Below are 144,179 nucleotides of genomic sequence, written 5' to 3'. Positions count from 1 at the left end.
GTCCAGGTTTCTATAGGTCAGTGGGCTGCCAAGAGGGCTCTGGGCTCCCTCCCCAACTCTCTCACCAAGTTGTGTGTGTCCTCCCTAATCCTGAGCGCCCCTGCAGGACCACACAATAGGGTTCATCTAGGCGACTTAAAATCCTTTCCCCTTCCACGCTTTGGCTGCAAGCTCTGAGCCTGGCCGGGTTTGCTCTCTACTGGCTTTGGTGGAGCACCCTTCCCTGCCTTGCCCGAGCCTCCTACCCCATCTGTCCCAGGGGAGGAACCCAGGTGAGGAGACGGTGGTACCTGTGGCCTCATCGCTGGGCGTGGTCATGCAGGCGCCCTGGCCTCGGGTGAGGGCGTGCAGGGGCCTCGGCTCCCCCGGGAGGGCGCGGCAGCTGAGCCCGCGAGCGCAGCGAGCAGTAGCCACACCGCATGCAGCTCCGAGAGGCAGGGCGCACATCGGGCAGCAGCCGCAGCCCGCGGACCGGGTGAGTTCCGGGCAAGAGGCGGGCACCGGCGGGCAGAGCGCCAGCCTCTCGGCGGAGCAAGGCGCACAGCGCCAGGGTTGGGGAGCGCCGACCGTCGCGCCGAGCTGAACGGCCAGCGATAGCAGAAGCGGCCAGGCTCGGACAGCAAGGACTTCGGGCATCTCCAGCGGTGGGTGGCAGACAGGAACCTGCGCTCGCTGGGCGGCAGGGGCGGCTCGGTTGGCGGATGCTGCCTGAGTGGTGGCGGCGGCTCAGGAGCGGTGGCCGATGCTCGCTGAGCACCGCGTGCGCCTTTTGAAGGGCGCCGGCTGGGCCACCTCAACCAGGGGTTAATGATTGGCAGCGCCGCGTGCTCGAGGGCAGTGTTCAAAATAAGTTTGTTTTGTTTGTACGTGCACAGCCCTGCGCAAACCGTGGGTGGAAGGAGGGCAAACGGTCCACGTTTCAGACTGTGTTTGTCCTGTTGTTAAGGTTCAGACTGGAGCCAAAGTGCAATTCCGGCCAGGAGCGCACGGCCACGTGAAGGATGGCGCTTGCTTGTTTTGTTCAAGGGACGTCTTCAGGTTGAGCCTGTCAGTGCTCCCTGGACGACCTAGGGAAAGCAGGAGAGATGAGCTGGACGAGGCCAGCCCACTGGTCAATTTTCAAGTAGGGAAATCAAGGCCGGGGAAGAGGAAGGAGCGCTTTGAACCTAAGTCTCTAAAAGCCTTCTCAGTAGCAAAGCTGGAACTGTTCCTGCTTCTTCAGGAAAAAGACGAACAGGCCCCTCAGTTGCTGTCTTGAGAGCCTGTCTCAGGAGGAAAGAAGGAAGGAAAGGGACAATACCTCCCAGGGCTGATGCCAAGCTCTGCAATCTCACCATAGCCCCCAAAGCCCAGTTAACAGAGCTTCCAGAGAGTAGAGGGACTCGGAGCCATTAAGAGAAGGGCTTAATGGTGGTCCAGTGGTTAAGACTCTGCACTTCCATTGCAGAGGGCACCTGTTCTGTCCCTGTTTGGGGAACTAAATTCCTACATACCACATGGTGTGGCCAAAAAATAAAAATAATAATAATAAGTTTAAAAAAGAGAGAGAGAGAGAGAGACAGGGCCGAGGCTAACGAACTGAGGGCAGACCCCAGTTTCCTCTGTCTTTCAGCCTCAGATCAGATTTTTATCAGGAATCGATGATCATGGCTTTCTCTTTTGTTAAACTTCCTGTCTCTAGATATCCTCTTAGATGGAAAGAAAAATGTCACTGTAGCTTCCGAGACAGTGAGAAATGGGCCTGCTCCCATCCAGACACCAGGCACTCTCTCTGGCGCCCAGTCCTCGGAAACCAGGTAGCTATTGACAAGAAAAAGGCAGTTCTATATTTACTGAGAGAGAAAAATCTCCAAGGTCTGTAAGATTGGGCAAGTAAAATTTCCAAGTCAAGTAAAAATAGGAAGGCACAGAATATGCTATTGTTCGTGCACAAACAAGTAAAGTGAAGGTATGTGCCATTGTGATTTTAAATGTATGGACTATTTGAAGAAGAATGTGTAAGAAATTGGCCCGCCTTGCAGGGGAAGGTGTGAAATTAGGCGACTAAGGAAGAGACTGGTCTTCCCTTCACATTCTTTTTTTAGCCCTCTGGATTCACATTATCTAGTAAATACTACATTCTTTGGTATAATCAGGTCCTTACATTATCAGTTATATTATCTATCTCAGGGATCTTTCGTGCCAAATCACTTCAGTCCTGTCCAAATCTGTGCAACCCCATGAACTATAGCCCACCAGGTTCCTCTTTCCATTAGGTTCTCCAGGCAAGAATACTTGAGTGATTTGCTGTTTCCTTCTCTAAGGGCATCATCCCAACCCAGGGATCAAATCCATACCTCTTATATCTACCTGCATTGGCAAGCAGGTTCTTTACCACCAGCACCACCTGGGAAGCCCCATCTCAAGAAGAACCGAGTTAAAATTAATTTACTAGATCTTTTTCCAGCCACTCACTGGCTCTGTGGCCCTCACCAAGTTACTTGCCTTGTGTTCTGCCTCTATGTATCAATAAATTGTCACACACACACACTTCTTCTTGCCCCCAGCATCTCCTCAGCAACAATAAAATTAAGGTTGGTGGGGGAAAAAATTGCAATTGGAAGTTCACGGTCATTTTGGTCATATTTTTAGTTTCTGGTTCAGGAGCTGACAACAGTTCTGAGTTTTATAACATTATTTTTGAGGTGAGTTCCTAAAGGATTTTATTTCCCCCAAAGAATCTGTGCTCTGAATTTTCTCTCTGATCTCCTCAATGTAGAATCAGGGTACCTACTTGAAACCTATTTCCAAAACAGGATTAGAAGCACAGACACTGAGAGCGGACATGTGGGCGCAGTGGGGAAGGTGGGATGAATTGGGAGGCTGGGGTAACAGGACCCTGTATAAAGGACAGGAAGCTCAGCTTGGTGCTCTGTGATGACTAGAGGGGTAGGATGCTGGTAGGGTGGGAGGGAGGTCCAAAAGGGAGGGGATATATGTACGCATATGGCTGATTCACTTCATGGTACAACAGAAACTAACACGACATTGTAAAGCTATTATATTCCTTCTTTTTTTAAAGAAATGTTTTCTTAATGACACACATGAAAGAGAATCATACAGTAATATCTGGGGCCTGCCTACTGTGTGCCTGGCAGCTTGCCAGCCCTGGACAGTTCACCCAGTTGTGCATTTGCCCAGTGAGATCCCTCCCTTCCTCTCTGAGGTCTTAGTCACCCTGCACGTAGTGGAAATTCCTCTCCTGGCTGATCAATTTCCCAAACATTTCCCCGGCTTGCCTCATAGCCACAGTAAACCAAATGGCCATTGATCCAGAGAGAGAGGTCTCCCTGCTCTCAACTCCATCAACACGAATGGACAGGGCCCTTCCTCGAGGCCTGTGCAGGCCATGTGTCCCTCTGTCCTGTGAGGATGAGCTGCCCTCCCCTGGCAGGTCGAGAGGTGGCTGCTCCTGTGCTCATTTCTGGGTGCATCCTGGATGCCAGGTCCCGCTGCCCACTAGCCGGCATCCACAGCCAGGACAGGCCTTCCATGCCCCCTGTGGTCAGACTCCCAGAGTCTGGCCTCTGTTAGCATGAGGAGGCACTCCTGCCAGAGGCCCTGAGGTATAGAGTGAGCCAGAGAGGGAACCCCTCCTTAAGTGTTGTAGCCTTGGAACCTCAACCCTGGCCAGCAGGCCAGGCATTTGCATCTTCTCAGCCCTGCAAACCCCCACTCATTTTCCAGGCTTAAGGTCTCACCTCCCCACACCCATGGAAAAAAAAGAAAATTACTGTCATATCTTCATGACTTTCTTCTTGCTGTTCTCCATGCTCAAATTTTCCTCACTCTACCACCCACATGTCCCTATCACCCTCATCTTCATGGCATTAGTCCTGCTCTTCCTGACACCCAGAACTCCTTCCTGCCCCTTTACCATCCTCCAGGGCCCACCTGAAGCTCCTCTCCCCTGAGAAGCTTTCTGGGCAGCTCCCAGGTGAAATGAACTGCCCCCCTCTGCACTTCCAAAGAGTGTGACAGTGGGTTACAGGGATACCAAAAAGCTACATAAATCTGCATTTAGCTGTGTGCCTCCTGCCAGACTGGGTGGGCAGGGGACAGGCTCCCAGAGGCTCCTGCCCCATCCATACCTGGGACACTAATAGATGGCCCAGCCCCTCGTCCCAAGGACTGTAGAATCCAACAGCTGGGCTCAACTGGAGGCAGGGCATGGAGAGCAGGGCGTGGTGGGGAAATGGGGAGCCGTGACTTCCTGTACGTGCACTGTGTGTCTCTGGCACCAAGCTGTGCTTGCCAGAGTTGGCAGGGGTCCTCCCCAGGAGCCCTAGAGGTAGGGCTTATCGCACCAGCAGGAAGGAAGCCTCCTTTGCCCATATCAAAGCTGGTACCCTTCATGCCAAACCACATAGAGACATTTGATGTAAGGACGGGTCAATACTGTCTGTGCCTGCAAGGGCAACTGGGAGTGTATCTGGGGGGGGACAAGGGTGAAAAGCAGCTTTAGGGGTACATATGAGAAGTTTTCAGAGCTGGCTGTGAAATTTGTATTTTATCAATTAGGCAAAATGCCAAGATGCCTTGCAGTCCCCTTCCCTACCCGCCATTGTAAATTTTCTGCCTGCAGAGGAAAGGAAACCACTGCTCCCACTGCAGAAAAGCAAAGGAGCTCACATAATCTGGGCAGTCTTTCCAAGTGGGCCCAGGAGATAGGACCTGAATGGGGCTGCACACAGCGTCTTTGCTGATCATTTCATAATGATTTACAGCACACCATCTCTGGTTCCAGCTCCATGAACCCATCTCTGAGAGTTTCATCAGCAAGCACGGGAGCCCCCAGCAAGCCCACCTGTGCTGACACCTTGAATTTCATGTCCACCATATTGTGTAACCTCGCTGGGCCTCAGTTTCCTTGTCTGCAAAATGGGGATAATGCAGAGGCTGGCAGAGTCAGCCCTGAACAAATGTAAGCTGTCACCACCACCACCACCAAATGTAAGCTGGCCGCAGCATGTATTCATAGAGCAGAAGCTGGGTACTCCCTGGATGATGAAAATGTGTGGGGCCTTCCGTCACCCACTGTTTCCAATTCTGCCTTCATACCGCGTGCTGCTTACTCACCAGCAGCCGGAAAATTGGGCAATCCCTGCTTTGAAAAACAATGCAAAGATCAAGGGCAAAGCCAGGCTTTCAAAGGGAGAGAGCACTGAAATCCAGGGGATCCTTGAAGGGAAGTTGTTTTTAACCTGGGGGAAAAAAAACAAAAAAATGTTCTGTTGTGTTCCCAATCGATCGACACACCGAATGATGTAAATCTTGCAAATGCCTGGCCTGCTGGCCAGCTCCTACGCGATGAAGGGCACCGCTCCACAGACTGAGGACAAGTCTACTCCCTCAGCTAGTCAAAGTGGAAAAGTAAACCTTGCTCTTGTCACGTCGACACAGCCCAGATCCCAAACAGAGGAGCACAAACAGAGTGCCCGGGCAGGGCCAGTGCCCAAGGGGCCCACAAAAAGACCAGGCTTTACTCTGCTATGGCAGGCCACTCATCCTGCATTCCCATTTGGGGTGCCACTGGAGCTGCAATACAAGTGCCAGGCACACGGGCAGTGTTCAAGGGTGATCACTCCCCACCCTCCTCCTGCACCAGGAGCCTCAGTCGTGGTCTAGACCGGCCTCACATCACCTGAGTCTGGATAAAAATACTTATTCTCAGGCCTCACCCAGACACAAACTCAGAACCTCTGTGGTGGGGGCTGATCCTGTTTTCACAAGCTCTCCAGAGGACCCTGAGGCTCACTAAAGTTTGATGGCAAGGATTTAGAAGACTCCCCGCATCCCACTCCCATTCAAAATCATCCCATGAGAAGCTAGGAATGGAAAGTTCTGGGGAAGAGGCAAAGGATAGAACGTTGCTGGAAGCGGGTGAGGTGGGCTGCATGGGGCTATGGAGAGATCTTGGAAGGACCCAAGAGACCTGAGCCCTCTTGGTCTCAGTTCTACTGCTCAGCGCAGACAAGCTGTGTGAGTCATTTCCAGCAAGACTTCACTGCCCTCTGTACAAAGGAAGAGTCTGCCCCAGACCCCTCCATGAGCTGTGGGAAATCGGTAGCCTCTCTGCTACATTGGGCATCATATTGTGTGGTTAAGCGTTGATGGTCATTTCTTGGTGATGAGGCCTGTGGTTACATAGATGGATAAAGTGTCCATGACTTCTATGAGTAGGACAGACTGCTGCACCAGACTGGCTCCATGACATCCCTCAGTAGGTCTACCTCCCCAGTTGTCCATACAAAGACCTTAATATGTCTATGGGCCCATCAGTCAACCTCAGACATTCAGGATCCCCCTCACCAAACCCGGTCCAACCAGCCCAAGGGCAGCAGGACCTCTCCCACACACACAATGTGGCAACAATGTAGTGTTTTGCTCACGCCTGCCAGGCATGAGGTTGCTCAACTCTGCTAATTCTCTGACCTGGGCAAAGGGCAGGGACCCTGGGCAGAAAAGTAGGCGATGGCCTCCTACATTACAACCTCTAGCAGTTACCGCACCAAGTGTGTACATCCCCGGGGGAGGGGTCTCAGCCACATTAGAGAGTGAACATCTGTGGATACCCTTACTAGGCGTAAATAAGTGTTCTTTTGCTCCACACCATCTTCGTCAGTTGGTATTATCAATATCTGGATTTGGGTCATTCTGATAGTTGTGTGGTTGTATCTCTTTGTCATAATTTTCATTTTCTGGATGAAATGTGAAGCATTTTTTTCATGTGCTCAGTTACCATCTGTTTTTCTTCTTTGTGGATGTGTCTTGTAAGGCCTTTGACCATTATTAATGAAGATGTTTTCTTATTTTTAGGTTTTAAGGGTTCTTTTAGCATTTTATCTAACAGTCCTTTATTAGATTTGTCCTTTGCAAATATATTCTCCCAGTCTGTGGGTTTTCTCCTCATTCTCTTGACATTTACTTTCTCAGATCCAAAGTTTTTAATTTTATTGAAGTATAGCTTACGAATTTTTGTTTTCATGTATCATGTTTTTAGTGTTGTATCTGAAAAAGCCACCACCATATCCAAGGTCATCCAGGTTTTCTCCAGGTCATCTTCTAAGAATTTATAGTTTTGCATTTTACATTTAGTTCTGTAATCCATTTTGAGTTAATTTTTGCAAAGAATGTAAACCTGTGTCTAGATTTTTTTATTTTTATTTTTTTGCTTGTAAATGTGTAGTTGTTCCAGCACCATGCGTTGAAAAAATTATCTTACTATATTGTATTACCCTTGTTCTTTTGTACAAGACCAGTTGATGGTATTAATGGGGCTCTATTTTGGACTCCCTAAACTTCTCCATTGCCTTGTTTGTCTATTAATTCAATACCACACTCCATGCTATAGATCTATACATTTATATATTATAATCTATTTACTGTTGATTTATAATAAATCTTGAAGTCATGTAATGTCAGTCTTCCAAATTTGTTCTTCATCAATATTGTGTTAGCTATTCTGAGTCTTTTTCCTGTCCATATAAAATTTAGAATCAGTTTGTCGACATCTACAAAGTAACTTAGTGATTTGATTGGAATTGTCTTGAGTCCATAGTTGAAGTTGGGAAGAACTGACATCTTGACAATATTGAGTCTTTCTATCCATGATTAAATTCCATTATTAAGTTTATTAAATTATTTATTAAGTTCTTCTTTTATCTCTTTCATCAGAGTTTTATAGTTTTCCTCATATAGATCTCGTACATATCTTGTTACATTTATACACAAGTATTTCATTTTGGGGGATGCTAATGTAAATGGGTGTTTTTTTGGGGGGGGGTGTTGTTTTTAATTTCAAATTCCATTAATTTAATGCCGTTATTTTCAAAAGGGACTGACTTTTGTATATTAACCTGTATCCTGCAACCTTGCTAAAATGACTAATTAGTTGCAGGATCTTTTTCTGATTGTTCCAGATTTCTTTTTCCTAGACGGCCATGTCAGTCTGCAAATAAACCCAATTAGAATTCTTCCTTCCCAATCTGTATACTTTTATTTCCTTTTCCTGTCTTACTGCATTACCTAGGACTTTGAGTACAATGTTGTAATGTAATGGTGAAAGAGGTCATTCTTTCCTGTGCCTGCTCCTATTGAGAAAGCTTTGAGCTTTTCACTATTAAGCATGACTTAGCTGTAGTTTTCTTGTAGATAATCATCAACAAGTTGAGAAAGTTCCCTTCTATTTTTAGTCTACTGAGTTTTTGTCATGAATTGGTGTTGGATTTTGTCAAATGCTTTTTCTGTGTCTATTGGTATTATTGTGTGGTACTTCCTTAGCCTGTTATGTGATTGAGTACATTAATTTTAGTGTTGATCCAGCCTGTATACGTGGGATAAATCCTATTTGGTCAAGTAATGTGATTCTTTTTAATACACTGTTGGATTCAACTTTCTAATACTTTGTGGAGGATTTTTGTTTCTATGTTAATGAGAGACACTGGTCTGTAGTCTTCTTTTATTGTAAAATCTTCTTCCATTTTTGGTGTGATGGTAATGCTGGTCTCATAGAATGGACTAGGAATTACTCCCTCTGCTTCAATATTCTGCAAGATTATTACAGAGAATTGGTATAACTTCTTCCTTAAATGTTCAGTAGGATTCTTTGTGGGCCTGGTGCTTTCTGTTTTGAAGAAAATTCTGGCATTTTGTCTTTGCAAATTTGAATTATATTAAAGCAATATTTGTACTTATTTATTAATTAACTTTATGGATTTTATTCTCCTCCTATTATTGTAAAGTGGTACCAACTGTTAGCCTTTCATTTGTAACCTGGAGTCAAAGGCAACCTTGAGCATATTGGTTGTGTAGAAACTGTACTAAGAATTTATGTTTTGGGTATGGAACTTTAAAGCTGATGGACCACAGGAATAGATCTGAATAAATAAAATATGTATTTTGCTCCCAGGTCCTGGACCCAGGAGGTTCAGCATGCCAAGCAGGGCCACAGGAGAAGCACAAGAGTGGCCAAGAGATAGAGAACAAGAGCAAGGGGGAGATCAAAGCCATGGCCTTTCCTGAGGTCTCCTTGGGAAAGGCAGGGCAGAGTAGGGTGAACAGCTTAGGATTGGCTAGTTTGAATAATGCTAGTGGCTTTGAGGCATAGGGGTGGCCTCTGGTTGCCTGGTACCTATCCCTGGGGTGACTAAGACAGAAGAATTGTGCTTCCAGGGAAGCACAGCCTAGATAGAATAGGCCTGGCTCTGGACTGATTGGTTCTTATATCAAAAACATGCTCTTGGATGAGCCCTTTTCTACCCAAGGAGAGCCAATATCTCCCCAGCCAGAAAGTTTCTAAGATGCCAAAACATCATCCAGTGCAGACAATACAGAAACAAGAGGTAATTCATCATGCTAGAGTTCAGAAGAGGCAGCAAAGTGAGGTGCAAATGGAAACCACCAAAGGAAGATGACAACCGTAACAGCATGGGCAATAGTTACGCTGACTCATGCCCGTTGCTGAGGATTTACCACATGCCAAGCGCTGTACTGAGGGTTTCCTACCCATGACCAGAACACACCATGGGGTGACTCTCATCCTGGGCCCAAACCTTCAAAATGACCAGACCCAGCCCTTCTACACCAAGAGCATTATTTGTACCTATAATGCAGGGTTTGGTGTGGCAGACTAGCAGGCGTGTGCGTGCCTGAAACTTGTACTTGAATCACACTTGAGTTCGGCCTCTCCAGGTCCTTGCCTACACAGTGAGGGGAATCCGGGTTCTGGGCTACTGAACCTCCGAGGGTCAACACAAGGAATGTACTGGGCTGTGGGCAAAGATGAGGAGCTTGGAGACTGTGGGTCAGCTGCTGCCATGGGCCAGGCTTGGAGCCCCTGTGGGGCCTTTGCACATACCCACACCCCCATGTTTCTCCCCAGAGGGCTGCCCAATGTCATAGTGGAAGGCACAGCTCACAGGTGACCCTGTGTGCTAGACTAATGCGACTCTGGACACACACTGCAGATTTCACAATGTTTTTATTCACAAACACAAACAAAAGAGGCTTACATTATGCTCAAAGCAGTGTGCCTAAGTGCCATGAGGTCAGGAGGACCCTAGGGGTGTGCCGATGCAGCAACAAAACATTGACCCGGACCTCAGGACACCAGGATGGTGTCCAGGCAGCCCCCATCTTATTCAGTCCGGGACTTTGGGCAAACCCTTCCCCTCTGCAGCCCTCAGTTTCCCCATCTGCAAAATGGTCCACTGTATCAGGGGAGCTTTATTTTTTTAATTATTGTTTACTAATTTACATGTTCTTTTTAGAAAAATATAAAATGGATTTAAATGATATTAAAATTTACCTATGATGCTGACACCTAGATATTACCAATGCTCCCATTTCCACGAATCTCTTTTTGGATGTGTGTGTGTGTGTGTCTGTGTGTGTGTGTATGGCACGTATTATGTAATTTTAAAATGGGATCATATTGCACTATCTGTTCTACAGCATTTTTTCATTTAATATATCACGAACATTTTGTCTACAGTGTCTATTTACATCCACAAGCATATGTGTGCGTACATACATGCACATGGACGCACATATGTTGAAACACAGATTGCTGGCTGCAGAGCATTCCTTGTCCTTGGATGTGTGTGCACTTCTGTCGGGGTTCTTAAAGACAACACTCCACAGATATAACAGAAAATGCGTGACTACTTGGTCTGATTGCTTCCTGGTGCTCCTATAAGGGCCTTCCCCTGTGGCTCAAAGAATCTGCCTGCAATGCAGATGATGCAGGTTCGATCCCTGGGTCAGGAAGATCTCCTGGAGAACTGAGCCTGGCGGGCTACAGTCCATAGGGTTGCAAAGAGTCGGACACAACTGAGCAACTGAGGACACAGACATGCGTGCTCCTGTAAATGGAACTGCTCCGTCAAAGGCTGAGCATGCTCTCAAGCCTTGCACCTAGCTGACCTGCCCTCCAGAAGGGCTGTGTCCACTAAGAGCCCCAGCAGCACGGTGAAGAGGGCTCCCTTCCACTGCCCAGCAGCACTTGAATCTGAAGTGCTTCTTCAGTTGTGATGGTCTGTGCTAACAGGTGGGGAAGGGCTCCCTGGAGAATCCTTGTCTCTGACAATCGCCTTGGTACTCTAGGGTGCCTCCAGGGTTCCGAGATCTCAGAACATTAGGCAAATTATGACCTCAGACATTGCCTAAATTTATAGACAAAGGAAAAAACAGTGACAACATCCACCCACCCAAAATCCCACAGTGACTTACTGGCAAAGCTCAGATGGATAACACTTTTTAAAAATAGAAGATTAGTAGCAAGGGCAAGGGACAGAGGAGCCGAGAGGGCTGCTGTCTATGGGGTCGCACAGAGTCGGACACGACTGAAGAGACTTAGCAGCAGCAAGGGCAAGAGGGTTGCCATGTCCTTGGTCTCAGTGCCTTAGGGGACTAAGTTGGAATGATGATCTCCGTTCCTTTGAGGATGTTGATAAACTATTTGGCACGTAGTGAGAGCGCCAGGTTTGGCCCATTGTTGGAGGCCGTCCCCAGGCACCCATGGGCCCTGACTTCCTGAGTTAGGACTCACAACCCAGTGGACACAGAGACAATGGGCCAGGTGGAGACCCTCAAGGCTCGGCGCCCCACCCCCCCAGCTGCCCTGCGCCTGCGCAGTCATCAACGGAAGACTGCGCACAGGTGGGCTCCTGCACACATGCGGGGGTGCCCGACACCGCGGGTACTTCAGGGCGCAGGGGCTCTCCGAGAGCGCTGCAGGCGTCTGGTCCCCGCTGGGAAGCAGAATGGAGCCTGGGGCGACGGTAGGCCAGAGCATGGTGGGGATCAGTTTAGGAGTGAGGACTGGAAAGGAGGTGGGGTGGGGAGCGGGTGCGAGGAGGCAGGGTCGAGGTGGGACAGTGGGGAAGGAGGCTTCCGAATGTGTCCAGGGGCAGGTAGGCCAGGGCAGGATGGGGCTGGGGGTGGGGGAGTGGAGGGATGCTTCAGGGGGCCGAGATAGGAATCCCCGGCTCCTGCCGCCACTGGAAACAGCCGCAGAGTCCTGCCTGAGTTCCAGGTTGGTCAGACAGGCCCTGAGCTAATATCAGGGGGCCTCCTGGTCCTTGTCCGAGGCGCTACACGACTTCCCTGGTCCAGAGACACCTGCCCAATTTTCTCGCCCCGCCAGCGACCTGTGCTCAGAGCCCCGACTTGCTTGGGTACCACACCCAGGGCACCATCCCAGAGACATCAGAGGGGATTCCCCTGTTCTGCCACATAGCCCCTTCTGCTGCCCCCTCCCCACTCCTGCGGGGGAGTCCAGGTGGCTCGCTAGTGAAGAATCCGCCTGCCAGTGCAGGAGAGGTAAAAGACGTGGCTTCCATCCCTGGGTTGGGAAGTTCCCCTGGAGCAGGAAATGACAACCCACTCCAGGATTCTTGCCTGGAAATTTTCATGGACAGAGGAGCCTGGCGGGCTACAGTCCACTGGGCTGCAAAGATTCGGACATGACTGAGTGGCTCCCCCTCTCTGGGGAAAGCCTGGAGGCCAAGGGAATCAATGGGAGACGGAGGAACCCAGGCCTTGCCTTGTCCCAGAGGCAAAATGGAAAGCAGGGCTGCAGCATTAGGTAACAGGCCCCAGGTGAAGTTCAAAACCTGACCTTCATAACCCTGTATTTTGGCTCCAGTGGGCACCAGCTGACTAAGGAGCCCTCAATCACCACCCCCAAAAACCAGGGATTTTCTTGGGATTTCTTGAGTTTCTGTGTCTCTTCACCAGACAAGTAGGGGTTTCTTTTTCCTTTTTCATTTGTAAATAGGTAACACATGCCCCTGGTTTCAAAATTAAAAAAACATAAACAAGTACACAGTGACTCCCATCACCCTCTGTCCACCCTTATGTTTATACCATAAGTAAACATCATGTTTTTAGCCTCTTCTAGAACTTTCTTTAGATTCTTTTCTCCTCAGTTTGTACAAAAGAATTCTACCTAAAACAAAGAGATCTTTCCTTGTCAGTATATTTAACACCTTGTATATAAAACACTGTTAAAGGTCCTAGCATATTTATCCTTTAGTTTGTCAGTTTTTTCCTAGGTATTAGAAAGATTAAGCCCTTATTTATCTCTTCTGAAATTTGTGGTTTAACTATTCTACTTAGTATATCATCTTTAAAAAAATTATATTTAGTTTAACTTTTTTTATGGCTTCTGTATTATGAGATAGTTAGAAAGCCTTACTTCTGACAAATTTACAGAGAAATTCACCACCATTTCCTTCCAATACTTTTATAGCTTTGTTTTTCTATATTTAAATCTTATATCCATTTGGAATTTATCATGATGAATGATGTGAATAAGAATCCAACTTTGTTTTAGATTTTTTAAAATTATTGTTCTTTTCTAATAATCTATGAATTTTTAAAGAATATAATATTTAATTCCTTGTAATCTATTTTATGTAAGGCATGAGGTAGGGGCATGATTTTACCTTTTTTTTTTTTTTTTCTCCCCAAATGGCCAACCAGGCAGAACAACATGTAATGAGAAAAAGATCTCTCTTCCCTACTCCTTTGAAATCCCAGTTGTTTCCCATTTCTCATATGTATGACTAGGAGATCATTTTTGTAAAACAATACTTTTTTTATCTGTAAGCTCTGTGTATAAATATTTGTAAAACAATATTAAATCATTTTATCTGTAAACTTTCAATATGTTACAATATAACTGTATTCAAATTTCCAAAACTGAATCATTGGTTCTTTTTTCACTTTCATAAATGGATTAAAGGTAGCTCTTGCTAATAAAAAATATCTCTCCTTGAAGTTTCTCTTTTGTGAAAGTCCCAGTCTTCCCCCTCACCCCACGTCTTTATTCTGAGATCTTGGTCCCTGTTTGAAGTAGGAAGACTTCGTCTCCTTTCACAGGTGCTGATTGTCTTCCAAGGGCTTTAGATCATTTCTTTTTCTCCTTGATCTAGCAGGGGCTAAAAAAAGAAAAGTGAATTATCATCTCTACTTCATTTCTGTTTCTCCTTATTTCTCGAATTTTGCTCTATGAATGTTGATGCTATACTCTCTGGTGCAAAGATAATTATAATAGAAAATTTTTCACTTTTATTTTTTATTAAACTGTACTTTTGTGGTCTTGATGTATTAATGTATTCTGCTATGAATTCAGCCTTTTCTGATATAAATAGTGAAGTCCCTCCATTGTTTCATCCTACTTCAAAATTTTCTTGAGCTTCTGATCTTTAGAGCATCCTACTGTATACAGTGTGAAGTTGGATTTGTGTTCTAACCCAATCTAAGTCATTGAATAGGTGAGTTTATTCTAGATGTGGCAGCTGTTTGAACTTAAATCCACCAAACAAGATAGATAGTGATCATCTTTTCATTTATTTACCATCATTAGACATTACAGAAATTCAAATGAAGACTGCTATGCAAATTAGATACCACTAAGGCTGTATATTGTCACCCTGCTTATTTAACTTATATGCAGAGAACATCATGAGAAACGCTGGGCTGGAAGAAGCACAAGCTGAAATCAAGATTGCTGGGAGAAATATCAATAACCTCAGATATGTAGATGACACCACCCTTATGGCAGAAAGCAAAGAGGAACTAAAAAGCCTCTTGATGAAAGTGAAAGAGGAGAGTGAAAAGGTTGGCTTAAAGCTCAACATTCAGAAAACGAAGATCATGGCATCCAGTCCCATCACTTCATGGCAAATAGATGGGGAAACAGTGGAAACAGTGGCTGACTTTATTTTGGGGGGCTCCAAAATCACTGCAGATGGTGATTGCAGCCATGAAATTAAAAGACGCTTACTCCTTGGAAGAAAATTTATGACCAACCTAGATAGCATATTGAAAAGAAGAGACATTACTTTGCCGACTAAGGTCTGTCTAGTCAAGGCTATGGTTTTTCCTGTGGTCATGTATGGATGCGAGAGTTGGATTGTGAAGAAAGCTGAGCGCCGAAGAATTGATACTTTTGAACTGTGGTGTTGAAGACTCTTGAGAGTCCCTTGGACTGCAAGGAGATCCAACCAGTCCATTCTGAAGGAGATCAACCCTGGAATTTCTTTGGAAGGAATGATGCTAAAGCTGAAACTCCAGTACTTTGGCCACCTCATGCGAAGAGTTGACTCATTGGAAAAGATTCTGATGCTGGGAGGGATTGAGGGCAGGAGGAAAAGGGGATGACAGAGGATAAGATGGCTGGATGGCATCACCAACTTGATGGACGTGAGTCTGAGTGAACTCCAGGAGTTGGTGATGGACAGGGAGGCCTGGCGTGCTGTGATTCATGGGGTCGCAAAGAGTAGGACATGACTGAGCGACTGAATGGAACTGACTCATATATTAGAAATACTGAAATTTAAAAAAAAAAAAAAAAGACAATACCAAATGTTGGTGATGATATGGAGGAACCAGGACCCTCCTGTGCTGCCAGTGGGATGGAAGACTGGCACAGCTGCTTTGGAAGACAGTTTGGCAATTTCTGATGCCAACTTGATTCTCTGGAGTGAATCCTATCTTTCAGGTTAATAAGAGTTGCCGCTGCTGCTTAGTGACTTAAGTCATGACCAACTCTGTTACCCCATGGACTGAGCCCGCAAGGCTCCTCTGTCCATGGGATTCTCCAGGCAAGAATACTGGAGTTTATTACCATTTCCTTCTCCATGGGATCTTCTGACCCAGTGATGGAACCCAGGTCTCCTGCTTGGCAGGCAGATTCTTTGCCACAGAACCACCTGGGAAGCCCTAGTTAGAGTTACAGCAATCTGTTTCTAAGGGTTTTTGCTAAATGAAACAGTGTTCAAAAGGACCCCAAGGGCTGCACAGTAGACCGTGTGTAAGTGATTGTGATCAGCTCATCCTCCCAAGCGGAGGGAGCACTTCCTCCCTGCTTTCTGGCCCAGCTTGAGGCATCGTGGTGGGTGAAATCAGGCATCCCCAAATGTGGGCTTCACCAGCTCTGGTCCACAACTCAGCCCTGCTGCTTACCTGGTTCCAGTCACTCACCCCACCTGAACATGACTTCCCCTCAGCTCCTGGGTGATCATTACACCCACCTTACAAGAACACTGTGAGAAATCCAGGAGAACAGATTTTGAAAGTTCTGACACATTCCATGGATTAAATATTTCCATAGGAAACCCTCTCTAGACTGTATTTTCAGCACCTCTGATGGTTTAATCAGGGTTTATTTTGGAAGAAGGAAAGTGGCCATGTTGAAATCTCTGCCACCGATCAGTGGGTTTGGGATTGGGATATTATCAAGATTTTGAGGAAACATCCTACCCTACTCTCAGCACCCATGCCCACCCAATATGACTGCATTTACATAAAAAAACTGCAATTTTGCTTTTTCATACTGAGTTTCAAGGTTACGATGATTTCATTGACATCTCAAACTTTTTTTTCTTAAAGAAACATTATCTGAAAGTCATCTGTTTTTCAGTCTTATCCTTAAAAAAAACTTTTTGATGGATGCTTAACATTTTAACAAAAAGAGAAAACTAGTAAAAAGGCAGAGTACAAGGGTGGTCTTGTCCTAGGCCAGGTTTCAGCTTAATGCTGGAGGCTCCCCTCACTGGGGAAGAACTGGAGGGCCTGCCTTATGGTGGTCACATCTCAGGAAAGTTCCCCGGGAGCTTGGTGCCCAGCCCAAGGCTCCCTCTGGCTGTGACTGACCTTCTGGGATGCTGACCTCTGTGTTTTGTTTTTACAGGCTTCTGGGTTGAGCTCCCCTGAGGATGAGAACCTTTTTTCCATGACCAGACGGTCATCCCTGAGGTGGGCCCAGAAGCACAGCACCCCGGCGGGAGCTGCCCTCAGCTGGCACTCAGGATTACAGGGTGATGTCCCCAGCCACCAGGAAAGGGGCCCAGCAGGCAGGTCCCCACGACCTGCACGCCCTTCCTGGGACCTCCTGTCATCCCCAGGGGGGGTCAGCCTCATGGCCTCCTTCAGAAAGAGGCGGCTTTCCACCATCGAGGCCTCTGAAGTGTCCAGTGAGCAGCTCGGATCCAACTCAGACCCCTTTGCTTTTGATGAAGACCCGCCCGTGCCAGCCTCAGTCACCCAGCAGCAGCAGCAGGGCAAGTCCCCACCAGCAAGGAGATCGCCACCAGACTTGGGACTGCCCGGGATTCCGGACACCGCCAGGAGGAGGCCTCGGGACCTAAAGAGGCTGGCTGCCGTGGTAGGACCCGACCCGACCCCGGCCCATCCCCCAGAGCTTGGAGTCCCTGCCCAAGGCCCCCCCTGAAAGGCAGCCTGGTGACAGTTGAGAGAGGAAATGTTGCTCTTTCCTCACTGATGGGTCATGTCCTGGGCATCATGAGGTCACCAGGACTGAAGGAGACCATCCAGCCCAGGGCCCTGCCTTTACCCACCCTTCCCTGACTCTGAGGGGTCCCCGTGACCCCACAAGAAGGACTTTTGCTTGTGGTGCCTCCCACAGTTCCCATGCACTCCTCGAACTCCATAGCACACCTATCAGCCTGCCCTGGGGCTGAGGGGCTGGGGGGGATGGAGTGGAGTCCTGGAAAGCCGCTCTCTCTGCCCTCCTCTTGGCTGTGCGTTGTCCTCTGAGATCCAGCCCTCACACCACACACCACTAGATCAGGCTAAGCCATCTGAACTTTGCCCACTGTGTTTCTACGTGCCTCTACTTGTTCAGCAGCCTGAGTCATCCCACCCCCATCCCACTGTCCTAGGGGCCCTTCCCCCTTTACCTGCCCTCAGCCGCCCTGGAAGAGCCCCTAGAAGACGCAGCAGGAAAATGGCCTGTCCAGACAGCCTCACACAGTCATCTGCAAGTGCCCACCCCACCCCTCACACTCTGCCCATGCCTGGCGGATCCCTCCTTGTTCCTGTCTCCTCCCCCGCAACCCCTCTCTGCCCTTGTCAGACCCAGGTCCTAGCTCCCTCCATTCACTCACGTACCTGCTTGACTGACTCCGTCATGGGGTCATAGTGCCTGGCATGCAAAGGCTGACCAGGCTGGCTTTCAGTTGAGTCCTGCATGGTGCCCAAGAGCAGACCCATGTGAGGGCCTTGCATGGGCACCTGCTTTTCCTACCCAGCTTGTCTCTGGCAAAGATCAGTGTTCTTACAAGGTGGACCTCAGAGATGCCTTTCTGTTAACAGACAGAGCGAGTGAGGCAGTGGGAAATCCACCTGCTTCAGAACATCGAGGAGGCCACCCAGCACGAACTCACCATCGAGGATGACTGAGAGCTCAGCCCTGGGCCCAGGACGCAGCTGTGCTCAGGAGCTCCTGCCATGGCCTGACTTACTCATCTGTCCGTCCAACCATCTGTATGTCTGTAGGCCTTCCTCAGGACTTGCCCTGGGTCCAGTCTTGCCCTCCATTGTGCCTCTGGGTGGGGTGGGAGGAACTGGCTGACGATCTTGTTACTCAGATTCCAAACATGGTTCTCAGAGTCCCCAGCAGAGATGAAGGGGTAGAGGGGGCAGGTGTGGACAGGAGCGATGCCCCAGGGCTACTCTGGAGTACCCAGAGACGAGATATGTCTTCCCACCCACCCTGCCTCCTTCCCCGGCACAGCCAGGTGAGTCTGAGATACTAGGATGACACAGCGTAGGGAACAGAACCAAGTTTAAGGTAAAGACCAGGTTGCTAGGCAGCCCACTCCGCTTAGAGGGACAAGCCTTCACACCTAGCAGGCTTTGAACACCATTCCAGGAAAGACCAGAGCAGTGGCTCTCGTTTGGAAGATATTCTGACAGTTTGCGGGCACAGGTTTGTTTAGTGTTGTTGGGAGAGGAATTTAACCCCCTCTAGTAGCAGAGGCCTTCTCTTGTCCTTTTCTAGAGCTGAGCTCTCTGCCTTATTGCTTAGGATAAGGATCCCACCAAAGGGCTGGAGGTATCTATGACCCTCAGACTGTAAGGACAATGAAGCAGGGTGCCCAGGGCACTTCGATCAACACAGACCTAGCATTAGCCTCCCAGGTCCAGATGTCTCTGAGACTTGTCTGTTAGTGGACACATTGCGGTTACCAGTATAGAGCTAGTTTTATTCATGCAAATACTTTCACCCTCCCCCCACTTTACCTTAAAAAAAAGTTTATTTTCTGCCTTCTAAAAACCGAAGATTGCTTATGTTTTCAGTACCATCCTGCACACCTCCACAGCCCCTCCTCCAGGCCAGTCCTAGGTGACCTGGCTCTTCTCAGGCACATAGATAAAGACTATTGCTAGAGCAGACTCCAGCAGGGCACCCTAAACAGAGTCTCAGGCTGGCCAGAAATCACAAGAGACAGGACATGGCAGGCTCCAAGGGCAGGCACGGTCAAGGATGGCCCAAGAGAAAGAGGAAAGGCTTACTCTGGAGCTGCTGGGTGGGTGGAGGGCATTCCAGCTCGGGACGGTGATTCCTGGAGAAGCCTCCGTTTATGCAGAGGTTTTGAATAAAGAAGGAATGATGGAATTCCTCATGAAGTATTAGATGCAGGTTGGGGGCTGCAAGGATGAAATAGTTACTTCAAATGTCCTTTGTGGGTGTTCATATATATGTGGTAAGAACTTATTTACTGTGTAGCGCATTTAAACATCTAAGTTGTATGAGCTAGCGCTTCCTTTATATGGCTACTCGCTATGTTCACTTTTTCCTTTTTTATAGCAATTATCAGATTATAGAAATAAGTTTATACTTTTGTAAAAACGTAAGCAGCAAAAAAAACTGACTTTAATCAAATAACTTGGAGATAAAACACTGCAATGTAATTCTGCCCACCTTTATTATTAAAAATAAACTGTTTTCATGAGAACTGTTTCCAAAGCCTGTGTCTGATGCAAAGTGATTCTGATGTGTAACCAAATGACTTTTAGCTCTCTTCATCCTTTGAAAAATTCCTATTGAGAATGAGTCCAGGAAGGAAGGAAAAATAATGCAGGGACTGTGGGAAAACTTGTTTTTGAAAGATCGGGCATTACAGGTACTCGGGAGAAAGTTTTACCAATGAGATTAAGTTCCTAAATATTTTACATTGAGTTTTCTCTTGTTGACTGAAAAAAAGCAAAACCTAAAAGTTGACAATTGTTTTATTCTGCAGATTTACTGAGGACTTAAGCCCACTATACACCTTCTCCAATCACTTGGAGAGACTGTTTCGAAGAGGTAAAGGAGGAGCCAGAATATATTTGAGTCTAGGGGTGGCGAGGGGGAAGGGTGGTGGAACATAAGATTACTGCTAATTAAAGAAACAGACATCTCAAGTTAAAGCTTTCAGTGCTTTTCTGTGGATGAGAGATGCAAGAGTCTGGACTCGTTGAAGTCATTCCTTTGATCTGCACCTTAGCTAACAAAATCATTTGTTTACTGAAATGGCAGGCGACATTCTTAGTCCACACTCTCAAGTATTAACAAAACAGATTCTTCACTTCCCTGGTGGTCCAGAGGTTAAGACTCTGTGCTCCAAATGCAAGGGGAGTGAGTTTGATTCCCGGTCAAGGAACTAAGATCTCACATACTACACAGTGTGGCCAAAAAATTTAAAAAAAAAAAAATTTTAAGCCAGGGACTTCCCTTGTGGTCCAGTGGTTAAGACTCTGAGCTCTCAGTGCAGGGGGCACTGGTTTGATTCCTGATTGGGGAACTAAGATCCCACATGCCATGTGGTTTGACAAAAAAAAATTTCTTATATTTATACAATTGGAATATATGTAAGTTATCTGTAGACTCCCTCCTTAAAGTGTTTAAAGTGCATTTCTTGTGAATATTTCACAAGTGAAACACAGATTGTGAGCATGTTCCGTCCACAGGAGGGCGCTGGTGGGAAGCGGACTGTAGAAGTTCCTTCTTCACAGCAGCCAGGGCTGGCCAGTCTGCCGCCGGAGGGCAGTAAGGTGCGGTCAGAGCGAAGTCCCTCTGACCTCCAGCAGTCAGCTGTGTCCTCAAGAAGGGCTGGCCCTGGAGACGCTGGGAATGAACTGGAGGGGATATTCTCAGACCAAGGCACTCAGGACAATGGGTGCTGCCGCTCAGGTGGCACAGACAATGAGAATGAATTGTTGTCTGTGGGCAAAATGACAAACCTCTAATAATAGTCCCTGGGAATTATGCTAATCATAGTCTCTTAGAGGCCAGCATGGGTGTGGCTTGGACCAGCACTGGAAAAAAAAGGATTTCCTTAATTCTTTTTTTTTTTTTAAATATATCAATATATTTACTTTAAATTACAATAGCACATAGATAAAATGTGTAAAAAATGTAATAAAAAACATTAAAGCTAATCCAATGTGTAAGAAAAAATAGCAGTAATAAGTAAATACATTAGTCTCATTAAAGGAAACAACCTCCTTGGTCACTTGTAGATGGTTTGTACTTTTTTCCTCTAAATTCTGGGCTATCTTTAATCAAGGTGTAAGTTTTCCATTTTTCAGAGCATTTCCGGGAAGGAAATGTGGTTTAGTTGTACTATTTTCTCTTTATTTTTTATTTTTTTATTTTTTTTATTTTTTTTTTTAATTTTTTATTTTTTTTAGTTTTTTTTTTTTTTTTTTTTTTTTTTTTAATTTTAAAATCTTTAATTCTTACATGCGTTCCCAAACATGAACCCCCCTCCCACCTCCCTCCCCACAACATCTCTCTGGGTCATCCCCATGCACCAGCCCCAAGCAAGCTGCACCCTACGTCAGACATGGACTGGTGATTCAATTCTTACATGACAGTATACATGTTAGAATTCCCATTCTCCCAAATCATCCCACCCTCTCCCTCTCCCTCTGAGTCCTTAATTCTTGTTTTGTTTGCAAACCCATGTGTTTTGCAGAAAAATATAATTTTTAAATATATGAGGAAAGGAAATATATGCTGTTTCCTGGTACAGTTTCTATTTAAAATGAGAAGTTATCTCAAATATTTATTTAAATAATACACTTTTCCCTAAAATCCTATTTATACACAATGTGTGTATTTGATGTCCACACCGCCCAAGCATTCCCCCTTTGTCGTCAAGCATGGTTCAGAAAATTGCTCTTTGGAGATTGCATTTGTTGTATGAACACGCCCACCTCATGTGTTCCAATTTCCCTATTGCTGAATGTCTGGTTCGTATATTAGTGTATCTTACTGTCTGTTGTGTTTTAGCTTTCTATGACTTCACAACAAAGGACCACAAACTTAGCAGCTCCATCCACCTATTAGCTCAGTTCTGGTGGCTCAGTAGGGCCTCTGCCTGGGATCACTCCAGGTGAGATCAAGGCAGGCTCTCACCTGGAATACCTGGGCAAGAATGGAACCCAGTTCCCTGTGGTCATGGGACTCAAGGTCCTCTTTCCTCGCTCGCTGTGGGCCAGGTGCTGCTTAGATCCCCAAGGCCACCTGCATTTACGTGGCCTCCTCACTCTTCAGCAATCAACGGTGCAACAGAACCTGTTCATGCTTCAACTCCATCTTTCTTTTCTGCCACCAACCAAAGAAAGTTCCCTGCTTTTAAGGGCTTTCGTGAGGTCTGGTGTGCCTGGTGATATAAGCAATCGCACAACTGGAGGTGGGGGTTATATCTCATCCCAGTCACAGGTCTGGAGGTTAGAAGTCATGGACTCTTTGGTGAGGGGCAGCTTTAGAATTCTGTCCACCAACGTGTTCCCAAGTTTTCATCATTAAAAATAACACTGTGATGACAACTTTGGTACCAAATGCTTTGTGCCCATGTCTACCGATTTTGTTAGGTAGAATCCTAGAAGTTATTTTACTGGATTTAAGAATGTTAGCACTTTGTGGTCTATTTTGTGTTACCAAGTGAATTACAAATTCCCAAGAGCAGTGCCCAAGCAGGAGTTCACTGTGGTTTTGCTAGTGTTAAAAAATCTTCTGGGGAACTTCCCTGATGGTTCAGTGCTTAAGAATCCACCTTGCAATGAGAGGACATGGGTTCAATCCCTGACCAGGGACCTAAGAACCACATGCCACGGAGCAAGTAAGCCTGCATACACTGCAATGAAAGATCCCTCATGTTACAACAGAGACCCAACACAGCCAAATAAATAAATATGTTTTAAGCTTTCAAGACATTTACCAAATTGAAAAGGGATAGGAAAATTGTGTTCTGTTGAACATATTTCCTTATGTCTTCTAGTCAGTTGTATTTTTTTCTCTGAGAAGTCTGTAAATGTATTTTTTTCCCTGAGAAGTCTGTAAATGTCCTTTTTTCTACTCTGGGGATATTGTGCTTCTCAGAATGATTTTAAAATCTCTTTCCTATGTGTTGATTTTATTTGAAATTAAAGACACTATCAGAGAAAAACTATACATCATAAGTGATGGTTAATTTTATGTGTCAACTTTGCTGGGCTATGGTGCCCAGTTGTTTGGTCAAACATCAATCTAGATGTCACTGTGAAGGTTTTTTTTTTTTTTTTAGATGAAATTAACATTTATGTCAGTCAATTTTTGAGTAAAGCAGATGGCCTTCCATATGTGGGTAGTCCTCATCCAATCAGTTGAAAGTCTTAAGAGAAAAGACTGGGGTCCCATGAAGAGGGAATTCTACCTCCAGATGGCCTTCAGACTCAAGCTGCAGCCTCAACGCTTCCCTGGATTTCCAGCCTGCTGAACTGCCCTGCAGAATCTGGGCTTGCCAGTCTCTACATCCTTGTGAAACAATTCCTTAAATTTCTTTCTTCCCCTCTCTCCTTCTCACCCTCCCTCTCTTCTTCTCCCCATCCCCCCACCAACCCCAACCCCTGGACCTCAAACACACACACACACACACACACACACACTATTGGTTTAATTTCTCTGGGAACCCTAAGACAGCGCAAAGGAAAACCAATTTGATTGATAGATTTCTCAGCAGCAGTCACAGAAGTCATCCCTCACTATAAAACTAAATTTGAATGGGATAATATTTCAGAGAAAATAACTGTCAGCCGATAGCTGTGTCTTCAGGGTTTTTTTTTTTAACCTTTTGAGAAAGGAGATGAAGAGATTTACAGATGAACATAAGGTTAATTTAGCACTGAGGCCTGAGGTAAATGATCTCCTAAAAGATGAAACACTATTCCATCAGGATAGTCTGAGATGCAAGAAGGACTGGTGAAAAATGGGGAGTACAAATGAAATTCTCTAAGTTATCAAAGTGGAATACAAGCATGTGTCATTTTATTATGCTCCATATTATTGCGTTTTGTAGATCACACCTTTCCTACAAATTGAAAATTTGTGGCAACCCTGCAATGAGTAAGTCTATCAGAGGCATTTTCTAACATTTACTGACTTCATTTTGGTAATCCTCATATTGTATCAAACTTTTCATTATATTTGTTATGGTGAATCAGTGATCTTTATTACTACTATGACTTGCTGAATTCTCAAATAACAGCATTTTTTAGCAATAAAGTATTTTTTAATTTTTATTTCTTTTAATATATATTTATTTACTTGACTGTGCTCTTAGTTGCGGCACACCAGAATCTTTAGTTTTGGCACACAAACTTAGTTGCAGAATGCAAACTCTCAATTCTCTGACTAGGGTCAGGCCCCATGCATTGGGAGCATGAAGTCTCAGCCACTACATCACCAGGAAAGTTCCAATAAAGTATCTTTTAATTAATGTATGTGCATTTTTTAGACAGAATGCTTTTGTACACTTACTAGACTATAGAATAGGGTAAATATAATTTTTTTGTGTGCCAAAAAACATAACTAGGAGGCCAAAAATACTGTGCGACTCTGTTGTAATATTCACTTTACTGTGGTAATCTGAAACAGAACTCCAAAAGATATCTCCAAAAGATATTTTTTGTGAAATTTTAAAAAGCACAAGACTAAAAATAATAGCTAAGAATAACATGTAATTGGGTGGGGCAATGATGACGGTTTAAGTATCTACTTTTCAGTGAGAATATCATCTTGTTTTTACCTTTTAACCCTGAATCATTCAGAAGTGAATGCATTACTGCTTCAATGAAAACACTTTTTCTTTTCCCATTTGCCATTTTTCTTACTTTGTTTTCATGTTTATCAGAGCACCCAAAACATTCATTCTCTCTCTTATCAATAATTCAACTTTTTACAAATCATCCTCAAAGGCAGGGCAGAATAAGGCAGACTGGTACCTATCACCTGGAAAAGCATGCCACAGGAAACAAGATTCCAGCCAAGCAAAAGTCTCTCGGCTGCTTTATCGTCCACTTGACTGTTGGGTTAACTTTACCAATTATACTCTCCAGTGTTTAGAGGAGTTGGGAATGGAGGCAAAACATCATTGCCATCTTGGTGCTCAGCATTGTTTATTGAGTGGGGGATAATGTAGCAATTAATACTGTGAGTAATGAAATTTTCTCTTCCCTCTGGCAGTCTTAATACTCTGGGCTTCCCAGGTGGTGCAGTGGTCAAGAATTCACCTGCCAATGCAGGAGACTCAAGAGATGTGGGTTTGATCCCTGGGTCGGGAAGATCCCCTGGAGAAGGAAATGGAAACCCACTCCTGTATTCTTGCCTGCAGAATTTCATGGACAGAAGAGCCTGGCAGGCTACAGTCCATGGGGTTACAAAGAGTCAGACATGACTGAGCAACTGAGAACACACGCACATCTTAATACTTACAATAAAGTAAATCAATAAAAAGGGGAATGAAACAAGACTAGGGAAATTGAGAAGCAAGATGGTTCAAGTTCAAATATAGCATAAACAAAATAAATGGGTTGAATTCCCTGGTTAGAAGACAGAGTCTCACACTGAATTTTTTTAATCAAGTTATGTGATACTTTGAAGATAGTGACAACCTTTGAGAAAGGTGGGAATGCTCACAGGGAGGCAAGGAAGGAGCTTTGAGGGCTAAGATGTTCTAACTGTTGATGTGCGTGCTGGGTATGGGGTGGTTTACATACTGGACACTGAAGGTCTAGGTGCCTCCCTAGAGTTCTTGGATGCAGCCAGGCCCAGAGCCCAGGAGAAGATGGAGCATCACTTCAAAGAAAAACATTGAGGCACATCATTAACACCCAGCCTGTCCCACAGGAGATGAACCCCACTCATAGACGCAGAGCTTTTAAGATGATGGCAAATACTCATTTCAAATGACAAAGAGAGACTGAAGTACATAAAGACCACAAGAAACAGGTTATGAAGTAGAAGAAAACATCAGAGAACCTAAAGTTTGCCTTCAGGGAATAATGATGAAATAATACGATGCCACACAAAGACACACCCAGCAGATAAAAGATGCCTCAGAAATTTAAAATTTAACAGAATTAATTGCATAACAGCATTAGAAGATGAAACTGAGGAATTCTCCCATAAAGAGTCCAAAAGGCAAACTGAGAAAAAATAAGAATCGAGGAACAACATCGCCTATGCAATATCCAAATACTAGGAGATTAGGAAAGTGAAGACAGAGAAACAGAGAGGAGTTACTTACCAATAGAATCATTCAAGGGTATTTCCCAAAAAGGGAGGATGTGATTTCCATATTAAAAGACTCAGAAGGAGAGGGAGAGGGTGGGATGATTTGGGAGAATGGGAATTCTAACATGTATACTGTCATGTAAGAATTGAATCGCCAGTCCATGTCTGACGTAGGGTGCAGCTTGCTTGGGGCTGGTGCATGGGGATGACCCAGAGAGATGTTGTGGGGAGGGAGGTGGGAGGGGGGTTCATGTTTGGGAACGCATGTAAGAATTAAAGATTTTTAAATTAAAAAAAAAAAAAAAAGAAATGATGTAAGATTGGATCCACATCGGACCAAAATAATAATCTGTTGTACTCATCAGTGTCCAGCATGAACTAAAAATAAACTATAGACTCTAAAAAAAAATAAAATAAAATAAAATCCCTAAACTTGGCTGCAGACATCAAAAAAAATAAAAATAAAAAAAATAAAAGGCATGGCCATGCAGTGTACAGCGTACAGTGGGTTAGCCTGATCCATTCACACAGCACAGAAATTTTCAGCACACCGGACAGAGACCTGACTCAAGAAACCTCCTGAGAGGAAAACCCTCCTACAAAGTTACCCACTGAGGATCCTATGGGTCCCACTTCTCCAGGGCTCACTCGGAACCAGGAGGTGGCAGTTAATGTCCTCAGAATTCTCAGAGAACTGACTTCCAGTCTAGAATTCCAGCCCCCGGACCCAGAAGAAGGGCTGCCTTCTGCACAGACACCACCCAAATCTGTGATCTGGACCCACCGAATAAGTGAAAGGGGAACATGTGGTTTGCTTTTCTTGAGCACTGAGTCATATTGGTTTGCCTGTTTTCCTCTTGGACTGTTTCTTTTCTCACCCATTTGTCTTTGTTTTTCCTATGCTAGTGTTAGGACGTGACCCTGTGTCTGTTAAGGGAATAAACACTTTGGTTTTGTTAGTGGTGGTTTTTCAGTCCCCTTGGATCCTTTGCCCAGTCATCAGGTCCCCTCATTCCTGCCCCTTGGAAACCCTCAGTCATATCTCTTCGTCTGCCCTCCCACTTGCCCCTATCTATATTCCTTCCCATTTCTGCTAGACCCTCCCCCACTCAGCACTGCTTATCTGACAGCTACACCAGCAGGGACTCCCAGCTGGGAGAGGTTCATTGCTGGAATCTGTGAACACTTGTCTGGGGCATTCCTCCACTCTGGGCCCCTGGGATGCTGGGTAGGCAATGTCAGCCCAGGGAAACAGCAGCTACTCAGGAAAAAGCAACTCACCTGTGTTTCCCTAAAAAGCACTGTCTCTTCAGAGGCATAAATGCAGATTCCAGTGCGACCACACCACAGCATGGATGCGAGGAGGGTAAATGGGTTAATGCACATGGGTGCTCAGAGCTCTTCTGATGTTGCTGCTGGTGCTCCTCCTCCTTTTCCACCTCCTCCTCCTTCTCCACCTCCTCCTCCTTCCCTACCATCATCATCACCACTGTCACCGTCACCACCATCACCACCATCATTATCCATGGGCTACTCAAGTTTTCTCTGCTGTGATCCTCATTCAACCTTGACGACGTCCATAAAGACCTCGTTTTCAAGCACAGCCACAGTGAAAGATAGACCTCAAAATATGAATTTGGGGTGCACATAATTCAGTCCATAGAAGATCTTATTTGGAACAAGGGTCTTTGCAGATATAGTAAAGGTAAGGCTCTGGAGATGAGCTTGTCTGCACTAAGGGGGGCCCTTACTCCAGTGGCAGACAGCAAAGAAGACACGGGCACCGAGGGGGAAGGCCACGTGAGCACAGTGGCAGAGACCGGAGTTATGGGACCACAGGCCCAGGACCCCCGGGGCCACCAGAACACGGCAGAGGCTTGGGACAGGGTCTCCCTCAAGCCCCAGGAGGAATCAACCCTGTGACACCTTGCTCCCAGACTTCTAGCCTCCAGACTGCAAGAGAATAAATGTCTGTGGTTGTAAGTGCCCCCCAGCTTTTGGTAATTTGTTACAGGAGACTAATATGGCCACCTAAATAGTCACCCTGTTTATTCATTGATTCATGAGATAAATTTCTATTGAGTAGGTAAGTACAAAGGACAGAAACCCTACTCTCAGGGGCTTACCTTCCAGTGAGGAGTCAGGAAGTGGTACAGAAAAAACCTATACATTGTACGTATATTCACAGGTGATGATGGGCAGGAGAGAGTAGAGTGAGGCAAGGGGTGGGGAGGCTAGCTTTAACCACAGAAGTGAAGGGGCCCTTTGGGAAGGGTGACATTTTAGCCAAGACTTAGAGGAGCAAGGAGTCCAGTGGGAACCAGGGAGAAGCATCCATCATATCCACATGACACAGAACCCATCAGATATCTGGGTGCTTCCAGAGCCCACAAACCCCACCTCTCCTTCTGTCCCTTCTCCCGAGCCCACCCCTGCCTCGGCTTTCTGGCGGTCCAGGCTCCCCGGAGGTGGATCTCAGCTGTCCGTGGTGACTGTCGCCCGGCCACTCTTCACACCACCCCACAGCCTCTTCCGGCAGGAAGCTTTGCTCATCCAGGGCAGGGACACAATTTAACCTGCTCTCAAGGAGGGCCATGATGTGGGCAGGGGTGTCCACTGACATTCTCTGAGGATGCCTGAGTTTCAGAATCAGCCACAACTAGGGACCACTCCACTCAGGGCTGGAATAGAATTTTTTTCCTAAATCACAAGACAATCATCATTCAGTCCACTAAATGCTGTCCCCAGAATCCCAGGGACAGGGGAGCCTGGTGGGCTGCCGTCTATGGGGTTGCACAGAGTCGCACATGACTGAAGCGACTTAGCAGCAGCAGCAGCAGCAGCAGCAGCAGCAGCAGCAGCCCTGAGATATGCTGCATCACTGTGGCCTCTGCCTGGAGGTGGTCATCCCCACCTGCTCAAATGGCCCAGGACCCCAGAGCCCCTCCACTCACTAGATCTGTAGGAGTGCACAGCAAGTCAATAGCAAGACCAAACCCCAACTTTCATATTTCATTCAAGACAGGCAAGATTTTTCCCTGTTCCTTTATAAAAGATTAAGCAAAAGGACACTCATTAGACAGAGAGAGACTATTCAAGGGGAATTCCAAATAATATAAATCATCTTCCCTGGATTCTCATGTTTAGGTAAAGAAGTTAAAAAGAGCTTAAGTGTATCCATCCGTTGCTCCCACTTGGGAGCGGTTGCTCGTCACTTGAGGGGGCTGTTCATCAGAGGAGCAGAGCCCACACTGGGGCCCAAGGAAGGAAGGAGTGACAGCATTTTAGAAAATTACACTCTCTCCCCGCAGGATAAGTGAAACAGATAGGAGTGTCTTTAAAATATCCACACAACCAACTGCTTTTCTATTAAAATGGCCAAGGAGTTTAGTCAAGCAATTTTTTTCCTTTATTTTTGTTAAATAAGATTCCAGAAAGTATAGTGCAAACACTCAGTAGAAAAGTTGCAATTAAGAAATGTACATTCACATTTAACATTTCAGTCCATTCACTGTTTTTTTTTAAATAAAAATAGGACAAATTATTCAATTACTTGTCTCAATTTAATAATCTTGGAAAAGACTGGAAGGTACTCTACAGTGTTCAGTGGACTTAAAAATAGACCCGTATTGATTATACAAATCTATCATGAGAAGTTACCCAGTGATATTGAGTTGTTGTCATTCGGGTACAGACGTTTCGTTTCCGCGTCTAAAGAAGCATTTTCCGTGAGCTCTACCAGCGGGACAATGTGTCACCCCAGCCCACTCTGTGCTCCCTGGAGGGACACAGGAGGGCGAGGGGTTCACACAACCCTTCTCAATGAGTAAAGAAAATCCAAGAGTGAGCTTTGGGTTTACCTTAAATGGGAGTGGAATCTGCTGCTAAGAGATGGTCAGAATTGGTACATTAGCTCTGCTTGTGCAAGGTGGGGTGCAGTTGGTGTGAACGGTGTGCACGAGAGACAAGGGGAGTGCACTGAGGCTGAGAGGAGACACTCAGGAGGGGTGCAGGAGCTGCACAGGCTCAGGGTCCAGGATCCGCCGAGGTGGGACGCGCTGCGGCCAGCCAGCAGACGACCCGTGGTGGCCTGGGCCTGTCCCTTTGCACATGCTGCGAGTTTTGGAATCCAAACTAAGTTTTACACGGTTAGGAATTTCACAGCATGCGATGTTGAGTGCAAACGGCTCACGCGGCCACAGTTTCAAAAGAGATGAAGGCAAAACCACGTGCCTCTCTGGGGCTGATGCCCAGGAAGCATCGGCGACCCTGGCCCGTGGAAGAGGCCGCAGCAGCGGCTTCGTCAGGATTCCCGGAACGTAGGAATGGTGCCCTGAGACATGTGCTGCGTGCCTGGGCCAGGAGTTGCGTGGGGGTTGCTGGTGGGAGGCAAAAATCAAGTTCTGGCTACTGGTGGGCCTGCTGCCCATGGAGTGCCATCTGGAGCGTGAGCCCCAGACATGGCTCTCTGGCTGGCTGGTCCCGCATGCTTCCCTGCATGCACTCATGAAGCCCAAGGGTGGGCAGCTCTGGGGGTTGTCTAGAAATTCCTCTCTGCTTAAACATCAGTTCTCAATAAGGGACTGCCAGCTGTTTTTAGAATCCAATCCTGCTGAAGATGAGCAGCCTGCTCTGGCAGCCAGCCAGCCCTGGGGGAGTCAGGGACACCTGCACTCTGCAGGCACCCAATTCTTCACCATCCACCAAGTCTCTGCCTCACCTTCCACACATTCTCAGTGAAACCTGCTCTTGGACGTTCTCTAATCCCCAGAAAGGAACACTGACCGCCTCTTCCACGTCATAGCGTGACAAGGACACCAGAGGATTCTGACTTGGTAGAGCCACCTGCTGGGGGCTCGGTTGGCTTCATGTAAGTGGAGAAGTGTGTGCAGCTTGGGAGCGTCTGAGGGCCTGGTTCTCTCCCAGGCCAATGGTAGAGAGGCCTTATAGAAAGTGACAGGATAATGGTCCTCCTCACTGAGGGACAGTTTCTAAGACACGATGGCAGACGGTACTGCAGGATTCAGGTTTAGGACAGAAAGGATGACAAGACAGGGCAGGGATTCCAGCCCAATGTTGTAAGTCTTTGCTGGGGACCAGCTACTGGAGCAGGGCCCGCACTGAGAGGAGAGCACACACTGTCTTCATCTCACAGTGTCAGGCCCAGCTGAGGATGACTCTGTGCCCAGGGACACCCAAGGGGTGGGCTGTGGGGCACACTCACTGCCTGGGGACCCACCTGGCCGCTCAGAACGAGCCTGGCATGCACCCCCACCACTCACGTGCACACAAGCTAAGGGCGCCATCAAAACCAACACAACTTCCCCAATTTCACCGTGAGTCAAGAGGCGCTGAATAAAATGGAAAACCAGGAGCTCGGAATGAATCCTGGTCCTGCACTCAGGACTGGGCAACTTTGTCCACGTCTGTAGCCTCTCTGAGCCTCAGATTCTTCATCAACTATGTGGGGAGCACGGCCACACCTCCCCCTGCCGGCTGTTTGGAGGTGGGTGGGGTGAAGCACAGGGAAGATGCTCCGTCAGCTACCGAGCTAGACGTGGGTCTTAGTCATGATGGCTTCCTCAGTTTGTGGTCACAGGAAAAGTCCACCGGAGATGCAGTCTAACTGCACAGAGGAGTGACCTGCCATTTCCCTGTGGTTATTAGTGTAGAACAAACTGAATCCAAGGAAGTTCAGGAATTTCACAAAGGAATGAAGGATTATATTAATAACTACAGGGACAGTCATTATTTGTGGCTGAAGAATAGGAGCCATCTGTAATCGCAAGAGATCCGGGGCTTCCCCAGCCAATTGAGACCCATTCCCTAGAAGACCATCTGTCTATTGTCTTCTCCTTCAGCCCAGAGATTGAAGCCAGACCTCCAAGTGGCTGCCCACGTGCAGGGAGGTGGGGGATGCCCTGCCAGCTCCTTCCTCCAGAACTCCTGCACCAACAGCCACCCACCTGCAGCTCTCCCCACAGGCTTCCACATATACCAGAACCCAAACACAACAAAAATAAAACCACCACACAGACGACAGGAAGTGGAACCAGGCTGGGGTCTTGATGCCCTGAACTTTGTACTAATACTGGAGAGAGATTCTTTAATAAAAAAAAAAAGAGGGAAAGAGGAAAGGAGGGAGGGAGGGAGGGAGGGAGAAAGCCTTCTTACTCTCTAGTAGTTGCTGGAGGTGGAGGCTTGGGTTCCACCCGGATGCCAGCGGGGGTCAAGGCTGCCTTTCTGTCCACCCCTCCCTGCCTCCTGCTTCCAGGCTCGCGATCTCTAGGGGCACACAGGGACGGCTTCACCTGATGCCCTGGGGGGCAGTCATCTGTCTGTATTCCCAGGTATTCCTGTATTCCTGTAGTCTGTATTTCTGTATTCTTAGTTTGTTTCTTATATGAATCCATCCTGATTCCAGGAACAAATAACTGATTCTAATTTTGCTTATACCATGCCATGCAAACACACATGCGCGCACGCGCGCACACACACACACACACACACACAGATTCAGATTAAGTTAGGCCTCTGGCAGAAAACTTAGTAACACATGTGTTATACTTTCAGGAAAATTAAGGAATATGAATGTCTGGGTTGTTACCATAAGGTCAAGCTGTTTAGGGAGGTCCAGCCCAAATGGGGCACCTGAAATTGGGCTTGTTAATTTCATGAGATGGACAAAGAAGACAGATTTCCTCTCACCATCACAGGACCTGCCTCCCACACATGTGAGCACAGAGGGAAGGACAGAGCACAGAGCAAAGGAAAATCCCCTGAACCCTTTCCAAAGCTTCCTGGGGCCTCCTGGAAGTGAGAAGTCCCCAGGAGCTCCCCTGTATGCCCATAGTCTGGGGTGTGCCCCTGACCTGAGAGGGAAATCTAGATTGGGTCCCAGCCTCTGGGGCTGAGCCCACGGTCCACAGCTGGTGTGACTGACCACCCTGCTGGCCATGCCTGCCTGGCCCCAGCCACTCAGCTGTCCCTCGCATCCCACTCACCCTCCCACACTGTCTGCTTGGCGCCAGGCTCCCGGCCATCAGTTCACAGAGAATCAAGGATGCCCTCCCTGCTTTTGACAGTGGGAAACAGCTGCCTGGGGCACTCCCCCGGTGCCACCCATGCAGGTGCACTAGCCCCAAGCTCCTGAGACCACAGGGGAAAAGTCACAATTCCACTCCCCCCATGGCACACAAGGCCAACCCTCGGGCACCTGGCCTGGTCTCTGCTCACAACAGACCAAGAGACGTCATCGGACATGGCACTGTGTCAGCGAACTTCCTAGGGTAAAACCCATCTGTCTCCCAACTCAAGGTGGAGGCCTGAGCCATTACAGCTAGCCTCCAAACACCCAGGCCTAGGGTCCCCCTGTCCAGCCTGCTGACCTCCAGACCTGGCAGCACAGCCCCCGGTGGACCTGGAACCTGACGTAGACCCACCCCCAGCCTACGGTCCTGTGAAGGCAGATGCAAACCCAGGAGGCTGCACGAAGAGATGCCACATCTTTCATCGTCCACAACGGAACCGGGAATGTTACATGACAATCTGGGAAGGCTACTGCACACTTGCAACTTTCAAAGCAAACTGCAGCTGGCGAGGGCGACGTCCGGGCCCTGGGACACGGTCGTGTCCTCCAACTGCCAGCCAGCCACAGCCCACCTCTCATTTAAATATTTCACCAAAGCAAATATTTTGAAACCAATTGCCTCTACGAAGTTTGGATTTTGGGTTTTTGTTTTGTTTTGTTAATTGAAGCCATTACAAAACCAGGGCAAGTTAGTTTTCGGGGACGGTGGGGCTAGTTATACACAATCGACGGGCCTGCACACTTCAGAACGACAAGTGTGACAGCAGGTCTGTGGTCCCCCTGTAAGGGAACTGCTTGATGCAGGGCATATCATGAGAACCCACATTTCCTATGTGTGTGATGGACGTACACTTAGGCAGCATTTGCCTTACAAGTCATGCGTTTTGTCCCCAGAGGACCTGCCACATAGGGAGAAATCTCCAGGATCCCCAGACTCAGGGAATCACAGAACACGCCATGCGGAAGGGCAGACGCACCCTGGAAATGAGATGGGTCCACCTGCCAGGGAGAAAACCTAGACACAGCTGCCAGGCCAACCCAGCTCTTCCTTCCTGAGCGGCAGGTGAAAGCAAGGATTCAAATATTATATCCAGGTCGCTGCTGGGACAATGGTATCAGGTGGAGACAAAGCAAGGAAGGCTGGCTGGACCCTGTCCAAGCCTGCACACCAGCCAGGGATTGGGGGTATCAGCGCCCCACAGTGCCCTTCAGTTTGGGGAAACATACACATGGCTTGTCTCTGACTTACCAGTCTGCTTTGGACCAGACCTGTCTCTACAGTTTGGAGTTAGAGTTATTGCTTCTAGTGACAGAAAGGATTGGAAGCCCTGGTGGCTCTGGAGTCTGATAAACACGGCAGGCTCACGGCGGCCGGGTCTGGGGCGAGGCGTCCACCCTGTAGGACACAGACCTCCGAGTGGACTGGCCCAGGGTTGGGGGCTGTGGAAGCATTTGGAAGTTCAGGGCTGCGTTCTAATCTACTGAGGTCAGGCACAAGAGGCATGCAAGGGTCTTGAAAGGACACAAGGTCGGGGTCATTCCAAAGGGTAGCAGCCTAGCCAAGCAGGGGGATGCACTAGGGACCTCACGCGTAGGCTAAAGTGTGCTGTTTACACCGGGTGTTGGGCTTGCCTTCATTTTGGTCAGAAGGGAGTAGGCAGCACCTTACCCAGCACTATTTACAGAGCATCTTAAAATAAATAATTTAGAGAGAATCCTACTCGGGAGGCTCTAATATTTGTACATGATTATTGTACAAGGTTAAAAATAAATAAGGCAATATCATACAGTCTTATCACAAATAAAAAGGAAATTGTTGACCAAACCCCAAGGAACGTTATGGCTGAACACGGCCCCTGTGCCCACAGGAAGCAAGTAGGGTTTGGAGCTGCTGATGATGAAGGTGGTTCTGCTCATCGAAGGGGAGACCTCGCCGTTTCAGAACAGCCGAGGCCCCGATGGCTTCCCGAGGCGGCGGTGACAGGGGGGCCACGCGTTCCGTGGCTTTGCCAACCCACATGGGGATCCCGTAGCTCTGTGGACCCAAGGTCCCAACACGGCAAGGCTGGGATCTCACCCCAGGCTCAGGGTCCATCTCGCTCAAGTCGATGTGAATTCAGAGCCAGTGGCTGTGGGAGCAATGACTGCTTTCTCACTGGCTGATGGCTGGGGCATCCTCACCTTCGACCGACTGTGGCTCCTCATCTTTAAACAGAAACCGCGTGCTCAGAATATTCCTGACTTCCTACCTGCCTCATCCACTTCTAAGGGGCCATGTGATCACACTGGTCACATTGAGTTAACTCACATGGCCCGGGATCCTCTCTGCAGCTTACAGCTTGCACCCTGAATGGAGTGCCCCCTTTGCCAGGTGACAGAGCGTTTTTGCATTGTCATAATCCGCTATGCCGTCCACCTCCTCCCACCGTACCCTGGGGTGGAAGCTCGGCCACGGGGAGCAGATGGGCAGCAGGACCTGGGACAGCATCTCAGCCCCACAGCTTGGCACAGATGTGCGCACCGGCAGAAGCCATGTGCTCTGGAGACGACTTGGTTCTGCCCTGTCTGTAGGAGGCGGGTGACCACTCATCCAGGGTGCATCTGAGGAAAGACTGTCCACCTGCCCACCTCTGTCACTGGCCCATCCATACTGGCTAAGCGGCCAACTCTGTTGGCTACCCGCCCCCACAGTCACAAGACACATGCCCAAAATGGGGGGAGCCCAGAGGACACGGGGTTCAGTCCAAAGTGAGCCCCTGTTCCAATACAGAAAAGTTGGGACCCCCAGGGAGGGGGTGGAGCCCTTGGAGACCAGCGAAGAGAGGGATACCCAGGCTGCTAACTCTGCCAAGCAGGGCTCCCCTGCAACCCACAGGACGCCCTCCAGATGCTGTCAAAGCTCTGGGTCTCGGATGGACATCCCTCCCACATTGACTTGCCTGCCCAGAACCTTCCCTCCAGTTTCAAGCTGCCCTCCTCGCTGCGGTCGCAAGTCAAGGTCTCCACGTCCAGCTATTTCTAGACAGTTCCTTCCCACTGGCCCTCCTGCACTCCTGCCCCCTGCAACAGCATATTCCAGCATGGTCACGCTCCTCGTCTCCATGGCAATCACAGAGATACACTGGTAGGAGATTCCCAGCCTTGCACAGAACTATTTGCAGTCGTTTTCCCCGCAAATTAGAGCAGGGACATCTAAGCTGACAGCCATGAACGCCAAAACTCCACATCCAGGGGACTGGTTCTGCTGGAGAAATGCCTTCCATCCAGGAAGAAGCTTTCTCATGCTTGTGAGGTTCACTTATCTTCAAAGTCAATGAAGCTGTGCACTGCTGTTCAGCATACAGGAACCCAAGATGCCACGGTAGCGAGGTAACAAACGACACCAACTACCTTCTCTCCTTTGAACAAACAGTGGCGTGGGCAGAAAAGGGAATGTCCAGGTTTCACAGGAGCTGATGCACTCAGGCAGGGCAGGTGGAGAACGCAGAGGCAGAACATGAACTATGCTGGTCACAGAAATGTGGCTGCAGGGCCCCCAAGAATTCCAGAGGACCCACCTCTGACTCTCAGCGAAAACTAAATCTGAAGAGAGCCAGTGGCCACCACCACGCATGCAGTGGGACAGAGGCTTCTCAGTTCTTCCCAAACCACCCCCTAAGGCCTGTCCAGCTCTGCCCTGCTGTTAGAGTCCTGACTCCCACTCAGGGCTCTGCAAGCCACTGCCTGGGGCTGGCGCTGTCCCCATGGGACCCACACTGCTGGGCTGACGCTGATCCATCTCAGGGCACAAGGTGGGCGCCCCAGTCACTCTGCCAACCAGACCTCTGAGGCTCCCACTCTAGCCCATGGCCCTGGAGAATGTCCTGAAGGTCCTGACACCTGGAGCTGACCCAGCCAACCTCCCTCTGCCACTGAGGTGAGGACAAAGCAAACACAGTCGCCGCTAAAACCTCGGTGTCCGTGCGGTCAGGGTTCACCCCTCACCCGACTCACTGCTGGACTCACTGCCCAGCTGCTTCAAGTCATGCCTGGACTGTGCCCCTTCCCCAGCCCAGTCACTGGCTCCCGGCCCTGCTCTGCTGGCTGGGCTGGTCCCTGCGGGAGCCCCAAAGACCCCCAACACCTCAAGCATTTGTGCCCTGTGCCCCGAGCGGCTGGCATGGGCTCCACTAAGCCTCCTTCCCAGAGGCTCCAGGGGGCAGGTGTTGGCCTGGGGGGCCTGGGGCAAGCCCCGAGCCCTGCAGAGCCCCTGGCCCAGCTCCAACCGGGAGGCCAGCTGCGGGGGGCACCGGAGGATGACCCGCGGCCAGTCTGGTCTGGAGGCCAGCTCTTCCGTAAGGACACATTTTCCGCTCTGAGTTCAGGGACCTGGTTTGGGAGCCATTTCCATCGGTCCTGCCTTCCAGGAAGTACGTCAGCATCTCGCCCTTGCCCTTGACACTGACTTTGCCTCGGCACACGAAGCGGTAGGAACCCCGCCGCAGCAGCCGGTGAACTTCCTCTGTGACCTGCAGCGGGGAAAGGCGGTCAACAGGGAGCCCACGGGAGGGTCCCTCCTCCCCCAGCACTGCCCACTCCGATGGCCCAGCCTCGGGCCTCCCCAGCTCTGCCTGGAGGCTGAGTCATGCTCATCCCATGGTCGCTCTGGTCTCTCTGTGGGAAGGACATGATCATGCAAAGAGCACGGGACTCAGAGGGGCCTTAACGGGGCCCTGGACAAACAGGAGAGGACAGCACTCACCATGAGGAGTACCGAGAGTAGACAAGCAGACTGGACGGGGCCCACAAGGACCCAGCCTCAAGGACTGTGAGCTCTGTGGTCACACCCAAGCCAGATGCCTGGACACCAAGCTCCAACTGAGGGCCGGAGCTACATGGCCTTACGCGGTTCCCCAGCAGGTTCAGTGCACCCCAAAGTCCTTCGTGGAACTGAGCCACTGACTAGCTGGTTACACAGGGAAGATGCTATCGTCAGAAAGGTCACTTCTCAGATGTGGCCTCCGATATGCAAGGTGGCAAAACATATGGTGATAAAAGTCTCTTTCCTTTCACACTGAACCCACCATTCATCCATTCAAAAAGATCTGCACTCCCTAGAACCCTGACGTCCAGCTTGAGCCCAAATATACACACTGACAAAACCCTCTGAATTTTATCCTTATGGTGAGCGCCCTCCTTTCTTGCCTTATGAAGAATGGGAGGCAATAAAATTCCCAGACCATTGCACAAAGAATTGCTGGAGGTAAAGGTAATCCGCCACTACACACAGTAAAGCTGAAGAAGGTTTTAGGTTGGGATGGGCCTGGGTGTCCTTCCAGGTTGCCTGGGAGCTCCAGCTGCCCCTGTCCTCCGCATCCCTCCACCTTGAGATTCGAGCCAGGAAGTTCCAGGCTGTGAGTCGGGGCTGTGCATGATGTTGACGTAGTGGGTCCCAGAGAGGGTCCAGGTCAAGGGCTCAGAGACACAAGGTCCCCCAAGAGGCTGAGAGGGCATCCCCCAGGAAGTCTGACTTTTAACCATCTTCAGGAGAATCCCTATATTTCCCAATAGTCTGACTAGGAACTCTCCCTAGAGCTCTCTGTGAGGCCTGGCCAGCATCAGGGATGGGGGGACACCTGCTCTGCAGTCCCGTCAACCTCACTGTCTAAGAGACAGTGCTGGACCCCCATAGAGGAATTTCCAGGGAAGTACCTGCTTGATCTCCAAGCAGATGGCTGAGGTGGAACCTGGGAATCATCATAGGTACCTGCCTGAGAGTTAGTGCCCAATGAATGGGGGCAGGACCCCAGGAAGTGAAAGGGCATGATGCTGGAGAGCCCCAGGCCAGCAACCTTCTCACTGAACTGCAGCCTGCAGGATCACACCCCAGTGTCTCTCTCGAGCCCTAAAGTGAATGCACAGGTCTGTGGAGGACCAAGTGAGAAGTTGTGATAAAGTTAAAGGACCAGTGTTAACTGGCTGCAAGGTGGTGACTGCTGGGTGTGCAGTGCTCAGAGGCCGACTCGAGGCCCGACCACAGCAGGAGGGCTTGGCCCTGCTCACCCAGCACTACATTCTCTGCCACTGTCTTTCAAATCTTCAGTGTCAGCTGACGTCATGGCACCAAGGTCTTGTCCCCCATGAGCCACCCACAGGTTCCCAGGTCAGGTGGCCCCACTGCACCCACCTTTCAAAAGGCAAGGAAGCCCCTTCTCTTCTAGGGAGCTGTCACTACTCCCAACTAACTGTCCCCTGCCATCACCCCAACTCTTCTCCTGACCACAGAGGGTTCACCCCGCCCCCCGCCGCCGAAGCCGCAGATACACTGAGCTGCATGGCTCAGTGTCCCCACCCAGAAGAGGCAGACAGGGACAGGAGGACGCAGGCTGCTGAACTGGGTGGCCACCCCAACATGACCCTTGCCCCTCCCACCTCAGTCTCCCACCGCCAGGATGGACACCTGGGCCCTGGGGACTTCTGAGTGAACTGACCTGGATCCTGCCCTGGACGCCGGTACTATCCATCCGACTGGCCACATTGACCGTGTTTCCCCAAATGTCATACTGTGGCCTGCGAGCCCCGATCACTCCAGCCACCACAGGGCCAACGTTGATGCCTAGAAAATAGCCACGGTGTGGGGTCAGTGCAGAGGCTTCCGAGGGGAGGAGCTGCCCCTCGTGAAGTCATGGCTTCCTGGGGTGACCAAGCAACACTCCTCCCCAAAGCAAGGACCCTACAGCATTGCCAAGGGGCAGCTCCTGACCTCTACTTGCACACCACACCATTAGCCAGCAGTCCCCACTCCAAGAAGTCCCATTTCCTGGAAGCGCGACCCCATGCTGAGTCCTGCTGCTAAGAAAGCTAAGCTTTCAGTCTGCAGGTGTGTGGAGCCCAGAACCAAGTATTTGAGGATGCTCTAAAGAGAGTGAGGCTCCCTTCTCTTTATGTGGTCAGGGTCTAAATGGCCTGGACAGTGACACAGGCCCAGGTGCCCCAAATCTCCCCTGCAGCCAGGTCTGGGCTGACACCACATCACTCCTTTTGACTCTGCATCAATTTTTCTGAGCTTACCCAAGCATATTAATAACATTTCAGACACTGACCCAGTCAGCTCCCTAAAGCCTGGGCAGTAGGTGCTTGGTGTCTTCGGGAGGTGGCGGGGGCAGAACAGGCTAAAGTGAGCCGGGAGGCTCAGGCTCGGTGGATGCAGGAACCCAGGGAGAAACCCCAAAAGGGCCGCCTCCATATGGCTGGGGGAACCTGGGGAGGCCCCCTCTACCGCCCTGGAGGCCCTAATTCATGTGGGTGAGACTGAGCCAGGATCCAGCCACCTGTCTGATCAGCCGCCCAGGCATGGAGGTTCAATTGGCCTGTGGGTCCTCAGTAGGAGAGTAAGAAACAGAATTTCCCTGATGGACCCTTGGATCTGTTTGCTGTCACATCCGTTCATCGATGAGTCTGAGCCCGCAGCCCCAGAGGAGAACTGAACCCTGTAGGTGAGGCACAAAGAGTGCCCTGCTCCTACCTCCAGCACTTCCCGCGGGCCGGGCACCAGGGTTAGGTAAGCCCTCGTGTTTAAGCTCATCAGGACTGCCTCCGCTCTGGTGAACACTGGCTACCACCTCTCAAACCCACTCAAACCCAGCTCTAAGTTCTGTTTTTAAGGTCACTAAACATTTGAATTGTAAAACAAAAATAAATGTCCAGTTTAACTGAATCATAGACTAACAGGTAAGGGTGGGGAAAAAGAGGGGAGGGAGGGACAGACAGGAAGGAAGGAAGGGAGGGAAGGAGGGAAAAAGAAATCTCTAGTTTAACTATATCCTCAACTAATACAATTTTTTCTGCTAAATTCATCTACCCAGGGGGGGGGAAAAAAAGTGAATTTAAGACAAAAAAAAAAAAAAAAAAGAAAGAAATCCTATAGTTTGGTAAGAGCTAGAGAGGAGCTCAGATCCCAGCTGGTCTTCTTCCTCACTCACAGGTGAGGGACAGGAACCCTGGAGGACCGAGGGCCCGGCCTGAGCCTACACCCCTGGGCTCCTGCACAGCGTATCAGATACCCAGGCCTGCTGACAGGAAGCAGGGCATCTTCCTTCAGGTAAGTGTGGGCTCAGAGGTGTATCTGAGAGTCTCTAGGACAATCAAGATTTCTCCTGTGTTGTGTGAGCTGGACAATGATTCTTCCAAGCTCTAAGTCATGGATACCCAGTGGTCCCTGCATCCCTTGCACTCCTCTGGGTGGCGCCATCCTCCTTCCTGTGAGATAAGGGAGTCTGGACCAGTGACCCCTGCTCATGAGGAAAGGCTCAAGCCACAGGCTTCCAGGGCAGTAGAGAAAGGGTGAGCTGGCCCAAGCGATGGAATAGCTTGCTGCCACATACCAACACGGAGCACGAAGTCGTTATAAGACTGGTAGTTGATCTCATCCAGGACATCAAACATCTCAATGGCAAAATCTGCCAGCGTGCTGAGGTGGGAGGAGATGCACTTCTTAGCCTGGACGTGAGCACACACAGGTTATTACATTTGAGGGGTGTAAGGGCAAGGAGGACAGGGACACTCAGCCAGTGACCTGCAGGGGTGAGGGGACTACCCTGTACCCCTCATGGGATCAGGAACTTGATCCCCATGTCAATAGCTGGCTGGGGCTGGAGGCTGGCTGGGTGGTTCTCATCAGGGATTGAGTGGCACCCTACAGCTGCCCTAGGGTGTGTTTATCATCCCATTCTACAGGTAGGAGACTGAAACAGAGGTAGAATATTATTGCTCAAGGCTTACAGCTCCTGAGAGCAGAGGCTGAGGCCACTGGAACCTAAGCAGAGCCCTTCTGCAGGAATGGGCTGGTGGGATGGAAGGGGACCCTGTTGTGGGAAACCAAATGTCCCACTGCTCAGACAATGCTGCCACTGGCCCACGGTAAACAAAGCAAGGTGAGCACACTGGATGGTCAGCATTCACACAGCAGAGAGCAATTCCAACCCTCCTTCCTCACACTGAGACTCTCTTTCATTGTGTTTTATCTCCTTGGATACAAATCAGGTGGTTTGCAAAGATTTTCTCCAAGTCTATGGATTGTCTTTTCATTATAATATTTTCCACAAGTAGAATTTTAAAATTTTAATCAAGTCCAACCTAACAGTGTTTTCTTTCACAGATCATGCTTTTTGTACCACATCTAAAAATTCATCACCAAACCCAAGGTTACCTAGATTTTCTCCTATGTTATCTTCTAGATGTCTTATAGTGTTGCATTTTACATATAGGCCTATGATACATTTTGAGTTCGTTTTTGTGAAGAATGTAAGGTCTGTGCCTGGATTCATTTTACAAATATAGATAGCTAGATACCCAATTTTTTCTAGCACCATTTGTTGAAGACTATCTTTGATCCATTTGTCAAAGATCAGTTGATTATATTTATGCGGATTTATTTCTGGGCTCTCTATTCTGTTCCACTGGTTTATTTCACTACTCTTTTGCCAAAACCATACTGTATTGATTACTGCAGCTCTATAGAAAGTTTTTTAATATTACTTATTTATCTGGCTGTGCTGAGTCTTAGTTGCAGGATGTGAAATCTTTGATCTTTGTTGAATCATGCAAGATCTTTATTTTAGTTGGAGCATGCGAAATCTTAGTTGCAGCATGCAAAATCTTAGTTGCAGCATGTGAGATGTAGTTCCCTGATCAGGGATCAAACCTGGGTCCCCTGCATTGGGAGCCAGGAGTGTTAGCCACTGGACCACCAGGTAAATTCCATAAATCTTAGTGTCTGATAGTGTCGGTCCTCTAATTTAGTCCTGCTTCTGCTATGTTGTGTTGACTACCCTCAGTCTTTTGTCTTTCCATGCAAACTTAGGATCAGTTGGTCAATATTACAAAATAACCTGCTATACTTCGATCAGGATTGCATTGTCTACAGATCAAGTGAGAATAACTGACATCTTAATGATATTGAGTCTTTCTATGCAGAAACACTGAGTTGTTTTTGGCTTATTTAGATCTTCAATCTCTTTAATCAGACCTTTATAGTTTTCCTCATAGAGATATTATATATATATACATATATAATTTCTACCTAATATATAATTTGGGGGTGCTAATATAAATGGCATTGTATTTGTTATTTTAAATTCCCCTTGTTCATTGTTGATATAAGAGTAAGCACTGACTTTTGTACACTAACCTTGCATCCTTCAACTTTGCTATAATTGCTTACTATCATTGTTTTGTTGATTCTTTTTTATTTTCTACATAAACAATCATGTTATCTATGAACAAAGATACTTTTACTCTTCCTTTTCTGTCTACACACTTTTTATTTCCTTTTCTTGTCTTACTGCGTTAGCTAGGACTTCCAGTATAAATGTCAACTATGAGTGGTGAGAGGGGGCATGTTCCTCATCTTAGTGGAAGATATTTGCTTCTTACCATTAAGTATGATACAGCTACAGGTATGAAACGCTACAGGGCTTTTGCAGATATTCTTTAAGTTGAGGAAGCTCTGTCTCTTCCTAGTTTGCTGGGAGGTTGTGTGTGTGTGTGTGTGTGTGTGTTTTAATCAGGAATGAGTGTTACATGCTGTCAAATAATTTTTCTGCATTGATTGATATGTTCATATGATTTCTCTTCTTTATCCTGTTGATATGGTACATTTTACTAATTCATTTTGAAATGTTGAACCATTCATCTAGAATAAACCCTTTATCTAGAATAAATCCAACAACCTGTTTGTGGTATATAGTTCTTTTCATATATTGTTGGGTTCAACTAGTAAATATTTGTTAAGGATTTATGCATCTAAATTCATGAGAAATGCAGTTCTATAATTTTCCTTTCTTGTAATTCTTTATCTGGCTTTGATATTATGGTAAAATAAAATGATTTAGAAGTATATCCTCTATTTCTATATTATGAAAGAGATTTTAGGAAACTGGTATGATTTTAGGGAACTGATATGAGCCAACTTTCCTCAACTGCCTGCTAGAATTCAACAGCAAATCCATCTGGGCCCAGTGCTTTCTGCTTTGGAGAGTTATTAATTACTGATTAATTTTCTAAAAATAGATACAGACCTGTCTAGATTATCTGTTTTCCTTATACAAGTTTCAGCAGATTATGTCTTTCAAATAATTGGTCCATTTCACATAGATTATCAAATTTTGTGGTCAGTTATGTTTTTATACTAGTTAGAAATAGGAACTTTTAAAATATTTGATTTTCTAATTGTCTGTAGTTAAGATAGAGAGATAAAATAGAAATTTCTATGTTGTTTTACATCCAGCAAGTTTGGCAAAGTTATTTAAAAATTCTATCAGTTTATATACAAACATTTATGCCCTGTATAGTTTAAATAAGCAAGCAATTTGAGAATGAAGGTTTGTTCTTACTTTACAATTCATAAATCATCTATTCACTTTTATTTCCTTATTGGACTGGCCAGGACCTCCACTGTAGTATCAGAGAGTTGTCCATAATACACTTTATATCTTTTAAATGTCCATTGGTTCAATGGAATTGGCCACGCTTTCATTTCTAATATTAGTAATTTGTGTCTTCTCCCTTTTTCTTGGTTAGCATGGCTAGAGATTATCAAATTTATTGATCTTTTCAAAAAGGCAACTTTTGGTTTCATCGATTTTCTTCACTTTCTTTGATTTTGTTCATATGTGCTCAGATTTTTATTATTTCTTTCCTTCTGTTGCTTTAGGTTTATATTGCCCTTCTTTATGACTGAGTGACTTCACTTTCACTTTTACTTTTCTAAGATGGAAGCTTTCTGATTTTGAATTAGTCTTCTTTTCTAACGTATAGATTCAATGACATAATTTCTCTCTAAGCACTGCTTTTTCTGCATCCCACAAATTTTGATGTCACATTTTCTTTTTTTTTTTCGGGGGTGGGGGCGGTGTTAGTTCTAAAAGGTCTTGTAGGTCTTCACAGAACAGTTCAACTTCAGCTTCTTCACCATTACTGGTTGGGGCATAGACTTGGATTACCGTGATATTGAATGATTTGCCTTGGAAACAAACAGAGATCATTCTGTCATTCTTGAGATTGCATCCAAGTACGGCATTTTGAACTCTTTTGTGACTATGATGGCTACTCCATTCTAAGGGATTCCTGCCCATAGTAGTAGATATAATGGTTCATCTGAGTTAAATTCACCCATTCCAGTCCATTTAAGTTCGCTGATTTCTAGAATGTTAATATTCACTCTTGCCATCTCCTGTTTGACCACTTCCAATTTGCCTTGATTCATGGACCTAACATTCCAGGTTCCTATGCAATATTGCTCTTTACAGCATCGGACCTTGCTTCTATCACCAGTCACATCCACAACTGGGTGTTGTTTTTGCTTTGGCTCCATCCCTTCATTCTAACACCCAAAAAAGATGTCTTTCTCATTATAGAGGACTGGAATGCGGAAGTAGGAAGTCAAGAAACACCTGGAGTAACAGGCAAATTTGGCCTTAGAATACAGAATGAAGCAGGGCAAAGGCAAATACAGTTTTGCCAAGAGAATGCACTGGTCATAGCAAACCCCCTCTTCCAACAACACAAGAGAAGACTCTACACATGGACGTTACCAGATGGCCAACACCAAAATCAGATTGATTATATTCTTTGCAGCCAAAGATGGAGAAGCTCTATACAGTCAGCAAAAACAAGACCAGGAGCTGACTGTGGCTCAGATCATGAACTCCTTATTGCCAAATTCAGACTTAAATTGAAGAAAGTGGAGGAAACCACTAGACCATTCAGGTATGACCTAAATCAAATACCTTATGTTTATACAGTGGAAGTGACAAATAGATTTAAGGGACTAGATCTGACAGACAGAGTCCCTGATGAACTATGGACAGAGGTTCATGACACTGTACAGGGGACAGGGATCAAGCCCATCCCCAAGAAAAAGGAATGCAAAAAAGCAAAATGGCTGTCTAAGGAGGCCTTACAAATACCTGTGAAGAGAAGCGAAGCCAAAAGCAAAGGAGAAAAGGAAAGATATGCCCATTTGAATGCAGAGTTCCAAAGAATAGCAAGGAGAGATAAGAAAGCCTTCCTCAGGGATCAGTCCAAAGAAATAGTGGAAAATAATAGAATGGGGAGGACTAGAGATCTCTTCAAAAAAATTAGAGCTACCAAGGGAACATTTCATGCAAAGATAGGCTTAATAAAGGATAGAAATGGTATGGATCTAACAGAAGCAGAAGATATTAAGAAGAGGTGGCAAGAACACAAAGAAGAACCGTACAAAAAAGATCTTCATGATCCAAATAATCACAACAGTGTGATCACTCACCTAGAGCCAGACATCCTGGAATGTGAAGTCAAGTGGGCCTTAGAAAGCATCACTATGAACAAAGCTAGTGGAGGTGATGGGATTCCTGTTGAGCTATTTCAAATCCTGAAAGATGATGCTGTGAAAGTGCTGCACTCAATAAGCCAGCAAATTTGGAAAACTCAGCAGTGGCCACAGGACTGGAAAAGGTCAGTTTTCATTCCAATCCCAAAGAAAGGCAATGCCAAAGAATGCTCAAACTACTGCACAACTGAACTCATCTCACACACTAGTAAAGCAATGCTCAAAATTCTCCAAGCCAGGCTTCAGCAATACATGAACCATGAGCTTCCAGATGTTCAAGCTGGTTTTAGAAAAAGCAGAGGAACCAGAGATCAAACTGCCAACATCAACTGGATCATTGAAAAAGCAAGAGAGTTCCAGAAATACATCTATGTCTGCTGTATTGAGTATGCCAAAGCCTTTGACTGTGTGGATCACAAGAAACTGTGGAAAATTCTGATGGAGATGGGAATATCAGACCACCTGACCTGCCTCTTGAGAAATCTGTATGCAGGTCAGGAAGTAACAGTTAGAATAGGACATGGAACAACAGACTGGTTCCAAATAGGAAAAGGAGTACGTCAAGGCTGCATATTGTCACCCTGCTTATTTAACTTCTATGCAGAGTACATCATGAGAAATGCTGGGCTGGAAGAAGCACAAGCTGGAATCAAGATTGCCAGGAGAAATATCAATAACCTCAGATATGCAGATGACACCACCCTTATGGCAGAAAGTGAAGACGAACTAAAGAGCCTCTTGATGAAAGTAAAAAAGGAGAGTGAAAAAGTTGGGTTAAAGCTCAACATTCAGAAAAATAAGATCATGGCATCCAGTCCCATCACTTCATGGCAAACAGATGCAGAAACAGTGGAAACAGTGGCTGACTTTATTTTGGGGGGCTCCAAAATCACTGCCGATGGTGACTGTGGCCATGAAATTAAGAGACACTCCTTGGAAGGAAAGTCATGACCAACCTAGACAGCATATTAAAAAGCAGAGACATTACTTTGTCAACAAAGGTCTGTCTAGTCAAGGCTATGGTTTTTCCAGTAGTCATGTATGGATGTGAGAGTTGGACTTAAGAAAGCTGAGCACCAAAGAATTGATGCTTTTGAACTGTGGTGTTGGAGAAAACTCTTGAGAGTCCCTTGGACTGCAAGGAGATCCAACCAGTCCATCCTAAAGGAGATCAGTCCTGAGTGTTCATTGGAATGACTGATATTGAAGCTGAAACTCCAATACTTTGGCCACTTGATGTGAAGAGCTGACTCATTTGAAAGACCCTGATGCTGGGAAAGATTGAGGGCAGAAGGAGAAGGGGACGACAGAAGATGAGATGGTTGGATGGCATCACCAACTCAATGGACATGGGTCTGGGTGGACTCTGGGAGTTGGTGATGGACAGGGAGGCCTGGTGTGCTGTGGTTCATGGTGTTGCAAAGAGTCAGACATGACTGAGAGACTGAACTGAACTGAACTGAGTGCAGCACTTTCACAGAAGGAGAAGGGGATGACAGAAGATGAGATGATTGGATGGCATCACCGACTCAATGGACATGAGTTTCGGTAAACCCCGGGAGTTGGTGATGGACAGGGAGGCCTGGCATGCTGCAGTCCATGGGGTCATAAAGAGTAGGACACGACTGAGTGACTGAATTGAACTGATTTTCATTTTTATTTAGTTCAAAATATTTTCAACTTCTCTTGAGATTTCTCATGTGTCCTTCGTATCATTTACAAGCATACTGTTTCATCTCCAAATATTTTGGAATTTTCCAATTATTTCCTGGTAATTGATTCTCCTAGCAAAGGTTTCCTTGGTATCTCAGTGGTAAAGAATCCGCCTGCCAATCTAGGAGACACAAGAGATGAGGGTTCAACACATGCATTGGGAAAATCCCCTGAAGAAGGAAATGGCAACACACTCTAGTATTCTTGCCTGGGAAATCCCAAGGAGAGACGAGCCTGGCAGGCTACAGTCCATGGGGTAGCAAAAGAGTCAGACAAGACTTAGCAACTTAACAACAACAGTAGATTTCTATTTTAATCACATTCTAGTCTGAGAATATAGTTTATATTATTTCAATTCTTTTAAATTTTTTAAGCTTGTTTTATGGCCTAGAATGTGATCTATCTTGGTAAATGTCCCATGTGAGCTTTAAAATAAGTATATTCTGCTGTTTTTCAATAAAGTAGTCTATAGATGTCAATTATATCCAGGTGATTGATGATGTTGTTCAGTTCAGTTCTCTTTACAGATTTCCAGCCAACTGGATCTACCAATTACCAACAGCATGGTACTGAAGTCTCCAACTATAATAATGAATTCATCTACTTCTCCTTGCAGTTCTATCAGTTTTTGCCTCCTGTTGTTAAGTACATAAATATCAAAGATTTCTATGTATGCTTGGAGAATTACCTTCTTTATCATTCTGTAATGTACCTCTTCATCCTTGATAATTTTCCCTGATCTAAAATTTGCTTTGTCTAAAATTAAGATAGTTACTTGAAATTTTAACAGGGCTAGCATCTCTTTCATTTTCAGTGTATCTGTGGCTTTATATTTAAAGTGTACTTCTTGCAGAAAACCTAGTTGGGTCTTGAATTTTAGCGACTCTGTCAATTTCTGCCTTTTAATTGATGTATTAAACCTCTCACATTAAAGGTGACTGCTGATTCAGTTAGCATCTACCATATGTATAACTGCTTTCTATTCATGGCTTTTTCTTCTTTTTACATCTTCCTCTCTTTTTTCTGTCTTTTTATAGGGGCAGTCTTGGGAGACGAACACTCAGTAGTGCCAGTTGCCGGGATAGTAGTGGGGGTGTGGGGAGGGGTGAGGAGGCAGGGCTGGAGGAAGTTCCTGTGTTCAGCATTCTGCATTGGTTTTTCACAGAAGGCTGTGACTACAGAGAGCTGGCCACTGACAAGACAGCCTTCAGGCTGCTCCCTAATCCAATGCAGAGGCCCACAGCATGGAGCCTGCCCATGGAAACCTGGGCAGCTGGGGACAGAGCCAGGACCTAGTCCCTGAACAGGGCACACCTGTCAGTCCATACTCACCTTGGTCCCGGCAGTGGGCGCCAGCCCCACAGCAGCCATGTACGTGCTCCCGATGGTCTTGATCTTCTCTAGGTCTTTGTAAAAGTCTTTGTCCATGAGCTTTGTTTGAAACACAAAACTGTTAAATGTTACATAACATTTTAGACAAGTCACAGCAGTGTACAGCCGCCGGAAGCAAGCACAGAGCAGATAGGTGCATTCTGGAAAGCAATGTGTCTTCTTCATATGGGCACAAGACAAGTTCTGGGATTGAACTGAGAAATGCAGGCCTCATGGGCTCTAACAAAGGCATTTAAAAGAGGCACCAAGGAAGAACTGTGCAGGACACACCCCCATCCTCCAGCAGCTGACCTCACGACCACCCAGGAGGAGGACAGGCCAAAGGGAGGGAAGCAGGCACAGACCGGAGGCCCACTGCGGACAGTGAAGAGATACCTGCCCCCCCATCCTGCAGGTGAGGCTGCCCACCTGAGCGTGGCATTCACAAGGAAGAGCACAGGTACCACCACTCACCCTCCCCATCTTAAGGCAAAGTTTCTTCCTCAAATGTCACGATCGGCTGCGATTCCCAAGGAGACAAAATACATGTGATGCCCCTGGCCCCATGCCATCCGCAGAGCACACACTACATCAGTGGACACAATTCAGGACTCTGTAGGAGGGGGCACCCCAGGACACCCAGGCCCCAGGGTGTCAGGACTGCAGGGCGGCCCTTACCTCATCAAAGTCGGCGATGATCTCGTTCAGAAGGCGCAGACACTCCACCCCCATGTTGTTGCCATCCAGCTCAATGTAGAAGTCATTGAAGTTGGGGATGGATGCAAACATGACCCCCACCTGCGAGTACGACTGGTAATACAGGTCCTGGGGGATGTCAAAGGTTGGGTCAGGCAGCGAATGGGCAGCCAGAGCAGCATTCAGGGCTAGTACTGGGGGCAGGCCCTGCAGACCAGGTCCTGAGATGTGGCTGCCAGGATGTGCTGGGACTCCCATGCCACATCAGGAAGGGGCTCAGAGGATCTAGGATGATGGGGGGTCATTCAGCTCATAGGTGGGTGCAGAGCCCCCTCAAACAGAGGCAGAGGCACCTAGGAAGGACACACTGTTTTGGGAAAACTACTGGCCCTGGACCCAGCAAGATGAAAAGATGAGCCCCAGATCTATTCCAGGTCAAAGCTGGTCAAGCTGAGCCTGGGGGCTTGTGCCTTTAGGACCTAAAAACCTAGCCTGAGCCTCTTTATTCTTGAGTCAGCTTTTGTAAGCCCTGCTCCGTGCTGTCCAGGTGCTTTCAGAGTTTTACTGCAGCAGGTTGTGGCCATTAGAATGTTCAGACCAACCCAGACAGCACTGAGCACAGAGAAGGGAGTGAATAGCCAAGCAGGTGGGGTGTGGTTTCGAAGGCACCTGCTGCCCAAACTCAGCCAGGAGGGGGCCACCCAGGCCTTGAGGCAGCATTTTGCAACCTCATGTGTGACTTACTGCAGTATCCTGCCTTTCTTGTGGGGACAGTGGATGCTATGCTCTCTCCCAGGATCAAAGGGGAGGACATGCCAATTCTGATTACCTGTCAACCCCACGTCCCAGGAGTTTTGGATTTGGCCCTGCCCTTGAGGGTGGGCAGAGGGGCCACTGCACCTCAGTGCATGCAGGCCCTAGGCTCACCATGTTGCGAGGGTTTGACATTAGGAAGTGCTGGGCAACGTGGGCTGGCAGGAGGTTGAAGAGAATCCTCTTGTTATCCAGCTTCACTTTCTCCATGTCATCCCGCTCCTCCTCTGCCTGGGAAGGGGGTGCTCCATTAAGTCACCCAGCCACCCATTCGTGCTTTCTTCCCTCACGTGACAGCCCACCATATGACACTCCCTTACTTGACACCCCGCCGTGTGACAAGTTCTCACCTGGATCAGACTCTGAACCCTCTTCCAACAGGGTTTTGACTCTGGGGTGTTCATGTGTCTAGTTTTAGCAAGAACCCTGCTAAGTCAGTTTAACCAGATACCCCATCCTTGACATCTGATCACCCCAGATATTTGATCATGGTCCTCATCTCCAACCCTCCCCAGGTGATGTTAGATCTCCGTGACCTACCCTCAGCCTGAATCCTGTTAGGTCAGTTCAGCCAGAACGTCCCTCACCCCAGATGTCTCCTCTTAATAATTTTCCATCCACCACCCCCCACCCTGTCCTTGACTATAAACCCCCACTTGTCCATGCTATATTTAGGGCGGAGCTTCATCTCTCTCCCCCACTGCAGTGGTTCCTACACCTAACACAGTGATCCTGAATCATGTCTGCCTTACCATCTTTAACAAGAGTTCTCAATCTACACCTTTAACACATTCTTCTCTGTAATCATCCAAACTATACACCAAGTGCACCGATGGTCTATACCAGGTTCATCTCCACGGCCCCACCAAGCAGAGGAACTAAATCAACATTAGGGGCCCAAAGGATCCATGAAATTCTGCACTAGTCATCACCCAGATCAGCTGGAACTTTCAAAGGCCAGTGAGGGGCTCAGTCCCCATTTCCAGGCTGAGAAGCCCCACCATCTGCCATCTGCAAACTGGAGGCCCAGGAGATCTGGTGCTGTAACTCCTGGAGGTCTGAGACCCAGGAGGGCTGAGGGTGGAGATGTCCCAGGTGGTGCAGCCAGGAAAGAGGGGCCCCATTTCTCTCTTCCTCCACCTTTCTGTTCTATTCAGGCCTCCTTCAATGGATGGATGAAGCTCACCCACATTAGGAAGGAGAATCTGTTCTACTGAGTCCAGATTCAAATGCTAATCTCATCTAGAAACACCCTCCCAGACCAACCCAGAATAATGTATGGGCAAATAACTGGACACCTCATGATCCAGCCAAGCTGGCACATAAACTAACCAGCTTGATGTCCTCTTCCAAAACCCTCCTGTGCTGTCTCACTTGCCTTCCGGGGTGTACAGGCCCCTCTTTGGGGCACCCAGGCTCTGAGAACCACCTACTCTTGGAGAAGCACAGAGAGGGAAAGGACCTTTCCAAAGCACACAAAGTGAGAACTTAATCTCTAACTCTGGGACTAGGCTCACTTGAGGAAAAGGCCCTTTGTGAGACGTCTGCACGGACAATCATCAGCTAAGCAGAGGATCAGTGCTGGTGCTTGTCTCCACAGAGAGCAGCTACACTGCAGAGGGGAGATTCAGAGTGGACCAGGCTCGTCAGACCACATGGTGGACAGAGAAGCCCCCACCCTACTGTCAAGAGGCTGAAACACGAGAGGAGATGGGGTCAGAGGAACATCGATAAAGATGATAGTAATATCGTAAAAAGCAATGCCAGACAAAAGACAGTGGAACTGTATCTTTAACATATGGAAAATTTAAAAAATCAAAACCCATAATCCTAAACCCAGCAAAAGTATCTTTCAATCATGAAGGCAAAATGAAGAGTTTTTCAAACATACAAAAGCTGAAAGTATTCATCACCAACAGACTTGAGAGAACCATATGCCCTTCAGGCAGAAGGAAGATAACACTGGATAGAAACCTGGAAGTGCACAAAGAATGAAAAGTACCGGAAATCATAACTAAGTGGGTAAACAAAAAACATTCTTTTTCATTATAATCTATCTTTAAAGTAAACTTTAATATTTATGATGGAAATAATAATATATTTGGGGGGTTATAATATATGTACAAATAAAGTCTATGATGATGTCAATGCAAAATCCCTAGGATGGAAAAAATTGATGTATATATTGTTATTAAGTTCTTATATGTAAGATAGTATAATACCACTTGAAGACAGACAATGCTAAGTATCTATTAAAATAACACAACAAACAGTTAGAGCTAATAAAAATACAGATCAAGTAGAACAATAAAAATATTTAATTAACCCAAATAGGTAGAAAAAGAGGGAAAAGAAAACAAATAGATGGGCAGGTGGGACAAATAGGAAACAGCAACATGGAAGATTAAAATACAATCACATCAATAATCACACTAATTGTAAATTATCTGAAGACCTCAATTAAAAGGCAGAGATTTAGGAATTAGATTAAAAGGCAAGATCCAATTGTATGTTGCTTACAAGAAATCCACTTTAAATAAAAAGATACAATAAGGGGGCACTCTCCGTCCCCCTTCTGATGTCTATGTCAGAAGCCTTTTCTTCTCACTTTAATACAATTCTGCTATACAAAAGTTCTTGAGTGATCAAGCCTGGTCCCTGGTCCCAAAGCTAAATCTTCTTCTTCGGAGATCACGAATCTGACGTTGTTCACCATAAGCTATCTCGGGCGCTTGTCTGGGATCTTCAGGACAAAGTAAAAGCACTCAGAGCTCTAGCCTCTCTGCTCTCTCGGTATGCACGCTTTCTGCTTTACTTCACTAAATCTACGGTGTGCTTGTGTGAATGAACGACACGCCCTGCACGAAGCAAGTGATGAGCCCTCCTCTGCAGTTTCCCTGTGACTCATAATGACTAAAGGCAGCCCCAAAAAAGGGAGCCCTGTCCAGGATTTATACCAACCTGCCCATGCCAAGAGTCGCCCAAGGTCCCTGCTAGCAGAGCGGCCAGAGATGGGCAAAGCATGTGGACCGAACTTTCCTTCCTCCGTCACCTTTTTCTGGTCTCTTTGACCATTTCATAATTTCGTGGGGAATCAGAACTACTAACATAATCTGTTGGATCATAGATTATGTGGACTTGTGATTCATGCCGTTACTATGTAGTTTTACTCAGACCCCAAACTTGGTAGTCACGGAAGTGCCTAGCCTTGCTAGGAGCCAAAAGTTACAAGAGCATGTTCGGGAGCGAGGCGGAGCTCTAGCTCCAGCAATGTCTCTCAGGCTAGAGGTCACGCTCTTCACTGCCGGCCTCAGGGGCAAGCGATCTGACAGTCTTTGTCATGGCTGTGTCTCCTCTCTATGTGGACAGAAGCACTGCTGGTGACCACGAGGTTTTTGAGGACACAGATCAGGAGTTGCAGGATCTGGTCAAATGGGAAGTGCAATGGGCTTCTTCCTTGGGTAGCACTAGCTCTTAGTGGACCAGAGGAGGCTTCCTGGTGGCTTTTGTCTCAACTCCTTAGATATTCCTTTTGTGGAATCTGTGGAAATGAACTGGAAGGACTGGCCCTAATAGCTCGGGAACAAAAATCACTTTTTCCTTGCTAGCCAACCGTCCACCACCTCTTTTGCTCTCACATATACTGGCATGGTGACACTCGGAAAGGACATTGTGGTTGTTGCTCATCCCTTTATGACTCACTGCTTCTCCTGCAGTCAGGCCTGTACACAGCAACGTGCATAGACACATCCTTCCCCTAGGAGTCCTAGCTTGGGAAACATTCTGGGGAAACTACTCTGCTCCAGCTCAGGTGGCATCAGAGAAAAGGGCAAATCAAACAAAGGCCCTGGTGGTATGAAACTAAATCAGCTTGGGATGCTATCTGGAATGCCCCCCTGGTGCATCTCTACCCGGCCTCAGTGGTAGAACCAGAAGGAGCGAGTAAAATGCCTGCGTTGGTAAGGGACAGACTAAGTCCGACCAGGGAAGCAAAGCTTTGGTGGAGAGTCTGTCTACACCCCCATGTAGAGCAGGGAAGGGCACTTCCAGTTGAAAAAAGCCACAGCTGTGGATGCCACTTTTTTCTCGCTTACAGATGGGAGCTAGCAGTTCCAGAACCACTCCTTTAACATGTATTCTTTAAAAGCTGGGACAAGTTTGATCTCCAGAATTTAAAAAGACATGCCTGATCTTCTTCTGTGATATTGAATGGCCACAGTATCCTTTAGAAGACAGGGAACACTGGCCTGTTGGAAGGTCTCTTAATTATGATACTATTTTACAACTAGACCGGTTCCATAGAAAACAAGAGAAATGGGTAGAAGTGCCATATGTGTTGCTCTTTATCTCTCTGCAAGACATGCCAGACCTATGTCCTAAGGGTGCAGATTTGGGTGTGAAACCTTCAGCTCCCTCCTGTCCTCTTACTTTGCCCCTGTATCTGGGGCTCCCAACTGAATAGGCTGAGAGTCAAAGGCACCCTTTCAGGAGGGGATTCCTCAGTCTCAGTAGAAATTCAAACCATACCAACTGTGGTCCAGACTTTCTAGAGGATCCAGAAAAGTTCACAGAAGCCTTTATAGGGCTAACTTTGTGACATTACTTGGAGAGATGCAATGTATGTCTTGGGCCAGACAGGCTAACTCCAAACTTGAGAACTCGAGCTTTGGGGGAAACTACTACTTTTGGAGATGAATGGCTTGAACGTGAGACAAGGGAAAATAAGGATCATGAAATAGCCCTCCTTCCTACTGGGAGCCAAGCGGTTCCCATAACAGAACTGCTTTGCCTGATGTATTCTTGAAGGACTCAAGCAAGCACAAGCTAAGACTATGCTAAGTTGACTGACATAGAACAGGGAGAGAAGGAAATTCCTGATAAACTCCTATTAAATCCCTAAACAGACTATGGGAGGCTCTCCGCAAGTTTACTGATGTTGATCCTAAAAGCACAGAGGGAGAAATGGTCTTAGAAGATAAATTTCTCTCTCACTAAGCTCCAGATATCTGCTGTAAGTTACAAAAACAGGCATTCGAACCAGATCAATCTTTAGAAAAACTGTTGTAGCTGGCTCAGGCAGTATATTATGGTCAAGAATATAAGGAGGAAAATAGCAGGCAAAAAAGAACCAGGCAATAGACTGAAGCCCCGACAGTGGCTATTAGACCTGCTCTGAAACAGCCTGAGGAAAAGTACCCAGAGGGACCCAGGTGAAAAGGGAGGGGTATCTCAAGTGGGATTGCCATCAGGCATCTAAGCCACCCCCAGCTCCATGTCCAGTCTGCAAAGGACCACACTGGAGAAGAGACTGCCCTCCGAGGTGTAGGCCCAAGAGGTCAGGCTCTCAGGACTATCAGGACCAAAGGTGCCCAGGGATCCCCACACAAGCTCCCATCCTAATTATACCCGAGGAACCCCGGGGTTTTAACAATTGTGGAGGGTCAATCAGTCCAATTTTCTTTTGGACACTGGGGCAACCTTCTCTGTGCTCACTGAAGCCCCTGGCCCACTTTCCTCCTGATCCACTACCATAACGGGACTGTCTGGACAAGTCAAATGTTATTATTTCAGTCATCCTTCAAGCTGCAACTGGGACTCTGTACTATTTTCTCGAGTTTCTTATCATGCCAGAGTCTCCCTCACTCCTTCTGGGGAGGGATATATTGAACAAGGTCCAAGCCTCTGTTTTCATAAATATGGAGCCTGCTCTTTCTCTCCCATTAATAAATGCAAATCCTAGAGTGTGGGCTGATGGAAAAACTATGGGTTGAGCACAAAATGCTGTTCCTATCATTGTCAAGCTCAATGACCCTCACCTATTTTCACATCAAAAGCAGTATTCACTAAAGCCCGAGGTTAATGAATGGGCAAAATCTTCTCACTGACTTCTCACGATGTAAGTGGGATCTTAAACTCTATAAAGTTCAGAGTGACAATGGCTCTGTCTTTAAAGCTGCTGTAACTCAAGGGGTGTCAAAAGTTCTAGGAACAGAATACCACTTACACTGTTTCTGGAGACCCCAATCTTCAGAAAAAGTTGAAAAGGCTAACGACATTATTAAAAGACACCCATGTAAGCTAACTCAAGAAACACAAGACAGTTGGTTTAAAGTCCTACCTGTAGCTTTAATGAGGGCTCAAACTGCCCCTAAGAAGAAGGGACTGTCTCTATGACAGACTGTTTTTGCATACAGATATTGTCATAGATCCTAAAGCCTTAGAACTATTTGACTCAGCTTTCAGCTTTTCAACCTCATCATCAATCGAAGGCTTCCCATGGTGGGTTACTCCACTTCAAAGAAAGGTCTTTCTTCAAGTCTGCAAATACCTTCACCAACAACAACCATATGTGATGCCTCTTCTTGATCTGATGACATCTAACAATCCTAAGATGGACGTGAGTCTGAGTGACCTCCGGGAGATGGTGATGGACAGGGAGGCCTGGCGTGCTGCAATTCATGGGGCCACAAAGAGTTGGACACGACTGAGCGACTGAACTGAACTGAACTGAACATATTGTACCTTAACTATAGACACAATCTGACTTTTAATTTTGATTTGGTTTTAACTTGGTTTAATGACTATTTTGCCTTACATCTGTAACTGTAAAATGGGGTTTGTTTCTAACCATCTAAAAGGTTTTAAGTTATAATAGGTTGTCCAGGCTCCTATGAGTGCCACAGCCTCCTCCAACTATTACCTGGGGCCCCTGGATGAGAGACTACATATGAGGGTTAGGAGAATATGTTGCCTCAACAATTTAGGGACCACGACCCTCAACAGCAGGAAGTAGTTATGAAATGAACATGATGCCCCTTTCCCTAGGCAACATAATTCTCCTAAAAGAAAAGGGGGGAATGAGAGGGTAACAGGCAGGAAAGCCAGGGGTCTCCAAACGGAGGAAACAGGCTGCAAGTGTCAGATATTTTTTAATCTCTCCCTTAAGCAGCAGGAGGAAATAAACTTCAAGTGTCAGACGTTTTTCTCTTAAAATTCTGTGTTGCCATGATGACACCGAGTTCCACCTGAACTTAACTTTTCTTGAACCTCAAGCTAATCAATGCATTTTTCTTATGGAAATGTTTTTCTTAACTACATTAATAGATTTGTGTACTTGCTTTGTATTTGCAAAATCTATGTATTTCCTTTGGAATTTGCCTTTCTTTGAAATGGTTCCACCTAAGACTAACTTTTGGCTCAACACACAAGTATTCATATCAATTGTTTTATGGCTGGGGGATGATACACCTCGTGCCATCCTATCTCAAAAATGCATATTGTGGGAGAGGAGACTGGTGAAACTCCGTCAGCCTTGAGGTGTCTCTCTTATCTGATTAATAGCTTTCTAACAGACATAAAACATCTGGTAAAGACTAGCAGGAGGGCACTCTCTGACCCCCTTCTGATGTCTAGGTCAGAAGCTTTCTCTGTCCCTTTTTATCCTTTAATAAAACTCTGCTATACCAAAAAAAAATACAATAAGGTTACATAAGTAACCTTTATTATATAAATTATATATTATATATTATTATATTATATATTATATATTATATTATTTTATTATATAATTTTTATATATTATATATTAATTATATATAATTAATATATAATTATATAATATATAAATATATAATATAATATATAATATAAATAATTATAAATATAATGTTTATATAATATATAAATATAATATAATATAAATTAATTATATATTAATCATTAATATATAATAATTGTATGTTATATGTAATATAATATAATATAATTATATATATCATATTATATATAATGTGATATATAATTTTATATATATATTTATATATTATATATATTATTATATATTATATAAATTACTATATAAGTTTACATAAGTAACCTTTACAATACAATAAGTAAAATTGTATATTATATATTATATAATATGTAATATAATATAATTATATATATCATATTATATATATAATGTGATATATAATTTTATATATATAAGTAACCTTTACAATACAATAAGTAAAATTGTTTATTATATATTATATAATATGTAATATAATTCTATATATCATATTGTATATATAACGTGATATATTTTTATATATATTTACATATTATATATATTATTATATACTATATAAATTACTATATAAGGTTACATAAGTAACCTTTACAATACAATAAGTAAAATGAGGAGAAAGACTTAACAAGAGCACTGGATTACCTATATTAGTATCAGACAAAACAGACTGCTGAGTGAAGCACATTACTTAGGAAAAGGTCTCTTTTTTTAAGATTCAATATTTATTTAGAGTTTTTGTTTTAGCCTGAAAATATTTTGAACTGTGGAGATCAAACCAGTCAATCCTAAAGGAAATCATACATGAATATTCATTGGAAGGACTGATGCTGAAGCTGAAGCACCAATACTTTGGCCACCTGATGCAAAGAACTGACTCTTTATAAAGAAAAGACCCTGAAGCTGGGAAAGATTGAAGGCAGGAGAAGGGGACAACAGAGGATGAGATGGTTGGATGGCATCACCAACTCAATGGACATGAATTTCAGCAAGCTCCAGGAGCTGGTGATGGACAGGGAAGACTGGTGCGCTGCAGTCCATGAGGTCACAGAGAGTCGGACATGACTGAGCGACTGAACTGAACTGAAGATATATGAAAGGGTCTTTTTTGATAAGAGGGACAAAGGTTTCAATTTATCAAGAGGACATAATCCTAAACATTTATGCATGTAAAAACAGATCATCAAACTACATAAAGCAAAAACTGATAGAACTTTAAGAAGTTAGAGAGAATGGTGTTGGAATCTCTATCTACAGGTATAGCTGGATATTTCCAACACTATTGTCTCTAAACTTGACAGAACGACTAGAGAGAAAATCAGTAAGGGTATAGGAGACCTGAAGGACGCTGTCAGCAACCTGATTTAACTGAAATTTATAAAACACCATCCAACAGCCATGGAACCTCTCCCTGGCTAATTCCTTGATGTCACTGACTTGAGGGCTGGGTCAGGCTATGGGCTGTTTTATCAATACAATGGCACTTCTGTCACTGTTCTGGAATCATCTATGACTGACACATTTAATCCTTTATCAGCCTCTGGGCATTCAGGGCAGGGTTATGCTCCACTACATGAATGTCCCCATACAAGGCCTGGTGTAGATCAGGTCCTCAATAAGCAGCTACCGATGGAGCCAGGCAGGACACCAGGCGCAGAGAGAGGGCCACCCCAGGCTGTCTGCACTTCCCAACATGGTGACAGGTCTGACTTCCCTTGGGTGGGGGACATTCCTGGACTCAGAGCCCAAGGTTCAGCACCAGTGTTTGATTCTGTGGGCATTTCCTTGGCACTGTGTTTCGGAACACAGCCATGATAAACCCAGAAGCAGTGTCCTCAGTGAAGAGTGTTCTCAACCCAAGTCCCAGTGGTGACACCAGGGGCCAAGAACAGAGAACAGGATGAACAACAGACATGGCATTTCAGATGTGAAATAAGGGTCATGAACTGGGTGGCATGAACTTCCTATAATCCCTAGGACCAGGTTACTGTCCCACATGTGGAGAAAGGAGGCCTGGGAAGGGAAGTGACTGAAGGAGGAGGTGCAGCTGGCCTCAGCTCGGCCCAATGATCAAAAGCTCCACGTCTGAGACAGCCCCTGCTCTGAGTGCCGAGAACAGCAGCTGCACAAATGGAAATTACCCTCAGAATAGGTATTCCTTGTAGAGAAATTGTTTTATTATAATTGTCATCATGATTATCCATTGAGTTCAAAGGAAAAAGAAAATCACTGGAGCAAAAGCATTCTGATAGTTACAGATTAAGAGGTTGAGAAGTCATCAGGAAGGAAAAGCCCATCTTCTGTTTGTTAGGCTTATAGAACCAATTGGGTCTCAATAAATAATTAACCAATGAGCCTTTGGTCTGGCAGTTTTGCAATAGTTTGAGGCACTCTGATATGCGCATAACAGACTTAAATATCCACAGGGCAAACGGGCAAAGTCTAGAAATGTTTTTGTTTTGTTGTGTTTACAGGAAAGTGAGGCATTTCATGTTACATGTCCTTAGAAAAATACGTCAATGTGTTCCATACAGGCAAGCCTTCCCTCCATGACACAGAGGTTCTCTTTTGCACTAAACTGCCTGGAAAGATCATTTCACGGTGGGGCTGGGTGTACAAGGGGTATTGCTGAAGGAGAATCCCAACACAGGGTCAACCACTGGACTTAATAACATTTAAAGGGACACCAGAGATTTCCTTGAAGGTTCAGTGGTAGACCTCCCCTTCTAACACAGGGGGTGCATGTTCAATCCCTGGTCCAGGAACTAAGATCCCACATGCTATGCAGTCAAAATACTAAAACATAAAACAGAAACAATACTGTAACAAATTCAGTAAAGACTTTAAAAATGGTCCACATCAAAAAAAAAAAAAAAAAAAAAGTCTTAAAAAGATAAAGGGACGCCAGTACTCTTGCCTGGAAAATCCCATGGACGGAGGAGCCTGGTAGGCTGCAGTCCATGGGGTCGCTAAGAGTCAGGCACGACTGAGCGACTTCACTTTCACTTTTCACTTTCATGCATTGGAGAAGGAAATGGCAACCCACTCCAGTGTTCTTGCCTGGAGAATCCCAGGGACGGGGGAGCCTGGTGGGCTGCCGTCTATGGGGTCGCACAGAGTTGGACATGACTGAAGCAACTTAGCAGCAGCAATGCCTAGAATGGCCCTTGCCAACCCATTTGAAAGAAACTGCTTGCCCTGGGGGAGGGAGTCCCCAGTCGGGAGAGCCAACAGCAAGGGCCTCAATCCCACTGAGAGTGAGATCCAGAGCAAGCATCTAGTCAAGGAGTAGAAACCATCTCACACACACCCAGACCAATCCAGCTCATCCCAGCTCATCCTAAGCCTGTTCTTCTCTAGCTCTGAGTGTCTATTCCTAACTGAAAGACCTTAAACCAGAGGGGCCAGCTGATGGCGGGGTAGACACATCTCAGAGACCAGCCAGTCTGGTCAGCCTGGGAGAGCCAGCCAGAGCCAGACAAGACCAAGTTCAGCAGCGCAGTCTACCACAAAGAGACTGTCCTCCATTACCTGGCAAGGTTTTGGCAAGCTGCAGTGGCCAGATGGCCTTTCCAGGAATGGTGTGCACTGCTCTCTTCCCCTGACATCTGTGCTGACCCAGGGCCAGCCCAGAGGACTCTACCTACCGGCCCCCTCACAGTTTCTGGTTGGACTCTGACGCTGGAAGCACCAGGCAGGAGCTGGGAGGCAGGGAGCAGAGGGTGACGAGGTCCCTCCCAGCGTGGTCACTGCAGGCTGGCCACACATCCCTTGGACGAAGGTGGTGAATCCTGTCTGGGGGCCCGCCTCGTCCTGTTTCTGGGAACCACTCCTTCGCCCCCAAGGTCTGGGATGGGGACTCTACTGTGCAGCCCTGGTCACTGCACCAGTCTAGGGTTGCCCTACCCTGACCCACCTTTCAGATGGTCCAGTGCCATCAGCTCTCTTGACGCTGTCAGTCAGAAATGTGCCCTCTGCCCTCTGCCCAGACAGTGATATGTGTCTGAGACCATGCCCACCTCCATCTTAGCCCCTTTTCCAATGGCCAACCCTGCCCAGGCTCCACCCAGCCACTTCAAAAGTGCCCTTTTGGCGGCCCCTGTGATGGTGGTGTCTCCCCCAGGGTCCCTCCCCAGGCCTCCTGCTCCAACACACTCCACCATCAGGCCGCCTTCCAGAGTCAGGGATGGGACCCTGCCACCCTGGCTGCCCACAGAGAAGGCGGAGTTCTGGATGGCCTCCCCACCACCCCGCCCCCATGAGGTCTCTGTGAAGGTCCCCCTCCTGTCACACACCTTGTCTTCCTTCCTCAACACCAGCCCCTCCCGCCCTCCCACGACCAACTCTCCAGCATCCAAGAGGCCCAGGGAAGCCCAGGCACTTCCGGAAGGCTGGCTGGGTATCACATGGGCATGCCTGGGAGCGGCGGCCTGGCTTTGGCACTCACGAAGGCAGTAGCCAGAGCCCCTCGAGGAGGAGTACGAGCCAGAATCGGGTGCACCACCCGATTCTATTGCATGCCCTCACCACCACCACCCCTGCCACGCTGCCTAAGAACTGCGGCCAATTCTGTATAGACAGCCCACCTGGAATTTCTGCCCGTGGAAAGGGAATGCGGGGTTCAGATCTCAGCAGCTCCCTGCCCACCTGGAATCCAGAAGCCAGGTATGGAGTGAAGACAGGGCTGGGCCACAGCCCCTTAGAATCAGAGAATTAGGGGGTCTCTCCCTCCAAAGCCTGGTTCAGGGCTCCCACTGGCCACACACAGGGAGTTAGTCTGTCCAGAACAGGCACTGACTTAAAAGTACACACAGGCTGAAGAGTGGAAGAAGCAGGCTAATCCACGGAGACAGAAAGCAGACGGCGGCTCAGGGCTGGGGGTGGGTAGAAACGGGGAGTGACTGCTGATGCTTACAGGGGTCCCTTGGGGGACACAAAACTGTCCTAAAATTGACTGTGATGACAGCTGCACAATTGTGTGACTATATTGAAAACTACTGAACTGTATACTTTGTATAGTGAGTGAATCTTGTGGGAAGTGAATTACAACTCAGTAAAGCTGCTACATAAAAAGGAATAAATAAGCCAAGTTTTTCACCTAGTGTATCTATGTGCGCACAGATATACATACATACAGAATATACGTGCACACACACACACACATTTTCTTTCTTTTGTTTGCCCCAAGTAATGGACTAATTCCTCATGATCTTGAAGACATAACCTGCCCCAGTGTGCACACAGAAACCTGCTTAACTAGCATCTTTTCCAGGTTAACTTAAGGGTAGACAATAGTTTTCATCAGCGTGGTCACTACCTTCTGCCCCCATCACAGGCAGCCTACCCCTCTATCCCCTACCCCTCCTTCCCATAGTGAGAACACTCAGCAGTGGCTGTCCTGAGGGAGTCCACTGAAACTTATAGCCTGTCAGATGTCGGGAGCAGGGTGTCTGCACCTACTATGTGCCAGGGCCCCAGCCAAGCCCATTGGCAAGGAAACTGTAATTATTCCTCAGTGCAATGGCTAATTGTATGTGTCAACTTGATGGGCCACAGAGTACCCAGATGGCTGGTGAGCATCATTTCTGGGTGTGTCTGTGTAAGGACACATAGGAGAGATTAGCTCTCAGAGGCTGGACCATGGGAAGAGGTCCTCCACTCCAGCCAAGGGGGTGGGCATCATCCAATCCTTCTGAATAAAAGGAAAAGGCAGAGAAGGGGCAACTCCACTCTTGGCCTGAGCTGGGTGTCCATCTTCACCACCCTCAAGCTCCAGCGCTCCTATTCTCTCACAGCAAGTGCTGATGGACAGGAAGGCCTGGTGTGCTGCGGTTCATGGGGTCGCAAAGAGTCGGACACGACCGAGTGACTGAACTGAACTGAACTGAACTAAAGTGGCACTTGGTGTCTAGGACTTCTCAGCCTCCGTAACTCGCAGGCCAGTCCCTGGAATAAGCCTCCTTTCTGCAGAACCCAACCAACACACTTCCACACAGGATTTGAATCATCACCCCACTGGACTGAGGACCAGGTAAGAGAGTCACAAAGACCCCAGGGGGATTTGTGGGGGTTGGGATGAAGACCACCTAACTCCAGGCCCACCCGACACAGCTGACCAGGGCCTCAGTCACTGACCACCCACCTCCTGCCTATTCTACCACAGGATGTGGACAGGAGTCACACATCTTCCTGAAGAAAGGATGTGGGCAGGCAGCACAGGAGGAGCCTGGGCTCCCAGTAGGCCTGTCTGAGCCTGCCCCTCTGCACAGAACATGGGGCGACAGCAGGGTGCACCCAGCCACCTGTGCACCCACAGCCACAGCCTTCTCTCTGTGGGCCTGGGCCGCACCTGTTTGGGGTCCAGTGATGGATGCCCCTGTGCTGCAGCTCTGGGATGGACCGCTGGCTACACTCCGGTTCCTGGTATGCAGATGCTCCCACCCACCTCAGACCCGCCGGGACCCCTGGACATTCCAGTTCTGGCCCTGGGCATGTTAATCCATATCTGATCCCCATCTGTGATCCCACCTCCTGGGCAGGGCTGCTGTGGGGATTGAACAGAGCAAACTCCCCCAGACAGCCAAGGGCTGCTTCTTCATGTGTCAAAATGACAAGACCCTCCTGCAGCCTCTGTTCTACTGCACACCTGCCTCCCCACTTTTAGTCGAGGAAACAAGGGGAGGCAATCTGTTCAGAGCCAAGAAGTGAGCAAGTTGCATCAATGGAGCCTGAACTCTGGACCAGAAAGAAGGCCTAGGTTCCCAGGGCCAGGGACCCAGAGTGGGTGACAAGGAGTGGGTATAGAGGAGCAGGGGACAAGGACGCATGGAGAGGGTGACAAGAGGACACAGAGTGGGCAAGGAGTGGGATGCAGAGACACACCACACCACACGTGACCTGGGCTGAGCTGTGCACCTATGCACTGGCTCCGGGCAGGCGAGCAGCGTGAACTCTGGGGGTCACCACCTGTCACTGGCCTCAGGGCCTAGGACAGCCCCCAGGTCTGCCACTCCTCCTTCTCCCCCAGGCCTCTCATGTCAGAATTCCCCCATGTGCACTGTAAAAATATGGGTTTCTGGCCCCCAGAGCAGACCTACTCAATCTGGAATAGGCCATGTGAGATGAGACAACCTCAGGGGTTTCCCAGGACCCTGATGAGACCTGCTGTCCTGTCTAGCCTACTGAGGCTGAGTTCCTCTGCCAGAACACCTGTGGGGAGTGGAAGCTCACGGCCAGCAAAGCAGCCAACCTCTGACCATCAGACAGGGTTCATCAGGCTGTCCCCCTCCTGCCTTCCTGCCATCTTGCTCCTTGGCCCCACCATAGCCTCCTCCACCCAACAGTGATGCCCACGTGGCCACTGGCGTCCAGCCAGGAGCCCCCACCTGAAGCTCCTCCCAAGGGATCCCCTGATTACCACCACCCCCCACAGGAAGCAGAGGGTCTCCTCTTGCCTGGGCCGCCCAGAGGTAGTCCAGCCGCAGCTTGACATCCACCTGCCGGGCGTGCAGGGCCAGCGTGCACGAGAATAGCAGGATGGCCACGATTGGCTCGAAGCTGCGCCCTGAGACGGCACCGGCCCTGGGGGAAGAGAAGGAAGGAAGCCAATCTCAGTGCCAAGAACACGAGGCCCATCCCCACGGGGCTCTCAGATGCGACAGCCCCAGGGGTGCCCAGGAACAACCCAGGCTGAGAGCCTCATCCACAGAGAAACCCAGGAACTCACTAGCATATGGGCCCAGGTGAAGACAGGGAGCAACCCCAGCTCAACGAGTTTCTAGTCAGCAGACTGGAACACAGGGCCCCAGGCAGACACTGGCAACGCCTGGCCAGCGGCTCTGGCGGGAGCAGCGTACCTACCCCATGGCCTTCGTGTACCCGCTGAGCTCCAGGACGAGGATGTAGGAGGTGGTAAGCACGGCGAGCAGGATCATTTTTGGCAAGGAGGAGACCCGCAGGAATATGGCCAGCGGGAGGGTGCCCACGAGGCCGCACAGCAGGGCGTGGGGCGCAGACTCGCAGGGCGGGGCAGGCAGCACTGGGTCCCGGCCCCCGGAAGACAGGACCACCAGGGACCCATTGGGACTGGAGCTCCAGGACCAAGGCAGGCAGCCCACCTGGAGGAGGATGGAGGGACCAGGAGCGTGGGAGGGGCCCCACTCAGGACACAGGGTGCACCCTCCTCCCAGCCCGTTATGGCCTCCACTCCAACCAACTCCCTTGGTGCCAACAGCCAAGTTTCGGACACTCCTGCCTGCTCACGGCCCTTCTGGGCTCCTCACTACTAGAAGGAGAGCCCCAGGATCTGGGCCAGGGGAGCACAAGGCCCCTACCATCCTCCCAAACCACTCAACTCCATTCCTCTCCATACCACCTCCTCCTGTTTCTCTGCCTCAGCTTTGTCCTCTGCACACAATGAAAGGCAGAGTCCCCAGTTACCAGGAGGACATCACATTTCCTCCACTGGAAGATGTTCCCTTTCCCCCGCTTCCTTGGGCACCCCCAGGCCGATCTCTGACCCCCCTTGTTTCCCTCTCCAGCCAAGGGACAGGACCTCCAGGGTGGTCCCTGCAGGGAAGCCCACATCCCTGCACCCAGCAGAGACGCTCACCACACAGCCTTGGGCCACAGAGTAGATTAAGACCACGATGAAGATGCACAAGACGGTGCGGATCTGGATGGTCAGGCACCCTGGAAAACACTGAACGACAAAGTACTACTTTATAAACTGCTTCGTATCGCAAAGCCTATCATGTCCACAGTAAATAAACCATGATACAGAATGTCCGCAGCCATCTGTATGTGGCTAGATTCTCACCCACTCTTCATCCTCCACACACATTTCTTGGCTGTTTTCATATAATTAATCTCCCAGGTGAAAACGCTGCCCAAACTAAAAGATGAAAACTGACATCTTTACATTTAAAAGGGCCACACCTCCCACCACTCTATGACACTGACTGGCACTGAAATTTATCGAAGAGATTGTTGACGTTTTCATAATGTTGCATCCCTCTATCTCAGAAATGGTTAAGACTTCCCATTTATTTGTGGCTTCCTTTATAGACTTTAACTTTTATCATTTTCTTCACACAGGCTTTATATAATTTTTGTCCAGTTATTATGTTTTAAGTCTGTTTAAACATTGTGCAAAATTTAACAAATGATTTCGTGGACAGAAGTTCTTTGTAGACTCACACTTCTGAAGTTAGAAATGAAAACAAGCCACAGCGACCTTACAGAAAACACTGACCAGTCAGGGAGCCTGGGGCCATCTAGAGAGTTATCCCCCTAACTCTCCCTGCTCTGAGGTCGGGGTCATCACCATCCCTGCCCTACAGGGGGGAAAAAATGCAGCCCAGACACCACCAGCCAACTTCACTCATCCTACAACCCAAAACGGACAGTGGGTGCTCCAGCTCACACAGCGGTGGGTATGGATCTGGGTCCCAGTTCTAGGCTCCTACATGGTTGTATTTTCCTTGAAACATGGATCTCCTCTGAGCTTCTCGGAAAGATGAGCTGTTCTGCGGTGGTGCCAGCCCTGCTTGTTTACTGACCTGCATCACACCCTCCCTGTCTTCTCTCCCACAGAGCCCTGGGCAAGACCACAGATGTGCCAGGGGATTCAAGCCCTCAGCCCCGTGAAACACAGGCTGCACACACTTTCACTCAGCGAACCCTGAGATGCTCCTTCTAGTCCAGTGGACTTCAGAGGCCCCCAGGGCGCCACCGGGAGTGAGGCCTGGCTCCAGGGCTGCAGGAGGCGGGAACAGGACAAGAGTCTCTCGGGAGGTGAGGAGAAGAGGGCCACTGGCCAAGGCTGGGCAAGCCGTGCCCAGGGTGTGTTGCCCTCCCGCTCTGAGCACGGTGGGTGGACGTGGACACACAGCAGAACTACTGAGGCCTCTAGGCCACCCTAAGGAAGGGAAGCTTTGGGGCAGTGAGAGGACCCAGAGAAAATTGGTCTCCAGTAGCAGAATGGAGTTACTGGATAAAACCAGCCTTGGGCCCACCCTCCTCCCCTCCCTCCCCCCTGGTTTTTCCTGAATATGTGGGCCAATAAATTCCTTTTATCATTGAAGGCCATTTGAGCCCCTGGATCACACAACGGTGAACAGCTGTGACTCCCAGCCTCGGGGTACTAAGACTCTTCATTCGATACTAAATGCCTGATCTTACAACTGTGTTTGATTAAACACATGAGAGTTAAAATACCTCTCTAATAATGACAATCACAGGGACCCAAGGAGAGCTTGGACTTGTTTGCTGGGAGCAATGAGAGGTGTAGGAGCATGTACACACAGAATAAGGAGGGCTGTCTGTTCATCTTAAGACTAATAGCCTCCTTTTTCACAGTTAATTTGGTCAACTTATCAGTTATTTTACATGAGCAAATATATATATACACAAACACAAGCCAATACAATTCATATATATATATACATATAGATATGCATATATAGATAGATAGATAGATACACGTATAAATATATACACACAGACCTAACAACAGCATGAAAAATAGTCTATCATGATACAGAAAAAAGGTAGCTGAACTGACATGAACAATGAAAAGTTCCCCCAGAACATGATCCACAGTTAGTCCCTAGTGATGGGGGCCCCAACTGTGTGGGTGAAGGTCCCAGGTGGCCTCGGCTGCCCTCGGCCAGAAGCCCTGGCTGTCGCCACTTCTATGTCACAGCTGACTCGAGGCTTTTTTGGTGATATTTGGCTACAATGGACCATCCCACCTGCATCTGCCCATCTCCGCACGTGCTAGTCTCCGCAGGAAGGCTTGTTTCCACCCTGACTGCCCACCAGTCACAGCCTGCGGTCTGACCCCTCCCTGTCACCCAGAGCCCCACAGTCCTCTGCACAAGCCTGGCAGTGAACTTAGAGCCCAGCACAGGGCCTGCAGAGCAGATGTGGGATCGGTGGCACTCGCTGGCTGGGTGACCTTCAGCCACCAGCTGTTAGAGTCAAAAATCACACACTTAGAAAAAATGCTCAGGCCCACAGGTGAGGGCGGGGGCGGGGGGGTGCGTGGATGGAAAGAGAGGGGCTGGTGGAGTCAGGGCCACCTCTGCCAGGAGAACTGTTGGTCCACCAGGAACAGATTCTAAATACTGGGGACGAATGCAACAGGCCACAGAAATTAACATGCACTTGCTTTCACTTGAAATTAGGTGAATAAAGCAATCTTATGTGAAGTGGGAAATTTCAGTTTACCAAACCAGACGCCACTCCATCTATGAAATCAAGGATCTGGGAATGTGGTTTGAGTGAGCAGAATTTTTTTCTTAACTCAAGAAGTTACTTATGAATAATAAAGAATTTAAATAAAACTGATTCAATCTTCTCCCAAAGTAGCTGTTTTCAACAATTGTGGGAAAATAACCCTGGGTCTGGCAGAGGTGACAAGTGGGAGTCTGGTGGGGACATGGGATGTTTGATAATGAAGGCTCAGGACGTGAGAAAAGCATGTGAGACAAGACAGAGTCCTCTCCCAGCAGCCTCACACGACACAGGACCACAGGCTCAATCCGTAAATGAAGCATCCTCGGGAAAACGGATGCCCCAGTCAAGGACATGAACACACAAGAAGCCGCAGGACTCTCCACCTGCACAGAACAGTGTCACGCCATGTGTTCATTTATTCCATCACTGTCAACCACCACCCTTGTGTCCACGGGGCACACTGCTGAAACTCCACAAACAGCACCTGGCACATGACAGGCTTAATATGTTCCTGCCACACAGACCCTTTTCACCTGCCAGGGAGGTGAGGGGACAAACTGCCTCCACTGCCGCTACCTGTCCTGCCAAGAGGGCAGCCAGAGGCCATCACTTACCTGTCCAGGTGATGTGTAGATACAAGACACACACAGACTTGTACCTGGACCAGATAACACGCAGGTACGGAACACACGCACACATGTACCTGGACCCGGGTGATGTGTAGGTACAGGACACAGGCCACCAGGAAGCAGATGCAGAACACCAGCAGGAGCAGGACAGCCACACTCCTACAGCAGAAGACATGCGGTCACTGTAGGTTGGGGCAGGCGACATGCACCTGAGAGATGCCATCTTTCCTCCCCTCCCCGCAGGTCCCAGCCCCCAGGAAGACACAGTGGTCTCTGGGGACTTGCCCATGCCAGTCCTCTTCTAGGAGACAGGATCTTCTTGTGTCCATTTCAACTTCTAAGTGCCCCCCTCCAGGGTCTCTCTAGTCCTACGAATGATCGAGAGATGCCCTCCGCGTGCAGGAAGGGCTAGGGTTGCACAGACTTGGCTGCTGAGCACTACCCTCTTCCTGGGCTTCATCTGGGAAGAGTTTTATTAAAAAGCTGAATCTCCTAATAGGCCATCCAGGTGGCCACTGTGTGTCCACAGGGTCTTGGGATGGGGGCTGGCTTCCAGTGTCTTCTGGAAACTCACGGTTGAATTGCTCCACTCGGGAGGTTTATTAAGAAAGTGGTACATCTAGAAGAAAAGCGGGGTCTTTCTTGCCAAGAAACCAGAACTGTCACTCACTTTGATTTAGGATGATTCAATGTTATTAAAATCTTATGTTTTTGCTCCTTTCCAGAGGCTACTTGTCCTCATTTAAATGTTTCTGAAAACGACAAGCACCCAGAAGCCAGAGTGCCCCACTGGTGGTCCTGTGTGTTATCTCCCTCATCAGTGCCATGAAGTCAACGGTGTGTGTGCTGTGGACAGAGTACACTGAAAATATGTGGTGTCTGAGGACTGAGCACATTTAAAATTAACAACTGAGAGTGAGCAGTCCCATGCATTCGCCATCAGGCATGTTTAGCTAGGTCCTCCAGGTAATGGAGAACTGGCGTGTGGCTCAGGCGGGCACCCTGGGAGAGTGACCACAGGAATTGAACCTGAACTTGAAAAGAAAGGGACTCCTGGCAACCTCTTATGACTGATGGACCCACAATGGGACTTACTGTGGGATTATTAGAAGGTAGACAAGGCCGAATAAGGCGGCCAGAATGAGAGCCAGAACCACGGCGCTGGTGAAATACTCGTCCTGAAGCTGGTGGTACTAGAAGACACAGAAATAGACCATCAGCCGCCAGCTTCCAGGAGAAAGGGCGCCAAGGACGCCTAGGACCAGCACAGTGAGAAAGAGCTGCACCCACATCCCCAGGATGCCCTGGGGCCTCTGACTCCCAGCCACCCTGAGCCCCCAGCACTCACCTTTCGCTCTCGCTCAGCTTGCTTGTACTTCAGGGTGAAGAAGTTCAGGTCTGCCATCTCCAGCTCCATCTGGCGGGCTTCCAGGAGGCGGCCGATGTACCTGTTGACACGTGTGCCGGGGGTGGCTTGGACAACGTTTGTAGAGAAAGACGAGCGGTTTCTGAGTTTTTCCGAGGCTGTTCTCAATGCCCTCCGCTGACCATTACAGAAAAAAAGGCAGGGATATGGTCAGAGTCTCCACTTAACAAAGAAAGGAGCTCTCACGCTCCATCCTCCTGGGTCCTTGCTGAGGATCTGGCAGAGTCTGGGGCGGGGGCCGGTTTGTAGATCTGAGACGCATTCTTGGCTCCTCCACCTGCTAGTGAGGCGATCCCAGGTGAGTTATCACATCCTTGGTGTGGGGTTTCTGTGTTTGTAAGTGGGGTCACGTGGCGGTTGTGTAGTGGCTCCATGTGGAGGGCTACGGGACCCCACACGTGTGCAGTGGACCCAGAGCACAGAGCAATGAAACTTGTTCTTTGAAAATATCAATAAAATCAACAGATCTCTAGCAAGCATGACAAAGAAAAAGAGAGAACTATATAAACAAATTCAGGAAGGAAGCAAATTTACTACAGACACTGCAGACATCAAGAGGATAATAAGGAAAAATGATGAACAATAGTTCACATATAAATTTGACAACTCAGTGACTTCTCTGATAGTCCAGTGTTTAAGACTCTGTGCTTCCACTTCAGGGGGCACAAGCTCAACCCCAGGTTGGGGAACTAAGATCCAATATGCCACATACAGCAAAAAAATTAAGAAAAAAAAATTCTTAATTATAAATAAATTTGACAACTTAGATCAATCACCTACTCCTTGAAACATACAAACTACCACAACTCACCCAACAGGAAAGATAATAATAGAAAAGCTCTATAATGGCTACATAAATTTAATTCACAATTTAAAAATTCATGAAAAAGTAATCTTCAGGCTGAGATGGTTTCATTGTGAATTCAATCAAATATTTGAATAAGAATTAACATCAATTTTACAGAGTCTCTTTCAGAAAATAAAAGTCAACACTTCCCAACTCACTTTATAAAGTATTATCCTGATACCAAAACCAGACTAAGAGAGTATTAAAGAAAACTACTTTTTAGGGCACGTCCCTCATGAATATTGATGCAAAAATCCTTAGCAAAACATTAACAAATAGGATTCAGCAATATATAAATAGAAGTCTATACCATGAACTTTTCTAGATACGTAAGGTTTAAATATTTGAACACTCCACACAAGCTATCATATCAACACCATATTAACCACCACATGGAAAAACACACAGTCACATCAACTAAAAAATCTTTTGACAAAATTCAATACCCAGGCATGATAAAAATCATCAGAAAACAAGGAATGGTGGGGAACTTCCCCAACTTAATGAAGAACATCTACAGGATGCCGACAACTAGGTGGATAACCCTAGAGCCTGTTACGTAGAGTGAAGTAAGTCAGAAAGAGAAAAGCAAGCGTCACGTATTAGCACATATGGACGGGGGAGCCTGGCGGGCTGCCGTCTGTGGGGCTGCACAGAGTCGGACACGACTGAAGCGACTTAGCGGCAGCAGCATAGAATCTAGAAAGATGGCACAGACGAGCCCGTTTCAAGGCAGGAAGAGAGATGCAGACATGAGAATGGGCACGCGGACAGGGGAGGGAGGAGAGGGTGAGACAAATAAAAAGCACAGCACTGACATAAAGACCCTACCACGCGTGACGCAGACAGCTAGCAGGAAGCCGCTGTAAAACACGGGACGCTCAGGCCAGCGCTGGGATGGCCTCGAGAGGTGGCAGGGCGGCTCAGGCGCAGGGGATGTATGCACACGTGTATCTGACTCACCTCGTCCTACAGCAGCAACTAACACACTGTGTAGCGACTATACTCTAATAAAATAAATAAATTAAAACAAAAAGGGAGCGAGAAATTGGGAGGCTCCTGGTGTACATTCCAGAAGGGACAAATCTACCGGCAGTTTTAGGGAGAGCATCTCACCACACTGGCCGGGGCTGGGGAGACGCGCCTCCCACCTGCTGCTATGGGGGACACTGGCACCATCACCTCTAATCAGCCACACTCACTCTCAAACAGACACTTGAGGCAGAGAAATTCATCTTACAAAGATCAGAGATGTAAATACACGTTCATGAGCAAAAAGGCTGTGAGTTACTTACTTTGATTAAAAGAAAACACACACAAAAAGCAGAAATGACCTAAACATCAATAGAAGTGGAGTAAGTAAATGGTCTCTCCTTAGGCTGGAGATTTACTCAATGACTGAAGAACCCTATTTTTGAGGAACAGTCAACAATATAAGGAAATGCTTATGATACACTGGCAAGTGAAAGAAAGCAGCAAATGCTGTATATCATCCCATCAATTTTATTTTTTTTAATGTGTAAATATACACACATCTAAGAAGCTAGAAGGACCAGAATATTAATAATAGGTTGGCTGTGGGTGGCCAGATTATAGATGAATGGTTTTCATTTTCTTCTTTGTGAATGTTTGTATTTTTCTATATTTTCCACAATAAAGTTCTTTTATAACCGGGAATACTGAAGGAAGAAATAGAGCAAGTGTAAGCGCATGGGGGCCGGGTTTTACTGCAGGCGCTTGTCTCTGCGTATTAAGGAGAGCAGCCCCTTGGGCGCGGTCCGAAACTGGGGTGCAACCGGGCTGTGCGGGAGCCCTAAAACCAAACCTAGAGGCTCAGGCCGCCCTGCAGGCACCTGCATGGTATCGCCACCTAGCGGCCGACCCACCCTGGGCTCCCACACTTCTGATCCAGGAGAGGCCAGGAACAGGGAAACCCAAGACGGGCTGTGTTCTGAGGCTGACCACATACACCTGAGTCACACTCCCCAGAACCTGGGACACAGTTTCCCACAAATGCAGCACAAAGGCACAGATAGTGGTGGACCCCACTGTCCTAATCCCGCCAGCCTTCCCGGCTCCATCTGCAAGAACACCTCCATCAGGTTGTCAGGCCTGGAGGTGCGGATAAAGTGAACAGAAGACAGCAACAGAAAAGATGAGGCAACCTCGTCCTAAAGCAGATGCCGGACTTGGGACCCACTGGGGAGAATGGCTCCAGAGGAGGGGCTGCTCTGCTCGAGGTCACTAGACGGGTCACTCACGTCATCCTTCCCAAATACCCTCACTGGTGGCCAGCCCCGCCCATGCACGGCCTCTCCACTCCATCCTTTCAAGACCACCATGGACTCCCCAGCCCAGGCCACCTGCCTGTCACTGCCCTGTCTTCACCCACTGACGCCCTCGCACAGCACCGACACTGCTCCCTCCGCATCCTGGACTCGTTTCCACTATCACAGGGCACAGAGCAGAGCAGCAGAGGTCCGGGCTCCCAGCTGGGCCCCCAGCCCCTGGCACCTGCCCATGGGGCCTGCGCTGTCTCTCTGCCTCCCCAGCAGGGGAGCTGCCTGGACCCACAGAGGCTGTCCAGGGGGCAAAGAGGTCAGAATTGGATGCGCTGGGGGTGAGGGATCAGAGTCTGGAGGAGACAGTGAGATGGAGGGAGAAGAAGGCTGGTGCAGGAAGGCGTCTGAGAGCAGAGCACAGGACTGGGCTGTGGAATCCTCCATCTGGGGCCAGCCAGGCAGCGGCGGAGGTGTCCCAAGCACCAGAGATGGCGGGGATGTTGGAGCGGGGGTCTAAGGACCCTGAACTCCCAGGGGAGACCCGCGGGAGACTGTGGGGACAGAGAGGCTGAGGATGAAACCTGGGATACCACCCCTCATGTTCCCAGGGCAGAGAGAAGGACCACAAAGCCAGGGAGGTAACAGGCTTGGGGAAGAATGCAGGAATCAGAACTCAGGTGTGAAAGGAAGGAGAGAAGGGGCCCTGAGCACAGCAGGTCTCCCCAACAGGGATGGGAAGGGTGGAGCTGCAGGGCTCCCTGGGTTCCTGGGCCATGGGGCCAGGAGGATGGGCTGCAGACACCAGCCAGAGAAGGTGGCCAGTGAGCCCAGTGTGTGATTCCTCCTCAACTAACGAGCCGTGGCTGGGTAGGGTCTGCTGCTGGCGGCTCTCAGGTCCGAGCGGGGACACCGAGGGGGCTGCTCGGTCCCTGAGAAGGAGAGACTGACGCTAAACCGTGTGGGCTCATCAGACACAGTCTGAATCCAAAGGTCACAGGCTCCTTCCACAGGTCAGCAGGCTCTGCCCAGGACAAGCTTGGGCTCCTCAATCTTATGAACCCCACCCTCCCAGGCAATCCAACAGGAATGATTCGTTCTCTCCCCTCTCCCCATCCCAACTTCTCTGAAGAGTCCTGGGGACACCACCCCTTGCCTCGGGCTCCAGGTCAATGACTGCACTGCTCTGGCTTCATCTAAAATTTGATTTTTTTGGTTCATTGTGGTTTCTTTTGGATTACACTTGACTTTTTTAAAATACTGCACTATTATCTATCTTGATGCTTCCCAGATGGCTCAGCAGTAAAGAGTCCACCTGCAGTGCAGGAGATACAGGAGACCCAAGTTCAGTCCCTGGGTCGGGAAGATCCCCTGGAGGAGGAAATGAGAACCCGCTCCTGGAGATGTCAGGACACCCACTTCCTTGGTTAAGTCCCTCTAGCTGATGATACACGGCCTCCAGACTTGAAAGAGATTCGTTTTGGAGGTGTCCCTGCAGGGCAATCTGGGTGCAGGATTTTCCATTTTTCTTCTTGGGTTGGTCAGATTCACCTTCCGATCGTCTTTAGTCTTCTGCTGGAGTTGGGTGGGGCCTGGGGTGAAAGCATGGAGCTGAGCGGGAAATCAACTTCTATTCTTGCCTGGAGAATCCCATGGACAGAGGAGCCCGGCGGGCTACAGTCCATGGGATTGCAAAGAGTTGGACACAACTGAGCATGCATGTAGGAAACTTATCCTGACACTGAGTTTTGGACATGTATTTAAACTGTACACCTCACTCCCCTCCCCCAGTCCCATCTCTGGAGGCTTAAGTTGAGTCAAGGGCGTTGGGGTGGGTGGGGTCGCTGCAGGAAGAAGACAGCGATTAAGTCAGTATTTCTACTCTGGCAAGCTGGCAATCAGGAGAGCCTGAGAGTGCTCCTGTTACACGTTCTGGGTAAATATATCAACCCTACTCCTTGGAAGAAAAGTTATGACCAACCTAGATAGTATATTCAAAAGCAGAGACATTACTTTGCCGACTAAGGTCCGTCTAGTCAAGGCTATGGTTTTTCCTGTGGTCGTGCATAGATGTGAGAGTTGGACTGTGAAGAAGGCTGAGCACCGAAGAACTGATGCTTCTGAACTGTGGTGTTGGAGAAGACTCTTGAGAGTCCCTTGGACTGCAAGGAGATCCAACCAGTCCATTCTGAAGGAGATCAACCCTGGGATTTCTTTGGAAGGAATGATGCTAAAGCTGAAGCTCCAGTACTTTGGCCACCTCATGCGAAGAGTTGACTCATTGGAAAAGACTCTGATGCTGGGAGAGATTGGGGGCAGGAGGAGAAGGGGACGACCGAGGATGGGATGGCTGGATGGCATCACTGACTCGATGGACGTGAGTCTGAGTGAACTCCCGGAGATGGTGATGGACAGGGAGGCCTGGCGTGCTGCGATTCATGGGGTTGCAAAGAGTCAGACACGACTGAGCGACTGAACTGAACTGAACTCATATTGTGAAATGAACAACTGAACTGACAAAAAAGTAAGGGAAATGACCAGAGGCCAGAAACAATAGGACAATAGGAATTCAGGCCAGGGAATGGTGCCATCATGCTCTCATGGGGCTCACAGAAAACCCAGGGCCCAAGCAAGATGAGCAGTGAAGTCACAGACATCTGGCTGAACCCCAGACCCTGAGAGGCTGCACGACCAGGAGAGACGAAGCAGTGGGGTCAGTGAAGAAGCTGGCCTGTCTTAGACCTGAATCTACTCCAAAGGTGTGTGCATGCGTGTGCCTGCCTCCTGGGACATCTAGAAACCACAGGTCGGGCATTTAAAGGCTCCCTCGTGGCCAGCAGGGGAAAGACCAATCTCCTTGGGAGAATTCTCCATCAACAGAGCTCTTACTGCATTCCCAAACAGAAGCCCGTAATCAAACCACAAAAACTCCCTCTAGAATAAGGCACCACAAGTGAGAGTCAGCAGGATTTTGCTTCTTCCTGAAAAGCCACTGAAACTGTGGTGAGAGAATTCCTTTTAAAGGCATAAAACCCACAAGGCAGAGAAAACCAGAGTGCAGAAGGCAGCAATGCAATCTCAGGAAACAGGCAATCAGTCACTGACAGATTCAAGAACACAGATGACTATGAAAGTGAGAATATTTTGAAGGTGCAGCCGTCGGTGCAAGGACAGGGGCTGGAGGGCCAATGACAAGAGGACTCAGAGCTACTGATGAAGTGATGGAGCATAGGCTTCCCCCAAGCTCCCAGAGGACCGGGGTCTTCCCTGGAGGGGAAGGGATCAGGGGGGTTACAGACACAAGGGCCACGTGGTTGAGGCAGACACTGAGGACCACCTGTAGCCACAGTGCTGCCTCCCCACTCAGCTCCATGCTTTCACCCCAGGCCCCACCCAACTCCAGCAGAACACTAAAGATCAGAAGGTGACTCTGACCAACCCAGGAAGAAAAATGGAAAGTCCTGCACCCAGGTTGCCCTGCAGGAACACCTCCAAAAGGAACCTCTATCAACTATGGAGGCCATGTACCATCAACTAGAGGGACTTAACCAAGGAAGGGGGGTCTCTGATATGAGAGCCACAGAGGGAGGGAGCAGAGATGCTCCCCACAGAGGTGAAGGACAGTGCTGTGGTGACACCACACTGAGGCTCTCGGGGTGCAGACAGAAGGGGAAGGAGTCTCCAGAAGCAGCCATGCAACATCTGACGTGTGAATATCCTGAGGACAGATTTAAACATCTGGGGGATCTGAGCTCAAATTCACCGATAAATCCACGGAATGTCAACTTGTGGGGGGGGGAAAAAATACAAGATAATAAAAAGGTTTCTGCAGGAAAGCAAAGCAGCCCAGCTCCAAAGAGCATTTACGAGACTATGAAACATGAGGGGCGGGGCTGATGGAGCTGACCACAGCAGGACCGCACTAGGAGGACAGACGGGTGGGGACTCGGCAGGGCCGGCACGCGGGAGCAGGGCCAGCCTACCTTGTCGTCGTCCTCACAGGTCATGACGTTGGAGAAAGGGATCTCGGCCTTGAACATCTTCCGGCAATGCATGAGCTGCACCAGCAGGTAGCACACAGTCTTGAACTTCATCCTCTTGGCCGGTTTTATGTCTGAGAGAATCAGCCCTGGAAATATCTGTGCAGACGTGCAGCAAAGAGATACGCTGTGAGTAACAGGCATGTCCTGCCTCTTGGGCAGGGAGCACAAATGTGATGGGGCAGAGGGGCCACAGGCAGTTAGCTCAAGGCCTGCTGCTTGCCAGGGAACAGAACCACAACCCAGTTCCCAAACATGCAGCTCTCAACCCAACCCAATGCTTCTGAAACCAGAGCAATGCCTGAATCCCGGGGCGGATGTGTGGACATCACCCAGCTAGGTCTGCACCACACTGGTGAATGTCACCCACCAGCCCCCCAGGGTCACTCCTGTAGACTTCCCCTTCTGCCTTTTGCCATTTTCTCTCCCTTTTTCACCCCAAATTTCTCCAAAGGGGCTGCTCATTGTACAAACCACATCATCCTGCTCATCCTCAAAGCACAGCCCTGATTGACGCTGTCGTTTAATTCTGCATGACGGGAGGGCAGCATCCACACGGGGCCCCAAGGCTCCCTCCTCCAGCTCAGAACCTCCTGCCTCCGGGCAGCCGCTCCCAGGCCTCCCTCCTCAGGCCTCGCCCCCCGATCCCTTGTCCCCAGGCTCACCTGAGCTGGTCATCCAAACCTCTCACCCGGCCCTCCTCCATCCCACCTCACACCTGCCCTTCTCCTACACACTCACTCCCCTTCTCCAGGAGTCAGCTCACCTCACCCTATCTGTCCTTCCCTGAGCCCCACTCTTCTCGCCTTGCCAGTGCTATACCATCCAAGGTCCCCATGCCACATGGGTGCATTGCATCCCAGCCTGGAGAGGGCTAGACCAGGGATGCGCCAGGACAGCGAAACCCGAAGCTCTCTCCCTCATATCTGACCTGCTTGTGTCCAGAAGGAGTACCACAGCCTCTTGTGTCCAGCGCCCCTCGCCTGAGCCCTGCGCCCCTCGCCTGAGCCCCGCGCCCCTCGCCTGAGCCCCGTGCCCCTCGCCTGAGCCCCGTGCCCCTCACCTGAGCCCTGTGCCCCTCACCTGAGCCCCGTGCCCCTCGCCTGAGCCCTGCGCCCCTCACCTGAGCCCTGGAAGTGGCTCAGTCACCCTTGATCATGTCCAGATCACTTCCCCAGGGTAGAGTGACCTTCAGTGCCCACACAAGATAGTCACAAGCCTTCCTTTGTGCACAGCACCCCTCAATCCACAGTGCAATCCATCACTGACTTCCTGCAGAAAGTTCTCAAACCTAATTTGCAGGAGAGGCAGCAAAGGCCCAGGGAGGTGCGGGATGACTCAGATGGCCCAACCCTTAAGGACCCCAGGGCCCCGACTCCAAGTTCCCTCCCCGCCCCTCCCCCTCAGCCCTCCCCACACGTGCAGCAGGCCAGACCCAGCACGCAAGGTCAGTGGGAACTCTCCCGAGTCCGCAGAGCTCAGGGCCTGAGAAGCAGCGATCTGAGGAGAATGAAGGCTCCGCACAGGAGGCGCTCTCAAGCTTACCTTTCGCCGATGTGAGGGCACAATAAAAAAGGTCTCGATGTTATGCGTTTTCAGAAAACTGTTCCTCTCATGTCCGTGTCCCGGCTCCACCTCATAGTCACCGTTCAGGCACGCCAGGGTGGTCTTTGTGATGTGAACCTTCCTGTGGAAAAGGGCGTGGAGATCCCTGCTCAGAGTCAAAGCGGTGCCTCCCCCACAGGGGTGACACTCTGCAGGGTCCTGGCAGGGATGTCCCCTCCCCACAGTGGCTCTGGAAGGACCACTCAGGTTCCCTGGGGCACAAGCACAGAGGGCTGGCAGGTGGAGAGGGGCATTAGGGGGACCCAGAGGGAGGGGAACACGTGCAAAGAAGGGTTGAGAGCAGAGAGAGCTGCAGGCAGAGGGAAGAAGGGGCCAGAGGAGAACTGAAGGTGAGGAGGGAAGCAAGTGTCGGGATGCAGAAGGGATGACAAGGGACGCAGAGGGCGGCGAAGTGAGGGAGAAGGAGGCCCCAGGCTGTGGTCTGTCCCCAAAATCCCCAGGGCAGGACTCGGCCCAGTGTCAGGCCCTGCAGGGGGAATAGCAATGCTCTGCCTCCTCTGTCCCCCCAGCCCCACAGTGCCTGGAACCCTCTGCTGAGGCCACTTCTGGCCACACACAGCCGATCGGTGTCAGGTCCTCATTGTGCAGCACTGAACACAGCTGACAGCTCTCCTCCTCCCCAGGTCCTCCTCCTGATGCCTGCATTCCCTCTAAGAGCGTTCCTTCTCACCACCCTGCACCTCCCCTGCTCCTCTTTCTGCCTCTTGGCTCCCCTTCTCTCAGGGACTCTCCGGTCTGGGTCTTCATCACTCTCCCTCCTCCTTGTGCTCAGTGTGGAGTTCCAGAGTTTCAGTGCCCCCGAGCGCCTGTGAGCCCCTAACTGACCTTGGTGCCTGGGAAGACCCAGTCTGACTGATGAAAAGGGGGCCCCCCAGCCCTGTGTCGTGCTCCCCACTTGTGCACTCCCCAGAGTGCTCCCTGTGGCCCCCAAATATGTGAACCCCACCAGGGCCAGGGGCTCTGTCTTTGCTGCCGACACCCCCCTCCAGGAATAGCACTGCACCCGTCAGGCACTCTGTAATCACTATGCTCCTGGCTGGTGGTCTTTCTTTGGTGGAGGGCAGGGAGAGGAGTGTCTCTGAAAGGTGGGGTGGAGGAGAAGAGAGAAGAAGGAAGCCAAGTAGAGAGCGGGCACAGGGGATGAAGCCCCTCCTGGGGCTCTGGTAGATGGAGTCAGGGGAGCAGAGCTACAAGTCAGCCCCAACTTGAAAGAGGCCCTGGCCAGGTGAGGGGGCCTGTGGAGAGCTCCCTGATGGTGGGAAGTCCCTGTGCTTGTCCTAAACATGGAGCTGCAGAGCAAGTAGGACCCGTGGGATCTCAGCAGGCAGGGGAGGATGGAGGTGGCAGCTCCTGTCACCTCCTTGCTGGCTGACAGTCTGGACTTTGTGCCAGACAAGGGGCTGTGAGCACAACTGCCAGAGGGGGAGGCGGCAGACACAGTGAGAAGGTGTTTACAGTGACCCCCTGAGACCCTGAAGGGCAGAGAACAGGACGGGAGGAGCACTGAAGGACAGGGTGTGGGAGGGAGGGGTCAGTGCCTTCCAGGGTCCCCCTGGGGGATGCTCAAAGGCAGCCTGGTTGAAGACAACAATGTCAAGGTTTTTGAGCTCACTTAGAAATGCTCTAGGCTTCCCAGGTGGCACTAGTGGTACAGAACCCGCCTGCCAATGCAGGAGACATAAGAGACATGGGTTTGATCCCTGGGTTGGAAATATCCCCTGGAAAAGGGCATGGCAACCCACTCCAGTATTCTTGCCAGGAGAAGCTCATGAAGAGAGGAGCCTGGAGGGCTACAGTCCATGCAGTCAAAAAGAGTCAGACACAACTGAAGCAACCGAGCATACAGAAATGCTGTGGCCATTCCTGGGACAGGTGCAGTGAGGCTTTGAGGAAGATTTTCCCTTTTTCTGCTGTTGGATTCTAATCTCCAGGCTCACTACTTCCTCAAGTCCCATAACCCTCCCTTTCCTGATTTCAAAGCCACTCTCCAGAGTGCGCCGAGCAGCCTCGGATGCCACCTGGCCCTCAGCCAAGCTCAGGGCCTCAACACACAGAAAGGGGACCCCTGTTTCCACACTCCCCACTGAGGCCAGGCCAGGAGGGAGGAGGAAAGACGTGGCCCAGAGGACGGCAGGCCTCCACGGTGAGAACAGGATGCCTGGGGGCAGGCAGAGGACAGGCAGCCAGGGTCAGAGGGGCCACAGAAGAGGACACAGAGCTTTGCCCTGAAGTTCAGAGGAAGTGTGCAAAAGCAGACACACACGTGCAAGCATCTAATGCTCAGCTCTAGCCCCTGGGAACCACAGCTGGGCCCGGCAGCAGCTGCGAGCACAGCCCGTGAACCCCTTAAGGGGAGGAAAGTAGAAGGGTGTGACTGAGAGATGAGTGTGCCTCAGAGCCCCCTTCCTGCAATCACGTCATCCCCCTGCTGCCCACCGCTCATGGAAGGAGGGGAGCACCCGCTCAGCTCTCAGATTAATGTTTTTACAGCAATACAATGCCTTGGCTCTGTGGAATGGTTTGAATAAAATGAGACCAAGGCAGGCAACTGTAATTAGAAGGCATTAGAAGTGCACAGACCATTGAGAAACACATCCTCATTCTAGAAGAAAATCTGTTAATTTCCCTAGTGGGGCGCTAAACCACAACACTTTCCGCTGTGTAAGTCTGAGAAAGAAAGTGAAATGAGAAGCAGCAGTCAGCACTCTGGACAGCTCCCAGCCAGGCAGACACGGGGCTTTCAGTCGCCACCTCCTCCGGTCAGCTTGCCTGCTCTCCGTGAAGGCCAGGAGTCTGAGTAAGCCCAGCACAAGCCCCTCCAATTGTTGATGGGGGCTAGGATGGCCAGGCTTCCCGGCCCTCCAAGCAGAAGGGCCGAGTACTATCCCCTTCCCCTGCCCTCAGGGTCCCGGACTTACCCAGGCAGGCCGGCGGCCTCCATGACGTTGGCCAGGGTCACGTCGTTGGACCACACATCATACTGCCACTTACGCAGGCCCAGGACCCCACAGAGGACCCTGCCGGTGTGCAGCCCCACACGCATGTTCAAGTCCACCTCAGTGGCCTCAGCCACGGACCTGCAGCAAACACAAGACACAGGGCGGAAGCTGGGACCCTGCAGGCTGCTCCCATAGTGCCATGAGCACAGGAGAGCAGGAGCGTGGATGGGACGGTGGTCTCCTGACCTAATTAGCCTGACCCCTGAGCTGTGGCCTCTGGTGGGCAGGGGTCCCTCCAGGCTGGTTCCTCAAAACTCCAGGGCCACTGCTCAGCTCACAAGGCACTGCACCTCCCCTCCCCGCTCCTTACCCAGGAGCCACAGAAGGGAAACAAGCCCAAGGTCCCAGTCCCAGGACCCTGATCCTGCTCTCTGTACCACCAACCTGATCAGGGGTGCTCATGCCTGCTGCCTACCCTGGGGCCAGCGTAAGAGCCATGGGGAACATCTGATGGGGTTCTAGGAGCCCCAGGAATGGTCAAGGTTTGAACCCAAGTTCCTGACTGAGAAGGCAGGCTAATCCTGTGGGGAGGCTCAGGACTCTGCAAACCCGCCCGAACAACAGGAAGACTTTGTGGGACGTAAATTGTGCCACAGTCAACTCACAGGAGAAAACAAGACGAAACGGGTGGATGCTGAAATCAGACTGCAGGGCCAGTATGCACTCCACCTGCCCAGCCGCTCATGTTCCTGGGCTCTAGCTTCCAGCAGAGGGTGGCTTGAAGCCCTGAGGCCCCCAGGAGAGACCACCCTTGGAAGTGAGGGCAGTGTCAGTGGAGGCGTTTGGGTGACGAAATGGGAGGTGGTTTTTAAAGCTCCTGGAAAGACTCAAGGCAACCTGTAGGCGGGCAGAGCTCAGAAATCCCCTCTGGGGCCATGAAGATGCCTGCAGGGTCTCTCCAGGCCCACAACGCCCACAGTGGAGTGAGATGCGGGAGGCACATGAGGGGCTGTGATCACAAGTCAGAGCACAGCAGACGTAGCGCCACCACAGGGAGACCCTATGATGCCATGTTTCTTTTTTTTTTTTTCCACTTTTCCCCAAAAGGCAGAACAGTCTTAGAGCATATTGTTGAGGAAGCAGTATCAGGCCTGCTTGGTGCGCTCCAAGTGACAGAATTACAAGGAAGCGTGAGGGTGGGCAGGGGGTCAGTCACGGCGCCCTGGCCCCTCCACCCTGGGTGGGTGCAAAGGTGGCCCTGCACAGCAGGTGTGTTAGAAGTTCCAGAGCAAGAAGGGAGGGAGGCTGAGCCAAACGGGGGGACACAGCAGTCCCGTGATGAGGACAGTTCCGTTCCCCTCACCCACCCACAGCTCCTGAGAACCGCCCGCTCACTGTTCTCCAAAGAAAAACCCTAAAGGACTAAAAAAAATTAAAGAATGAGGAGCTTTGAGTGATGTTGGAATAAAGAGACTGGGAATATTCATCTGGAAAAAATGAATGTGATCAGGACACAGCTTAAGTCCACAACATCACAAGGAGAGTGAAAAAGAAAGAAGGTCCCAAAGCTTTGGCTCACCAGGCCTCTGACAGCAAAAAGAGCCAGTTCTGTGCAGAAAGGAAGACAGAGCTGGCCACCCACAGGAATGCCAGATGGAAATGGCTAAAAATCCCCAAAGACTCTGAAACCCATCATCTCTTCATAGCAGGTTATTGGTAAATGATGCCCCTACTAATGATTCACAATTTATTGATCGTCAGAACAGGAGTAGCAGTGTTAAAGAAGGGAACACTTATCCACCCAGGGGGTCCCACTGGCCGAGCCCTCAGAGCTCCGCCTCCTAAGCCCAGCTCTTGCACACTCAGTTGCTTCAATGGCAGTGTCCTGTCTTCAGACCAAGGACTAGAGGCTGCAACCAGGAAGGGACAGGATGAGGGGCCGTGGTCAAGGCGCAGGAGAGGAAGAACAGAGCGTGGGGAGGAGCACGGGCCAGGGGAGGTGGTTTAAGAGAAATGCAGGCCTCTGGGGAAACCCCATCTGACCTGGCGACTAACCACACTGACCTCTGCCCTCTCCTGGCCTCGGTCTCACTGTGTGCAATCCAGCGTGGGGCTGAATGAGCCCTCACAGGCTCTGATAGCATTCAAACTCAACCCTAGTGCCCCTCAGCACCCACATCCTGCTGCTATTACATGGGCTGTGGAGATACTAACAGAGGCTCCATAGGGCACTCCAACAAGAGGGGACGCTGATGGCAAACCTGCTCGGCCCTGAGCTGCCGCCATTCTGCTCCACAGAGGCCAGGATTTGTCAACATTACTAACAAAGTCCCATTTGTCAGTAATAACACAGGAAGAACGAGGCTCGCTGGACCCAGCCCACCTGCCAGGTCAGCGTCTTCCTCACCTGCCCTCGCCCTAACTTCCACTTACACACTGCTCATTTACCCACTGCCTGGCCACAGGGGCCCCCACTGGCCACAGCCCCCTGCCCAAGCAGCCTCCACTCAAACCTTCCCCCCAATCTGGCCTCTAACCAGGAGCAGCTCTGCCCATAACTGGTCACTTCATCCACCAAGGGCCTGTCCCCCAAAACCATGGCAGCCAGGGGCTCCAAAGGTGAGCTAAGACACCACCTTCCTGGCTGGCCCTCCAGCCTAGCTCACCATCCTCTGCATTCAGGAGGCCAGACCACAGAATCAGATACATCTATGCAGGGTCCAGGGCAGACTGGTGTTCAGCTCTGAGAATCTCAGAAGTATGCATGTCACCAACTTATAATAAAGGTTTTTTGAAAATCTGGCTATCCATATATCTTTAATACCTAATTAGCTGAATATATTTTGAATGTGTATTTTTTTTTCAGTTTTAACGTTTTTTCATTCATTTGCCAATCTCCAGTTACAGGTATTGAAATAAGAAAACCAAAATTAAAAAAAAAATTTTTAATTCACAAAAAGAAATCAATTTGGGAAATGTAAATAAGTAAACTTGCAAAAGGTGTTTTTGTGCATTTTAGGCATTTCTACTGTTGCAGCAATCGAAGAAGGGTAGGGGGACTTCTAGGACCCACGTCCACCTCCCTCAAGCAGGTCTTCAGGGGTCCCTGGTATGTAGGACCCTCGCCAGCTTCCAACCAACCAGGCAGCCCAGGACACTCTACCAATTCACTCCATCTGTCATCCCATGCAGTTAACTGAACAATCACTTAAGATAAACCTTTTCTCAAGAACTGTCTCACTCTAGATCACCAACAAGGACCTACTGTGTAACACAGGGAACCGTACTCAATACCTTGTAATAACCTATAAGGGAAAAGAACCTGAAAAAATATATACACATATGTATAACTGAATCACTTCACTGTACATCTGAACTAACACAATATTGTGAATAACTATACTGTAATTTTTTAATTGTATAAAAACTATATTGTAATTTTTTAATTGTAAAAAAAAATTTTTTTTAAGAAAAACCATTAAAAAAAAATGTCTCACTGAGGAACATTTACCAAGAACTGAGAAAATTGAGGAGGGGGAGAATGGGGCCTCCAGAACCATCAGAAATGATTTTTGCCACTGGAGCATCTCTTCTCTTTCGACCTCCACCCCAGCTCGGTACATCGGGTCTACCCATGATGTAAGCACAGGCAAGCTGGCCCTTACCAGTTCAAAGATGGGTCAGGGAAAGAAGAGTACATGCCATTTACTTCTACTTATTATAGTGAACTAAAACTACCCAGACTGCAAGCAAAGCCATGTCTAGATTAAGAATTTAGCAAAATGGTACTTGTATGTTTGGAGGTCTGACTTGTGACTGGCTAACTCCTACGATGGTTGAAGCACTCCCTGTGGAGTGGACAAACCCCTTTCCTGTAAATGCACAGAATCAGGATGCTCCAGAGCCCCAGGAACAGAAGCCACCCAGCTGGCTCACCCTTGAGCCACTCCCTTTTGGGAAGGGGAGACTTGATGAATTGACGTCTGCAGTGCCTAGGGATCCAGCATCTTCCCTGCCTGCCCATTTAACCTGGGATCCCATTTAATTCTCACAACAGCTCATTTCACAGCAGAGAAAATCAGGGATGTGAGGAAACTGAAGCACCACCTTAAGGATGGGACAGGGGGCCCATCTGCTTCCTTGGGCAGGAAGCCCCAACCCACTCAGAACACCTGAATCTGGGGACTGATGGCTTGAACCCTAGGAAGTGTTCATGTACCAGACCTGGCTGCAGAGGAGCAGTTCCTCAGGACTGACCTAATAATATTCAAGGCCTGATGAAGGAAAGCTGGTGCTGGGGTGTAGGAAAGAGTGGCGGCACAGATCTCACATGGGCAGCACACCCTCTGGTGGGGGGTGGGGCGGGGGGGGGCAGGCTCAGGCCTGGGTACCCTGGGGAGGGGTTACAGGACTTAGGGTCAAGGACATAGGTCCAAGCAGCATGATGACACCACCAGGAGTCCGAGAGAGAGAGAGAGAGAGAAAAGGAGTCCTGGAGAAATCTCCCTGGAACTTTCAAGGTCTAGCCCCTGACCATCAGGCTGCAGAACCCAGATGTAGAGGCCAAGAGTGGGTTCCACTGCCCTGCATTTCTGCCAGTCCAGCCTCACTCAGAGCCCTAGATGTCATGAAGCTGACACTCCCATTTTACAGATGGGGAAACTGATGGCCAGGGTCACAGCTCTGCAGGGGCAAGCCCAAGCCAGTCATCACACTCACTGGGCACGTAAGGCACTTCCCACTCTATCTCCATTGCTCCCATGGGCAGGTGCCATCTGGCCAAAACCAGCAATATATATATAAATATAAATAACTTTAAATTATTATTAAAAATCACACCAACAAACTTAATCTGTGGTGTTTCTTTTAAGAGTGTATTGCATACCTTAATTAGGTCCACAAGTCTAAGAGAAGGATCTGATTTGGGTATTGAGGGCAGACAGGGTCCAGGTGCCCCAGAGCAGGAGCCCAGGGGCCCTCGGGGCAACAGCCTTAGGCACTGCCACTCTCCTGGGAGGGTAAGAGTCCTCTGTGCTCATGTGCTCAGTCATGTCCAATTCTTTGTGAACCCATGGACTGCAGCCCATTAGGCTGCTCTGTCCCTGGAAGCCCTGGGACTCCACATTCAAGTCGGTACTTTTTGCTTTGTCTTTTACACGGAACATGAAAAATCTTTTCATCTGTTTTCCCCATAGAAATGAACTTTCTACCAAGTGGAAAACTTTATTGTTCCCCACTTGCTGTCCAAGGAGACCCGCGACCCCTCCGTTCTCACCCAAGTCAGAGCTGGTCAGGCTGCTCACCTGCCCTGGCAGAGAGTTCTTCCTCGGTTTTTATGAATTACTTACTACACTCCTCTCTATCCTGTGATATCAAATGCTTGACCCACACAAGTTTGTTCTGTGCTCACAAGGGTCAGAATGGACCGCCCTGTTTCGAGATGATTCTGGTGGGTCCACCGCCAGCAGAGCATCAGCCTGAAAAGGGAGCTGACAGCAGTGGTCCAACATACCACAGTACAAGAACATTCCTGATCCTGAGCATTCATATCACCATGCACAGCGTCTGTAGGAGATGCTTTAGGAATCTCATAACCGTGCAAACCATCCCTCCTGCTCTTGGACTTCCTCTGTCCACTCAGAGGTCCCCAGGCCTGCAGCAGACCGCTCTGTGGCCTCGGCCAGGGACATCAGCACTGCAGGCTCTGATGCTTCCTGGTCACTCACGGCGCCGTGCCCACCACCCAGGGGCACCTCCCCAAAGAACACAATGGTCAACAACCAGCCTCTCCCCCAGTTCAGCTTCTTTTTCCAGAGCAGCGGCTACATACTGAAATCACCTGGGGGTGGGGGGCACTTATCCACTCTAGGCCACAGCCCAGATCAGCTGCCCTTGGGGGTTCAATTCACCCAGGCAATGCTGACACGCAGGTCCTGTCTCCTGAGAAGTGGGCCACCAGACCAAGCGTGCAGTCTGAGTGTGCTGAGCACCCTGTTTCTACACCCAGTGTGTGGACCCTGAAATCTGCCTCACAGGGATGGTGCAGTAAGCCTGCTATTCACCCGTGTCTCATTCCACTCTTGTGCTATTAAGCCTCTTCTCCCGAGTGTGAGACCACACCAGGCCCTGGTAACCCCACACACTGAGCCGAAGCCATCTTTCCACGCTGCTGAGAAGCTGAAATGTGGATCTATGCGCCATCCACCATCTCACCCTCCCAGCTCCACACCGTCCTTAACCCGACAGAAGGCCCCCTACTGCCTCATCCCAGGCCCTGATGAGAAACCAGCAGGCAAGCCTCTCAGTGTTCCAGAAAGACCTGCTCCATCTAAGCCTCTCTCCACAGGGGACACCTGAAGCCTGGATATCTGGCCTCATGGGAGAGCACATGTGATTCCTTTTCAACTGGGACTCAGCCAGATTTGAGCCAAACCTTTCCCACAGCCAGGGCTTCCCTGGTCGCTCGGACAGTAAAGAATTTGCCTGCAATGCAGGAGACTGGGGTTCAATCCCTGGGTGGGGAAGATGCCCTGGAGAAGGGCATGGGTACCCACTCTAGCATTCTCGCCTAGAGAATTCCATGGACAGAGAAGCCTGGTGGGCTACAGTCCATAGGGTCACAAAGAGTCAGACACAACTGAGGAACTAACACTTTCCCACTATCAACTCCCTGAGCATCTCATCTAGCTAAGCTAGAAAGGTTCTTTCTTTTGACTGGACTAACGCACAGTTCCTTGGAAGAAAAACTATGACAAACCAAGACATTTTACCAAAAAGCAGAGACATCATTTTGCCAACAAAGGGCCATACTGTCAAAGCTATAGTTTTTCCAGTAGTCATATAGAGATGTGAGAGTTGAACCATAAAGAAGGCTGAATGCCAAAGAAGAGGATTTTGAACTATGGTTTTTGAGAAGACTCTTGAGAGTCCCTTGGACTGCAAGGAGATCAAACCAGTCAATCCTAAAGGAAATCAACCCTGAATATTCACTGGATGGACTGATACTGAAGCTGAAGCTCCAATACTTTGGCCACCTGATGGGAAGAGCCAACTCATTGGAAAAGATCCTGATGCTGGGAAAGATTGAGAGCAGGAGGAGAAGGGGACGACAGAGGATGAGATGGTTGGACAGCACTGACTCAATGGACATGAGTTTGAGTAAACTCAGGGAAATAGTGAAGGACAGGGAAGCCTGGCATGCTGCAGTCCATGGGGTCATAACGAGTTGGACATGACTGAGCAAAAACAACAGCAACAACACACAGCTGACAATACCCAGGATCACCACAAACAACAAAAAAAAAACACAGCCCCAACAAAATGCACAGTAGGGACTCCCAGAGGCAGGGCTCCGCAGTGCAGGCAGGGCGCCTTCACCCAGCACCTCGCCAAGAGGCACTGGTTCTCTGCAGCCACGACACAGGTGACCCACCTTGGACACCTGGCCAGGACAAAGTAGGCTGCACGGTGGGGCGGGGTACCCACAGGGCACTCACGTGATGGTGTCGATCATGTCCAGGCCCATCTCCACACAGCAGTGGGCGTGGTCAGTCTTGGGCTGAGTGAGGCCAGACACGCAGTAGTAGCAGTCTCCCAGGATCTTGATGCGGCGGCAGTGGTTCTCCTTCAGACGAGAGGGCAAAGGGCAAGTTAGCCATATACCTGGGGCCACCAGAGCCCCTGCTCCTCCGCCACCAGAGGCTGAGCTGGAGGCACAACCTAGACCAAGGTGCTCCTCCGCCACCAGAGGCTGAGCTGGAGGCACAACGTAGACCGAGGTCCAGGCAACCCCCCTGCAGTCAGGGTACCTCCAGAGCGCAGGCATTCCCCATGGCTGGGATTAGGGTTGCTTTGGGGCACCCCACACTGCCCCACACCCCTCCACCGTTCCTGCCCTTCAGTTCACCAGGGCCAAACCCACAGACCCTTCAAGGTCGGGAGGCCACCCCACGCCCAGGAGCCAGCTCCTCTCCCCAGGAAAGGGTCCTCTCTTCCAAGAGGGGCTGGGACAGTCCGACCACCAACTCAAATCATCATGTGATGGCTCTTCTGGAACATGCCAGACCCCTCCCCACCCCAGGAAGGGCCAGGCCACACGCCTCTGAGCACCCCATAGCTTAACCCAGAGTCGAGGTCCACAGACCATGTAAGCAGCTCTCCGCAAAGGATCACCAGCCGGGGTCTGCACCCCGACCTCACCACTCACAGGGAACGCCTCAGAAAGGCATCCTATACCACACAAGGTCTCCTCAGACATTTACACAACAGGAAGAATACTGGCTCCATCTCGCCCTCAAGTTGAGAACAGAGAGACACAGGAGACGTTTGCTACCATCCGTCCTGCACTAACCCATCGGGGCCGGCTATGATGACGATGGTGACTGTCAGCTTTATACAAGGAGAGCCTTAAAACAGCATTTCTGGGACATTTTGTTTTCAACACCCCTTCATATCCCGTAAATAACGGAGAACCTCAACAAGTTTTCATATAAGTAGGTTAGCGCTATGGATATTACCACATAAGAAGCTACGACTGAGAAGCTTTTTTAAAAATGTATTACTGCATCTAAAGTAATACACGACCCTCTTCCCTTCCTCCTCCCTCCATGGAACATGTTCACCAGGATCCCAAAGTGGAAAGAGTTGGAAGAAAAAAGGAAGTGAAACTCAGATTTGTGCTGCTTCAGATGATACAAAGGATTCTGAAGACAGCATCGTCCGTGGGGAGGGTAAAACTGTTGATTCAAGTTAGAGTTTTGGATTATTTATGGGTTTTATTTATGTCTTTTTCCACTAACCTTGAAGAACTTTAATAAAGGAAACAAAAACCATTAAAAATAAATAAAGTAACAGTAGCCAATCCATTACGTATTAACAAGAGTATGTAACACATTTTATGAAAAATCACAACACTTTCCAAAACAATCACTGTGAGAAGCAAGGCTTTGTTCTCCCTTTCGCCAGTCTCGGTATCCGTCTTCACAGAAGACAGCTGTTTTCTGTGCTCCATGTTCTGATTCTATTCTATTCTATCTGTTCCAGCTGATTCTATGTCCCACCATTCACTCCATGGTCTCTCCTGGAGGACGTCTGTGAAGGAGACGGGCCTCACACCACCTGTCCTTGGATGAGACGCATCTCACAGCCCCCAGGCAGCCTGGAAGCCCAGAGCTACACTGACCCCACTCTAAGAACACATTCTATAAGTTATATTTAGTTCTGCTCTTCATTTTCTTGCAAACGAGTTGCCTCCTGCAGGTTTTCTTGAATGCTATGAATTCTCAGGGCCCTGGGGTGAGAATTCTCAGCCTTCCCCACCCATGCACTGCCGCAGGACACTCTCCACCAGGCACAGGGGTGGGGTACAGGCCAAGGCCAGCATCCCGATGCTCTCCGGAGCGGTGATCCAGGCATCAGAAGAGGGGGCGTCTCTGTGCAGATGACTCAGTGCCCCACTCCTCCCATGGGGACACTGGCTCAAAGAGGAGAAGGAGAGCGGATGCTCCCCCTGTTGGGAGGGCTCTGGGAAAGCCCAGTGACTGGGTCTGCCTCAGCCCGAGCCCTGAAGGCACCTGCTGTGATCAGGGAGCTGGCCTCAGGGAGGTCCAGATCTGGCCACTCAGCCTTCAAGTGACCAGGGGCAGTCATTCATCCGTCAGACACCTGCCTCCTCGTCTTCAGAAGGGATTTCCCAGTTCCCATGGGCAGACTATGCTGTGGCTGACAGAGTCGGGGAGCCCAGGGCCAGCCAGGTGCAGATGTCCACATCATGGAGCCAAGGGCCAGGCTTCTGGCAGGCAGCCTTCTCCAAGCCAGCAGGCAGCACTGGGCTCTCTTCCGGAATCTCTAGCATGTCCGCCCCCACCTGTCCCTTCACTGCCAGGACACGTGGTGTAGATCACTGAGGGACAGCTCCCTCCCCCACCCCTCCCCACCTTCACACTCAGGCTACCTTCCCTGGACCCAAGGGCCCAGGATAAGATGAGGGTCCACTGCCAGTTTCCACCATTCCCTGGGCCCAGAGACCCTCGGCGGAAAGCTCATGAACCCCCAACTCGTCCAGCTTTCCTCCCAGCTATCCATCTGGGGAGCTAGACCCCTCCCTGAGGAGCCCACAGAAGTGACAGAACCTACTCCACTGAGGCACTGCTCCTGCCGAAGATTCCTCAAGGTCACCAAGCCCCGATTCTGACAGGTGTCCCTCTCCATCAGCATCCCCCTGGGGCATGAGTGTGGGTGACTGTGGACGTCCTGCATCCCCCAGCTCGTGTTCCTGGCCACCTCCAGGCCCCTTGATCTCAGCCTCCGGTTTATCTCTGTGTGTCCCCGACAGGACTGGCCCTAGACTGGAAGGTGTGGGCAGGTGTGTGTGTGTGTGTAAGTGAATGGACCATAAATTCAATAGCCTGGTCAGAAGTGGCAGCTGTACCATCAGATTCGAAGGAAAATCAGAGGCCGTGTGTGGGGCTGCCCCAAACGGCCACCACATGAGCCTTACTGTCCCCTATGACACAGATGCTCAGAGTGGCCGCCACGGAAAGCGGAGTCTCTGTGGGGCTGGGGAGGCTCTCTGATGGCCGGACCCTCAGGACAGGAGGCGTTGGAATAACGAGGTGTAAACGAAGATGAAGGCAAGCGGTGCCCCAGCAAGCCTCAGAAGTGACCCTCCCTGCCCAGCGTGGGGGCTCTCCAAGGAAGGACAAGAGCATCTAGACATCCAGGCCACAGGCTCACAGGTCCACCGCGTTCTGGGGAGAGCTTCCTAGAGAAGAGCCATCCTCAGCTGGACCCGTCGACACAGTCAGGACTGGGCGGATAATTACAGCCAGTCAGTGACACACGTGTTCTTGGCGACCATCCTGAGGTGGTCCCTTCCACGCCGGCTCCACCGCAGGGCAGCCAACATAGCCCAGAAGAGACTAGGGAAGTGAAATGCTAACACATCGCCTTGTTTTTTTTTTTTTTTTAATCTCAACTCTACCGGCTTTGGTTAACAAGCTTAAGAGACCAAAATGGTTTTTTCCGTTGCTTTGGGTGTTTTAGATTACAACACCTTCCCTGTAACTAATGAAACCGGCTCCTGGAGTTCCCCAGCAGAAGCGTGACAGCTGAACAGCTGTTTCCCAGCCAAAGCAAGAAAGAAAATGGAGGGGGAGGGCTGGAGGAGCTGGCTCAGAAGGGACAGGAATGATGGGGACATGACAGACAGAACCCCCTCAGAGCAGCAGAGGAGCTGCAGGAGTATCCAGGGAGGAGGCTCTCACGCTTTGGTTTCCAGATGTGTTGTGCAGGCTTGCAGGTCAACTCTGGACCCGACTGGCTCTGCCAGAGAGGATGGCAGAGATCCTCAAGCTCAAAGGCTCTGTGAGCCTGCCCCACTGGCCCCAGGCCTGGAAAGAAGCAGAAAATTCAGTGGGATCAGGAAGACCCACTGCAATTTCAGAACCCAAAGATGTCCAAACCTCTCTGGGGCTGAGGCTGACTCTGAAACGGGAGTTCAAAGAGGCCAGAGGCCATCAGGTGGACCCCATGCTGCACCTGGATTCTGGGAAGGCAAGGAAGCTCCAGGAACCTGGTGGCACCCGCCCTGGGGAAATGGAGGTGCAGACGGAGAGCTGGAAACGACCCAGTGACTGCACCTGATCCCCAGGTGACTGCATCCAAAACCCAGCTGGCCGAGTCATACTAACTTTGCACGGTATCTGGCCATCAGCGGGAAACAACGGGTCCCAGAGAGGCTGGCTCAGTCCGTCAGTCGATAAGTTGTGCCCAGTTCTTTGTGTTCCCGTGGACTGTAGCCTCCCAGACACCTCTGTCCATGGGATTTCCGAGGCAAGAGTACTGGGAAATGACAACCTGACCCAAGGACTGAACCTGCTGTCTCCTGCCTGGAGACAGTGGCAGGCATATCCTTTATCACTTGAGCCACATGGGAAGCCCCACTGAGGCATACTCTTCAATAATAAACAGTCACATGTACATATCTGCTCCTGGTCTCCAAAAGAACAATGGAGGGGCAACCCCAAACACAGCACAGATGCCTAAATGCATGGGGTGGGAGAGATGGTGGGGCAGGGCAGTATGCTGGCCCTGAAGATACTTGGCAGTAAGTATCCAAGTATCTTGTCTCAGAGTCTCCATTGTGGGATGGAGCCATGCAAATATTTTATGTACTTAAAAAGAAAAATTAATTTAAAACAGTGATGCCTAAAAATCAAAACCAAAATAAATTAAACCTAACTGTAACCTCACTGGTAATGTGATCACACAGCAGAGAACTATTTCAGGTGAAAAAATACATATTTGACTATATATCAGTGCTGTGTGCTATGCTTAGTCACTCGGTCATGCCCAACTCTTTGCGACCCAATGGACTGTACCCACGAGGCTCCTCTGCCCATACTGGAGTGAGTTGCCATGCCCTCCACTAAGGGATCTTCCCAACCCAGGGATGGAACTCAGGTTTCCCACATGGCAGGTGGATTCTGTATCCTCTGAGCCACCAGGATATACAGCTTCTCTGGTAGTTCAGTGGTAAAGTATCCGCCTGCAATGCAGGAGACACAAGTTCAATCCCTGGGTCAGGAGTAGGGTATTGCAACCCACTCCAGTATTCTTGTCTGGAGATTCCCATGGACAGAGGATCCTGGCAGGCTACAGTCCATAGCGTCGGAAAGAGTTAAACACAATTGAAGTGACTGAGTATGCATGCCCACACACACTAGCGGGATATAATCCAAGGACAAGATAACCTCAGAAACCACTAAAGAAATCTTAGACTGTATTCAATGGTCTTATTGTGGGTCATAATATTGTTGATGCTATTTTGAATCAACTGTACATAAAAGAATGAAACAAAAAATTATAATACTGTCATTAGAGTTTCCAACATCAAAGGAAAAGAGACACAAATGTAAAAATCAAAGGACTGAGTGAATTGGAAATATCCATATGAACTCAGAATTTGTTTCTGTTTTTCTAAAAAACATCTTCCACCTCTGTCCTTTGGAAAGTCACAGGCCCAGAGATAACCCGGATTACAGGCTGGAAAACCCATTTCCTGCTGAGAGAAACTAGAGCTTCTGAAAAATGCCACATCTGTGTGTGAGGCAGGAACATGCTGGGAGGGTGTGGGCCAAGTCACCAGGAAGCAGGAGGTAACCTCAGGCTCACCCCCTTGGAGGATCCAGTCGTGAAACTTGATAAAGAAATGAAAAGAAGCAAGCGTTCACTGAGGATAACCAAACAGCTCATGAGTAAATGTGCTTCATTCTTAAAGAATCAGGAGCTAATAAATGCAGAAGAAACAAAAGGATCAGAAAACTGACCCTGAGTGTGTAAACCCAAGTGAATACAGATCAGCCAAGCTTTCGAGGCACCTGCTGTGACCCTCGGGCACATCGTCTTGGGAAGCCCATAACAACACAGGAACCTCGGATCCACACGTCCTGGTGAGAAGGGGCCAGCACAGGGGCCAGCACAGGGGAGAGGCACAGTGATCAGGGCAGTGTCGTGAACACAGGTGAGTGCTCAGGACCTAGGGCCAGCACAGAAGGTCAGGTCGTTCAGGTGCCTGGACAGGTTGGGAGAAGTACAGAGCACACCCACCCCTGGGGCTGAGCGGCCAGCAAGGGCAGGAGCATCAGCAAGGAAAAACCAAAACCAAGACACACTTGGCACACCCACTGAATACGATGTGTGTATCCATCTGGTCTTTTGGTTTTTGTATGCTATGAAGGTCTGATATCTCAGGGGCCTTGCTGGTAGGAAAGGATGCCTCCCGCTTACCAGGGCTGGCTAATTCCTGGAGACAGTAGACAGCTTGTTCCTGTCCCACTGGCGGATCAGAGCCCACACCTTTGCTGCGAACTCTCATACTCCAGCCACTGTCCCCGCCCTAATCACCAGGGCGGGGACCAGGGGGCAGGAGACACCGACATCCCAGAGCCCTCACCATCCGCACTGTCCAGCCCTATGTCTGCTCATCGCCATGGAAACACCTATAAAGCCCCGTCCCCCTCTCCCAGCCTCTCTGCCTCCTGGGTACCAGTGGTCCCTCCTCTGGGGGACTGTGATTGATAGAGCATCCTTCTCTGGCCTTAGCCCCCCTGCCATCACTGTCACCTCTGAAAAATGGAGTATTTTCTGCCATATCAGTAAACAAGGATGTCACAGCCATCAGAGATTGCAGCCCTCAGAGTGAGCCCGTGAGCCCTGAGGGAACTCAGGAAGGAAAAGAATACCTGCCATCTAGCAGCCCATCAGACTGAAGCCACTCACTACCACTGAGCCCAGAGGAAACTCAGGAAATGAAAAACGCAGGATACAGCCCCAGATAGCTGAGGGCATATCAAAGGAATGATTTCACTGAGCCCAGACCTGCGTCTTCCCATACACAGAAAAGCACCAAATTCCTTAACTTGGGTTATCTGTTTTTCTTTAATTGAAAATAATTTTTGATGATCAGACTATCTGCCCTTTGTTGCAAAACTTCTATATAACCTGGCTCTCTCCTTGCCTCCTTGGAGCAGTTCTCTCAGGGTCACTTGAGATACTGTCTCCTAGGCTTGAAGTCCCCAAAATTCCCACCAAATTAAAAGTAACTCTCAGCTTCTAGGTTGTGAATATTTTTTAAGTTGACACCTCCATAAATTAAAATCCACAGGCACAACTCAGACATACATCCATCTCATGTGAATCCTGACTGAAACAAATGAGCTCTGAAGAAGAGACGCATTTGAGACAAGCAGGGTGACCAAGCCCAGATCAGGACTCAATTATCTGTAACTGTGGGCAGCTGTCATAGGGGTGTCAAACTGGCACTGGCCACAATGTGCTGAACAGAAGGGCCACTCTCCAAGGCTGTAAGGATGTAGCATGCTGATGGGTAGGATCTGGGGGGAGGCTGCAGACCCACAAGACTAGCCGGACGTTAGTTTCTGTCGAAGAGGATTGTGAGTGCTTGGGGGCGGTTGTTATGTTACTATCTCTAACTTTGTGCACGTGTGAATTTCCTAAAAGCTTCAAGGACAGGGTTTACATCTGACTTGTTCCTGCTGCAGCCCCATTACCCAGGACAATTCAGGCACACAGTAGAGACCTGGCAGCTGCTTTCTGAACCCAGCTAAGGACACGTGCTTTCTCGGTGACACGCAGAGGCACCACATCCCCTTCTGCACCGCACTCCAGGCCCTGTCCAGGCTGCCCTGCCTCTCCCTTCACCGCTTCTCCGCACCAAAGCCTCAGGTCAGCCTTGCTCCCCACATCTCGCTCCTCCCTCTGCCTGGAGCACACCTCCCCACAGAGGGACCTGAGCCACTGCAGCTGCTGAACACAAAGTTTCCTCCAGCAAACAGGGTAGGTGAGCTTCTACAGGTGGCCTGATACAAACGAAAGACTCATCAGAGTTCCAAACATCTACTGGTTTTTCAACAAACAATATTTATTCCCTGATAATCAAGGGATAATTAAGGAAATCCAGGTTCATTATCCAGGATGCAGAAAGTTCAGAAAATTAAATATTATATCTCACAGCTTAGCAACAACCATGGTTACTCTGGGATATTTCATTCCAGACTTTCTTTTTCTCTCTGGCACTCATGTAAATGTGTGTATAGTATGTGCACACACTGTGAAAACTGGGATTCTACTCTACATGCAACTTTACATTCTACTTTGATCACTTAAAATCGTACCCTTGAGTCAATTTTCCAAGCTGAGCTCAGGTGATGGTCCCATGGCCGCCCCCTCTAGGCTGTGCTCACGATATCTCTTTACATCCTGACCATATCCCGTTCAGCAAAATCCGGGTTTCACAAAACTGGCTCAAGGTCTCCCTGCCTGGGTTGAAATTTCCCTGGCCAAGGTTCTCTGACTCCGTTCTGGGGCTCCAGTCCGCCCCTCACCCCCACCAACAGCAGGTGCACAGGCAGCTTTGCTGAAGGCACACTGTCGAGCAGAGTCACCACTGGACTCTGAGCACGTGTCAGGCCTGGACGTGGCCAGCTCCATGCGGCCATGGGACCAGCTGTCAGAACAGGAAGGTATGACCCAAGGACAGTTTCCTGAGGAGGAGGAAGAAAGAGATAGGAAGGATGGACACGAACATACAGCCAAGCAGCTTAGAACTGGGTGGGGAGCTCCACCCTCCGACAGGCTTCTATGGGTCCCTTTCAGAATCATTCAGGGTAACACAAGCAACTGGGAAATAATGCCCTCACTAACACAAGTCATCACAGTCATCCATCAGGCACTGGGCCCCTTACACTCCTGTCCAAGTGCTCCTCCGTGTCGGGTCCTCATGGTCTAGAAAGGCTCTCACAGCATCTGAGTTCAGGGACAACAAGGACTGGCCAAGCCCAAGGGCTGATGTCCCCAGGGAGAGCCCCCTGGCAGACCCCGCATACCCCAGCAATGCTTGGACCTAAAGAGGGGAAGCCTCTGTACTCGTCCAAGCTCTCTAACCACCCATGATGTGTGTGGGTCAGCTGCCTGGCCCTGGGCACTGGCCTGAATCCAATGCATCCCCTTCTTGTGCCTGGCAATGGCCACGCCGGGGTCGAGAACAAGCTCTTGCTGGAAACAGTCCCTGAAGGATTCCTGGTGTTATGACCAGAGCTGAAGACCATGCTCTCACCTGCCTGGCCCAGCTGACAAGAGGCCAACAAGGACCCAGGCTCATCTCCGTGGCTGGCACACCAGGAACCTTCCCCACTACCCCACGCCTCCTGGAAGCTGCCAGACGGGCATCTGCTTTGTCCGGGCAGACCACTCTCCCATGGGAAAAACTGACATCCAGAGATGGGCCCACCCCCAACAGGTGGTGGAGGAGCAAGGCTAAACCGAGGACAGGTGTTTCTCCGTAAATTCAAAGGGTGTGACCAGTTTCCGAGATACACACAGACATCAGAACAAACACAAATCTAAAATAGATCCAATAAATGGAGGAAAGGTCAAAACCATAGTGCACATCTGCGGTCGTCAGCCGTGGATCAGGGTAAGCAAACCGTCAGCTCCCACAGAGATGCAGACAAATACACTGTGAGTCCGTCTAACCACCCACCAGGGACCTTCATGAAGGAGGATGCATTTGCACCCCCGGAGTCGCCACACCTTCCACACAGGGCACTCGGACACAAAGCAAGCACATACACAAGGAAAACACGTCCAGGTGCTCCTCAGACCAGGACACAAGCAGCTCAGAGCGAGAATATACTGAGATACAACGTCAACGCACGAATGAACAGAGAAAGAAAGCAATAAATAGGGAGCAAACGAGGCCACTTTAATTTTGAGCTTCCTCACGGTCAGTCACCTCAACAAGGACAAAAGATACAAACTGCTTCAAGAAACAATTTCTAGAGAAGACGGAAGCTGCACTGGATGGTACATGGCAGGTTAGACACTGTAGATGCAAAGATTAGCGAACCTGAAGGCGCAGCAGCATAAACTGTCCAAAATGAAATAGAAAAAAAAAAAAACAAATTTTTTATAAAGATCATCATCTTGGACTTCCCTGATGGCACAGTGGATAGGAATCCACCCGTCAATGCAAGGGAGATGGTTCAATCTCTGGTCCAGGACGAGTCCGTATGCCACAGAGCAGCCAAGCCCATGCACCGCAGCTACTGAGCCTGCGCTCTAGAGCCCAGGAGCCACAACGACTGAGCCACGTGCCACGGCTACTGAAGCCCACAGACCTTAGGTGTGACCTGCCCCAGGAAGATCTCAAAACCTCAGTGCTCAGCCCACAGCACAGAAAAGGGGGCAGGTGTCCTGAGATGTCACCAACTGACCCCCAGCAGTCAAGTTTCAAGTCCAGGTAGTCGTCCCAGAAAAGGGCAGTGCAAGCCTGCTCCAAAGAACCCTCCCTCCACCAAGGTCAGCCCAGGCGACGTCTGCCAAGGGACAGAAGGTGCAGGGTGGCCCGCAGGCAATCCGCTAACACGCAGGGCCCCACAACCCAGCCAGCGCCTCCGCCTGCCCAGGGCCCTTCACTGGAGGTGCTGAGTGGGTTCATGCAGCCTCTTGCCATCTGCAAAGGCAGCAAGCACTCTGGTCCCAGGGGAGGAACCAGTGATGCTGAAACAACAGCCAAGACCACATCTCCACCAGAGGATCCACCAGGCATGTCTTGGCCCCAGGAGCAACTTCATCAGACGAAGGGAGTGGCTGCACTTACCGTGGCCAGCTCGTCAAACTTCCCGAAGAGCTCGTTGAGGAGTTTCACCAGCTCCTGGGCCGTGCACTGTGACGCCAAGCCTGTGAAGCCCACGATATCTGCAAAGAGGATGCTGCAAGACAGAGAGGTACCAGCTGCCATCTTCCATGGGCTCAGACAGACGTCACCTGAAACCACAGCCAGCCCCCTGCCTATCCCTGCCTATCCCTGCTGGATCTGGGACAAGACTGAGGTCGGGAGAAGCCGGGGGACTCCTCAGTCACAGAGGGAGGAAATGCTGGAGCCACTCAGTTCCTGCTGACTCCTCCCAGGACACTGTGGGGTCAGCGGTGACCCCCACATGCTCTCTATATACTCAGTGTCCCCCAGACCCAGGGAGCAGCTCAACGTCCACTAGGCCTGCTCCACTTTCCGGGGTGGCCTGGTGATGGGGTCATGGCTGGTGGCAGGTGAGCAACAGTGACATGTTCTCAAGGAATGAGCAGCCCTCACACCATCTATCTCCCCACCCCCTCCACCCACAACTGATGCCAGTGACTGAGCCCAGGCCCTGTCAAAGCCCCCCAGGGGTGCTGTGCTGTGGGCACGGCTGCCCCTCGGTCAGCTACAAGGGTGAAAGCAACATCTCTCTTAGATGCTGGGCACCCATTTACTACAGTACCTGTGTCAGGGTAAACAACACCGTGTCCACCCACAGCACACAGCCAGCAACCTGGACGCTGCAAAGACTTTAAAAGTCTTAAGAAACGAACCAACATAGAGGACCAAGGCAGGACAGAGAACTTGAAAAGCAACAGAGAGCTTCCCCTAGCCGTACATTTGGAAGAGAGTGGGGTTCCTGCTGAGTCTTCCAAGCACCTTGATCCCCCACAGGTGTGAGGGATGAAGGAGAGGTGACCAGGGGCCTAGCTCAGAACAAGCTGCTCCACGGGAACCACAAGGCCTGATCACAGAGTTCCTGGACCAGTACCAGGTGTCACCTCCAAACCACTCACCCCAGGGGAACACCCTCACTCTTGAAGACACTGTATGGCCAACTTTTGTCACCTGCAGCCAAAAGCACCCTCGGCTATGAGACCTGGGAGGTCACTCACATGGGTACTGGAGAGGTTGACGAGACATAAATGTGCATCTCCAATTTAAATGAAGAAAGTGATGTGTACAGGAATTTGTTCTTTTGACACAGTTGCGTTCATATCTCAATTCCTGATGCCAGATCTTAACTCAGGGTTGAATTTTCAACAATACCTCATGTCAGAAAGTGGGGACCCACATTAGAGGCAGAAAGTGGGAACCCACATTACAGGCAGAAAGTGGGAACCCACATCTCAGAGAGGCTTCTCTCTGATGATGTCCTCACCCCACCACATTAACCATGCCCTGCCCAAGTGCAGAGAGCAGCTGTGTTCACCCCAGGCCGTTATAATCCTCTAACTGCAGAAGAGCATCCCCCACTGAGCCTGTGAGGAACTTAAGGACACAGGCCTGACTTGTACATCCCACTGTACCAAACACAGAGCAACAGGAGATACATATCTGTGTTAGGAATGAATGAACAGGTAAAAACTGTGTCTAGGCTATAGGTGTGTCACTGATACTCAGGAGCTGAGCAACAGGACCGCAAGAGTGGGCGGAGACAAACAACAGTTTTCTCCCCTCTGTTTAGTATAGAATTCAGGCTTCTTTACATCTCTGAGGATCCACCGTGTTTTATTCCTTCTCTATAACTACCCATGCATTCACACGCCCTTCTCTAGCCTCTGGTTTCTCAGCCTCTGCTCATTCACTTAGTTCCATGAACACTGACTGAGCACTGCCCACCTCCACGCTTGGAAAGCCCGCAGAGTTTCCCTGCCTGTCCACCTCCACCACCCGCGGGAAACCTCACCCCTAAAGCACCCAGGTAGCGGATCTCTTACACCCTAGGCCCCTGTCCTCAGAAGGCTCAGAGCAGGGAGGGACAGAGCACAGGGAAGCAATGATATGGTAAGGCTGGAATTCAGCAGGAAGGCACAACACCCACTTCAAGGACGCAGCCAGGCTGGAGCAGGGTCTGGAACCTATCCAGGGATTTTCCAGACAACCAAGAAAGGAAGGAAGGAGGAAAGGAGGAAGGAAAAAAGGAAGAGGGGATTGATTCAGAAGTGCAAATAGTATGCGGAAACTAAGACGGGTGAGAAACCATACAGCAACTTATCAAAAGCTGAGAGAGGCAGACTGGCTGGCACATGGACACAAGCAGTGAGCAGTGGAACACAAGTGTCCATGATGAGAGGCTCCTGAGTGTCAGCCCAGGAAAGGCTGGGGGGAGAAGTGGGGAGACTTTGGATTCTAGAAGGACTGTCCAGCTCTGCTACTTGTGGCAATGTGCTGAGACCTTAAGCAACCTACCCAACACTTTCACATGCCAGTCTTTCCATCTTTAAAATGGGAATAAGACCAGAGTCCAGATGATAGGTCGTGAGGGTTAAACGGATTAACAAAGCACTTAGAATAACACCTTGCACCTAATAAGAGCTCACCAACTGCTTAGTTACAAAAACTTGTGAGGGTTACAATGCAATAAATACTTATTGAAGGATCTACGTGTCAGGCAGTGTTCTGGATGCTTTGGACTCGGCAGTGAGCAAAAAGATTCACACATCACTGCCCTCCAGAAGTTTCCATTCTAGTCAGAGGAGGTGGATGCTCACAGTATGTCAAAGGTGACAAGTGTAACTGTGGAGGAACAGGAAGGCGGGAAGACGGGTGTGGAGCTCTGAGTAAGTCAGGTGACACTTGAGTCCTGAAGGGAGGAGAAGGGGAGCCATGAAGACACCAGAGAAGGTTCCCCACCAGAGAGAACAGCAGTGGGTGCTGTTGTGACTTTTGCTGGGTATAGAATTCTCATCTTCCTAGTTCAGCTTTTGAATAAGCCATGCCACTGCCTTGTGGCCTCCATGGTTTCTGATGAGAAATTTGCTAGAAACTTTACTAAAGTGCTTCTCTCTTCCTGCTTTCAAGATTCTCTCTACGTCTTGGCGTCTGACAGTTGGATTATAATGCGTGCAGCTGTGGTTCTCTTTATCTTACTTGAGCTTCTCTGATGTAGTTAAGTGTTCTTCATCAAATTTAGGACATCTGGGGCCATTGCTGTTTTCAATTTTTCTTCCCCTTTTGCTCTTTGCTCAGACTCTCATCATGAGTGTGTTGTTACATTTGATGGTGTCCCTCAGTTCTCTGTTCATTTTTCTTCATCCTTTTCTTCATTCTGTTCTTCAGACTGGATAATTTCAAGCGACTTATCTTGAAATTCACTGACTCTTTCTTCAGTCTGCTCAAATCTGCTGTTAAGCCCCAGGTGAATTTTTCATTTTATTTTTCACATTTGAAATTTCTATTCAGTTGTTCATTTATATAATTTTTATGTTTTTATTGGTATTCTTTATTTGATGAGAAATGACTCTCATATTTTCTTTTAGTTTCTTAGACATGGTTTGTGCTTTGAACATATCTAAAATAGCTGATTTTAACGGTACTATCAAGTTCAATGTCTGGCCTTCCTCTGGGACAGTTTCTATTGACTGCTTTTTAAATCTATTCTTATTTAAGCCATGCATTCTTGATTTTTGCATGTTTTATATATTTTTATTGAAAACTGGGTAATATAACCTGGCAACTCTGAAAAACATATCCCCCTCAGGGTTTGTTGCTGTTACTGTTTGTTTATCCTATTGCTTCTTTGGTGACTTTTCTGAACTAATTCTATAAAGTCTGTATTCTTTGTTATGTGTTGCTACAAAAGTCTTTGCTTCATTAACTTGGTATAGTGCTCAGCTAATGACTAGACAGAAATTTTCTTAGATGTTTGGAGAAAATAAGTCTCTCAGTCTTTGACAATGGTGTGTATGTGAATGTTGGGACATGCTTTCAACACTCAGCCAGGCCATACTGGGCTTGGACATAAAAGGACTGTAGAGAGCCCAATGAGATGTCCGTATTTCGGCTATAGAAAGATGTCTCTGAATCCTGATGGAGGGCAGCCAGAAGGGCTATGGTGTAGCTGGCACTATCTGTGACAGGGAGCCTCAGCTTCCTCTCCTATCTCAGGGCTGTCCTGCCTGCACCAAGCACACTGGCCCACCATAGGACACGGGCTTAGTCGCTCAGTCGTGTCCAACCCTTTGCGGCCCCATGGACTGTAGCCCACCAGGCACCTCTGTCCATGGGGATTCTCCAGGCAGGAATACTGGAATGGGTTGCCATGCCCTCCTCCAGGGGATATTCCCAACCCAGGGATCGAACCCAGGTCTCCCACATTGCAGGCGGATTCTTTACCAGCTGAGCCACAAGGGAAGCCCAAGAATACTGGAGTGGGTAGCTTATCCCTTCTCCAGTGGATCTTCCCAACCCAGGAATTGAACCAGGGTCTCCTGCATTGCAGGCAGATTCTTTACCAGCTGAGCTATCAGGGAAGCCCATCATAGGACACGGACAGAGATTTTTCAGCAGCAAAGGGGAATAGTAACTTGTCACATCTGTATTACCATTATAGGAGAGGAGAGAAAGAGAAAGGCACTTGGGTGCTCCATGCACATGCCCACCTCTACCTGCAGCCCCAGAAGACCCCTGATATCTGATGCTTTCCTTGCTGTATGCAGATGCTCTGCCCTGGCAAGGTGTGCCCTGGATTATTGTGGTAGTCTGGTCTTCTCAGCAGGGCATTTGGTCACTAAATCGAGTCCTTCAGTTCAGTTCAGCTCAGTCACTCAGTCATGTCCAGCTCTTTTATGAATTGCAGCACACCAGGCCTCCCTGTCCAACACCAACTCCTGGAGTTCACCCAAACTCACATCCATCGAGTCAGTGATGCCATCCAGCCATCTCATCCTATCGTCCCCTTCTCCTCCTGCCTCCAATCCCTCCCAGCATCAGGGTCTTTTCCAATGAGTCAGCTCTTCTCATGAGGTGGCCAAAGTATTGGAGTTTCAGCTTTAGCATCATTCCTTCCAAAGAACACCCAGGACTGATCCCCTTTAGAATGGATTGGTTGGATCTCCTTGGAGTCCCAGTAACAAAAGGTAATGTGCAAAGTGGAAAGGTCTAGGCAGACATCAGCATCAGCCAATCCTAGACTAGCTTCAGCCCTATCACTCACTGGCCAGGGAGTCCTGCACCAGCTCACTTTGCTGAAGCTCAAGTTCCTCATCCATAAAGTAGAGGTGACAGTGCTCATAGATATCAAGGGTGTGATGATATTAAACAGAACCAAGTGGCCTTTCCTGACTGGGCTTGAACGTTGGCCTCACATATCAGGCCTTAATCCCATTCGGCTTCACCGTCTTCTGTAGGAAGACAAAACTGGTCCTTATCAAGAGACACAACAGTGGGAGTGAGTGCACTCACCAGACAGCTGTTAGCCATACCAGCCCACACACAGGGGCACCTGGACCCTGACAAGGATGGGCTGGCAGCAGTGGGCCTTGGCTCATTTCAGACAAACAAGCACCAGCTCATGGGGACCCAACCTGCAGCACTCGACACAGACAGAAAGAGGATTTTCTTATCCTTTTGTGTCCACAGGGGCTCAGTGGGCAGGGAGGCCTGACACCAACAACCAAGAAAACCAGCAAAGACCAGAAGGAGAGAGAGTGCATGGGTCCTTCAAATCATCATTTCCTACCTGACACTTTTGTCAAGTATTACTCCCAGACAGAAAACACTACCATCTAAGTACCTTTAAAGGCAATGCATGACTTAATATAATAAATGACATCTTAACAGAATCTTTAAAAACAAATTAGCAAACTTTAGAGTGCCCAGGGAAAGTTGGTTCATTCCAAGGGCTCGGTTTCCTCACCTATACAATGGGAATAACCATCTCTACCTCCTGGGGCTGCCATGAGATGAACAGAGTAAAAGGAACACCTACCCCAGAGCCCAGCATGAACTAGAACAATGCTCAGTTATTAACCTGCTACAGGCAAATTCCCAGTCCAACGGCCACTGCCCAAGTCTGGCTAAGGGACAGAGTGCCCATGCTCTCCAGCCAATACAGGAAACAGAAGGTGAAGAAATGAGAAACAGCAACTGTGAAATGCATCACCCAAGAAGCCCACCCACACCCCTTGTGGGAACTGCTTCCCTGCTGGGCAAGTGCTCACCTGGGCTCCTGACCCACACCTGCTCCCTCCTTCCCTCAAATTAGGGTCCTCTGCTCACCTCTGCCATCACCGCTTCCTCCTCCATCACCTCCACCTTCACCATCACCTCCCACTTCTACCACTCCCTGCACCATCACTTCCACCTCCACCATCGTCACCCACCTCTGCCACTACCTCCTCCTGCTCCACCATCTCCCACCTCCTGCATCACTTCCCACCTCCCCGATCACCCCTCCCACACCTCCATCACCTCCCACCTCAGCTCCCCAGGCCCATCACAGGGCCCAACCAGCGCCAGCTCTACCTCACGTTGTCATGCCGCTGGATATAAATCTTGTGGAAAATCCTCTCAGGGGGCTTCAGGAAGTCCTCCTTCATCTCCATGGCAACATTCCGAGGCAGGAGGCTCATGAGCAGCCGCTCCTGGACAGAAGACACAGGCTCGGGTGACACAGCAGCTCCTCTCTGTGATTCCTGGACATGCCCAATCCAGTGACCTGGGTGCCAAGGAGCTGCCCTCCACGAGGGGCCCCAGAGCCTCCTCTAACACGGCCAGCACATGGTTCAGCCCCACGGACCCTGCCCAGCCCCAGAGCCTTGGTGGGTTGTGCCCAGGCCTGGACTGTCACCACACAGGTAACTCGTTCCCAGAGCACTGGGCGAGCTTGCTGGGGCAAGCTCACCGTGTGCCCCAGCTCCAGCGAGTGGGGGTCACAGGCAGGAGACACCGCTGCCTCCAACAAGGCCAGTCCAGCCTCACTCTCCACACCACCGCCCAACACAGCCTCAAGAGGGACCTCAAGGTGGGCTGCCCATGCCCATCGACAGACAGGAGCCCATGTTCCACAGAGATAAGTGACTTTGGATACAATGTGGCATCTTCTCCTGGTCTTGTCTTCTGATTACTCCCAGACCTGCAGGAGTTAAAGGTTCTCCTCCCCCAAGAGTATGGACCGAATGCCTGGGCTTATCCACAGGAGCCATGCTGCCCCCGGGGGCTCTGTCACCCGTTCTGGACTTGGTTTCCTCCTCCAGTCCCCGCCCCTCCTCCTCATGACGGATCCTTCCCTGCCCTCAACCCCACCGGTCACACCGTGTCTGAGAAACCATGTTCTAGAAACCTGGGGTGAGACCCCCAGTCCTCCTTTAGTCCCTCTCAGAGCCCCTCCCCAACCACACACACTCTGCTTTGGAAAGAAAATAAGAGTGCAGAATTTAGATCCTGCCTGCAATCGTCCTACTTACAAGGGTGAACGTGGGGCAGGGAGGGGGCAGTAGTCCCCCCTCACTCTCTCTCCAGTGGCACCCCTCAACCCAGCTGGGCCCACAGCCCCTGGGCCCTCAGTCTGGCCAACGGAGGAGGCTCAGAAGGGGCCACGTGGATTTCTGGCATCTCCCACTTAGACCACATAGCCGGGTGCAGTCCCCAGGTCCTGAGACCCTCGTAGACCCCAGGTCTATCCTGCAGTATGAGACCACATCCCTGCCTGGGAGCAGCCGCTCCCCCACGTGACACCCTCTGGAGGGCAATCACAGCAGCAGCAGTGACAACAGTCACCAACCCTGAAAGCACTCCCACCTCCAGGAAATGGTCTCCAGGGCCTGGGGTAAGGGTGTCAGGGCTTCACCCCCTTGGCTCCAGATCACAAAGTTATTTTTAAATGGGAGAATGTATCTGATGCACAGGAAGTGTCTCCCCAGGTGACGCATCCCCACATACACTTCTGAGGATTGAGGCCAGGCCCAGCCCTGCCTGGCACCAGGTGGAGCTGAGTATGTGCACCCAGGCGAACCAGGCCTGGTCTATGTGGGGTGTGGGGACCCACTGTGGCCCCCACATGGCTCCAGGCTGGACAGACCCCCACACTTAGGAGGAACATCGCAAGAGCCCAGCAGTCCATGACATTTTGTGACCAGCCACATGGAGAGAGGCCCCTCCGAGACAGAAATGAGGGCAGCCTCGGGGACAGAAAGTCCCAGTGCCCAAGGCGTGGGAGCTGGTGTGTGACCTGAGTGTAGACAGGACCTGATCAGCCCTTCCTTAGCAGTGGGGCCTCTGGGGACGAGCCCGAGCACCACCCATGGACAGGAGCCTCTGCAGGCGAGCCCACTGTCCCAGAGAGTACTTGCTAGGGGGCTCACTCGGGCCACCATCAAAGGACCACCTGGAAGCTTCCAGAGATTGCCACTGCCCTGAGGTGCAAGGTGGGAAAACAGAAGCAGCTGGACAACAAAGCAGGCCACCCTGGAAGGGCCCTGGGTACACGCAGAGCCCTCTCTGCCGCCCCAGCATCAGAGGAGTCGACAAGTGCAGGCCCCTCAGGCCACCTGCCAGTCTAGGGGCTCAGGGTGCACCCCAGAGCCCCATGCAAGGAGGTCTCAGGGAGAGAGTCCCAGGGCCTGCAGGACAGCTGCCTGGCCTCCCATCCCGACTCTGCCTCCTCCGGGGCCATTAGTTAAGCTCTGTCTCAATCCCACCCTGTCTATCAAGGTGATAACCACACCAACCTCCTCAGCAGGGTGTTCTGAGAAAGGGACGAACACCTCAGGCCCCCACTGACCCACAGGAGTCCCTATCTTGTATCACACCTCCCAGCACCTCCGACGACAGCTCTTCACGGCTTGGCTCTTTGTCTCCTGCATCTTTTAAATCTGTCACCTGCTCTTGGAAAAGCACTCGGGTGTCGCCCAACTCAAATCAAGCAAGGGAAACTGGCCCCCGGTGCCTGCCTCATACCTCCCTTCACCGTCTCACAGCCCCAGAACTGACCGCTCTCCCTGAGTGAGCTGCCGCCTCCCCCTCGGGGGTCCTGCTGAGGAGAGCCCTCCCCTCTCTCGGTCTCTCCATCACCTCAGCTGTCCTGCACGACTTGGAGTTAGAACAAGGAAACCGAGGCAGCCACCAGGAGGGAAGGACTGAAAAGCAGAGGCACGCTGACTAGCCCGGGACTTCAGGAGGAAATCGGGGGGCCGGTATGGAGGGTTAGGCCAGGTGCTTCTGCAGCCCAGGGCACACACCCCACGCAGCGTGGGGTGCCGAGACAGACGGCTGGGTTGGCACTGTCCCAGGATCCCTTCTCCACCACTAGCACCACAATCTAGCCCTCATTCTCATCAGGGGGCTTGAAAACCTGGAATGAAAGCTGTATTGTCCAGCCTCCTCTTCAACTAGAGGTGGCCAAGGAGACAGGAGCTGAAGGATCAAGTGGAAATTTCTGGAATATTCCCTAAAGACAGTTTTTTCTTCTTCCCTCCTCCTGTTGCTGGGGATACAGTCATGATGGCTGGATCTGTACCGACCATCTTAGTTCAGGAGGGTGAAAGCTACACGCTAGCAATGGCAGACCATTTAACTAGATGGAGACTGGGTTGTGAGGATTGCATGGATCAGATCTGCGTCACGGGCAATAAAGTGCCGGCCCTGGCATATGTATGTAAGAGAAAAAGAGTTATCTCACTTGCATAAGCCACTGTCATGTGAAGTTCCTAACAGCAGGCTATCTTTCCAACCAAGGGCTCAGCATTAACTCCATCCACAAGATTAGCGACAGTGCCTGAAGCCAACACATATTAATAATCAAGACTTGAAAGTACACAACCTCACCCACAGGGAGCAAAGCAGCCAGCCATCTGAAAAGATCAAGCGCCCATCCCTGATTAAAAACAAAAAGAAGCAAACAACTTAGCCGGCTGACATCATAAAGACAATACCTGAAATCCACATCCAATTCCAAACCCAGCCCTAAAGCCTCAGGCATCAATAAACATTACATTAGAAGCAGACAGCTACATGATGAGTTCTAACTAGCGAAATAAGATACAAAGCCAGAAATCAAAGGGACAAATTTACAAATATGAATCGTACAAAACATCCCAGCATCCTACGAAGGCTATATAAAAACCTCAATGTTTATCTTGATTATCAAAATGTGACTTAATACGTCAACCTTAATAAACATTAGATATTTAAACAACAATTATGAAGACTCTGTTTCTGAAAAGATGGAAAAGCACTTTTCCCTATTCCCCCACTAAGTGAAATGAAAGTGAAGTCGCTCAGTCGTGTCCGACTCTTAGCGACCCCATGGACTGCAGCCCACCAGGTTCCTCCATCCATGGGATTTTCCAGGCAAGAGTACTGGAGTGGGGTGCCATTGCCTTCTCCTATTCCCCCACTAAGTACACCAAAAGTCCAGGACGTTACTTATAAAACAGTCATCTGAAGGCTCTGAAAGGCAGAGGGAGGGAGGCAGAAACCTCTGTGCGAGGGATGGCCTGCAGGTGAGGGCCTGGACTTTCTTTTTGCCTTACATACCCCAGATTGGGTGCTGGAAAGTGGGTGGCCCAGAAATGTCAACAGGCACAGCACTAAGCGCCAACAAATTTGACCCTCTCTGACTAAAAGATCAGGACAGGGGTAGCCTCATGAGATGGAAATTGCTATACAATATTGGTCCCACTCCAGGCAAACCACTCCAAAAAATCAACAAAACTCTATCCTCCCCAGGCTGGGGTGCCAGAGAAGCCATGCGGGGAACTCTGCCTTTGCTCACCGCCAGCTGGTAACACCCAGTGCACCCCACCAACCCTGCTCCACTGCATCAGCAGAGCCAAGGGCTTTTCTGCTCCTCCCTCCAAGTCAGAAGCCAGAACTCTCTCCTGCACAGCAGTAAGGAGGTACCCCACCACCATAAGTCCCAACAGAGGCTCAGTGTGGAACCTCGACCTGTACCTCAACAAGGAAGCATTGAGGTGGTGGTCTCCACTTTCCCCTACCAAGTGAAGTCATAGAAAGCTAGCTAAAAGAAAAAGTTCAAATAAGACACAGAGTCTCACACACAATACCCCAGTTGTCCAGGTTCCAATCAGAAATCACTCATACAAAGAACCAAAACAATCTCAACAAATGAACAAAGGTTATCAACAGACTCCAACACCAAATGACAATAATCAGAATAGCTAACAGGATTTTAAAGCCATTATCCTAAGAATGATTCAATGAACAACTGCAAATATGTTTGTAAAAGTGAAAAAAACACAAACTCTCAGCAAAGAACTAAAAGATACAAAAAGAGAATCAAATGGAAATTTTAAAACTTGAAAAAAAAAAAAAAAAAACCCTGAAATAAGAAGCTCAACAAATGGGAACATCAGAATGGAGGGGACCAAGGAAAGTTTAGTGAACTTGAAAATGGAACAGTAGAAATTGACCAAACTGAAAAAGAGAAAATAGACTGGAAAAATAACAGAAGAGTAGAAACAACCCAGACATCCATCAGTAGATGAATGGATTATCAGTGTGGTCCACCCACACAGTAGAACACTACTCAGCCAAACAAGGCATGAAGCACTGACCCGTGCTACGACACAGACACACCTTGAGAACAAGATGCAAAGTGAAAGAAGCCAGACACAAAAGGCCACGCACTGTATGATTCCATTTACAAGAACCTTCCTGAGTAGGAAAAACCACAGAGACAGAACGCAGATTAACAGCGTCTAGAATAAGGAGTGACCCCTAATGGGTACAGCTTTCTTTTTGGGGTGATCGAAAATTTTCAAAAAACAGATTATTATAATGGTTACACACCCAAAATATCGGAAAAGTCATTTAGTTGTTTTGAACTTTAAATTGAACTTAATAGTATGTAAACTATAGATCAATAGGTTCTTTTTAATTAAAAATAAATAACAACTATTGGTGGTTTCTAAAGGTGCTGTGAATGAGCCAGATCTGTTTAAAACTCCATCCTATATCACTTAAAAAGAAATTTGCTTTCTCTTGGTAAATTTTTTCACACAATAGGAAATCAAAATTGTCAAAGTTTTATTTATCTTGTTAGAATGGCAAACTGAGTATACACTTTGCAAACAACTGTATGCAATTTTGAAATTATGACCTAATAACGGCATTTGAGGCATGTCAGGGACTTTGGAGTGGTGGCCGCTGCAGTCAGGGCAAGGACACTGATCTCAGGGGTCGGACCTTGCAAGCCCAGGTTTCTGGGCCGGGCTGTGGGGAGCAGTAAGGAGGAGGCCCCAAGGAGCGAAGGGGTGACCTTCAGAGGCCTCTCACTCCCTTCCCTATGCTCCCCAGCTCTGACAGGCTCAGACCTCAGGGTTAGACCCCAGTGGGGAGCTGTGATCACGAGGCCCCCAAGCGGTCTCTGTCCACTCCCTACCCTCCCTCAGTGAAGCAGGTTGTCCAACTCTGCCCCAGCTCTCTCCAAGATGAAGGAAGACAGAGCTGCAGTTTACCAATCTGCCTGCCCTGACTGGAATACCTGTGTGCCCCACCCCACCCCCCATTTTCTGAGTGAAAGCCACCTACTGCTCCCCATTTCCCAGCCTCTACCTGGCAAACTCCTACATAACTTTCAAAGCCCCAATCAAATATTTCTGTATTTCTTCCAATGCACACCCCACCTCCTGCCGCCGTGTAGCATGCTTCTCAGAAACCCCATCCTCCAGTTGGGCCTCCCCACAGGAGCCAACTGCTGCTGTCTCCCATGCAGTCCCACATTTGGCTGAGACCAGGTTCCCTCCATCCCAGGGTCCCTGGAGCCATAGGCCAAGCATTCAGATGTGTTGGGTAAAGGATGACCACCCCCTGCAGGAATTCCAGCTGGGCCTCTCCCAACCCACTTGGCACCAAGAGGCAAAGGGCCTCTGGGCAGATACCAGTCATGAATGCAGGACTAGGGGGGCAGAAGCTGCTCCCCTGTGCGTCTGTCTGACCTGCATTTCTGAGATTCTGGAATTCTGGCTCCGTCCTCCAAAATCATGAGCAAGGTTACCCTGCACTCTCACAAGGAGTTTCTGTCCTATGGATGATCAGCTTGGAACAACGTTTTCCTCAGAAGTTTCTATGACTCAGCTGTAGAACCACTAGGGTCTGGTGATGACTTTGGGGCAAGCTTTTCATTACTGAGTCAATCGTTTTAATGATCATAGGATGTTTTAGGCTTTCTTTTTCTTTTAGAATCAATTTTAGTAACTAACACCTTTCTGGGAATTTGTCCACTTTGTTTAAGTTTTCAAATATTCTGGCAAAAAAAAAAAAAACTTAAAAACCTCTAAGTACTTCCCTCTTGTCTATTTTTAACCCAGCTTTATCTCTGTGGCGTGTGTATTCCAGTCCCTAATCATCTTGTGTCCACTCTTTCTTCTTGGTCAGTCTCTCTAAGGCTTTTCTGTTTCAAAGAACCAACTTTTGTCTGAAACTGAAAGAGACCTATTAAAAAGACCCTTTCACAGCCCTTTGGAATATTTTAACCCAAAACCTCTGTGTGAGCCTTTTCAATGGCTGAGGAGACGTGGGCTATAAAGGGAGAAAGTGGGCCACGGCTGGTTTGGGGGGATTCTGGGCTGTGGCCTCTGCTGTCCTCACTGAGTCACCAGCTACTTTGTGACTCACCTTATTATCCTTCCCACATCATTTAAATTCTTCAAGCCAGCCCCAGTTCTCAGATTTATAAAACAGAACAAAGTTCTTACATGCTCAACTATGGACACTGAGGCCTAAAATTAAAGATCTAAGAACCTAGAGGAAAGAACCCTTTCAGATCAAGCTCATTCATCTGTTCTGCCAAGACCTTGCGGGACAGAACAGAGTTGGGCAGCTCTGTGTAGGGGCCATTGTCTGTTCTGATTGGGGGGTGGGGGTCACTTCAGCATATACAAGTCTCTCTTATAGGAGTCAGCCTCGGGGACACTGACAACTCAGGTAGCTATTTCAAAGCACAGCAGAGAACCTTCCAGAACGAGAGTGTGCCCAGTGAAGCAGACGGGCACCCTGCCCATCCTCTCCAGCTCCTCTGCTCCTGCGGGCTGCACTGAGGAGGACCGACCACTTTAAACATTCCCACTGGTGAAAACGTCGGAGGAGGCCTTGCTCTGGGAGACTCATCTAGGGAGACCATGCCTGCCCCCACGTGCAGGGAGAAGGGCAGGAGATAAATACAAACTCAGATTTTGTAGACAAAGCAGATGGATTTTCTTTCGAAACAGCAACCACAGGGCTAATTAGTTCTAAATAATGTAGGAGGGGAGGGGATGTTCCTGATTACTGGAGCAATTATCACCTTCTTCTCAGGGTTGCCTTAAAAATCAGTGATTACAGGTATGGAATGCCCACGGGTCCTTCCTGGTTGAGAGCAGGTGAGTGGTGAGAGCTCACAGTGGCATCCTTCCCTCTGACAGTCAGAGGCTCTCCCCAAGGGTTGTGATGAAGTGCACCCTGAAACCTGCACAGCTTAATCACTTTGCTGAAACTGTTTATAACACAGTATTGTAAACCAATATGTGCACTTAGTCACTCAGTCGTGTCCGACTCTTTGCGACCCTATGGACTGTAGCCTGCCAGGTTCCTGTGTCCACAGAATTCTCCAGGCAAGAATACTGCAGTGGGTTGCCATTTCCTTCGCCAGTGGATCTTCCTAGACCAGGGATCGAACCCATGTCTCCTGAATTAACAGGAGATTCTTTATCACTGAGCCACCAGGGAAGCCCCTATAAACCAACTACACTTCAATAAAAAGTAACCGATCAACATGGGCAAGAACAATGTTGGCGGCAGATTTGTTCAGAGTGGGTACATCCCAGGGAGAAGACGTCTGCTGGAGCTCAGCAGAAACATCTGCTTCAAGCCACGAAGCACAACCTTCTCCTGCCTGTCTCTCAAAGACTCCAACTGCGATACCTCCAGGAGGACACTTACCCTGGAAGAGAGGAAAGAACAACCCACCAACTTCTAGAGTATCTGCCCCCCACCTGCCTCCAAGTCCTGCCTCCACACCGACCCCCACAAACCTGCATCTGACCAACTGTCTGGCCTGCTCGAACACATCAGAGGCCCCACATCACATGCACATGGTCACATGTTCATGCACGTCCTTCCACAGAGTGCAAAGCCCAGCCTCCCTCTCCAGCTCAGCCTCTGTGCTCAAGCTCCTCCCCAACTCGGCCTCGTTCAAGGACCCCACTCCCATCCCTCCAGCCCCAGCGCAGTGTCACCCCACCTCCTGCAGAGGCTGATAGGGGCATACCTGCTGTCACACAGGGGTCACTCTGGAGCCAGATACCCCAGTGACCCCTCCAGAACTGGGGTGCACCCCCAGCATTGCCTCCACGAAACTGGCTGCACCCACCAACGTCCCCCCACATCACCCTGGGTGCCGCCTGATGGGGTCAGGGCCTGGAGAAGACTCTAGAAGCAACTATGGAACTGGACTGCTCTACAACTTGAGGTGAGACATGAAAACACAGACAGATGACAAGCCCATATGGCTGGGGCACCCCTCACCTGCAACTCAGGGGGCTGCGGTTTTCACACTGACACAGAGGCATGAGTTGGGCAGAGGTGGCTGGCCACCTGCAGGCTCCCCTGGCTCCCCTGCCCAGGTGGTCCCCGGGCAGGCTTTGATGTATCAAGTGCCTACGGGTGCTTGAGAGCCCCGAAGGGGTGCCTGAGCCCCATGTGAGCTCGAGGGTTTCCCTTCTGCCACCCAAAGAGACAAGGCTCCCTGAGCTAAAATAGTCAGGCAAACCAGAGGCAGGGAGTAACCTGAGTGCCGGGTACAAGGCTGCCCAGGGAGACAGCTGTCCTGTGATACCACCCGCCGGTTCCAATCGGAAACACAGAACGAGTCAGGATGCTGCCTCGCCTCCTCGCAGGACCAGCCAGGGGAACTCATGGGGATGACCCATCCTCACTCACTTCCACATTCCATGTGCTCAGCTCCGCAGCAATAGATGAAACCACCAAGGAGGATGACTGATACATTGGAAAACATGAAAGACTGAGTTTTTACACAAAGAAAAGCAGAGCTAGAGGAACAGGCTTGGGCAACACGGGATCCCTTCAGATGAAGCGCCAGCCTTTCTCTAGTGAGAGGCTCGTTCAAACCCACAGGAAAGTCAGAGCATGAGCGGGCAAAGGATTAGAACATGCACTCCACACAGAAATACAAAGCACACATGGAGGAGTGGCCACGGCATTAGTAGCCAGCATCTGAATAAATGGGAGGAACCGCTTTCTAACAGGAAGCGGGGAAATGGGGGAGGGAGGGAAAAAGTGCGTCACAAGCAACAATGAGAATACACACCAGAACCCCGATTGCTGGGCCCACCCCAGCTTTCCCACCCATGGGACTGGAGAGGCCTGAGAATCTGTATTTCTGACAGACTCCCTGCGAGGCTGGCTCTGTTGGCCCCAGGACCCTACTCAACCACTGCTCCCCAGAGCCCAGTGTAACTAATTATTACTTATAAAGATAAAATGAAGCACAACATGTTTTGGAAAATGCCCAGGACCCAGGGAGAGAAATAACATCCTATTTGCACTCTTGAGGATATAACCAAAGATATTTCAAGTTTATATGAATAAAGATGCTTATAAAAAAGACACATTTTTTAAAACATATTATCTAAATGTCAGATGCCAGACATGCACACAGGAAGCAGCAGCTGTTTTCCATTACCTTTAGAGCACCGGCTGGATACACCTATGGGAAATAAGCCAAAATGCAGAAATAAAATTGTGTACACACCAAAAGGACAATGACATGGGGAGAGAACGTGCATAAGGACAAAGGCTTGAAAATACGGAGCGTTCAGCTGGGTTGACAGGACTGGGTGACATTTACCATTTTGTAGATTTCCTGCTTAAGAACATCAGGCCTGCTATTAGAACTCCGACGAGTCTCTGAGCCTCCGCCAGTCTGGGTTTCCTCAGCTGTAGGACTGAGAAAATAAACCCTTGCTCTCAGAGCTGCAGAGAAGTGACATATTAATGGCAGCAGAGGCTGGACTCGCAACTGCTCCACGCGAGCAGGAGAGATTGCTCAGCTACTGTGTTCCCAGGGCAGGAATGTGGGCACGGGGGGAGAAACACATTTGCAGAACCCACATGTGCGGCCAGCATCCTCACCATTGACAGGCAGGACCCACCCAAGAGACAGAGGGTGCATCAAGCATTTGAACATGTTTTAAGGGTGGAAGCTAGGTAGTCTATAGGAAAGGTGGCAAGAGTAAGAAAAGAAATGAAGACAAAATCAGAGAATGTAAGTCCAGAGAAAACCATAATTCTAAAAAGTACATGCATCCCAGCGTTCACTGCAACACTGTTTCCAACAGCCAAGACATGGAAGCAACCTAAGTGTCCACAGACAGATGAATGGATAAAGAGGATGTGCTATACTTAAACAATGGAATATTACTCAGCAATTAAAAAGAATGAAATAATACCATAGGTAGCACATGGATGGACCTAGAGATTATCGTCCTAAGCAAAGTAAGCCAGACAGAGAAAGGCAAATATCAAATGATACAGCTTATATGTGGAATCTTAAAATGATACAAATGAACTTAAAAACAGACTCACAGACAGAGAAAACAAGCTTATGGTTACCAAAGGGGAAAGGGGGGATGCATAAATTAGGAGTCTGAGATTAACATATACACACGACTATATATAAAATAGATAACCAACAAGGACCTACTATACAGCACAGGGAACTCTATTCTGTAATAATCTCTAAGTGAAAAGAATTTTTTGAAAAAATATATATATATGTATAACTGAATCATTCTGCTATATACCTGAAACTAACAGAACATTATAAATCAATTGTACGGCAATAAAGACAAATAATTTGTTTAATTAGAAAATGTGGGAAAGGAAGACATTTGAAAGGAGGAGGAGAAGAGGGAAAACAGAGGGAACGCAAAGAAGATTCAGATTCATCCACACAAGAATGGCCCCCACATCGATCTTTCCAGCACTTCAGCAGATGTATTTAAGGGGAGAGAACTCTGAAGACTCACTGTTGGGATCTCTTGGACGTGATAAAGGTAAAGACGCCAAGTTCAAGGCCCTCTAAGCAACAAAGAGTCCCCATTAGTGCTAATGATGCTGGTCCGGAAAAACGTTCAGGGCACAGCCCCAGAAGATACACTCCTTATACTTGAGCATGCACAAGTATACACGTGTGTGCACACATATACACACATCCACATGCGCACATACACACAAATGCACACATATCCACAACCATACACACGTGGACACGTGGACACAGACATACAGGCATGCGCACAAGATCCGCAAGAATGCGAACCCACATACGTGGATGGACCCACACACTAACATGAGCACATATGCGCCTATACACATTTGCACACATGCCCCACATACCTAATACACATGTGTACAGAGCTACAAATCCACACATACATGTGCACACAAAACGCACATGTGCACACGTGCACATCACACGTGTGCACATTTCCTCACAGACAAGTAGCTCCCTCACCCATACACCACTCACAGACAAAGCCACCCACGGATCTACACACGATCCAAATATACATAAGCCATCTACTTTTAAATGATATCCAACTTTTACTGTAAATACTAGGCATCGTTACAATACCTATAAATGGAAATGTGTACATTTTTAAATGTACAGCCAGTACTTCATGCCTTATATTTACCATAATAATAGCATCTCATTTATAAACCCATCCCATCCATCCCACCCCAGGAAAACAAGCCTCTGCACTTTCATAAAGCCCAGGGGTCTGGGGGCTCCTAGCTGAAGGCCTCTCCCAGAGCGCTCAGAGAAGCCTGGTGGTCCCAGGACAGCAGCAGAGGAAACATCACTGCGGGAGTGAGCCCAGGACATGCAGCTGACAGTGGCTGGGGCGGGGGGGACCCAGCCCGGCTCCCTCCAAGCCTTTAGATCACAGGGTACAGTGCCGCTGCCCCCGGGGCTGGCAGGAGCCGGGCAGGGTGCTCTGCAGCCTCAGCCAAGCTTGGCTGTGGGGCTGCCACGGTGACCCCCACTTCCTAACAACTCAGCCCTTCCAGAGGCCCAAGCCCAGCTCTCCTCTACCTCCACTTAAGGCCTGCAAAGGCTCCCGGGCATCTCCTCCATAGTCCTGTACCACATAACACCAGCAGGTAAACTGAGGCCACAGATGGCAGTTCTTCTGCCTTCACTCCCATAGTGCCCCCGACAACTGTCCTCTCTTTCCCAACAGACAGAGGGAGCTGGCCCACAGAGGCACAGGAGCCAGCGGGGGCCTGAGACCCCTATCCGACTCTCAGGTGAGTCAGGCTGGCCCCACTCCCAGAGCCCTCGGCGTAGAAGACTGTGAGGCTCCATCCCCCAACCCCAGGCACCCCACGCCCCTCTGGGTGAGGCCCTGGGCACTGACCTGCTTCTCATTCTCGTCCTCCAGCCTCAGCCGGTCCTCAATGCAGTTCCGGGCCTGCAGGAAGGCCTTCCTCTGGGCGCGCTCAGCCAGGATCCTCACGAAGACACCATACATGTTCACACCAAGGAAGAGCAGAGCGTTGGCACCCAGCTGGGGGGAAAGAACAATGCAGAGAACTGCACCAGGGGCCTGGCTCGGCAGAGGCTCCTCCACACCCTGCAACCACCAGCCCATGAAATGACCACGCCAGCCAGACCCACACGCCAAGCCAGCCTCATGTGGCCACAGCCAGGCCTCATCCCACACCCTCTGAGGGGTCATCTGTGCTATAAGCTTGTCATGTAATGGAACAGTGGGCAAGGATGAAAGGTGCACCCCCTAAAATCACATGGAAGTCCTGACCCCCAATCCCCCAGAGAGGGGCTATACTTGGAGACAGGGTCTTTCAAGAAGTAATCAAGAGAAAGTGAGGCCATTAGGGCAGCCCTAATCCAACACGGGGAGCTTCCCTGGTGGCTTAGTGGTAAAGAATCTGCCTTCAATGCAGGAGACACGCACGATCCCTGGGTCAGGAAGGTGCCCTGGAGGAAGGAATGGCAGCCCACTCCAGTATGCTTGTCTGAGAATCCCATGGACAGAGGAGCCTGGGGGGCTACAGTCCACGGGGTCACAAAACAGTCAGACACAACTTAGTGACTAAACAATATCCACAGCAATCCAACATGACTGGTGTCCCTGTCAGAGGAGATGAGGACACAGACACATACTGAGGGATGGCTGCACGAGGAAGACGGCTGTCAGCAAGCCAGAGAGAGGCCTCACGAAAGACCGGTCTCCAGAACTCAGAAGTAGCGCCTGCTGTCTAAGCCGCCCAGTCTGTGCACTTCATCACAACAGCCCAAGGAAACACTATACCCAGAAGTATCGAAGGTGAAGAGAGTGGTTATTCCCATAAAGGCAGCATGGAAAGCTCTGGAGAAAAGCAGCGAAGGCGAGCTGATTAAAAACCAAAAAGAAAGAATGGCATTTGGGTACGAAGCAAACTTTTGTGCATATGAAGATGAAGAAAATGCAGCGTCCAGAGCCTCTGATGGCTCCAGTTCTCACTCCGCGTCAACAGACAAGAAGCCAGAAAGGGACCCGGCCAGGAAGGACCCTTTCAGGGCAGCTTCTGCCCAGCCTGGGAGTTAAGGCAGGAAGTCTGAGGACCGCAGAGTCTGACCACTTCCTGCTTTCACCTGCCTAATCGCAAGTCCAGTCCAGACTGCCCAGGACTGAGCTCGCGGGACTTCATAGGAACCCACAACAGATGATGGTCACACCGCAGAGTGGCAGGGCTGGGGAAGGATCAGACCCCGTGTCCCCTGCTCAGCCTCCTCAGCTGACCTGTACCTACCTCTCATGGCCACAGGGCCCAGGGCCAGACAGAGGTGCCTCCATGGACCAGCAGAACCCCAGCACATCCCCCTGGAGCCCCCAGGCCACTGAGAGAGAAAGAGCGCCCACCCACCTCCCTGTGAGGCTGCAGTGTTTATAAAACCGCTGCACCCACCCACCTCCATCATAGTCACTGTAAAAATGGATGATTTTATGTTTGATTAAACTCCAGCATTTCCTGCAGGTTCTGAGTGTCACCGATCCTCATGGATTAACCTGAAATACTCCCCACCCAGGACTGATGTCACACATGACTACACAGGACAAATAAATACAGATGGGACATCAGTCCACAATCAGAGGACACCTGCCAGAGTCCAGGCAGTGACGGACAGGCAAGGTGGCTCGAACAGGGAGAGTTGAGGGACAAGGACAGGGAGGTAGTAACATCCATCTAGAGACATGGAAACTGTTCACAGGAGGACACAGGGAGACAGGCCAAGCAACTGGAATCCACAGGACCCCAGCACCCAATGGTCATCTCCCTAAACCCCCAGCAGGGGAGTGAGCCCCCAGCAAACTCAACAGGGACAACCTGTCCACTTACACTTGGCAGAGGATGGACACACGTTTACACCTAACAAGGACTGTGTACAAAATACTCTCCTGCAAATCACCTCCTGGATCCTACCTCTGCCCCCCAAGAGAGAGGGACGGCCATCCTGAGAGAAGTCTAAGAGAACAGCCAAAAGTCCAATAAAAATGGTGCCTGCCATTACCTGGAATGTCGCATTGTGACCTGACCATCTCCATGTGACCCTGGACAACGCTATATGACCTGAGCAACTTCATGTGACCCTGATCATCTCCCTGTGACCCTGATTATCTCCATGGGACCTGACCATCTCCAAGTCAGGTTCGGACATCTCCATGACCTCATTATCTCCCTGTGATCCTGCATGTGACCCTGATCACCCTCACTGTGACCCTGAACACCTGCAAATCTGAGTGCCCCCCTAGCTGGAGCATCATGCTTTAACCAGGTGCAGGACTGGAACACACGTGCTTCTCCGAGGCCAGTGCCAGTCAGTCTCAGGCCTGGTGGCCAGCACTGGTGCACCCAGGGCAGCTGCACTGGGCCCCCGTTCCAGACAGTGTTTTCTGTGTCTAAAGGACCACCTGCTCTATCTGGGACCAGTTCATGCCAGTCTGTTGATGAAGGCACTTTTCTGGTGGCACCAGGAAGACTAGCGTATATGAAACAACACATTGCACATTGGTAGAATCAATACTTGGTCTTCCCAGGTGGCGCCAGTGGTAAAAAATCCACCTGCCAATGTAGGAGACATAAGAGGCATAGGTTCGATCCCTGGGTCAGGAAGATCCCCTGAAGGGGACAACCTTCAGGGTTGTGCATGGCACAAGTGCATGGCAACCCACTCCAGTATTCTTGCCTGGAGAATCCAATGGACAGAGAAGCCTGGTGGGCTACCGTCCATAGGGTCGCAAAGAGGTGGACACGACTGAAGCGACTTAGCAGGCAGGCGGGCAGAATCAATATTTAAACACATACTAAGTGTATTTAAAACACTCACAGGTACAGTGCTGGACAGGTTTCTAAAAATTTAAACAACAGTGAGTCTTTGCACAAAACACTCATCTCCCAGTAGACCCTTAATCATTCATGGCTTCTGCATGCCATCCTAGCCTCGATGTAAGGTTCTGAACGTGGAGACGAGATAACACACAGGATGCCTCTTCCGAGATGCTGTCCAGCCCAGCACCCCTGCAGTGAAGCCCTCAGCCGTCACTGCCAGGTAGAGGACAAAGAGTCCAACTGAGGGGCCAGGCACCCAAGGTCAGCTGGGTACAGGGTGCACGAAGCGGCAGGCCACACCTGAGCCTGGAAGACAAGGCTTTTCAGGTGGCCTGTGGCAGAAACAGGGGGAAGTGGAGGTCCCCAGTGAGGTCTGGGCAGAGAGGTGTGGGCCAATGGGCAGAAGGGCTGGCAGAGGCTGGGCAATCTGGTCAAGCGAAAAATCAGTAGCAGAGTGGGGGTGAGCTGGGTCACCTTGTCACCCCCTCTACACCCACCTTCCTCATACCTTCCCTGTACTCTGTGGCCACAGTGATCCCCAGGGACACCAGGGCCCAGCTGGTTGCACCTGGCTGCCCTGCCAACACCATCTGAGCCACTCACACAAAGAGCCCCATGGCCTGCCCCAGAATTGGAGTCTAGCAGGCAGAGAGGAGCAGAGATAGGTCTCCCCTGCCCGAGGCTCTGCATTCACATTCACAAACCTGCCGATCTTCCCCCAGGAAATCAAAGGAGGAGGCCATCCACATGATGCTAAAGCCCCCAGCAACCTGCCTCCCTGCCCCCACTCAATCCCCACACCCCATGATCAGGAACCAAGGTGACAGGCACAGCAGTGACAAGAGGCCCAGGTCCTGCCACACAGGGCACAGAGAAGTTTCAAGACTGGCTACCTAATCAGTGACCAGGGAGGAGGGTGACAAGGCAGAGAGAAGCCCAGAGGTCACCTGCTGGCAGGTGTGGCCTGAAGGGGGCGCTGGTTCACACTGGCAGCAGTAGTTGCTGGGCCGGGGAGCCAGGCTGAGGCTTCTGAGCTTGGGGAAGGGTCCGAGCTGGGGTGGAGGCTGAGTACCACACAGCCGGGAACACGCCTCCTGGGACTGACAGGTCCTTGCCACCCCCACCAGCATCCTCACTCTACAGACACAGGGGCCCTGAGGAAGGGCAGGGCCCCCAGCTGCAGCGGGCAGGGCACACCCAGCAGCCCCACCACCCGGGCTCCCTGTAACTGCCCTCACTCCTGGCCTCAGGGCACCTCCCCCACATATCTGGCCTCAGCATCCAGGCCCCCCAGGACCCCCTGCAGGCCACGCACCCCTGGATGCCTGGGCCCTGCCAGGAACCCCATCTGCACCTTTCTCACCCCTGGAAGGCTTGCCCTTAGAGCTCTCTTCTTCTCCAGCTGAAACTCCATGGCCCAGCAGGACACTCTCCTGCCCCTCACACTCTGGAAACGCCAGGCTGGTCAAATCCAGCTCCACACACACTGCTGGAGGAAATGCCTAGGCCTGCCCACCCGGCCATCTCCTAGGAGTGAGTGCACCACCCCACACCGGCAGCCCAGAGAGCTTCTCCATCCCAATCCTCACCCGTCCCTCCTCCCCCGGGGCCCTCTCTCTGCCCGGCCCAGCCACTCCCACGCCCATGCCCCCAGGGTCCCCTCTACCCTCCAGCTGGGACCTACTGCTCTCAAACTCAGAATTACTTCTTTCTCCTGAAAATGAGACTCCTCTTCTTCTCCTGGGCCTGCCCAGTTTTCTCCCCTTTCAGCAAAACTCTTGGAAAGGCCCCGTGGAGTTCCAGCCTCCGTCCCTTCTGCAGCTGTCCTGGGTGGTCTGTGACCAGGTCAGGACCACCTTCACATCCCGAACCCAGGCTCAGGTCCCAGTGTCCAGCCCACCCTACTCAGGCCGTGAGCTCCCCTCCATGGGCGCCCTCCCCAGCATCCTCTGGTTCAAGCTTCACATCTGGACCCCTCTCTACCCCAAACTCCACCCCTTGTGGTATCTCAGCCTCACTCCACTTGGGAGCCCATCCCTGCACCAAAGACCCCGAAACCAACACCTTCAGCTTGGCCTAGCCAGCTGTCTCCCTCCCCTGTCCATGCGTGTCTCCTCCTGGGTGTCTGTTCAAGCCTGCTTGGGACAGGCCCTGGTGGCACCCAGCACTCACCCCAGCAGCCTCTCCCACCTCAGTTGATCCAGGCCCCTGGAAACCTCTCAGGCCACAGCCCTTTTCCACCACCAGCAAATCCCACCAGCTCTATCTCCAACACAGGGGCCCCTGACTGCCCTCCCTGCCATCCGTCGCTTGGTTGCCAAGCTGCCTCCTAACCCAAGCCTGTGCCCCTCCTGGCCCTTGAGGCTCCTGGACAGTCCTCTGCTCTAAATCCCTAGTCCTGAGTCTCCCTGGGCCCAAAACTCTCTGTGGCTCATACCCTACAGCCTGTCCTCTTCATGTACCCCTGGCCAGGCCCACTTTGCTTGGGGCCTCTGTCTTGCATTCCTGGGCAGGAACCTCCTTCCCACACAGTGCCTGATGCACTCCTGACCTGCAGGGGCTCCACTCAAATGTCACCTTATGAAAACCACTTACCTGACCCCTGGCTAAAAGTGCACACACTTCCACCTTGGCTTCCGGATTCTCCTGCTGACCGTTTCCACTTCTTCCCCTCTGTTGCTTTCAGCAGTTACTATCTTCCAATACATTATATTATTAACTCATTTGTCACCTCCCCTGCCTGCTACTGCCTCTCAAGGGGCCTCAGTGTGTCGGGTCCACGACAGATCCAGGAACGTCTCATAATATAGCAGGTGCTCTGGTGTTTGTTGAATGAGTAACTGAGGGCATATGGGTGGGGAGGTGGCCTGGCCCTGGCACAGCCCTGGAAAGGGGCGGAGGGAGGTGCAGGGAGACGCCTGCACTGCCAGGGGCACTGCCCAACCTCTCTCCAGGTTGCCTCAGACAAGACCTGATAAGACTGCCGCCCAACTCTCGCATCTGTCATCAGACGGGCAGTGGGGAGGGATCCCAGCGTTTCCACGACCGACAGAGGCACGGCATCAGTGTGTCCCAGTGTCTGGAGTGACGTGGCTTCTGGGGCATGCTGAGCTGGTGGGAGCCAGGCATGGTGGGGCGGGGTGGGGTGGGGGGACACAGTTCACAGAAGTGTGCACACACGGGCTGGGTCACACACCGCCTCTAGCCACACAGAGGCTCTCACCTCACTGCTCATTTCTGACCCTTGAACAAACTGGACTTCAGGAATGGATCTGCACAGGGTCCTCCAGGGACATGGTGAGGGCCCAGGAACCACTTGTGATTCCTGCAGATAAAGACCTGCTTTACAATAAAGTAGCAGATATATTTCCAAATCCATAGGCTACACCAGTGACTCCCCAAATGCGCTCACTGAGCTTTTCATCCATAGAGCAGGACGAGTATGTTTGGAAAAGCAGCCATCTTGCAAAACAAGTTCAAAGAGCACATATTTCAGATCCCTTTGGCCACGGATGATTCAGAAGGCAACACACTCCTTTAACATGACAGCATTTCTCACATAAGGAAACCAGGCAAAGGCACCAAGAAAAACACACTCTTTCAGAGAAGGTCATCACTCAGCACACCACTCCAGCAAGAGGCTCTCAGTGAGTACCTTCCACCCTGACCACCAATGCTCACAACCCAGTTCTCCCAGGAGCAGTGGACAGAGAGTCCCAGAGCAGACACCTCACTCAGATGCTCAGATGCGGCATGAAGCTACCAGTGCAGATGCGGGAGGCACCCAGGCTGCAGTCTCCCAGGAGCTCATTGGGCAGCTGCTGAGAAGGGCGGTAGGAGGACGCTGCATGGGATGACAGGTCACACAGGAGGGCTGACCACGGGGCCAGGATCCCAGGCCTGGCCCAGGTTGGAGCGGCCAGGCCCTTCTGTAGCTGGCCATCCTCCTTGTCCAGAGTGTGGCATCTGACTCCAGCCTGGGCACGTGGTGCCTTGGGCCCCAGACGAGCCGCTGCATGAGCAGTAAGGCCCATCCACCCAGTGGAGGAAGCTGTGCTCCCGAAGGTCAGGGTCTACTTCAGCACAGGGAAAGCTGAGCTCTGTAGAGCTACTCTGTACTTCAGAGTCATAACACAAAGCCGCCCTCAGATTGGGAATTTGGCGCTGAGGAGGACTTCCCCTCTGAGAGCGTGGATGGCAAGAGGGGGCACCCAGCTGTCCAGAGCTCCTGAGGCATCATGGGTGGGAGTTCCATCCCCAGGGTCCCTACCTGGCATCCTATCCCCTTGCACCCAGGTTACTCATCGGGGCAGGCGACCTGTTCCCCTACACTCTAGTCCCTCAGTGGGCATCCTGGATCCCTCACTTGGACATCTCACCTGGGCACCCCCTCACCTGGGCACCCCTCAGGAGAATAGCAGGACACCCTGGTCTGGGCCTGTAGCAGCCCCACTGCCCACAGGATCACTATGGACCATGACCCCTGGCCTGCCCCCTCTTAGCTACACTGCCCATTTCAGCAAGTGTCCCTGACTCCAGACCTACACACACAATGGCCCTGCTCCATCCCTGTGCACGGACTGTGGGCCCTCAGACCACACACCCTACACCAAGCCTGGCATAAGGTGGGTGCTCGATTCTGGAAGAACAGTGGGTGGCCTCAAACCCAGGGACCCAGACTCTGTAGGTGTGGGGTGGGACTTGGGCCTCTGGATGCTACCAACACGTGCACACGCACACATGAACACACTCACATTCCTGTACGGGAGGGCGCATGCACAGGTGTACACACAGGCGACTACATGCCCACACAGATCCACACACATTACACATGTGCACTCACTTGTGCCCACATTCATGCACACATGTACACACACAAGCCCCACCCCCAGAGCTGTGTCCACGCCCTGCACAGCCCCACCCAGAGACCCAGGAGTCAAGAAGCTCTCCCTCAGCTGGAGGCAAAGTGAACACCGGGTATCAAAGCAGATCCTGCCACCCTCCCATCCAGGAAGGCAGGGTCGGGAGATGCAGGGGGAAAAGCAGGGCCTAGGGAGGACGAGGGCAGGAGGGACACAGACGCAGCAGTGAGGGGCAGCCTGCACTGGGGCAGTGAGGGCAGTGAGTGTCATTCTCACGCCACGCCCCACACACGGATGTGTGCACAAGGAAGCCCCACCTGCCCTGCCGAGACTCACAGAGCAGACAGAGGGGAGAGGGGCCCAGACAGTGGGGGATCCTGGTCCTTGTCACCCCATGGCTCTCAGGCCTACATGCATGGCCTCCCTCACCCAGCCTCCCCATCTGGGTGCAGCCTGGGGCCCGGTCTCACTCCAAGGTCTGGCCTCTGAGGTCGCGGGGCTGGAGGGCCCCAGACCCCATTTTCCTTGGGGAAAACACATCTACCCAGGAAATGGGAAAAACAATCAGTGCAGTGTGTGAGCGTGTGCCTGTATGTGAGTCTGCATGTGGGTGCATGCATTCCTGTGTGAGTGTGCAAGGGTGTGAGTCTGTGTGTGTGAGTGCTCGTGTATGAGTGCATGACAGGAGATGGCTTCCACCTCACTGAGTGCCAGCCCCATGCCGTGGGGATGGCACAGTCCCTGGGGGCCACCTGTACCTACACAACCACAGGCACGACCTCGGAGGAAAGGGATGCGCAGGGTCAGGGCCCCGCCCTCAGCTACACAGCTTGGAGTGGAGCCCCTGGGTGCAGGGAGTTCCCACCCCACCCACTCCGTAAGCCCACCCACCACCATCTGAGTCAGGAAATGGCCCAAGAACATTTCTGGGCTTCAAGTTTGCAACACAGAGCAGTTGGCCCATCAACCTGGCCCTCTGGACATCACAGACGTGAGGAGAGAAGGGCAGCAACCCAGAACCACTGGGAGGGAGCTCATGGAAAGGGCAGTGGGTGGGGACGTTTCCCACAGGACCCGCTTAAGGAAGGCCTGAAAACATTCTGTGTGGCCCAAACACCAGGCTTCCCCCACACCTGCCCTTTCCTCCACACCCACCTCGCTGGCCCCATGGTGACCAGCTCGTTCCCTCAGCCAGCTGCCTGCAGCCCCAGAACCCAGCAGCCTCTTGGCCTCATCTGTCCAGGACCTTGGAGTATTCTGTCCCCAGGAGGCAGGCCTGAGCCCTCCCTCTGCCTTGTCCCCTTTATTCTTCTCCGAAGGTCACACACACTCCCCCCAGCACAGACTGCAGTTCCAGTGGTTGATCGGGGTCCCCAAAGACCAACTTCCTGGAGGGCAGGCGGTCCTGTCCCCTGGCTCAGCATCTGGCACCCAAGTGTGGACCCAGAACCATCTAGAGAAGGTGCCACAGCCCGAGAAGCTGCAGAGGCTTCACAGCTGTGTCTGCTCCAGTGGTCCCCAGCCCCTCCGCTGAGTCCACCCAGGGGGCCAGACTCCAGCACATGGACAGTCTGGGGATCCATGGCAGCAGAGGAAAGCCTGGGACCCCCAGGACTGCCCGGAGGGGGAGCAAGTGGGAACCCTCACTCTGATGCAGGATGGTCTCCCCACCTGGGCCCCACCTCCCTAGTTCCTGCTGCCCTGGTGTCGGCAACTCTAGGTACTTCTTACTGTGGGAGCTGGCTGCCGAGCGAGAGGATGACACAGCTGTGATGGAAACAGACCAGGTTTAGGGAGGGAACCACCCATCAGACAAGAGGGCTGGGAGCCCAGGTTCCAAGGACTCAGGAGTTTCCGATTGGATGCCCACGGACATGAACCTGCAGGCCTAGAAGAGACACTGGAAACTGCCTGGCTGAAAGATGCAGGGGATGGGAAGCCAGTGCTGTGCCCTGCCCAGCAGCCGGAGGCCTGGGGGAGGAGCGTCCAGCCCAGGACAAGCCTGTGCCAGGGGAGCCGCCTCCTCCCTCCCTACTCGGCCCAGCCAAGGCAGGTGAACAAACAGGTGACAGAATCCAGTCAGGGTAGGGGTGGGGGGAGAGGGAGGTATTGGTGGCGATGGTCAGAAGGCTGGTTAGGGGAGCAGGAAGAGGGGCCCCACCTGGGAAAGAGTCCAGCCAGAGGAGAAGGGGCAATGCTCGGCTGAGCGGCCAGCTGTGCAGGAGGGCTGCACAGGCGGCCAGGAGAGGGTCCAGTGCAGGGAGCGCAAAGAGTTTGCAGGGGACCAGAGGGAAAGAGGGATTCCCTGGTGGCTCAGTGGTAAAGAATCCACCTGCCAATGCAGGAGACATGAGTTCGATCCTTGGATTGGGAAGATCCCCTGGAGAAGAAAATGGCAACCCACTCCAGTATTCTTGCCTGGAAAATCCCATGGACAGAGGAGCCTGGTGGGCTACAGTCCATGGGGTCGCAAAGAGTCAGACACAACTTAGTAACTAAACAAAGAGGGGAAGAGGGCCAGCCAGTGGGGCAGAGGAGAACTGGGGTGGGGGGCGCCTGAGGAGGGGCTAGGCTGAGGGAGGGACACAGGTCCTGACAGATGCCCCAGAGGCCTGCGTTGAAGGAGGAGTAGGAGACACAGGGGCAAGAGGCATGGGTTGCCAAAGCCCGTGTGGCAACCAGCACCGCCAGCACCACCAGCACGCGCAGAGGTTCTGAGAGCAGTCATGTGGCTCCACCTGCCAGCACTCCGAGCTCCTCAAGAGCTCAGGCCACACTACAAGGTGGGGAGTGGAGGGGGTGGGCTGGGGATGGAAATCTGGCCAGCTCCCACTTCCCCAGAACAGCCATGATTTCTGTTACCATTCCTGGTTCAGGCAGTAAACATATTTCCTTTCCTTTCCTGCAAATTGCACCCTGCAGTGGACCCTCACTGTCCCCCTTCTGAAAAACACAGCAGCCCTGCCCCACCTGGCTGAGAAGCGCGTCTCTGGGAGCTGCGAGCAGAGGGGCAGCACAAGGAGGACGCTGGAGCTCTGCCTCCTGCACCTGCCACAGCCAAGGCACCTGGGGCGCAGGGCAGGCGCCATGAGCCAGCCGCCCTTCTCCAGAGACACCCATCCTCCCCCACCCTGGCAAGGACCTTCGGCAGTGACCTTCGCAGGCACTCCCTCGACTCTGCTTCCCCGCCCTGCACCTGAGCACAGCCACCTCCAGTATGTAAGTCAGCAAGGGACAAATCTGGCGTTGCCAGCTTCCCTCCTTCCCCCACCCTCAAAAGCCCAGGACTCTGCAGCCTGCCCACCACTGCTGACTCTGAGCAGGCCTCTGGTGTTCTTGCATGGGATGCCTTCAGTTCTGACATGTCACCCAGTTAAATAAAAGTAACTGTGCTGAGGTACAACCACTGGGCCTTGAAAGCAAGGGACACAGAAGGGACTTTGTTAGGTCTATATTTATGGGGCCCAGCCTTGGTCCTGGGCCAGAGGGGAATAAGGCCATTTCCCTTAAACTCTTTCTGCCCCAGTGGGAAGCAGTAGCAGGCACACCTTCCTGGGAAAGGGAGGAGCACCAGCCCCCCAAATTTCAGCAGTCTGGCTTTCTGCGTGTTCTCCTCTGCCTCCCAGCATCTGGGCTAGCCTGAGCCCTACAGAGCCCCAAAGCACACCAGGGCAGCCCAGGACTACTGCAGGAAACCCCTGGAACCCCTCTATGGAGGGCCAGAGGAGCCCACACTTTAACCCAGGTCTCAGGCCCCAGCACAGGCTTTCTCCAGCAAGCATACGACACGCTGCGTATCCGCAGCAAAGACGGCACCCCAGCACAGAATGGCTCATCCATCCAGTCCTTCTGCCTCCTTTCGGCCTCTGCCCTGTGTCCTGCAGGCCTCCTGCCTGTCCTGGGTTCTGTCCTGTGGGAGTGGCACTGCCAGCAGGTGAGTGCACTGCAGGAGGGCAGGGAGGCGTAAGCATGACTAGCAACCAACACGCTTCGCAAATGTGGGTGCCATCTTCTCCACCAGTCTCAAGCACCAAGTTGCAGAGCTCACTAAGGACAGATTTCACAGACTCCCAGAATTTTCTCATTGGAAGGGAGAATCCCTGGGACACCAGGCGGTCCGATCACCGCATGTTTCTCCGCATCCATCTCCATCTGTCCGTCAATATCACCACCACCTGTACAGACTGATGGACTTGAATACCAACATTCTAAAGAAGCCACAGCAATTCAGAAGTGGCACAAGATTCTGAATATGTGTTTTTCCAATGTGAACTTTTTTCACTTTCACCACAACCCTGAAGGTGAGCTGTGATGCCCCGTAAGACAGGATAGGAAACTGAGGCTCAGTGAGGGAAGGGTCTGCTTAGCCCATGAAGTCACAGCCATTAGCCAACTGAAACCCAGGTGTCTGCTCCCTAAGAATTCACCTAAGTCCAGGATGGGCTCCCTTCCTCCCTAAAATACAGTAGCTCATCTTATCCTGGGGGATGGGTAGAGTTCTGAATGCCTGGGGCACCTTTACAGATTCTCCCTGCCTCCCCCTCCATCCCTTAATCTTTTAATTCTCTAAAAGGAATGTCTACAGGCTACCTAGAACATTGGTGATTATAAAAGAAGACAATAGTACAGCGGTTGCCTGAACCCCTGGGGGCACCAGAACTCAGCCGGGGCCTGTCCAGGTAGCTTAGGGCCCCTCTCACCTGAAGCTGACCTGGCCACTGAGCCCCACCACCCCCCCACCCCGTCAGGATAGAGAGGTGGTCCTTGCTGGGAGGAGGAGGGGAACAAACACAACACATAGTAGGGTTGTTGGGGGAAAGATACAGGAGTGCCCCCTGAGAAGGTCAAACAAGCCCCACTCAAAACCTAAGATGCAAGGTGGGAGGCCAGCTGGAGAATGGAGCCCTCCCCTCTCCACTCCTTCCTTCCCCTCCCTGGGGGCAGTCAGCCCCCTGGCCCTTTTCCCTGTTTTTCTGCCTTTATCTCAGCCTCCTCTCAGTCTCTGGCCTTCTCCTCTATTTCTCCTCCTCTGTTCCCCCACCCCAGCAGCCCCTCTCAGCCCTCTCCCTTCCACATACTCCCTCCTCCTCCCCCCGCCTCCCTAGCCCCTACCACACACTGGCCTCTCTGGGCCCTGAAATGTGTGTCACTCCTGGGTGTCCCATGGCCCCTCTGACCCTGTGCATTCCGGGCATCACCGTCTGGGGGCACCTCCTTTGGTCCCTGTGTAGAGGGGCCTTGGTGGGGCCCTGGAACCAGCTATCTGACTCTCATCACTTCCCCCACCCCCAGTTGTTCTTCCCAAAGCCAGCTCTGTCCAGCTGCCCTTCCTCACCCCTGTCTCCTCACATCCCCCTTTTTCTCTTTAGATGGGCTCCCCCAACCCATCAGATTCCCACCAAGCTCCCGCCAAAATAAAGCCAGAGGGAGAAACAAAACCCTCCCTCTGGGCCCTCCAAGACTAGGTGGGATGGGCTGGGCTGCACGGAAAAGCACCAGGCTGAGAGACACCTGCCTAAGACCTCTGGGGTCCTTGGGCTGGGGAGGAGCCCCTAGGAAGCAGTCAATATGGGGTCCTCACCACGATCTTGCCTGTGGGGAAAAAGAGTGACAAAGTTCAGGCGCTGCGAGCCTGGATCCCGGCTGAGGCAGAGCAGGTCGAGAGGGACCAGAGAGAGCCCTGTGCGACCTTGGCAAACCCTGTCCTTCAGGATCCCAAACGGATCCACAGATGGGAGCCAGGGTGGCTGGAGGGGGCCAAAGTCCTTACCCGCTGCCCACATCCCCCATGACGGCAGGGTTGGGAGGGGGACTCTGCGAGCCTAGCACGCGCTCCGCGCTCCAGGCGCAAGCGAGAGGAGCCCCGGGCTGAGCGCACAGCCGCCCGCAGCAATCCTGCTTGCCAGGCCGGCTCCTCATACCTATTTTTTGTCCATCCTGTGGGGATGGCTGCAGCCAGACAGCGTCGGACCAGAGCTCTGGCCTCAGCGGCCGCTCACCAGCTGTGTGACCTTGGGCCAATCCTTGCCCTCTCCACGCCCGCTAGTTTCGGGTCTCCACACTCCACATCCAGGAGCGCTTGTGGACTGTAACTCGGGGAAGAGTACGGCCCCAGGGTGCCAGCCCTCAATGTGTCCCCAATTCCCTGAGTGACCTTGAACGTCCCCCTTCCAATTCGGGGCCTCAGTCTCTCCACCTGCCCAGTCGGTAGATTCGCATCCTTCTCCCCGCGTTCCCAGTCCCTCCCGAGAGCAGGTGTGTCCCAGACCGGATCGAGGGCGCGCGGCGACACTTACCGTTCTCCAGAGACGTGGGCGCTTGGCGGGGACCAACGTAGCTGTGACCAGCAAGTGCGAGGCGGCCACCACGAGCCCGAAGCCGATGGCCAGCAGGCTGCGCACGGGCAGCAGGGCATAGGACACGAAGGTGACCAAAAGGAGCTGCCAGACTCCCTGATCGGCTGTCGCCGGCACCGCTGCCACCCCGGCGTGGGCACCGGCGGGGCCGCCGAGCGCGAAGGGACAGCACAGCAGAGCGAAGGTGAGGCTGAAGAGCAGCGCGAGCTGGCCGACCTGCTGCAGCTGGGGCACCTGCAGCGAGCGGACGTTGGTGACCACGAGCAGCGCCAGGAAGAGCACGCAGTGCACGGGGTGCGAGCCCTTGGCCAGGCCGGGCGCGGGCCCCGGCGCGCCCAGCAGCTCGGCCAGGGCCAGCGCGCCCGCCAGCAGGCTGAGCATGGCCAGCGCCTTCAGCGTCGCCGCCTGCTCCAGCCGCAGCGTGTAGCCGCGGAACAGCGCCTCCAGCTCGGGGCACGCGAACTCCTCATCGCACGCCCGCAGCCCGCGCCGGCCGCCCGGCCCCGCCGCCCGCTCGGCGCCCCCAGACTCGCCGGCGCCGCCTCCGCCTCCGCCGCCGCCTCGGCCGCGCGGCGCCCCCGCCATCCCAGCGCCATGCAGCGGGCGCGCCCCTCGCCGGCCGGGGCGCCGGGCGGGCGGGCGGGCGGCGAGGCGCCGGGGCGCGGCGGGCCGAGTTGGGGCGCCGGCTGCCCCGCGCGCGCGCCCCGAGCGCGTCCCCTCCCGCCCGCCGCGCCTGCGCACTGGCGCCGCCCGCGCCCCGACCGCGGTCCTCCCGCGACCGCGCTGCGACAGCCGAGCTCGGAGCCGCGGGCCTGGGCGCGCGAGGCCCACGCGCGTGCGCGAGGCCCGCACCCCAACTCCACAGTCTGTACACTCCGCCGACCGAGGAGTCGCTTGACCTTGGGCGCCCAGCCTACCCCTCCCGGCCTCAGTTTCCCCACTGGTGCGCAACGCCTCGCACTATGCTGTCTCTTGGGGCGTTAAAAGTGCTGGAATTCTGCACCGTTCCCCCCGAGGGGGGCAGCTTACCTTGTCTAATGTAACCCCCCAATAAAAGCGGGTGACTCTCTTCTAGAGGAACCCAAAAGGAAGCCCATGCTTGACCACAGACCCATACCCAGAGCCCTGAGAGGTGAGGGGATGCCCTAGGACCCCGGGGGCAGGGAGGAAGGTGGTGGCCCGCGGCATCTCCCTCCTCCCAGCCTCTCTACACCCAGAGCCCGCCACACGGCAGGCTGTGGGCAAGTCCTGTCCTGGTACCTACCACCCCTGTCAGCGGGTGCAGGGGTGGAAGCAATGACCAGGTGGTGAGATCCGACAAGCAGAAACCCAGTCGAAGTTCGGCCTGCACGTAGCGTGGCCAGTGCCACCTGAGTGCTGGAGGAGCCAGGTTAGAGTCACAGCAATAGAGTCTAGGGAAGCTGGTGCGAGGCTCTCGGTGCAGGGATGGAGTGGGAGAGGGAAAGGAAAGGGGAAGCTGCAGTTTGCCCTAAGTGGAAGCTGGAAACCGGAGTGATGAGATGTTTTCTTCAGCAGGACAAATGTGGGGACTGTTGCCATGGCACGTGTGTGGCACCCACTGCTTACACTCGCTCTAAAGGCAAAGGCTTTGTGCCAGCCTTAACCTGCATTATGCTCACAGTAGCCCCTGGGGGTCCGTGCTTCTGTCCTTCTTAGCACACAAGGATCTCAGAGTAAGCAGCTGACTCCAGGAGATATGGAGAGGTATCAGGACTCCCAGTAGAACCAGTGTCTGCTCCATCAGCCCCTGCTGCTTCTCATATGAGTGGACCACCACGTGGGTGGACTGGGAACCGGAGATCCCAGGGAGTCACAGAGACCAGGAGGCTAGCCCCTGCAAGCGGTCCTCCCTGAGCCCAGTTCTAGACAAACAGGTTAAACTACTGTGGCTCAGGCATGGGTCTGTTTTAGAGGGGCTCTAGGGCTGAGAACCTCTGCACCATATACTGTTATATGGACACAAGAATTAAATTTGAGGTGTATGTCACATCTTTCTGGAATCAGTATTAGTTGAGCCAGGTGAACTTGCCATTTTTATAAAAGGTCCAAAGTAACCTGGTATCAGCTGTGATAGTTGTAAACACAGCACCTGACAGTCTCTGCCTAGGCCAGGAACACCTCCACCCCTTGTTTCCCAGCTGTAGCTGTTCATATCAGCAAATTTGGGGTGGCCATCTGGTCCCTCTTCCTGAAATGGCCTCCCCACACAGGACACCTCCTCTGTGAAGCCTTCCTGACTCCCTCTGCCCCAGCCAATTGCTTCCTCATCCTGGTTTCTACTCTCCCTAGTACCCTCCACTCTGTTTGGTCATCAGTTCATTTGTCTCCAACCCCAATGGATCTGGAAGCTCTGGGAGGGCAGCAACTGAACCAGGAAGATCTCCTGCCTCCCCCTCACTTGGCAAAGTGCCCATCTTCCATCATCTGGTTTTCTGCCCGTCCTCAAAAGGTAGTAAAGTCTGCAAGACTTTTCTTTTTAAGTATTGAGTGTCAAGAGTAGATTCTCTTGTTAAATGATGCGGTATATTTCTATATCTTAATGACTTTGTGAAAAGAAAGCTGAATAATATCCAAAAATGGATCAAACTACCTAAGAATGCAAGAAGTATGATAAAGTGATCTGGGTACAAAGCTCACAAATCAGTAACACACTCTTCCTCACCCAACAACTTTAACGGGCAAGATGAATTCTTTTTCTACAGAGCCTGTGTATTACAGGGTCGATGGGAAGAGATTCAGCCATGGCACCATGCCTTTTGTTTGCTGCTACACACAAAGCATCTCCTGACACAGCACACTGCTCCTCCTGACAAAGCATCCAGGGCCACGGGGCATGGTTCACAGGTCATTGTCACATCTATCATGTCCTTTGTGCCTCATGGCATCCTGGTGAAAAGGTTTATCACCTTTGTCTTGTTGACCAGGAAGCAGAGGCCTGGAGACGTTCCTGCAGGACCAGAGATGGGGATGCACCAGAGCTTCGTGGGAGCTGTGGAGGCTATGGCTCCATAACTCCAGCTGATGGGAGAGATTGTTACCATCATAGTACAGACGTGAAATGCTCATAGGTTCCTCTTGTCTCATCCCATTGGCTGGAAGGAAAGGAGAAGACCTCACATGGGCAATTTGCACCCAGGGCTATCGGAGAAATTATCCAAGAGTCAAATGCACACATCCAGTACTCTCGTTGGGTGTCATGGCTTGAAATGTGTCCGCCTCAAATTTATACTCTGAAGTCCTAACCTGCAGTACTTCTGAACATGACCTTATTTGGAAATGAGGTTATTACAGATGCAATTAAGTTGAGGCCATTCTGGAGTAGGGTGAATCCTAACCCGATATGACCGGTGTCCTTATACAATGGGGCATTGGGAGACAGATTCACAAGCAGAGAACAGCGCTTGAAGACTGGAGTGATGCTGCCACAAGCCAAGGCAGCACCTGAAGTCAGGAGAGAGGCCCGGGAATGGATCCTCCTCCAGGGTCTTCAGAGGAAGCATGGCCCTCCCCACTGACCTTGATCTTGGACTTCAGGCCTCCCACTTCTGTGAGAGAATTGTTTGCAAATCTCTTTTCTGTTGTTTAAGCCTCCAGGGTGCAATACTTTATTACAGGGGCCCTAGCAGACTAATACCTCTAGCATATGGTTTATCTTGGGTAATGTTCCATGTTACAGAGAGTAAATATTGACAGATAGCAAAGGGGTTGCAAAGATCACCAGGGGAAATTTTGTTCTGGGGAGCACGTCCTCCCCAGCAGAGGTGAGCAGATAGAGGGCACCATCGTGGGCCACATTGAGTCCTGCTGGCCTGGGAGGACAGACATTCGGTTACCTTCTTGTCACCAAACAAAAGTTTTCCTCTCCCCTGTGGTGGGCTGCTCACAGTCCTCTCCCCACTTTCCTAAGGAGAGCTGGCGCATCTCTTGGGGCAGACAGGCAGTGTTTCTTGCACCAGTAACGCCACCGGGCCTCCCTCTGATTTTTGATTATTTACAAATCTCATGTGTATGTTTGCATTTGAGCATCACAACTGCCAACGGCCCTGAACTTCGCAGAAACTAATCCAGTTTCAGATCATGAGTGAGTATGATTCAGGGTGGACCCAGCCTGAAGCCAGATTCAGCATCACAGACACCACAGGGATGGTGGACCCTGAGTCACATAGCTGGGCAGGTGTCCCAGCACCACCCTTCTCAGCTGTGTGACTTTGGGCTGGTTACTCAGCCTCTCTGTGCCTCGTGTCCTCCTTAGATGGAGTAGGTAACAACCCCTGGCCCACAGGGTTATGGTAGGAAGAGAGGCACAAATGCCCACAGAAGCTGCACTTACTTCATCAGCACAAAATAAATGGGTTTTGCCCCTCATGGGCCAGTGATCCCTGCATACAGGAATGGGGCAAAGGCCATTCAAACGCTTTGAGGTCAATGTATAATTTTCAGGCATTCTGAACAGAGACCATGATACCAGGGTAGTGGCTCTAAGCCAGCCCATGGACTTCCTCAGACTTTGGCCAAGACTTAGCTTGCAGACAAGTGTTTCTTATTCCACACACCACCGCTCTGTATTTGGAACAAAGGTCTGCCTGTGGGTCTGTGGGGAAGACACCTACCTCTAGTGGACAGATTCTGAGCCACTGTGGAAATGCAAGTTGGTTGGGTCGGAGATAGGAAAGTTCAACAGGAAACTACATTCCGCAAAGTTAATTTTGTCAGAGCCATTGCTTCTTAATCAAATGACCCACATGACAGGTTCAAAAGAGAGCCGTTAAAGTGGAATAGCCCTGCAGCGAGGCGGCTTGGGACACTGGGATGCACATTCCTGACAGCCGGGCCAGGCACCCTTCCCAGGCCTGCCTCGGATCACTCCGGTGGACTTCTTGTCTGGGGCTTGAGAGGCCCACAGACATGATTTGTGGACAGTGATTAGAAAAGTTCAGGGGGTCTGTTCAGGAACCCTCCAGTCAAAGGGGGGCAGGCAAACTCCAACCCCAACTATCTTAATCTGAACACTTGAGTCAGTTCTAGTGAGGGGAATGAACCTAAAGCCTATTATACAAAGTGAAGTAAGTCAGAAAGAGAAGAACAAATATCGTATATTAACGCATACATTTGAAATCTAGAAAGATGGTACTGATGAACCTATTTGCAGGGCAGCAATGGAGATGCAAGCATAGAAAATCGTCTTGTGGACAAGGGCATGGGGATGAAAGGAGAGGGTGAGATGAATGGAGAGAGTAGCATGGAGGCGTCTGCACTACCATAGGCAAAATAGATAGCCGGTGGGAATTTGCTATATGACTCTGGGAACTCAAACTGGGGCTCTGTAACAACCTAGAGGGGTGGGAATGGGTGGGAGGTGGGAGGGAGGTACAAAAGGGAGAGGACATATGTACACCTATGGCTAATTCATGTTGATGCATGGAACAAATGAAACCAATATTATAAAGCAATTATCCCTCAATTAAAAAAACTTTTTTTTAATCTGGAAACTAAGAGGCCCCTTTACTCTCCCGACTGAAAGCCTAGATGGCTGACCCAGGATCACAACTTGGAGGCCCGGGGAGGCCACCAGGGGAGGTGCTCCCCTCCTGAAGTCCTCAAGCCCAAGCAGGGACTGCCCTTGGACAAGTGGATAGATGACAGTAGGCAGATGACCAGCCTCCCCTTCACATGTCACTGTCCCCTGCAGTGCCAGCAGGAAGAGGGCTAACTGTAGCTTCAAAGTGCCTCTACCACTTGCCTCCCCAGGGTGGTGGGCTCGCAGATCCCAGGGGACTCAGTGTCCTCACTTCTGCGCTAGCGTCTCTGGCCAGCCTAGGGGCAAAGGCATCAGATAACATCTGAGTGTCCACCGCTTCTGCAGGGAGACCCGGCTGGCAGGAGGAGGTTGGTGTGACAGGCACTTTCGCCGATTGCCCTTGTCACTTAGGATTTGGCATCAAGCAGAGCAGGACTCCGGGCTGGTGGGAGAGGCGAGTGCCGGCCGAGCAATGACACAGATAGATACGTGATCACACCTGTGGCAATCATCTACCGGGAAAGCAGGATATGTCCTCGGAAGACCCCTGTGAGGGGAGAGAGGGGTCAGGCTACACTGGGCTCTGTGAACCACATCTGTGCACCCAGAAGGGTGGGCTATTGTTCTTGATGCCCAGAGCACACTGTGGGGCCTAGACAACTAATCCAGACTTGGTGGTGGTAGGCGGTGGTGGGCATGGGGCTTGCTGACCTCCTCTACTGCCCAGAGCCAGGGTTCCTGTGAAGTTTCTGTGTCATCTTGGTGAGACAAGTGGCCTCTTGAGGAGTGAACATCAGCCACGAGCAGGGTGGGAGGGCCCAGATGGCTCTGGGAGGGTTGACATCAGCACAGATAGGATGAAAAGGTCCACTGACCGACCCTGGGACATAGGCCACGGTGGCCACTCTCAGGTGCGGACAGCAATTCATTCAAGCCCCATCCATGCCGACTCAGGGGCTCCAGGGAAAACCATCTGCCCTAATCTAACACACCTCCCTCCATGAGCCGAAGCAAGTGCATCCCCTTCCTGTGTTCTCTATATTGCATTTTTTTTTTTTTTTTTTCAAAAGAAATTAGATTCTGGGCAGGTATGCAGTGGTGTTTTCTGAGAAGGAGGGGAGCTCTCCATCTAGGTGGTGACTGTCCGGGGGCCAAGTGTTCTCACGGGAGTGTGGTTCTGTCCAGCAGGAGGAAGGGGGGGACACAGTGTCCTGATGGTCACCTCTGCTGTTAGTGAGGACAGGGTGGTCAGTGCAGACAAGGACCACCCACCCCAGAGGCAGTGCCTGGCAGGCACCCTCACGCCAGCGGTGGGCCCTGGGTGACGAGGACAAAGCTGGGATTCCCTATGGATTCCCTGGTGACATCTGGGGTCCTGACAGCTCCTGAAACAATGCTCTTAGTACCAGCTCTCCTGGCAGACCATCCACCACGGGGACAGAAGGCGACAGGAGAGGTGCCCGCTCAGCGCTGCCCCAAAGCCGCCTGCCGACAGTTATTTGTAGTGACCCAGGGGACCTAAGCTGACCGGCACTAAATGGATTTGTATAAACCCTCCCCAGGGGGTCGAGCTGAAGACGGCGGGGGGGGTGGGGGGGTGGGGGGGAAGGTAAGGGAGCGGAGCTAAAGGCTCACCCTGAAACGTGCTGGGCGGTTGTGGGGGGGTGGTGCTGGGGTGGGAAATAAGCTGTGTGCGGCGGAGAGTCGGCTCTGACAGCTGCACCCGAAAGGCAGGGAAGCTTCAGCCTGAGGATTTGCACTAAAAATAGAATCGCTGGCTTGTGGGTAGAGAATTTGACCCAATTAGAGATTACCAGTTTCAGGAATTACTGGAAAAGAAATCTCATTAAATAGGTTAAATATAGGCGCCAGAGGCTGAAAAGGCCATCTGGGACTAAAAGGAAAACCAAAACTCCAGAAGGATTTTTAAATGCATTTTGCATCTCCTGTAAAGGGGAGGGACTTAGAGTGCTGTAAATGCAGCCCGAGGCACCTGGATGATGAGCTCCCAGCCCTGTGTTTTGCATTTTGCAGAGGGTGGAGGCTGGTGCAGAGCCATGCTGCCCACTGGCCCCTTCCTCGCCACTGTGGGGTCTGGCTAAGCGGACCCTTCCCTGTGTTAAAGAGCTGCAGCTCTAAGTCACACTCAGTGTTGACAGCACTCAGCTCAGCCCACGGGAAATGCGAGTGGGACCCCACCCCAACCCACTCTGGATTCCCTGAGTCTCCAGGCACCGCCTTATCCCCATAAAGAGCCCGGCAGCCTCTCCCTCCAAGCCTGCCTTCCTCGCCTCATGTCCAATCTGCCTCCAAGTCCTATGAATCTGACTCCTGAAATAGCTTCCTCCCATGCATCTCCTCTTTCGCCGGCTGCAGCTTGCCTTCATCCGGGTCTTCATCGCTTCTTGCCAAGACCACTGGAACCACCCTCCCTCCCGTCACTCAGACGCTGGCACATTTTCCCTAAAATGTAGAAAGCATCTTATCCATTCCATACTCTAAAAAAAGATGCTTCCTACTGCCTCAGAGCATCCCCCAAGCGTGTTTTTTACAGCATACGCGTCCTGAGGAAAACCCTAAGAAAAGAAATGCTGTGTCTGAAAGCTCTCAAGAGATGCTGCAGACAGGAGCCCTGCTTACCTTGGCTGAACGCTGCCTTTCAGCTAACTTGACTACGGAACACTTAGGGGCACTGTGTAGCATGAGTGCTGCCCTGGGCAAGGCTGGGCAGGCCAGCACCCAGCCCGTCCCCTCTCCTGCACAACTGCATGCTGGTTGCCCCAGTTCAGACTGGTAATTCTTTAACTGTTCCCTGCCATCCCCCATGTGGCCAGGTCTTCTCTGAACCTCTCCTCTGCCTTGCAGAGTTTCACCCAC

General features: G+C 50.4%; 2 protein-coding genes across 3 annotated transcripts in view; both read right to left on the bottom strand.

Annotated features, from left to right (window-relative positions):
• IGFBP1 (insulin like growth factor binding protein 1) overlaps positions 1–641 on the bottom strand; it is a 4,280-nt gene extending 3,639 nt beyond the window's left edge. The window contains 1 exon segment of the mRNA NM_001285763.1: positions 291–641. Within this exon segment, the coding sequence (NP_001272692.1) occupies positions 291–636 (346 nt within the window). The 5' untranslated portion in view covers positions 637–641.
• Positions 29,782–136,444, bottom strand: ADCY1 (adenylate cyclase 1). Of its 2 annotated transcripts, XM_018047050.1 has the most exons (20): positions 135,704–136,444; positions 121,572–121,721; positions 108,655–108,773; positions 102,208–102,319; positions 91,523–91,650; positions 84,006–84,164; positions 81,007–81,148; positions 79,405–79,560; positions 72,218–72,412; positions 71,965–72,062; positions 70,944–71,028; positions 67,611–67,700; positions 66,860–67,116; positions 66,454–66,580; positions 51,544–51,660; positions 50,599–50,745; positions 49,882–49,980; positions 41,849–41,963; positions 39,956–40,080; positions 29,782–37,993 (listed from the first exon to the last, which is right to left on the bottom strand). In XM_018047050.1, the coding sequence occupies exons 1-20, from the start codon at positions 136,346–136,348 to the stop codon at positions 37,655–37,657; spliced, it is 3,405 nt and encodes a 1,134-aa protein (XP_017902539.1). In that variant the 5' UTR covers positions 136,349–136,444; the 3' UTR covers positions 29,782–37,654. The 2 variants fall into 2 exon arrangements, with proteins under 2 accessions (XP_017902539.1, XP_017902540.1); XM_018047051.1 differs by lacking the exons at positions 29,782–37,993; positions 39,956–40,080 and having other exon boundaries at positions 41,877–41,963; positions 49,882–49,999; positions 135,704–136,364.

The sequence above is a fragment of the Capra hircus genome, chromosome 4 (genome assembly GCF_001704415.2).
Source record: "Capra hircus breed San Clemente chromosome 4, ASM170441v1, whole genome shotgun sequence".
Taxonomy (NCBI): domain Eukaryota; kingdom Metazoa; phylum Chordata; class Mammalia; order Artiodactyla; family Bovidae; genus Capra; species Capra hircus.
Note: the sequence above shows the minus strand (reverse complement) of the source record. Positions and strands in the feature narration are given on the sequence as shown.

Bases quoted from the DNA above. Each gene is read 5' to 3' on its own strand.
- ADCY1 (XM_018047050.1), bottom strand. From the start codon at position 136,348: ATGGCGGGGGCGCCGCGCGGCCGAGGCGGCGGCGGAGGCGGAGGCGGC. The intron at 72,413-79,404 runs GTAGGCTGGCCC...TGTAATGGTCAG, and splicing joins CCTGTGAGGACGACGACAAG to CGGAGGGCATTGAGAACAGC. The intron at 40,081-41,848 runs GTATGTGGCAGC...GCTATTTTCTAG, and splicing joins CGACTTCGTGCTCCGTGTTG to GCATCAACGTTGGCCCTGTG.